The following is a 144,179-nucleotide window of genomic DNA, read 5'->3' on the forward strand; positions in this document are numbered from 1 at the left end:
TGGCTTGATTCACTCACCTTCCTTGTATGAAGGAAGCTTGATGTGTGGGGTCGCCATAATATGTGCAGGGAGAGTGCTCGTGGAGCTTGGGCCAGCTGCACCAGATATGTTTGAAGCCAAGGACTCTCGCTTGAGCCTCAGCATTTCAAGTTCGTATTTTTCACATGCCTCACGCTCGGCACGTTCATGTTCTCGTTCTCTCTCTCGTTGTTCTCGCTCTTGTTCTAACGAGTTCGCGTTGTTTTTCCTCGTATTCGCGTTGTTGTCGCTCTTGTTCTAACTCGAGTTCGCATTGTTTCTGCTCGTATTCACGTTGTTTTTGCTCGTGTTGACGTTCTCTCGCATTCCTCGCGCTGTTCTCGCTCATATTCACGTTCTCTTTCGCTTTCCTCGCATTGTTTTCGTTCGTGTTCACGTTCTCTCTCACGTTCTTCACGAGCATCTTTCTCACGTTGTTGCTCGTAACTAAACTGTGAGAGGACATAGTTTTGGATTTTCTCGGGGTCGCTAAGCCCCATATCTCTAGCTTCCTGTACATAGACGTTGGCAGCCATGATGCTAACTCAGTCTGAGTGAACTAAGGACTAAGTACTGACTGCTATTTTGCAAAGAAATGCCAATAATCAAGAGTAAAGAATATAGGCACAGGTAGTGACGACCAGTTTTATCTAATTAATCTGTAAAGAAAGAAAATAAAAAAAAACAACTGACTGTAGAAACTATCTATCTATCTATTGCCAGACGCCTCAATCCCATTCGGGTAGGCCACAGACAAATCGCCTTCACATCGCCCTGTCCCCCGCCATTTCACTGCCCTGCTCCCAACTCACCCCCCCCCTTTCTCATATACCTCTCCACCCCATCCCTCCATCTCATCCTCGGCCTCCCCCTCCCTCTTCCCCCCTCCACCTCACTCACATACACTCTCTTCGACAGTCTTTCACCCTCCATCCTCTCCACATGGCCAAACCACCTCAGTGTATTCCTCCTAACGCTTCCTATCACATCCACACCCACACCACAACGCTCCTTTATATCCTCATTTGTCAGACTGTCTCTCCATGTGACTCCACAGGCTCCTCTTAAATAACTCATTTCCACTGCTCTCACTCTTAACTTGTGTCCTTCCAGCAACGTCCAAGCTTCACTTCCAAACGTTAGAGTTGGTATCACAATACTGTCATGTAGTAACTTTTTCACTTCCATGCTCACTTCCCTGCTTCTTATCACTGCTTTCAAGGAACCAGCAACCTTTCTTCCCTACTGTACCCTTTCAAGCACTTCACCCTCCAAACCTCCATCCTTACTCATCACACTACCCAACTACTTAAACGTACTCACATTTTCCAATTCCTCACCATCCAACCTCGCTGTACATTCACTGACTTCACCACTTTCAAAGCCCATTACTTTATTCTTCCCTGCATTCACCTTTAGATTCCGTTTCTTACACACTCTCCCAAATTCATCCACCAAGCCTTGCAGCTCTCCTTCGTCTTCACTCAACAACACAGTATCATCTGCAAACAACAGTACAGGGAGTTTCCAAATACTACCCTCTCTCACCAGGGCCACTCCAATATCCACTACCCTACCTTGTACCTCATTTATTACCCCATCCATGTACAGATTGAACAACCATGGAGACACGACACATCCCTGTTTCAACCCAACCTTCAAAGAGAAAAATTCACTCAGTTCACCATCCACACGCACTGCAGCCTTAGCACCATCATACATACTCCTCACAGCATTGAGCAACTTCCCATCGACTCCATATATTCTTAATACTTTCCACAATCCTTGTCTATCCACCCTGTCAAACTATGACATAAAATTAATAGAAATGAATCAATAATCACCAGTAAAATAGTCCCAATAGACTTTAATGATAAATACCTAAGTATGAGTGAGTGAGGATTATCTCGTGAATAACTTTAGAGCTAGGAGTTAATAGCCTGGAATGAGGTCGCCAGATGTTATGGGGTTTTATGACTTTTATATTAAATAATACTTTAAAATGTTGCTTGTAAATATGGACAATGAATTGACTTGTGAAATCAAGCAGTAAGTGATACTTTATGCCGGCTTACTTCGCCAATTCTCTAAGGACGAGAATTTATAAACTTTCTCAAAAGCACACAGCAGTGACTAATTACTCACACGCGCTGTTCGTTAGTACTGTTAGCCTCAGGAGAAAGTGACTCCACCCCTGACAATCAATAACTAATGCTATTAATGATAAACAGGTTCTTGCCGGTGCATTAACTCCAGGCTGGGACAACGGATTTAAACTTAGTACAAGAGGACTGACCTAAGTACCAGTTATGAATAATACAAAGCGTTTATGCAAACTAGGAGCGGCAAGTAAAATAAGCTTAATGTGGAGAAATAAAACACGAGTTCACATTACATTAAGCTCAAGAAAAAGAACTATAAATTTATTAATTACAATGAAATAAATTTACATTACATGAATCTCAAATGAATTCAAAATAAGGAGAACACACTCATTTGCTCATTCAAAAGCTACACTCTTAACCCTAGGAAAAACGAAAAGAAATACTGGTCAGAAAAGGGGGGCTAGGAGGGATGAGCTGGGCGTTGTTAAGTAAGAAGGGCGCTGCCACCACGCTGAACCTCTATGCCGAATCACACTGAGTGGAGATTTCAGGAACTTGCTGAAGAACGACCTGTTCTCACGGCGCACAAAGTCTGACTGACTTCAAATTATGAAGAGGGGCGAGTGCCAGCAGCGCTTGCTAATGGCCAACGGAATTAGTGTGAGCGATCCACACCCACAATAAATCACTCAGCGGAGGTGCTAATGTCGCGCACAAGGACGATCACTTATGAAACAGTGAAAAATGTTCTGAAAACACTCCCAATCGGGTGAATACAGGGACGGTTAAACTGAGTGATAAACAGTGGAAATTTCACTAGAATTAGTGGTTTTCTGCCAAAGTTCAATGTCACGAGTTTGTTTAGATACAGAATCGCGCCAATTCGTGACAAAGGCCACAAGTCAAACTAAACTGAAACTGCTCTATTCTCTCCCCCATCCTTTTATAACCTTGCTTGACACTCGAATGTTCAACTGTACTCTAGCAACAACAGTTCTCCATCCCAGAGCATTCCTATATCACTCAGATCTTTAGATGCTTTATCACAGAAAGTGCAGTCAAATTACAAAATTTAACAAATACATAAATTAGACTGTAGGGAAAAAGAGAATGAAAATTTTTGCATAACTTTACAAAGTACCTCCACCCAAAACAGCAGGCTATCTGGCAACTCTGACTAGCAACTGAAGAGGCACGAAACATCAGGAGTTTTTCCACTAGCATTCCCGCTCTTAAGTATATATATATATATATATACATTATACTAGGAGGGGTACCCAGCATTGCCGGGCCAAAATGGTGAACACCCTTGTCCTATTTGTTCTAGTTCAGTCTTTCTGTCTGCTCCAAAAAGACCATGTACCTCTTATGCTTTTGAAGAGGGATTATCAGAGGTCAAGGAACTTTCTATTTCAGCGTTTGCAGACTGATGCACGGTATTTGTGTGCACCTTTTTATTATTACTGGTGAACTCAAATGGCCTCCAACTGGTGATCTTAACCTGCCGCGTCCCGTTGACAAATGATTCTGAACGTTTTGTCACTGTGAGTCCCGTTGACGTACATAAATGCGGCGCAGATGCAAGGTCTGTCATTTGCACATTTTTCAAACTTCGCGCATGATTTTTGGTATGTATACACGGGACACCTTCCTCTACAAGAAGCCAGGCAGGGACAATGCCTTACTCCGCATAACCTCCCCCCCCACATGCCATTGTCTCGGCAATTCACCTGTTACCAGTGACCTGGCCAGTAAAGTCATGTCGTGCCAGAGTACGAAATTCAAGGCCAGAGTGATTCCCCAATCGATGACAATGTGGAGGACAAAGTTTATGTAGCATTGGAGGAAGAAACAGTCAGAAATGATGATCAGGTAATGTCGACAGAAAATGTCAGGTATGTTGATGTGTTTGGTGAGTGAAACAATGCTTATATTGCCTATATTACTGTGTGAAAACCAATATACTCTCATACTACAAATAAATTCGTACCAAATAAATAAATACTGTTTATGAGTGGTGTGGAATAGTTACCCTTCCATAGAACTCATTTTTTTTGGAGCCAGCCTGATAGAAAACCCAGGAAGGTAAGGGGTACCGCTACCTGTATTCAGTATTTTAAACCTCAGGTGAGCAATTTCTCTATGAATTTTCGATGTTTCTCACCAAAAGCGGAGGTTTGAGCCAAATATTTTTATTTTTCCAAAATTGGTCGGGAGTGGGGGGAGTCAATGGTGGAAAATCGGTCAGGACAGGGGGATTAAATGACACTGAAGGTTACCTTCACATATACTATGTGTAAACTGGAGGTCACGTGAGTCTCGATGCCCAAAACTGGACATCTGGGTCCAGTTGTTCAAGCATGTATTACTGGTGACCTCAAATGATCTTCAATCATTCACCTCAGATAAGCTCGGAGGTCAACCTCACACAGCCTATGTCCGAACTTGAGTTCATATGATTCTTCATTCCAAAAATTGGGCTGCAGGGGTACCTGGCATTGCCCAGGCCAAGGTGAACACTCAACTGGTGACCTCAAATGACCCAGATCTGTATTTTGACCCTCCTAGAATCATTTTGGTCTGGGGGTCTCTGGTACTTGGTTTGGGCATGACTGGAGGACAAACAACTTGACTCATATATATATATATATATATATATATATAGATATATAGATAATATATATATATATATATATATATATATATATATAGATATATATATGGGTCTGGGGTCTCTGGCACTTGGGTTGGGCATGACTGAAGGACAAACAAACAAGCAACTTGACATATATATATATATATATATATATATATATATATATATATATATATAGAGATAGATACATAAATAGATATAGATAGATATAGAGTATATATATGTATAGATAGATAGATAGATAGATATATAGATATATATATGGGTCTGGGGTCTCTGGCACTTGGGTTGGGCATGACTGAAGGACAAACAAACAAGCAACTTGACATATATATATATATATATATATATATATATATATATATATATATATATATATATATATAGATAGATAGATATAGATAGAATATATATATATATATATATATATATATATATATATAGATAGATAGATAGATAGTATATATATATATATATATATATATATATATATATATATATATATATATATAGATAGATATATAGATATATATATATGGGTCTGGGGTCTCTGGCACTTGGGTTGGGCATGACTGAAGGACAAACAAACAAGCAACTTGACTCATATATATATATATATATATATATATATATATATATATATATATATATATATGTATATATGAGTCAAGTTGCTTGTTTGTTTGTCCTTCAGTCATGCCCAACCCAAGTGCCAGAGACCCCAGACCCATATATCTATCTATCTATCTATCTGTCTATATACTATCTCTCTCTCTCTCTCTCTCTCTCTATATATATATATATATATATATATATATATATATATATATATATATATATATATATATATATATATAAATGTAAATATATATATATATATATATATATATATATATATAAATATATATATATATATATATATATATATATATATATATATATATATATATAAATGTAAATATATATATATATATAAATGTAAATATATATATATATATATATATATATATATATAAATGTAAATATATACATATATATATATATATATATATATATATATATATATATATATATATATATATATATATACAGGGTGTAATGTGATGTATGAATAAAACTTACACCAATGATCTATCATGTGATGTATGAATAAAACTTACACCAATGATCTATCATGCAATTCTGAGTATATTTTGTTCTATAACATACACTCTCTGCGACCCCAGTTCAGGACCCAGCATTCTGCTGTTTAAGTGTAAAAGTTTCGTAGCTGGCATGTGCCACTGGGTGAGAGCTTTGCAGGTGACGGGAGATGAGTATTATTAGCTTATACTGTACTGTGCATAAAAATCCCATATCTTATCAGTACAAACGAGTTTTAAGAAGAAACTTTACGTAATCTATTGATTCTTTAACATCGACATGCAGTCCTACAATTCTTTTGCACAAATCGACTGTAAATTGAGGATTAAATTCAAATTTTATGACGCGAGAGAGGAGGGAGGGAGGAGAGGGGCCGGTTTGTTGCCAGTCATGTATAGTTTGTAGAATATTGCTGCCAGCATTATCATAATACCCACAGCTCATTCAGTGGAAAAACGTTATTTTAAAGGGAGATTGGCCTCACTTTAAGTCAGGAAGAATTAATAACAATTTTTCCGCTGCAAGTAAACGTTGCGTGATTGGGTATCTCCACCTGTATTCCTCTCTGCACAATGGCATTACCATCGCAGAATCCGTAAAAGTAGACAATATCTGCATATTCTTCATTGCTGTACGTATGTGGCATGCTGTTTCATGAACAAGCAAAGCTGAACCCATGACAGCTGAACGCGGAGAACAGTATTTGAAGTGTGTGCCTCGCCTGCAAATTTTCCCATTCAAATGACAGTGGACGCAGGGTTGCCAAGTCCTTATGATCAGTCTCACTAGTTTAGTCCTGAAAACTTGCTAGCATATCGCAAGATGCTAGCATGTCTGCAAAACATCGCTAGAAAATATGATTAAATCTCTAGAATACCACCTAAAAATCGCAAAAATATCCAGAATGTTGCTAGATATCATGTTGCCAGATGTTAAATAGTGCCACTAGGTAGAAGCAAAAAACAGCTCTAGCTGCATAGTCATAACATTGGCAATCCTGTGTCACTGTTCTCACGTCAACATATGAAAGAAATGGTGCCATGTTTACTTGCAGCAGAAAAATTGTAATGAATAAAGATATTAATCCTGACTTAACCTGCGGCGTCCCGTTGACGTGAATTAACGTCCACACGTTTTGTCACTGCCAATCTCGTTGACGTACATAAACGCGAATCAATTGCAAGGTCCCTAATTTGCACAATTTTCAATTTTCACGAGTGATTTTTGGTACGTATACACGGGACACCTTCCTCTACAAGATGCCAGGCAGGGACAAAGCCTTACCCAGCATGACCTCCCACCAACCCCCTGCATGCAATTGTCTCAGCAATTCACCTGTTACCAGTGACCTGGCCAGTAAAGCCATGTCATGCCACGGTATGAAATTCAGGGCCAGAGTTATTCCCCAATCGATGACAATGTGGAGGACAAACTTTACATAGCATTAGAGGAAGAAACAGTCAGAAATAATGATCAGGTAATGTCGCCAAAAAAGGTCAGGTATGTTGATGTGTTTCATGAGTGAAACAATGCTTATATTGCCTATATTACTGTGTGAAAACCAATATTCACTCGTACTGCATATAAATTCGTACCAAATAAATAAATAAATACCGTTTATGAGTGGTGGGGAATGGTTACATTTCCATAGAACTCGTTTTCTTTGGAGCCAGTAAGGCGAGGAGGTACTGCTACCTCTTTCAAGTATTTTAAACCTCAGGTGAGCGATTTCTTTATGATTTTTCGATGGTTCGCACCAAAAGCGGAGGTTTGAGCCAAAAAAAAATTTTTCCCCAAAATGGTCGGGATTGGGGGGAGTCAGTGGTGGAAAAGTGGTCGGGATGGGGTGGGTTAAAGGGATGCTAGTCACTCATTACAGTAATGTTTTTCCATTGAATGAGCTGTGGGTGTTATAATAACGCTGGTAGCAATATCCTACAAACTAATCATTACATAACTGGCAACAACACACCAGCCCCTCTCCTCCCTCCCTACTCTCTCGCAAGCCATAAAATTTGAATTTAATCCTTAATTTTCAGTCGAAATGTGCAAAAGAATTGCAGGAATGCATGACAATGTTAAAGAATCAATAGACTATATAAAGTTTCTTCTTAAAACTCGTTTGTACTGATAGGATATGGGATTTTTAAGTACAGTGCAGTATAAGCTATTTTTGTTTCCCGTCACCTTGCGAAGCTCTCACCCCATGGCACATGCCAGCCACGAAAATTTTACACTTAAACAGCCGAATGCTGGGTATTTAACTGGGGTTGCAGAGAGTATATGTTATAGAACAAAATATACTCAAAATTGCATGATGGATCATTGGTGTAAATTTTTGTCATACGTCGCATTATACCCTGTATATATATATATATATATATATATATATATATATGTATGTATGGATCTGGGGATCTCTAGCACTTGGTTTGGGCGTGATTGAAGGACAAACAAACAAACAAACAACTTGAATCTTTTATATATATATATGTATATTAGAGAGAGAGAGAGAGAGAGAGAGAGAGAGAGGGAGAGAGAGAGACTGCTGACCACAGGATTAAAAAGTTACTGATGACAGTACAAGTAGTGACAATTATATAATGTAATGTAACACAGCTTTGCGTGAAGGCAAAATGGAATCGTAGCAACATAAATATATGGAAATGAGCCACAACAGGATGGCTGATGGCAATGTAATTATGTGAGTTTGCAAGAAAAAAAAAAAAAGATTAAAGAATTGTAGCTTGAGGGTCGAGACTGTCATAGTACCCTTAGCAGTAACTTTCATCTATCATATTGTTTTCTTAGTGTTACCATGATTTTAATTAATCTTAGCATAAGTAAAGGTGATAACAGAACTCGGCTACCACATTTGGAAAATTTAACTGTTACTATGATGCCTGTGGGAAATGTTTTCCCCCAGAACGGTATTTGCACGCTTTCCTTTTTAAAATAGTTGTGCCTGTTGAAAGCAGAGGAATATCCAGAGAGCGTGTATTACTAATTCGAGCGTTTTTTAACCCAGAGATCTCATTCTAGTTCTGGTTAATGATTCTTTTACTGATAAATTAAATGCTACCGCGTTTAACCTTTGCGGACAACAATATTGTAAATACATGTAAATACTCAGGAAGTTCCCTTGTCATGATTGCGCCTGTGTGTTAGGATGACGTGGTATCCTGACCGGAAAATGGAGGAAAGTTTAACATATCTTGACATAGATAAAGTAAATATTTGGGTTTAGTTTTACTTAAAACTAAGATTAGCTTGTTAAGCTGGATTTTCCTTGTAAATTTCATAAAGTAATTCACTGTATTTAGGTAACTTATTAAACACTAACTGGTATCTCTGAATCCTATGAAGGGAGAGAGACTCGCTAGAGTAACACACGTCAGAAAAGACAGTGCAAAAATTTCTGATAATGTCAGACGAATTTTACTTCAGTTGCACTAGTAGGAACATCTACATCATTAACACGAAAGTTTCTTTAATGAAACTTATTCTAAATTATTAGAAACAAAAAATAACAAACAAATGAATACACTATTATTTGCAACAAATCAAATACTGAAAATACTGCATAAATATGAATTCACTTGGGTGTAGTTAAAAATGAATCATTCTAATTTGGTGAAGGTCGTTTGAGGCTGGCAATTTTTTTCGACATTGATTTTAAATCAGTGTGGTGCATTAAATCACTTTCGTGCAGGTGACCACATAATTTTAAACTTTATCATTCGACTGTTTCTATTTGTCTGGCTTTATATATATATATATATATATATATATATATATATATATATATATATATATATTTTGCAAAGATTGCCAGTGTTGCTAAGAAGTGGAAGTACTATGATGAATATATTACCTACTGATTTACATAAATCCTCGCTGATGGCATCGAGAAACCTCAGTGTGTGCTGCGTTTCAAAGTGCCAGGGAGTGATTCTACAAGGCCTAGTAGGCTGAAGCATCATCTGACAACAATCCACCTTTGCCATGCACATGGTGTAAAGACCCCAGTTTCTTCAAGTGCCATGAACAGAGTTTGGGGAAACAGAGAATGGATAGGAGTGGTGGTTCCCAGGAACAGAACTTAACTCGAGGCATCCCGTCAACATGAATACACATTGCAATGTTTTGTCATGGTGATTCCCGACGATGTGTTTAAATGTTTTGTCATTGCGAGGTCCGTCATTTGCACACTTCAAGTTTCGCGGGTGATTTTTGGTAGGCTTATGTGGGAGACCTTTCTCTATCCACCGCCAGGTGGCGACACTGCCTGGACCCGCGTTACTCCCCCCCCCCCCGCACGCCATTTTCTCGGCAACTCACCTGTTAGTAGTGACCTGGCCAGTAAAAACATGTCACGCTATGGTCTCTCTGACGACGAAATTCGAGGCAAAAGTGATTCCCGATGTGGAGGACAAATATGTGGCGTTAGAGGAAGGAACGTGCAAAAGTGATGAGGAAGTAACGTCACTAAGGAAGGTGCGGTATGTTGATGTGTTTGGTGAGTGAGACAACACTTATATAGCCTATGTTATTGTGTGAAAACCAGTATACTCTTGTAGTACATATAAATTCGTACCAAATAAATATCTACCTATTCTGAGTGGTTTGGAATAGTTACCCCTCCCGTAGAAAACGTCTTCTCTGGAGCACGGTTCCAGAGAACACGATACCAAGTGAGGGGTCACCTGTGCAGGGCATTTCAAAGCTCAGGTGAGCACTTTCTCTCTGAATTTTCGATATTTCTCATAAAACGCGGAGGTTTTAGCCAAAAAAATAAATAAATAAAAAATCTGCCGGGATTGGCGGGGGTCATTGGTGAAAAATTTGCTGGGACGTGGCAGGTTAAGTGCAGTAGAGACATCATATAAGGTTTCCCTTGAAACAGTAAGGAAGAAAAAGGCACACACGATTGGTGAAACTTTAAGTCGTGTGCTGAAAAGATGGTCAAGCAGGTTTTTGGAGAGTCAAGTGCACATAAGATTCAGCAGATTTCTTTGTCGAATGACACAGTGAAACGAATTAGTGAAATGTCAGCTGATATCATGGAACAAGTGTTACAGGAGATTAAATTGTCGTCGTCTGGTATGTTCGCAGTACAGTTGGATGAGTCAACGGATGTGAGTTCTTGTGCACCGCTACTCTTGATTGTTAGGTATGTATTCATGCATGATGTCAAAGGTGAATATGTTCTGTGCATTGCTTGAAACTACCACGAAAGCTTTACATGTGTTGGAAAAGTTGACTTCTTTCTTCACAGTGAATGGAATAGCCTTGGAAAATTGTTGTGTAGTCTGTACTGATGGAGCTCCAGCAATGCTGGAATCCAAATTGGGACTACAGAAGCATGTCAAGGAAGTACCTCCTAATGCGAAAGTGTATGATTCATCGTTTTGCACTGGTGTCAAAAACCCTCCCTGATGCCCTTTGCAAGGTCCTTGTAACGTCCAAAGATGTTATCCATACAGGCAGGGACTGTAAAACGCCTGGTCTTGTACTCGGGGTCGCTTTATTGGATGTTCATCACAAATAATGTTGCCTACGCCGACGCTCCCCTCGGAGGCCTCTCACGTAGCAACCCTGGTCATAAATCTTGTCCACCTCCCCTCACCTTAAGAGACGGCCCATACACAGACCCCTATCCTGAACAGTACGACTGAAAGGAATTTCGTCTACTTTAACCTTACTTTTACACCAATGCAAAGTATATAACACTGTTTTCTCACTATCAGCTGTTACGCAGATGCTTCACGGACTAACATGAGGTACTTACAGATTGTGGCACCTCTCAATCCCTGGTTAATCCCCAGAAAATTACGGAGCCCTTTACACACTTCTTTCCAATTAGGTGGGTGATCTGCCTCTAGCGGCCTAGACAGCATAAAACAACAAAGTCTATCCATACAAAAGAGATCGTACATATAAACTGAATACATGCAAAGTTTTCCTATGTTACTTTAGGTGAAGCACAAATTTTCTACTTAATAAAAGGCAAACTGAAGCAAGCACTACAAACTAAATATCAGGTCACAAAAAATAAGAGAGACTTTATATTCATGTGATGTGCCGTAACATTCCGGCCCCTTAATATTACTCATTGTCTAACCAAAATTTGGCTTTACTTTGGATAATAAGGAACATACATTGAGTATTCTTATCTTACTCCTTAGTTTGGCTACGTATTTCAGAGTTAAGGACATTTCTATGGCATGATACATTCGCTGATATTGGTATAAGTACTGTAACTTACATAAACGGGTTCCTTTCTTTGTTCTCTTATAAAACTGGGGCCTTCATCTGCCTCACCCTGAGTGATAATAACAAAGCTTGGTCTAGTTTTGGGATACTGGCATGATATTTTGACAGTATATACCATAGACCACTGTATCATTAGTTCATTTTAATTTAATTTTGGCCATTGACAATTAAGGCCCCGCATACAAGAGTATACCCATGCGCCACCTTGTCGAAAATTGCGATAATGCTATCCGACAGTCCCTCAGAGTATGTACTTTCATGTGGACTTGGTGGATGTGATGTATGACCCAAGACATAAGGGCGAAAACCCATAAAAATAACATTGGGTTTACATCGCCAACCTTTATCAAATGCTTTTCGCCCCTATGATTGAGCAAGAGTATACCCATACGCCATCCTCACGGAGAATGGCTTCTCAGCGCGCCATTTTATGCGTGCAGTAGTGTTAACAATCACCAAAGCGATGAGGATAGTCTCATCCCAAGCCTTTTTGCTGTGCTGTAGTAATACTAATGCTCTCGTCCCAAACTTTATCTGGCTGACCAAGCGGTGTGCACTCTGTTGTGTGTGTCGTAACCTACGTAATTTCGGTGGTTATAACACCACAACAGGACACAGTGTGAGTTTTGACTTTGTTTTTTCAGTAAAAAGAAATAATAAACCTTTCATAACTTCCCATGGCTTTGTGTTCACTAACTCTTTCAGCGAGGTTAGTTTTTTTATTGAACCATTGTAATTTTTATTGCAGCATCCACTGTATTCATTTATAAGATTATTCATGTAAAACATCATTATTCCTAGTATAATTGGTGTTATTTTGTTTGTTATTGCATTTAATGAATGTAAAGTGTCTATTGTTCACATAAAAACACAGAACAACAAGGACCAGGTGAAAAAGAAAATGCTACGTATTGATAATTTTTTTTATTTTTTATTTATAAAACTTACTTTTTATGACAATAACCAGGCAAATTCATAACCAACCACTCTACAGACATTCAACTTCATCTTACAACATAAAGGAACTCACTAGCTATTGTCCTGCGGCACTGGTATAGTCAGCCCAAGATCAATCCAGACAGGTCTGCCAGCGAGCACCTGAGGGGTGGGGTCAAGGAGTGAGGTGACGTGTAGTGCGCCCCTCTTGACTTGACCTCATCCAGGATTTTCACCTCGCCTCACCCAAGCTCAGCTGAGAAGGTATTTCACATTGCCAGTTTTAGTTTACCAGTCATACTGGTGAGAACAGGATCACTATGCCGAACAGCTGCTCAGTGTATGGGTGATTCAACAACAGCAAAAAAGCAAAAACATCAGAAAACATTAAATTCTTCCGCTTTCCTAAAACTGAAGAACAACAAAAGCTGTGGATAAATGCCTGTCGACGAACAGACAAAATTAATCCAAAACATGCAGTGATTTGCTCCATTCATTTTAGTGACACTGATATGAAGGATGATGTGGAATCACGTCTTCTCGGAATTAACAATAACAAAGGAAAGAATTACAGACCACTGAAAGACGATGCAGTACCTTCACTTTTCCTACCACACGGTAAGTTTGTGTATAAGACCAGCAGTTGTAGTGTACTTACACCTGTGTGTGTGTGTGTGTGTGTGTGTGTGTGTGTGTGTGTTTAGTAAATAAATGTTGTCTATTACTGAAAAATGGAGTAGGTTGTCTTATACTAGCTTTGAATATATTGCAGTTTCGAATAAACATGAAAAATCCAGCAAGAGATGCGAGATGTATGAGAGGCGAGGGAAGAAGAGAGCTCTCCAGGAAATGTTGCTTGATAGTGATCACGTGGTGCAGAGTTGTGATGTCAGCCAGGAAAACATGTGTGACAAAACTACTGGGAACACAATGCAAAGCACAAAGCACCGTGATAATGGAAGTGATGAAAAAATATTTGAGGATAAGGAGACTACTGTTTCTACATATCCTGACATCCTCGACCTGCAGCGAAAAATAAAGAACCTGGAGGATGAAAATGAACTGCTGTGTAAGGAGAAAAAAATAACTGAAATTGCTTCAAAGACAGATATGACAGATGATGAGTTTCAAACGAAAGTTGAAGGAATTTTTAAGTCAATTTTCAGCAAAACACAAATTAGGGCTATTATCACAAATAAAAAAGTAACTCAATGGACTGATGATGATATAGCCTCTGGGTTGACCCTTCGAAGTTTGAGCCCAAAATGTTATAAGTACCTCAGAAATGTGAAGGGAATTCCTTTACCAGTTGTATCTACCCTAAATGAAAGGGCAAAAAATTTCGATTGTGAACCTGGCTTATTATCATCAGTTTTAGCTTTAATGAAAGCAAAAGCAGAAACTCTTAGCACTATTGAAAGGTTAGCTGTTATGTCATTGGATGAGATCACCATAAAAAAGGAGTGGTGTTACGATAAAAGTACAGACACATTCTACAAACCTCATGACAAAGTACAGGTTGTAATGTTAAGAGGAGTAATAGGTAAATGGAAACAACCTGTTTATTACCAGTTCCATGAAACAAACATGCAGAAAATATTATTAACTGTGATTGAGGAGATTGAAAATGCTGGTTATCCAGTTGTAGCATTGGTGCATGACTTGGGATCAACTAACCTCCGAATATGGAAGGAGTTTGGAATTGATCCTCTTGATGATAAAATTTATTTAAAAAATCCGTGTGCAGACAGGGATAACTTTGTGTTTGCCGACGCTTCTCACGTGATCAAACTGATTAGAAATAACTTTCTTGATAAAAGCTTCTCAATGAAGGACAAGAAGAAAGTTTCCGATTCTGCTATTCGTGAAATGTTAAGTAAGACTAACACAGAATATGGTTTAGCATATAAACTAACAGAGTCTCATCTTAATGTTAGTGGACAACAGAGGCAACGTGTTCAGTATGCTGTGCAGTTGCTCTCTAAGTCATGTGCAAGTGCCATTGAATATTTAGGAGAAAGAGGGCTTTTAGACAGCAATAATTGGAAAGAGACTGCAAGCTTCATACATCTAGTAGATGAATGGTATGATATTATGAATTCCTCTAACATGTATGGTGACCGAGAGTCACGCCATGGATTTGGCATTAACTTAGATCATCAGATAAGTATATTGCATAAGATGACCGACATGATGATGAACATGAGAGTAGGGAATTCTAAACATTTGTATAAATTCCAGAAAGGAGTCATATTATCATGACATTCACTTATAGGACTGTATAAGATGCTACATGATGTGCATGATGCCAAATATATATTGACAAGACGGCTGAATCAGGACTGTATAGAACATTTCTTTGGCTGCATCAGGCAAATGAGTGGACCTTTTGATCATCCAAATGCTGTGAACTTAAAATTTAGGCTTAAAAAAATCTTGTTGGTAAAGATGTTTCACTTCTCAGTGATAAGGTTCCCTCAGAGAGTCAAGATGGTAGTCATGATTGTATGTCAAGTCATGAGTCTCAAGCAGCACAGTCAGGTAAAAGTAAGTGTTATGATGAATGTAATCTGGCAGTGGAGATGTGTCTTACGAGTCTTATGCTCAAGGACTTGGAATTTGATTTACAAAACGAACAAAAATGTATGCCTTATGGAGTGGATGAAAATCAAGAAATGCAGCCAACTAGAAGTGATACCGTTATAGAGGAAGAATCACTTCGCTATATAGGCGGCTACATAGTAAAAAAGTTTGCTTTGAAATACCCACATTTAGGACAAAAGGCTAGCAAATGCAACACGCTTACAAAAACATGGACAGAAGCAATTGATAGAGGGGAACTGCATCTCCCTTCAGATGCTTTCTTTTCCCAGCTACAAATTATGAGGGAGGTATTCAAGGCAGTGCATGGTGACACCCTTTGTGAAGGGAAACACTGCTTGAAATAATTTGTTTCAGCAATTAAAAGCGCTGAACTGGATGTACCTAATGATGTGGTGGTGTTTTTCTCCAAAATTTCTGTGTTTTTCAGAATGTGGTATCTCAGCAAACTGATAGACTTTGAAAAGAAGAAAGAAAAATCATGCAGGAAAATGGCTAGAAAAATGACGAAGCTAACACACTAACATGCAGCAAATTAGAAATTAGAAAAGTAAGTTCTGTGAAGAATCTATTATCTTCTTATGTGGTTCTTTATTAAAATATAAGACAAAATTGTGTATTATAATCCTGTTTAGACAAGTCTCTATTCATGCACAAGGAACTTAATTTCAGTAATAATAATAATAATTATAATAATAATAATAATAAGGGAGAAAATAAAGGATAAAGGAGTGAGCTTAGGGGTATAAGGGGCGCAGATGACAGGTGCGCGGTAGAGAACGAAAACGGGAGCCCCGTCTGGCAGACCTGTCTGGATTGATCTTGAGTCAGGCAAAAAAGTCGTGTCTTCGTTCCGAACCCCGTAAATATTCGAACAGATAAGTGGAAGCAGCAGGGATAGCTTCACAAGTCTGGCAACGGAGTCAGACCAGACGGTGGTGGTGAGTGGATTGGAGGTGGAGGTGGGGTAGTGGAGGGTGTGTGTGCTGTCATGTTTTATATACCATGCATTACCGAAGGGTGGAAGCTGTTGGGAATAACATACTGGATGATAGGGTTATAGTCAATTTTTATCAATAATATGTCGCTAAATGTCTACATATGCATCATCATGAGTTTATATGTAATCAAAATATACTTCAGTTTCATATACATGGGCTGTCATGTCTAATTCATCTTTGATATTTGGAATACTTCAGAGGACGGAATGACTGTGGAATACGTTTCATAACGAGTGTTTGGAATTTAATGGAATGTCATGGTTGTGATAATATAAAACAACATTTATTAGTGACAACATGAATCTCCCCTCTAATTTTTCTGTCGCCCAATATAGATAACTGAATGACTGTGAAGCTATGACTTTTCTACTCTGATGGCTCTGTAGCTATTTCTTCTATAGATAAAGCAGATCTCTTCGTTCAGACTTTCTCCTCCAATTCCACCTTAGACGATTCCGGTGCTGTTCCTCCATCACTTCCCCTCTGACTTCCTCATGGCTAACATTAAAATTTCTTCAGCTGATGTATTTTCTGCCATCACAGGCCTCAATACTAATAAGGCATATGGGCCTGATGGAGTCCCTCCTGTTGTTCTCAAGAACTGTGCTTCTGTGCTTACACCCTGCCTAGGCAAACTCTTTCGCCTTTGTCTGCCAACTTGTGCCTTTCCTTCTTGCAGGAAGTTTCCTCTCATTCAACCAGTCCCAAAGAAGGGTGACCATTCCCAACCCTCTAACTATCGTCCAGTTGCTTTAACATCCTGTATCTCAAAAGTTTTCGAGTATAAATTTTAAAGCATCTTTCCTATCACAACCTTCTTTCTGATCGTCAGTATGGGTTCCGTCAGGGACGCTCCATAGGCGATCTTCTCACCTACCTTTCAGACTCCTGGTCATCCTCCTTTCGGGACTTTGGCGAAAGCATTGCCATTGCACTTGACATCTCAAAGGCTTTCGATCGAGTCTGGCATAAATCTTTATTTTCCAAACTGCCCTCTTACGGTTTCTATCCTTCTATCTGTGCCTTCATCTCTAGCTTCCTTTCTGGTCGTTCTATAGCCGCTGTTGTAGAGGGCTATCGTTCTTCTCCTAGATCTATTAACAGTGGTGTTCCTCAGGGCTCTGTCCTATCACCAACTCTCTTCCTTTTATTCATCAATGACCTTCTGAACTGTACATCTAACCCTATCCACTCATACGCTGATGACTCCACCCTTCACCTCTCCATTCGATTCCCACAACGTCCATCTCAGCAGTTACTTCAAAAGGCAAGGGATGAGGCTATGGCGCACCTAATGTCTGACTTGGTTCGTATCTCTGACTGGGGTAAAAATAATCTGGTTGTTTTTAATGCATCATAGACTCAGTTTTTGGACCTATCAACCCGACAAAATCTTCAACAGGTATACCCACTATTGTTTAATAATATTCAGCTTAATCCTGCATCATCTTTGAACATGCATGGGGTTTCATTTACTCGGTACTTATCATGGAACGATCATATTACATCTCTTGTAAAATCTGCTTCCAAGCAAATGGGTGTGCTAAATGACTCCGTTCCTTCTTTACCTCTGCACAATTGTTGACTCTATACAGGGGTTTTATCCGCCCCTGCGTGGAGTACAACTCTCATGTGTGGGGAGGCTCCCCTCATACAGCTCTTCTCAATAGGGTGGAGTCAAAGGCTTTTCGTCTCATTAACTCTCCCCCTCTTGCTGACTCCCTTCAACCTCTGTCTCTTCGCCGCACTGTTGCATCTTTATCTCTTTTCTATCGCTACTTCAATGGTCACTGCTCCTCTGAACTGTCTGCATGCATCTCTCCACCTCTACGACTGGCGCGTAGCACCCGTCTAGCAGCAAACTCTCACCCCTTTTCTGTCCAACTCTCTAATGCAAGAGTTAACCGTTACTCCCAGTCCTTCATTTATGCAACAGGTCAACTCTGGAACTGTCTCCCTCTGTCTGTATTTCCTGCTTCCTATGATCTCCATTCTTTCAAATGCAGTGTGTCCAGGCATCTCGAAATGAATGGATCTTGAATTTGGCTCTCTCTTGTATTTTGTTTTTTTCTTGGAAGGGACAGTTTTGTGGGCTCCTTGCCTTTGGTACCTTCTTCCTCACATTAAAAAAAATATATATATATGCTGGTGGGTGTATATCTGGGTGTAATCACCGTGCGTAACACCTCTGGCCAGGTTTCCCAATACCCCTTTACCAAAACACTAACCACTTGTGGAAACAAATGCTTTTCTCGTTATTACTGTGAAGGCACCGCATACCTCTGTGCCACACCACACATGGTAATGGCATGTAATATATCCTGTCATGTTCAGAAGGTAAACATACAGTAAAAACACAGCTGTCTGTCTTTTATTCCCATGTTATGTGGCTAGTTGATGCCCGGCGGAGAGGCTGTGGCAGGAAGGTGGGGAGGGGGGGGAGGAACCTCGTCATTTCTGCTAACGCTTGTTTGGCTACATGTTATAGGCATTATTTCAGGTTAACGATACATTTCACTATTTGCAGGTGTTAAATCAGATGTAATATCACGTTTAGCGCCATTACTGTGCTGTGTATTGCTAGACTACACTGCCAACAGTAATTACAGCACACACACACACACACACACACACACATACACTCCTCCACCCCAAATTCACTCACCCCAACCACCGTCTGGTCTGACACAGTTGCCCGACTTGTGAAGCTACCCCTGCTTCTTCCACTTATCTGTTCGAATATTTATAGGGTTCGGAAGGAAGACACGACTTTGTTGGCTGACTATACTAGTTTATGCATAAAAGTAGCAGCATTGTATGCTATGTCGATTTTTTTTTTTTCGGGTAAAAACAATAGTACCTTTACTAAAAAGTTTTTGGAGAAAGTAGAGACAATCAGCTTTAAGGTGATGTAAATGCCATTATCCTAGGTATTATAGTTTTTGCGGTATCGTTCTTCAAAGTTGTAAAAACTTTAAATGCGATTTCCGCCACTTTTAAAAAATGACGCATGGGTATATACTCTTGCACGCGGGGCCTCAATTAATCATACCTTTAATATTCCAAGAAACAGACGCGGCCCACACAGCCTTCTTCTTCTTCTTCTTCTTAGGTTGAAGGGTAGAGAGGCCCACACAGCCAGTTTCTAAGATAAAAAAGGTAAACAAACCCGTTCTCCTTCTTGTTACGTGGGGCAACTAAAATATTCTCTCCTCTCCCATACAGTAGTAGATTACTTGGAGTACTTTGGACTTATTTCCTAATGACATCAATTTGGGACCAGCAATTAGGGAAAACAATTACACTGTCTTCTCAGAGAGATTTCGGTCATAATATCAATGAAAAAAACCCCTGCGTCACTACATATCTACCTAATATATCTCTCGATATCTACAGTATGTGTCTGTTTCACACTATCTGTTTATTCCTTCATCTATATATGTCAGTGAATCAGTCTGTTTATATAAATCTATCTGTCTGTCTATCTATTCCCAGACGCCTTAATCCCATGCAGAGTGGCCACAAACTAATCGCCTCCACGTCGCCCTGTCCCCCGCCATTTCACTGCCCTGCTCCCAGTTCACACCTCCTTCTCTTATATACCTCTCCACTCCATCCCTCCATTTCATCCTTGGCCTCCCCCTCTCTCTCTCCCCCTCCACCTCACTCACATACACTCTCCTTGTCAGTCTCTCACTCTCCATCCTCCCCACATGCCCCAACAACCTCAATGTGTTTCTCTTAACGCTTCCTAACACATGCACATCCACACAACAACGCGCCTTCATATCCTTATTTGTCAGTCTGTCTCTCCATGTGACTCCACAGGCTTCTCTCAAATAACTCATTTCCACTGCTCTCACTCTTGACTTGTGTCCCTCCAACAACGTTCAAGCTTCACTTCCATACGTTAGACTTGGTATCACAATAATGTCATGCAGTAACTTTTTCACTTCCATCCTCACTTTCCCGTTTCTTATCACTGCTTTCAAGGAACCAGCAACCTTTCTTCTTTGTTGCATCCTTTCAAGCACTTCACCCTCCGAACTTCCATTCTTACTCATCACACTACCCAAATACTTAAATGTACTCACATTTTCCATTTCCTCATCATCCAGCCTCACTGTACATTCATTGGCCTCAATTCTCTCGAAGACCATAACTTTACTCTTCCCTACATTCATCTTTAGATTCCGTTTCTTACACACTCTCCCAAACTCATCCACCAAACCTTGCAGTTCCCCTTCGTCTTTACGTAACACAGTATCATCTGGAAACAACAGTACACGTAGTTTCCAAACACTGCCTTCTCTCATTAGGGCCACTCCAACATCCACTGCCCTACCTTGTATCTCCTTATAACCCCATCCATGTACAGATTGAACAACCATGGAGACATGACACATCCCTGTTTCAACCCAACCTTCAAATAGAAAAATTCACTCAGTTCACCATCCACATGCACTGCAGCCTTAGCATCCTCATACATATTCTTCACAGCATTCAACAACTTCCCATCTACTTCATATATTCTTAATACTTTCCACAATCCTTGTCTATCAACTCTGTCATGTGCTTTCTTCAAATCCATGAAGGCCACATACAACTTCCCTCCCTTCTCTAGAAACTTTCCCACTAAAGATCTATGAATGAAATTCTGCTCTGCACAACCTCTTCCCTTCCTAAAGCCTCTCTGTTCTTTTTCGACTAATTCCTCTGTTGTTTCCCTAACTCTGTCAACTCGAACTCTTCCCGCTCCTTCTGGCACCTTGCCAAAAACCTTTCTAACAACTTTACCTCATCATCCTTCCCTCCTCTTTTCTACTCTGATGGCTCTGTAGCTATTTCTTCTACTGATAAAGCAGATCTCTTCGTTCAGACTTTCTCCTCCAATTCCACCTTAGACGATTCCGGTGCTGTTCCTCCATCACTTCCCCCCTCTGACTTCCTCATGGCTAACATTAAAATTTCTTCAGCTGATGTATTTTCTGCCATTGCTGGCCTCAGTACTAAAAAGGCATATGGGCCTGATGGAGTCCCTCCTGTTGTTCTCAAGAACTGTGCTTCTGTGCTTACACCCTGCCTAGGCAAACTCTTTCACCTTTGTCTGTCAACTTGTACCTTTCCTTCTTGCTGGAAGTTTCCTCTCATTCAACCAGTCCCAAAGAAGGGTGACCATTCCCAACCCTCTAACTATCGCCCAATTGCTTTAACATCCTGTATCTCAAAAGTTTTTGAGTCTATTCTTAACAGAGAAATTTTAAAGCATCTTTCCTATCACAACCTTCTTTCTGATCGTCAGTATGGGTTCCGTCAGGGACGTTCCGCAGGCGATCTTCTCACCTACCTTTCAGACTCCTGTTCATCCTCCTTTCGGGACTTTGGCTAAAGCATTGCCATTGCACTTGACATCTCAAAGGCTTTCGATCGAGTCTGGCATAAATCTTTAATTTCCAAACTGCCCTCTTACTGTTTCTATCCTTCTTTCTGTGCCTTCATCTCTAGCTTCCTTTCTGGTCGTACTATAGCCGCTGTTGAAGACGGCTATCGTTCTTCTCCTAGATCTATTAACAGTGGTGTTCCTCAGGGCTCTGTCCTATCACCAACTCTCTTCCTTTTATTCATCTATGACCTTCTAAGCTGTACATCTAACCCTATCCACTCATACGCTGATGACTCCACCCTTCACCTTTCCATTCAATTCCCACAACGTCCATCTCAGCAGTTACTTCAACAGGCAAGGGATGAGGCTATGGCGCACCTAATGTCTGACTTGGTTCGTATCTCTGACTGGGGTAAAAATAATCTGGTTGTTTTTAATGCATCAAAGACTCAGTTTTTGCACTTATCAACCCGACAAAATCTTCCACAGGTATACCCACTTATTTTTAATAATACTCAACTTAATCCTGCATCATCCTTGAACATGCTTGGGGTTTCATTTGCTCGGGACTTGTCTTGGAAAGATCATATTACATCTCTTGTAAAATCTGCTTCTAAGCAATTGGGTGTGCTAAGCCAACTCCGTTCCTTCTTTGCCCCTGCACAATTGTTGACTCTATACAGGAGTTTTATCCGCCCCTGCGTGGAGTACAACTCTCATGTGTGGGGAGGCTCCCCGCATACAGCTCTTCTCAATAGGGTGGAGTCAAAGGCTTTTCGTCTCATTAACTCTCCCCCTCATACTGACTCCCTTCAACCTCTGTCTCTTCACCACAATGTTGCATCTTTATGTCTTTTCTGTCGCTACTTCAATGATCACTGTTCCTCTGAACTGTCTGCATGCATTCCTCCACTTCTACGACGGGCGCATAGCACCCGTCTAGCAGAAAACTCTCACTCCTTTTCTATCCAACTCTCTAATGCAAGAGTTAACCGTTACTCCCAGTCCTTCATTTATGCAACAGGTCAGCTCTGGAACTGTCTCCCTCTGTCTGTATTTCCTTCTTCCTATGATCTCCATTCTTTCAAATGCAGTGTGTCCAGGCATCTCGAAATGAATGGATCTTGAATTTGGCTCTTTCTTGTATTTTGTGTTTTTTTGGAAGGAACAGTTTTGCGGGCTCCTGGCCTTTGGTTCCTTCTTCCTCACATAAAAAAAAAAGTACCCAAACTTATACTTTTCCCATTACACTAAGAAGACAAATGCCCCTATGATTACCACACACTTCTTTTTCCCCTTTTCCTTTGTACAATGGAATAATTATACCTGACTTCCTATCCTCCGGGACTCTACCTTCCTCTCAGGCCAATCTGCACATCTTCTACATCCATTCTATTGCTATCTCTCTCCCATGCTTCAGCATTTCACCACACACTCCATCAATTCCTGGGGCTTACCCCATTTTGACTTTCTTCATTGCTTCCACAATTTCCATCCTACTGATTTCTTCCTCTCTTATCACCTCCCTCCTTCTCCCAGCCATTCCCCAGCCACTTATACTCACATTACTTTCATTCCCTATGTTCAACACTTCCTTAAAGTGTTCTCTCCATCTGCTCACCTTTTCTCCCTCCTCCACTAGTAGCCTAATCTACCATTTTTATCTTTCACTCCCCTACTAACTTCATGGCCACCCTGTCTAACTCTCTTTACCTCATTCCGGAACATTTTCTTACATTCCCTCCACTTTGCACTCAAATCTTTCCAAATTCCTCATCCACTCTCTTCTTACTCTCTCTTACTAATCATTTCACCTTTCTCTTCCTCTCTACATGTAACTTTCTTCCGTTTCTCAACTTCTTCCACGCCGTTTTTTCTCATCCATTCATTATATCCTTTATTCTTTTGTGCCACAGCCTGTCTCACCTCTTCATTCCACCATGCTGTTCCTTGCATCCCCTTTCGTCTTCTCTTCACCCCACTCACCACCTCACATGCTGCACATATTTCTTCTGTGAATATCTTGCACACACATTCCACATCCCCCATCTGCTCCATTTCATATTACCCAATCTTTTCTCCACTTCTTTCTTATATTCTGCCTTTTTCTCATCCACTTGTAACCTTTCCACTCTCCTTGCATCTACTCCTTCCTCCCGTCCTTCCCTTCTTCTTTTCTCCATTTTACTTGGACCTTGATTCTGACCACCACTATGTGGTGGTCAGAAAGTCCATTCCTCCAACCTCTATATGCTCTTGCATCCATACACATCTTTGCATCCTTCCATCCACACAGACATAATCAATCATTGCCTTCCTTTCATTCAGTTCACCACCCACCCTTTTCATCACTCGCCATTTATACCTGTGGATCACTTTGTGCCTGAAGAGGGTATTGGCTATCACCACCCCCCTCCCGGCACAAATGTCCACTAAACTACTGCCATTCTCATCTATCTCAGCAGGCACACCCCACTTACCAACTACTCCATCCTCCTTCACATTCCCTACTTTACCATTCATATCACCAGTCAAAAACACTCTCTCATTCCTTTCAAACTTTTCCATGCACACTTCCACATTTGTCCAGAACTATTCTCTTACTCTGCTTGCACGATCTTGCCTTGGTGCATACACGCACACAATTACTCATGTTTGTACAGTAGTTCAACTTTCAGTCTTACCCACACAATCCTTGAGCCAATTGATCCATACTCTCTTATATTCTTCTTCCATCTGTTACAACAATACATACTCCTTCTTTTGACCTCTCATTCTCACCTATTAATCGTCATCTTTTGTCAGTCCTGGTCCGAGGCTTCTTGTTAGTATTTTTAGTTAGTTGTTTTCCAGGGAGGGGCACTAACCCTCCGCCAAACCACTTGCTGTCACGCAAGGAACACGTGTCGGTTGGTTATAAGGTTACCACCCAGCATTGTAAATGCTTTCCTGGTTTACGGGAAATCATTTGGCTTGCCACTCAATGTAGAGCTACCCTAAAAGCAGAGTACCACTACACTAAGTGGGTGGATGATGGGCACCCCCACCTATATCAAGTTATTTATATCTGTCTAACTATCACTCTGTCCATAAATAGTGAAAATGAAGCAAGTGAGTGATTCTGTGAATGCTGGTGACAGTGATGAAGTAACTGAATGATAGGAGTTGCACAACTGAATGATTCAGTTTCTGACAGAAGTAGTGATGAGCGACTGAATGCATGATAATGATATAATTTAATTTTACTTACACTAAATTCAGTATGCCACTACACCTGTATTCACATGTTAATAAGTATATAAAAATTATGGACATATTTGGGTTCTTTAACATGCATGTCAATTTATCCCGGGGTGAGTAACGATTGCCCCATATTTGGGTAAATTGTGATGAATGACATGCCATCATAAACCTTTAAATTACCACATGGTAAAAATGTGTTCGTTAATTTTGTCTATATTTATGATAAAAGAACATATTTTCCTGCTTCCAGACAAAATATCATTAAATTATACCATTAACCTATGATGCAATAAGGAAATATAAGAAAAAATGTCACAACAAGACCAGGGCCCCTATTCAAAAACGTTCCTAGGAAAGTCCTAAGAACTGCTCTCAGCTGGGACCGTGTCTTGGGAATCGATTCATAAACACTACCTAGGACGTACATGGCAATTCCTACCCAGGAATTTTCCCAAGTCCCAGACTTAGGAAAAATGCTAACCGTAGCAATATTTTTTTTCGAAAATGCAGTTTTTGGTCAAGATAGAGAGATATATTATTTAGTAAAATACTCTAAGTCACAAAATGATTATAGAAATAATGTAGGTGGATTTCTTGATGAATGTAAGTATCTATTTTCCAGTTACATTTTCTTTTTTCTGTGGACGCTAGGCTATCGTGTATTGTAAACATACAGACGGCGCGGGAGCATTCAACCTCCTAGAAGAATGCGCCCCGGTGGAACCTCTCGGTTTTCAAACATTCTTTTAAGTCCACATTCATTGAGTATCCTAGCATCATGCACTGACCCTGGCCACTTGGCCAAACAGTTAATAATTCTGTACTTGGCATCAAAAACAACTTGTACATTAATGCTATGATACCGCTTTCTGTTCACATATTCTTCTTCAAACTCTTTTGGGGCTATTATTCTCACATGTGTCCCATCAATTGCTCCACCCACCCCGGGGAAGCCAGCAATCTCCATAAATTCGATTTATTTCCTTTGTAGTTCTTGGGGGTCTGTGGGGAACTTCAAGAATCTACACATTATTTCACGTCCGTAGAACGCATTTAATGTCTGTGAGATAAATCTGCTGACTGTAGGCTGTGAGGGTCCCAAATCATCACTGCAGCATAGTTGCATTTTACCTGTGGCCAAATATCTCAACAAAATTATCACTTTCATCTCCGGGGTAAGTGCCTGGTTCCTCTCAGATGGACTTTGCAGGACATCTCTTACCAAGTCAGTAACAAAAATAATTCCTGCACGATCCAAACGGTATCTGCTTATCAGTTCTGAATCACTTAATTCATTCAACACGTCCCTACGTGGGCGAAAAGTTCTCTGCTGACGCCTCGGAGCTTGTTGTTGTTCGGCCATTTTCAGGTCCTAGGAATATTCCTAAGTCGTAAGTCACCTCCCTGGCTACACCTAAAATCTCCGTGTCTTAGGACCAGTCCTAGGACGTGGGAGCGTTTATAAACAAGTCCTGCGACTTGGGATCAGTTCCTACGACTTGCGACTAGTTCCTAGGTCCCAGGACCTTTTATGCATACGGGCCCAGGTCTCCCCTACTGTTTACCTACCCTCTAATTCTACTGTGAAAAATTCTTCAACTCTCTTGCATCTAAGATGGAACACATCCTATCAATTTTTCCTTTTACTTAAATCTCCATTTTAGGTGATATTAATGTTCACCACCATCTTTGGCTTTCCTTTCTAGTCATTGATCCACCTGGCAAATAAGTCTACATCTTTTCTATCCTTAACGACCTGCAGCAGCTTGTACACCACTCTGCCTGTAACCCTGACCGCCTTGGTGAGTTCCAACATACTTGACCTCTTCCTTACAACTTTTCCTTCGGCATATTCTGTTATTTTTTTCTCTCCATTAAGCTCCTCTGATCACATCCTTATCACCTTAACCTGTCCTATCACTCCAGTAAGGCGTGTGGATCCTCCCAAGACGCAGTGACTATGGCACTTTGGAGCTGCTGATTGGGTGGCCCTCAGGCAGTACTTCTTTGATTTTCCCTAGAATGATTATTGCTTCCATGACCAAGAGCTATCTGAGTGTGCTTTGTGCATTACGGAGGTTATTCTCTCGAATATGGAAGGATACATTCCTTTCCTATATCCTTTAATTATTAAAAAAAAAAAAAAAAGAGAGGAAAAACTTGATTTATTCAAACACATTCTAATGCTGTCCACGAAAAAGAGGTCTACAAAAGGTACCAGAGCCAACCCACCCCTGAATCTCATCTCTTCTATGTCTCTGCTCAGAATTGTGTTAAGTCTGTCCTTCACTCTTCTAAAAATAATACCATTCATACAAAATGCTCCAAACTCTCCAACTCAAATTCATCCCTTTCCTCATGGCACCTTGCCACCCCATCATCCTTCCCTCCTCTTTTCCACTCTGATATCACTGTAGCCCCTCTCCTGGTGACGACTGTACGAGGTGCCTGGAACCACTGTCTGACACACCATTTCTGCAACATTCGCGGCCTTTCCTCTTTCTTGCTGTCGAACACCACCTCTCCTCTAAACCTCACCTTCTCTTTTTAACCGAGACTCAGCTGTCTGAGGCAACTGACAGCAAACCCTTTTCTGTATCCTCCTGCTTTCTCTATACTCATTTCAAAGCCAAAGGTGGCTGTTGTGTATATGTATGCAACGACTTATTTGCTCTCGTGTTCCTGAACTTGATTCTTCCGAATTCTCTACACCCTGGCTTTGGCTTTCCTGTTATTCTTTGACTAAATATATCTACACTGTTTACTTATCCTCTGATTCTACTGACTATCAAAAATTCTTTGACTCTCTTACTTCTACGATGGAACACATTGTAACCATTTCTCCTTTCTCTGAAATCTCCATTCTAGGAGATTTCAATGTTCACCACCACATTTGGCTCTCCTCTCCTTTCACTAATCCACTTGGTGAACAAGCCTACATCTTTTCTATCCTAAATGACCTAGAACAGCTTGTACAGCACCCTACCTGTATCCCTGACCGCCTTGGAGAGAGCTCCAACATAACTGACATCTTCCTGACAACTAATCCTTCTGCTTACACTGTTAATCTTTTCTCTCCGTTGGACTCCTTCGATAACAACCTTATTACCTTAACCTGTCCTATCGCTCCGGTGTGGCCTGTGGACCCTCCAAAGAAACGTCGTCTGTGGTACTTTGGAGTTATGGATTGGGAGGCCCTCAGGCAGTACTTCTTTGATTTTCCCTGGAATGAGTATTGCTTCCATGGCCGGGAGCCATCTGAGTGTGCCTTGCGCATTATGGAGGTTATCTTTTGGGCATGGAAGCATACATTCCTTTCTCATATCCTCTGACTCTTGCAAGAAAGCCTTGGTTTAATTGCTCTTGTTCTAATGCTGTCTGCAAGAAGGAGAAAGCCTTTAAAAGGTACCAGAGCCAACCCACCCCTGAATCACATCTTGTTTATGTTTCTGCCCAGAATTGTGCAAAGTCTGTTCTTCGCTCTGCTAAAAATAATTTCATCCGTACTAAATGCTTTCAACTCTCCAACAGAATTCTTCCTGTTCCTTCTGGCACCTTGCCAAAAACTTTTCTAACAACTTTACTTCATCGTCCTTCCCTCCCCTTTTCTACTCTGATGGCTCTAGCTATTTCTTCTACTGATAAAGCAGATCTCTTCGTTCAGACTTTCTCCTCCAATTCCACCTTAGACGATTCCGGCGCTGTTCCTTCATCATTTCCCCCCTCTGACTTCCTCATGGTTGACATTTAAATTTCTTCAGCTGATGTATTTTCTGCCATCACTGACCTCAATACCAACAAGGCATATGGGCCTGATGGAGTCCCTCCTGTTGTCCTCATGAACTGTGCTTCTGTACTTACACCCTGCCTAGGTAAACTCTTTCGCCTTTGTCTTTCATCTTGTACCTTAACTTCTTGCTGGAAGTTTGCTCTCATTCAGCCTGTCCCAAAGAAGGGTGACCATTCCCAACCCTCTAACTATCGTCCATTTGCTTTAACATCCTGTGTCTCAAAAGTTTTCGAGTCTGTTCTTAACAGAAAAATTTTAAAGCATCTTTCCTATCACAACCTTCTTTCTGATCGTTAGTATAGGTTCCGTGAGGGACACCTCACTGGTGATCTTCTCACCTACCTTTCAGACTTCAGACTCCTGGTCATCCTCCTTTCGGGACATTGGTGAAAGCTTTCCCATTGCACTTGACATCTCAAAGGCTTTCGATCGAGTCTGCCATAAATCTTTAATTTCCAAACTGCCCCCTTACGGTTTCTATCCTTCTATCCGTGCCTTCATCAAAAGCTTCCTTTCTGGTCGTTCTATAGCCGCTGTTGTAGACGGCCATCGTTCTTCTCCTAGATCTATTAACAGTGGTGTTCCTCAGGGCTCTGTCCTATCACCAACTCTCTTCCTTTTATTTATTAATGACCTTCTAAGCTGTACATCTAACCCTATCCACTCGTACGCTGATGATTCCAACCTTCACCTTTCCATTTGGTTCTCGCAACTTCCATCTCAGCAGTTACTTCAACAAACAAGGGATGAGGCTATGGCGCACCTAATGTCTGACTTGGATCGTATCTCTGACTGGGGTAAAAATGATCTTGTTGTTTTTAATGCATCCAAAACTCAGTTGTGCGTGGATGTAGTACGACTGAGGCTAAATGGGAGGAGATTGGGTGAATGTTTGTGAGAAGAAAGTTGGATGTGTTAGCTTTGAGTGAAACGAAGATGAAAGGGAAGGGTGAGTCTATGTTTGGAAGTGTGAAAGGAAGATTGTCAGGTTTTGATAGAGGAAGGGTAAGAGAGGGTGTGGCCTTGTTAGTGAGTCCTGAAGTACAGCTGTGTGTGATTGAATGGGAGGAGGTGTCATCAACACTGATGTGGGTGAATGCAAAATTTGAACGTGAGTTGTGTGTGTTTGTGAGTGCATATGGGCCTGGTAGTGAAAGGGATGAGGAAGAGAGTGAGCCTTTCTGGAATGATGTTGATGAGTGTCTGCAGAGTTTTGGAGCGAATGTGAATGTGGTAATGATGGGAGATCTGAATGCTAGAGTGGTGAATGTAGCATTTGAAGGTGTAGTTGGTATGCATGGTGTGCCTGGAAGAAATGAAAATGGGGAACGAATGATAGGGATGTGCGTTGAGCGAGAGATGGTGATTGGAAATACGCTGTTTGAGAAGAAAGATATTTATAAATATACATGGGTGAGACAGGAGGGTGGAAGGGTTGTTGATAGAGCTTTGATGGACTATGTGGTTGTGTCCAGGAATGTAATAGGAAGATTGTTGGATGTGAGAGTTCTGAGAGGGGAGGGTGGAGGTATGTCTGACCACTACCTGGTGGAGGGAAAGTTAAGAGTAGATAAGAGATGGGTGAGAGCTAGGAGGGTTAGGTGTGGCAGGGAGGTTTTGAAAATGAGTGAGTTGGATAAAAGAGAGAAAATTATAGAGTATCAGGAGAAATTGAAAGATGAGTGGAACGCAGTGAAAGATCAGGAAAATGACAGTGTGAAGGAGGAATGGCAGTTGTTTAAGAGTGCTGTGGTGGGGCATGCAGAAGAGGTGTGTAGTGTGTGAGGTGTGGGTGGTGGTGTAAGAAAAGGAAGTGAATGGTGGTGCGAGGAAGTAAGTACTCGTATGGCTGTGGCTGAGAAGAGACATGCCTATGAAGTGTGGCTGCAGAGGAAGGATGAGGTGTCATATGAGAGGTATAAGGAAAAGAGGAATAGGGCGAGAAGGGCTGTGCGTGATGTTAAAGTAGCAGCAGATGAGAGGTGGGGCATGCGGCTGACTGAGAATTTTCAACAGGATAAGAAAATGTTCTGGAAGGAGGTGAAAAGGGTGCGAAAGGGAGAGTCTGGGAAGGAAGAGCGAGTAAAAGCAGAGGATGGAAGGATGTTAATTGAGTTGGATGCAGTAAGGAAGAGATGGGCGGAGTATTTTGAAAGATTGTTAAATGTAGAGGAGGAAAGGGTGGCTGAGATTGTGGTGGATGGAAGGGTGCAAGGAATAAATGTGTTGGGAGAGTTGAATGATTCTTTGATCACGAAGGAGGAAGTGGAGAAGGCAGTAAAGGAGATGAAACAGGAAAAGCTGCAGGTATGGATGAGTGTGCTGTGGATTGCCTGAAAGTGACTATTGTTGACTAGTTAGTAAGAGTGTTGAATGTGTGCTTTGTGAAAGGTATGGTGTCAGTTGACTGGGCAAGTGCTTGTGTGGTCCTCTTGTATAAAGGCAAGGGTGATAAGTATGAATGTACTAGCTTTAGGGGTAGAAGTCTGTTGAGTGTTGAAGGTAAGGTGTATGGTAGAATGTTAATTATGAGAATGTTAATTATGAGCAGTGTGGCTTTAGGAGAGGGAGAGGATGTGTGGATCAGGTGTTTGCTGTGAGACAAGTGTGTGAAAAGTATTTAGCAAAAGGCAAGGATGTGTTTTGGGCATTCATGGATTTAGAGAAAGCATATGATAGAACTGATAAGGAGGCTTTATGGACTGTTTTAAGATTGTATGGACTTGATGGTAGGTTACTTAAAGGGGTGAAGAGTTTTTATGTAAATAGTAGAGCGTGTGTAAGAGTGGGAAATGCTGTGAGTGATTGGTTTCCTGTGAGAGTAGGGTTGCGACGGGGATGTGTGATGTCGCCTTGGTTGTTTAATATTTATATGGATGGTGTTGTAAGGGAGGTTAATGCAAGAGTTTTAGGTGGAGGTCTGAGTTTGGTGAATGTTGATGGTGGAGAGTGGAATCTGAAGCAGCTGCTGTTTGCAGATGATACTGCACTGGTGGCTGATTCAGAGAGATTGAGACAGTTGGTAGAGGAGTTTGGAAGGGTGTGTGAAAGGAGGAAATTGAAAGTAAATGAGAATAAGAGTAAAGTGATGAAGTGTACGAGGTTGGTAGATGGTAGGGGGATGAATATAGTTGTGAATGGTGAGTTGCTGGAGGAGGTAGAGTGTTTTAAATATTTAGGGTCACATGTTGCTGTGGATGGAAGAATAGATGCAGAATTGAAGTTTAGAATGAATGAAGTAAGAAAGGTGCTGGGAGGAATGAAAAAGGTGTTTAGATGTCGTTCGCTTAGAATGGATGTAAAAAAAAGGCTGTATGAGGGTGTTGTGGTACCGACTGCGTTATATGGGGCTGAAACATGGAATATGGGTGTAGCAGAGAGGAAAAGTTTGAATGTAATGGAGATGAGGTGTCTAAGGAGTATGTGTGGAGTGACGCGTGTGGATCAAGTGCAAAATGATGAAGCGAAGGTGAACTGGATTGTTCGGGAGATGGCTTATAGAGTTGAGCAGAGGGTGTTGCGATGGTTTGGGCATAAGGAGAGAATGGATAATGAGCGATTGGTGAAAAAGATAACTAGATCTGATGTGAGAGGTGTAAGGCTGAGAGAGAGACCACGAATAGGATGGATGGACAGTGTGAAGAGAGCGCTGGATGTGAGAGGGATGTCTGTTGAGCAAGGAAGAATGGCTGTGCGTGACAGAAATAAATGGAGAGAAATTGTGAATGAATAAATGATGACACAGCCCTGAGGGGTTATTCTCCCGCATTTGGTCCAATCAGTTAGTCAGGTCAGGTGCGGGTAAGGGGATGGGTCTATTGTGATGTGGCAGGGGTAAACCAGCTCTGCTGTCGGGCCCTGCTGCAGATGTCACTGATTGCACTGCGCAGTTGACCCTTGTGCGGTGTGGTGCGGTGAGGATCTGTCCCTTCTCCCTTTTGGGGCTAAGATGCGAATGAATGTGTTTGAATGGATGAGTAAATGGGAAGTGTGTCGTCCTGACTCGGCTACCTCCCTTTCCTTGGGGGAAGTAGCCTAGGTATATAGATAGATAGATAGAAAACTCAGTTTTTACACATGTCAACCCGACAAAATCTTTCACAGGAATACCCACTAATGTTTAATAATATCCAGCTCAATCCTGCATCATCCTTGAACATGCTTGGGGTTTCATTCACTCGGGATTTATCTTGGAAAGTCATATTACATCTCTTGTAAAATCTGCTTCCAAGAGATTTGGTGTGCTAAACCATCTCTGAACCTTCTTTACCCCTGCACAGTTGTTGACTTTATACATTGGTTATATTCGCCCCTGTGTAGAGTGCAACTCTCATGTGTAGGGAGGCTCCCCACATACAGCTCTCCTCAGTAATGTGGAATCAAAGGCTTTTCGTCTCATTAACTCTCCTCTTACTGGCTTCCTTCAACCTCTGTATCTTCTCCGCACTGTTGCCTCTTTATCTCTTTTCTATCGCTACTTCCACGGTTACTACTCCTCTGGACTGTCTGCTTGCATCCCTCCACCTCTATGACGGGTGCGTACCACCTGTCTAGCAACAAACTCTCATCCCTTTTCTGTCCAACTCTCTAATGCAAGAGTCAACAGCTACTCCCAGTCCTTCATTTATGTAACAGGTCAACTCTGTAACTGTCTCCCTCTGTCTGTATTTCCTACATCCTATAATCTCCAGTCTTTCAAACGCAGTGTGTCCAGGCATCTCAAAATTAACGGATCTTGAATATGGCTGTTTTTTTGTATTGTTTTTGTTTTTTCTTGGAAGGAACTGTTTTGCGGGCTCCTGGCCTTCTTCCTTGCAAAAAAAATATATATATATATTTCTTCTATTGATAAAGCAGAACTCCCACCTCTTCTCCTCTATGTTGACTCTGTAGCCATTTCTTCTACTGTAAAGCTGAACTTTTCACTCAGACTTTCTCCTCCAATTCCACCTTCAGATGATTCCGGTGCTTTTCCTCCACCACTTCCCTTCTCCGACTTTCTTATGGCTGACTTTAACTTTTTCAATTGTATTTCCTATCATCACTTGCCTGAATACTAACAAGACATATGGGCTTGATGGGGTTGCTCCTATTGTCCACAAGAACTGTGCTTCTGTGCTTATAACCTGCCTAAGTAGACTCTCACCTTTTTCTGTCACCTTGTACCATTCCTTCTTGCTGGAAGTTTGCTTTCATTCAGCCAGTCCCAAAGAAGGGTGACCATTCCCATCCCTCTAAATATCGCCCAAGAGCTTTGACATCCTGTATTTCAAAGTTTTTACATCCATTCTTAACAAAAAAGTTTTAAAGCACCTTTCCTATCACAACCTTCATTCTGATTGTCAGTACAGATTCAGGACGCTCCATTGGCGATCTTCTCACCTGCCTGTCAGACTCCTGGTCATCATCCTTTCGGAACTTTGGCGAAGGCTTTGGCATTGCACTTGACATCTCAAGTGCTCCATTGGCGATCTTCTCACCTACCTCACCGACTCCTGATCATCATCCGTTCGGAACTTTGGCGAAGGCCTAAGGCATAAATCCTTAATTTCCAAAATGCCCTGTTATGGTTTCTATCCTTCTATCTGTGGTTCATCTCTAGTTACTTTTTTTGTCGTTCTATTGCTGCTGTTGTAGACGGCCACCATTCTTCTAGAGCTCTCAATAGTGGTGTTCCTCAGGGCTCTGTCCTATCACTAGCTCTCTTCCTTCTATTCATCAGTATCTTTCTAAGCTCTACAACGAACTCTGTCCATTTATACGTTGATGATTCCACCCTTCACCTTTCCATTTGCTTCCCACAGCGTGCAACACAGCAGGTACTTCAGTAAACAAAGGATGAAGCTATAGGCCACCTAATGTCTGACTTGGCTTATATCTCTGATTGGCGTAAAAGTAATCTTGTTGTTCCCTCCGACAAGGAGAGTATTGTTTTCACCCCTGTTAGTTTGTTCGTCGGTTAGCAGGATTACTAAAAATGTAAGAGAGATTTTAACCACATTTGGCGGGTAGATAGCCCATCTCCCTCGGAACAATCGAATAACTTTTGGGACCGATCTGGATCGTGTTACAGTTTATGGATCTGGAAAATACTTTTTGTAAAACCCTAATAAATGATCAGCAACCCTAACCCATCATGAAGAATGGTTTAGAAACTGCGCTTCCTTTGTTTAAAAACTGTGACATGTTTGTTATTATTAATTCACAAAATTAATTTAAATAAAATGTTGGAAATGATCCAGATGTTGCCCTTGTCGGAGAGATGCTCCCCACTGAGTGCCCCTCTACTTTTTAATGCATCAAAAACTCATTTCTTAGATCTTTCAACCCGACAAAATCCCCGGCAGAGTATTCTCTAATTTTCAACAATATTCAACCCAATCCTGCATCATCTTTAAACATACTTGGGTTTAATTCTTTCGGGATTTGTCTTGAAAAGACTATATTCCCTCTCTTGCAAACTCCGTTTCCAATAGATTAGGTGTGCTAAGCTGGCTCAGTGCCTTCTTTACCCCCGCACAATTGTTCACTTTATACATGGGATTTATTTGCCCCTATGTAGAGTACAACTCTCTTGTGTGGGGTGGCTCCTTACATACAGCTCTTCTCAGCAAGGTGGAGTCAAAGGCTTTCCGTTTCATTAACTCGTCTCCTCTTACTGGCTTCCTTCAGCCTCTGTCTCTTTGCTGCACTGTTGCATCTAAATCTCTTTTCTATCTCTACTTCAATGGTCATTGCTCTTCCTCACTATCTGCTTGCATCCCTCCACCACTACAACGGGGGTGTATCACCGGTCTAGCAACAAACTCTCATACCTTTTCTTTCCATCCTTCTAATGTATGAGTTAACCGTTACTCCCAGTCCTTCAAATATACAACAGGTCAACTCTTGAACTGTCTCCCACTGTCTGCATTTCCTCTGATCTGAAGTCTTCAAACGCATTGTGTCCAGGCATCTCGAAATTAACAGATCTTGAATTTGGCTCTCTGTTATCTTGCTTTTTTTTTTTTTTTTTTTTTTTTTTTCCCTGGAGGGAACAATTTTGTGAGCTCCTGGCCTTTGGTTCCGTCTTTCTTGCATAAAAAATATGACAGTGAGCTGCATGAGGTAAATGCGTTGTGGTGCTGAAGGCTACATTGCAGTGTGAGGATAATGGATTGCTTGTGAGCTGTATCTGGCATTGCTACTGAAGCAGGGAAGGGTGATGCTGTTTGACTGGAGGTTGTCGATGGCTGTGGTAGTTATATGTTTAAGTTTGTCAGATGTAGTGATGGGTAGAGAAAGAGAGATTTTTATGATGTGTTCAGTGCATTATTGGAAGAATGTTTGGGTTTTATTTCTTTTTGTTGGTGAGTGATGTAACATAAAGTTACTTAGGATGGATGGATCTTAGCCGAATTAATGAACTTCTTCCTCTAATATTCATGTGGTCCTTGCGTAGGAGTATTTTCGTACCTTAATGGAAATGCGCTGCGTTTGTGGTCTTTATTCATACTGATGTTAATCTCGTTATTTATTTTATTTTATTTATTTATTTTTTCTTTTAGCCCTTCCGTGTTTGAGGCAGGTAAAGTGGGGCCCAGATTGTGCTCGCGTAATTCACAACCGTTCTAAAGAACTGTTTACCGGCTGCTCACAGAGATTCCATTGTTGTCGAAGGTAGTGATTGTGAGTGTTTTCAAGACATCAAATTTGCGAGATGGCATTGCATTAATGTTCCTTGTATGTTGCGAAAAGTTAATGTGTGTATATCAGTTCTGAAGTGGGTAATAGATTATGGGGTGACTCTCCAGCGGATTTTTTTTTTTTTTTTTTTTTTGTAAAATACTGAGACTTAATGACGTGCTTGAAATTTGTGTCTGTCTGGAGTGAGGAGGTGACGACTGATTTGGTGGATGAAGCTAGTCATTGCGTTTTGTCTAAGCCAGTGTTCTTCTACTGAATATACGTGCTGCTGAGGCTGGCCTGCTGCTTGTTGAATTTTGTAGTGCTGTGAACCCGTTGCTAGGTCATCAGCAATGTGCAACGCGGTTACTGAAGGACTTAGTAGGTAGTGGAGGAAAAAGGTAAAAAGTGACGATGAAAGGATTAAGCCCTGTGGGACACCACTGGATACGATTATAACTTATAACTTTGGTTTCGATGAAGCACTTAGGTTCATCTGCCTGACAGGAAGTTGTCTTCTTTGTTTACGATTTACTCCTTCTCGTTAGAAAATATCTTCGTACTACACTGAAAGCTTTGTTTACGCGCATTGCCGCTGATGTGTTTCTTAATGGAAAATATTAAACCATCTAACATGAACTAAATAAACTTGAAAAAGGTGTGTGGTGGCTGAGCACTTGGTTCGGAATCAACTTTGGGAGTCAGACAGAGGGATATAGGCAACGATGTTCCATAGGATTAGTATTTCCATAATTTGGGATGGTTTACAAAACAGGAAAACGATGAAGGGCTACTGGGTGTTAAGCTGGTTTAAGTTTAGAAATGAAGATACTTTGTTCCAGATACTGCATCAGGGATTTGGCTGCGAGACCAAGAAGGATTACACAATTCAGAGAGGATGTTTAAGGTAATGGGCCCAGAGATTTTTAAGTGGATTCTTGAGGTCTGGTCTAGTCCAGTTGCTTTGGAATTTTATGTGGATTTGATCATTTTGCTCGTGCTCGTGTGTTCTTACCTAATTGTTCTTACCTAATTGTATCTTTACAGGAATGAGTCAAGCTCGTACTGTCCCGTGTATTAAATCATTTTTTTCATACATATCTTTAAATTTAAGAATAGTTTTGGACCACACTATTTCATTCGGTGGTGCATTCCACTGATCAGTTGCCCACTTTGGGAAGCTGAATTTCCTTACGTCTCTATCACCTCTCTTTTTATGTAGTTTTTTTTGCAGTGTCCTCATACCGATGCTTCCCCATAAGTTATATATTCAATTATGTCTATTTTCTCTTTCCCTGAGATGCATTTATATAGCCTAATTATGTCTCCTCTTTTCCTTCTCTCCTGTAGTGTTGGTAGATTCAGTTTTTCTAGTCTTTCTTCGTAGCTTAGATCCCTTAAACTTGGTACCCAACTTGCAGCTGTCCTTTGTACGGATGTGTTTTTTGAGATAAGGATTCCAGACTACCGATGCATACTCCAGAGTTGATCTGATGAATGATGTTATTATCTTTCTCAGCATGTCTTCATTTATATATGTGAATGCTCTCTCATATTTTAAGCATTGTATACATGTTACGTACCTTCTTACTGATGTGGTCAGCCAGAGATAGTCTGTTACTGATAATCACTCCTAGGTCCTTCTCTCTTTCTGATATGAGTAGGGTTGAACTACCTAATCTATAATTCCAATCTGGTCTTTTTTCACTTTTACCAAACTTAATTCCATGACATTTGTTCTCATTAAATTCCATTTGCCATTTATTGCTCCATTGAAGCGTATTTAATTCTTTTAGCTCTCTGCAAGAATCTGTTAGTAATTTTACTTTGTATTTTTGCATCATCAGCAAACATATTCATTTAGATAGCTTCCATTTCCTGTGTTACTGTCTGTCATTTATATATACTAAATATATAGCTGGTGCCAGCACTGAGCCCTGTGGTGAGAATTTAGAAATGAAGACTTTTATGTTGCTACGAGGAATATGAGGACTCTATTGAAGGTGGTAACCGCTTTCTCGGTGTTGAAGAAGGATATCATTTGAAAGTTTCAAGTTCTTGTTTCCTTGTGTGAATCATGTTCTGCTGGTGTGGTTGCGGTCTGTGAAGGTATTCCCGTCTTTTACATATACCTGTCCATCTATCTATCTATCTATCCATCTATCTATCTGTCTATCTATCTATCTATCTGTCTGTCTGTCTGTCTGTCTATCTATCTATCTATATCCATCCATCTATCTGTCTATACCAGTATATATATATATATATATATATATATATATATATATATATATACTCTTACATATATCTGTCTATCTACCTAGCTATCAGTCCATCTATCTATCTGTCTATCTATCTATCCATCTATCTATCTATCTATCTATCTATCTATCTATCTATCTATCTATCTATCTATCTATCTATCTATATATATATATATATATATATATATATATATATATATAAATTTGCTTCATCTTGTGTGATACGACAATGGGGAGGTGGTTGGATGAGAAGCTATGCACTACTTTCCAGGTGGTGTGAATGGCTGGTGTAGGGGTACATAAAATGAGGTCGTTTAGGTGACTACCTCATTAGGTTTGAGGGGAGGTCGTGATGGGGTGTGGTATGGTTCAGGATGTTTGGGTGATGTTCTTGAATGAGGGCTCCTCGGTGTTCCATGTCCGTGTGTTTATCCAATGGGGACCTTTTGCAATAAAACCAACGAGTATTATTTTGGCAGAGATGTTCATACAGGGTAGGGGACAAGGAATACCTTATGGTGCAAAAATTTTAGCGATGGTGTGTTATACTGTATTATGTTGCATATCACGAGTACACCGCGTGTTTGCCTTGTAAGAGCGATATTTCTGTTGTGTTGTCATTGGATACATGCTGTTTTGTTTGTTGTGTGATGTTAGTGAAAGTAATATTGTTTTTCATGAGTTTTGATCATGCCACCCCGTTTCCAGTCATTTGTTTGTCCAGCTATTGTGTAGCCGATGAAATGTGGAGTGCGTGATCTGTTTTTGAGCTTAGTGTTCTGTATCTTCTGTATTAGTGCTGTGTCGATCCTGTGTATGGAGGAAAATGTATAGTTATGTAGTCTCTGTTTTCATTTTCGTTTATGTTTAGTTGTAAAATCATTAGTGTCGGGTTGTTTTGTTTGTGCTAGTGTAGTCTTTTGTGATGCTGCAGTCATATGTCCACACATCACGTGAGGTGTGTTGTTTATGGGCAGATTCGTACTGCGGTTGCATCTGACTGAACAGTCACCGTGTGTAATGTTTGTGTTGCATGTACGACATGTGTAGCTTATTTGTGGGGGCCATTGTTGTATTTGGTGTTTCCGATTAGGAGTGGTAAAAAAGGAATGTCAGGCCGGAGTTTAGGTCCTCTAGAAGGAAAGACGAAAATATGCAGATCTGCGCCAACGCCAAAGCCCACCGTCCTTCTTTTGGGGAATGGTGTGAGGCTGAGGGACGTTTGTGCAATCAGGCACGCCCTCCATCCGGGTACACCGCCGCCAAAACGGAAAGTTGTTCCTTTCCAGCACCACAGTAATCGGTGAGAAAGCGATCTTAGAGGGAAATATATGCATTAATGCATTCATGAGAGAAAGAGGTCGAAGGAAGTCAGTAAGAGGAGGGGAGTTGTTGTTGAGAAAGGCCCCATAAACACTGTCTGTCTTCTCAGTACTGAGGTCAGTATGGACAGATGGTATTACTGGAGCTAGAAAAAACATTATCTTACCATTTGGTCCCTGGTTAATATGTATCTGGCAACACTGTCGACAATTGTCAGGGGTATAATGATCATAATTTTCTTCTATCTATCTATCTATATACCTAGGCTGCTTCCCCCAAGGAGAGGGAGGTAGCCGAGACAGGACGACACACTCCCCATTTACTCATCCATTCAAACACATTCATTCGCATCTTAGTCCCAAAGGGGAGAACGGACAGATCCTCACCGCACCACACCGCACAAGGGTCAACTGCGCAATGCAATCAGTGACATCCGCAGCAGGGCCCGACAGCAGAGCTGGTTTACCCCTGCCACATCATAACAGACTCATCCCCTTACCCGCACGTGACCTGAAATAGCTGATCTTACCTGTCTTAATTAAGTTTTGACTCACCACGGAACTCCATAGTCTTTTCGTCCTTACCATCAGACTGCTTGATAATCACACTTCATTCACACACTGTTATTAATATTATTATTACTAAGAAATTGTTTTCTCTGCCGTTCACCTCACACCTGCACAACCTTCCTCCCCCCTCCCTCTATCACCTCCTTCTCCCTCTCCCCCTTCTTCTCTCCTAACAAATAACCCCCTTCCTTCCCTCTTCCACCTTACTGAATACTCGTAAACTTATATATATATATATATATATATATATATATATATATATATATATATATATATATATATATATATATATATATATATATGTAGTTATATGGCTAGTCAAAGCAGTAGGTAGTTTAATTAAGACGAAATACGGAAATGGTGGCCATCAAACCTCTGACAATAGCCGATAGTGTTATCAGGTAAATGTTAGCCTAGGACCAAATGCTAGGGCAACGTTTTACTAGAGCCAATGGTACACCTTCTTCAGTAATTTTTTCTACAGGCATGAAGAAGAGGGAGGGAGAGATGGAGAAACAGCACCAGAATCATTCAGAGTAGAGTGAGAAACAAAGGCCTGGGCGAAAAGTCCAGCTTTGTCAGAGGAAGAAACACCAGCAAAGAAAAGACATAAGAAAAGAGGAGGGAAAGAGGAAGAAGTAATGTTATAGAAGAGGTTTTAACAAGGTGTAAGGAGCGAGAGGAGTTAGAGTGGCAGAATTCATTGCATTTGGAATGAATGAAGCTTTTAGCAAGTTGAAGAACAAAGCACAATTCCAAGTCGAAATGTACTGAACACGGCATGTTATTCAGGTTTGGAGAGCCACCCTTGATGTGGGCATCGTTAGCACATGTGTGATAATTGTTATTTATGTTCTTTTTGTAATTTTTTCTTTTTTCTTTCTTTTTCTTCTTTATTTTTTTGCATTAAGAAGCCTTCCGTGCCCGAGAGAATAACGACCGTAATGTGCAGAGCACACTAAGATCACCTTCGGCCACGGAACCAAAAATCATTCCAAGAAAAATCAAAGAAGCACTGCCTTAGGGTCTCCCGGTCATCAGCGCCGTAATGCCAAAGATGCTGCTACTTGGGAGGGTCCACAGGCCTTATTGGAGCAACAGAGTAGGTTACAGAAATGTAACTGGGATCGGAGGAGCCTCAAAGCCAAAAAAATGTTTTACAGAGTAAGCCGAAAGATAAGAAAGATAATACTAAGTAGGTTAAGACGGTCAGAGATATTGGTAGGATGCTACAGACGTTGCTCGGAGTAATTTCGAACAGAAAAGATGTAGGTTTATGTATCTGTGAAAAGAGAAAAGAACCAAAGGTGATGGTGAATATAAGAAAAATACATAGAATAGAGATTTCTAAGATGGGAGAGATGGAGAGAATTTGTTACCCTGTAGAAGATATATAGTCAAATAATATGAATAGAGTTAGAGGATGAGTAACTCTCACATATATATATCTAACTAGAAGTTAACTGTACAGCCATTGCCCAAAGCGTGGAGAGTTTGGGAGATTTAAGGTCTGGAACACGAGAGCAAGTGAAGTTTTAATTTATATACTGTACACGCAACAATTAACTTTGGCTTGCAAGAGCCTATAGAAAAAGTAGGCTGATACAGACAACAAGTTGCTATCACTGGTCTCAGACAGTTGAGTCTTAGTAAGAAATGGAAAGGGGGAGGGGAGGCTTAGCGAAAGAAACGTGGTGTTCAGCAGAATGAAATTTGGAGGAAAGACCGCGAATGATACAGAAATTTTTGTGATAAAGGTCCTTACCGGGAGAGGTGCTAAAGGTAGGAAGTGGGTGACATGTGATAGAAACTGTGCATGCTAGCATGATTAATGGTCTGAAAACGATAATGAATGTAGCATATGAAATCGTAGAGGCAGAAGTAAATGGCAGTAATATTATAGTGCACTTGGATGACTGATGGCAACATGTGCTAATGAATGATGGTAAGATATACAGGTTACTAGGCAAAAATTATGTAGGGTGATATCTTCATACTTGTACAAGTAAATTAACAGTGATGAAAAAATCCTGCGCAAGTTACGGAGAAAGTGTATTAAATTTAAGTTTCCGAGCAAAACTGAGCCACAGAGAATATTTGTGACCAAATCTTATTTTTTGCTTAGCCTCACGCAACTCGGGAAGTGACAGCAGATTTAATCTATCCCATCCCATCCCTTAAAGGATTTACCTGGTTCTTCATAGACATCAGGTGGCATAGCTTTTATCACGCCGTGTACCTGACTTCTGTCTAGAGGTCTCAGTTTCGATTCCCGGCTGGAGAGTTAAAAACTTTCCACATAGGTACGCACGTGTAATGTGTGTTTCTCCAACATATATATGGGAAGACGCTTGTGTACTGGCTGGGATAGATAAAAACTGCTTTATCACTTGCCAAGTTGCATGGGGCTAAGCAAATATCCGGATGTGTCTGAAATATGTATCATCACAAGGACTGGGATTGAAAATATCCGTCCACAACGGATTTACCTGCTTCTTCATAGAATACAGGTGGCCTGGCTTTTATCACGCCGTGGCTTATTGGTAACAGTGCTTGACTTCCGTCTCGATGTCTCTGGTTCGATTCCCGGCTAGAGCGTCAAAATATTTACATATACTGTATATATATATATATATATATATATATATATATATATATATATAAAGAGATAGGTCATAATCAGCCCGTAACATTCCACTGCATGACATAAACCTCCCCCCAAAGTTCCCAGTCTTGTACTATTTCATTCCATTCCAAAACCCTAAGATCTCTGACGAATTTTCTGTCTTCATCTCTTGCTCTTTGTTTTTTGTGTGAGACTTTGTATCTTCTGATGCATTGTTTCAATTTGTCACACCACCTAGGTGCTGGTCTTGCTCTTGGTATTTTTTAATCAGTTACTACCAAGTCTGTTGTTATCCTTGTCCGTCCGTTGCCGTGTCTTCTACATCATATGATCTACCAGAAGACCCGCCGACATGTCGTAAAAATACCCCCGCTAATACCAATACACCAGTCCTGTATGAGACAGCCCTAGCGTGTATTCAATATGGACGGTGGGTGTTAGCGCCGAAGTGGTGACATGTAGAGGTGTATGGTATGTAGGAGGACTGCTGGTCCTTGATAGCAGGCTGTGAAGCCTATGCCCAGAGTCGGACACATAAAAAAAAAAAAAAAAAAAAAAATGGCCCTCCCACTGCCATTTCTTCTTTTTTATTTATTTTATTATGTCCTATCTGTTGAAGTGATTCTAAGCATCGATCTTTCACAACATTGGTCGGTGGGGCCACTCACCATCCACTCACTCAATGTAGTGCTGCTTCGGGTGTCTGCCCCTTCCTCTCTTCCTTCCTTCTTTCTTTCCTTCATCGTTTCCTCTTCCTTCTGCCAACGGGTGACTTTACACTCCCTCTTGTGTCTCTCTTTCCTTCATTCTTTCCTCTTCCTTTTGTCTATGGGTGACTCTACACTGAGTGACAAGCCAAATGGTTTTTCCTGTATACCAGGAAACCATTTACTACGCTGGGTGGTAACCATATAACGAAATTATGGCGCCTGGTGGTTTAGCGCTCCAATCGGATTGAGCAGGTGTGAGTTTATATCCAAGGGATGGTTGAGGTTAATTGCTCACGTAATGCCATTCAGGGATGAGTGAGGCCGGTCGCTCTTATCTTAAATGTCAGGACCAACTTGCCTAACCTCAGGATCCTACTCTCCTCATGGGGCGACATAGGATTGGATGATGGATATATATATATATATATATATATATATATATATATATATATATATATATATGTGTGTGTGTGTGTGTGTGTATGCAAGAAAGAAGGAACCAAAGGCCAGGGGGCCTGCAAATTGTTTCTTTCAAGAAAAAAACAAAAACATGATAACAGAGAGCCAAATTCAAGATCCATTCGTTTCGAGATGCGTGGACACACTGCGTTTGAAAGACTACAGATCGTAAGCAGTAGAAAAACAGAGAGAGGGAGACAGCTCCAGAGATGACCTGTTGCATTCATGACGGACTGGGAGTAGCTGTTAACTCTTACATTAGGCAGTTGGACAGAAAAGGGATGAGAGTTTGTTGCTAGACGGGTGCTATGTGTCAGTCATAGTGATAGAGGGAAGCAAGCAGACAATTCAGAGAAGCAGTGATCACTGAAGTAGCGACAGTAAAGTGATAAAGAAGCAACAGTATGGCGAAGAGACAGATGTTGAAGGGAGCCAGTAAGCGGAGGAGAGTTAATGAGACGAAAAGCCTTTGACTCCACCCTATTGAGAAAGCTGAGTGTGGGGAGCCTCCCTAAACCCACACCCACACACCCACACCCACACCCACACCCACACCCACACACACACATATATATTTATCTATCTATCTATCTATCTATCTATATATATATACCTGTGGGTGACTCTATACTGAGTGACAAGCCAAATGGTTTCCTGTACACCAGGAAACCATTTACTACGCTGGGTGGTAACCATATAATCAAATTTTTGGCTCCTGGTGGTTTAGTGGGTAATAAAGGTGCTCCAGTCGGATTGAGCCGGTGAAGGTTTATATCCAAGGGGTGGTTGGGGTTTATTGCTCCCGTAATGCCACTCAGGGATGAGTGAGGCTGGTCACTCTCATCTTAAATGGCAGGACCAATATTTCCTTGCCCCGGGCTCCTACGCTCCTCATGGGGCAACGTAGGATTAGATGATGGATGGATGGATGGAATATATATATATATATATATATATATATATATATATATATATATATATATATATATATATATATATATATATATATATATATATATACACACACACACACACACACACACACACACACACACACAGACTGTAGCACCAGGCGAACAGGGCAGTACCAGTCGAACCGGGCAGTACTCCCGAGGTGGATGACAAGCTGGTGACAAGAAGAGTTGGAGCTCCCGTTTCACCAGCCCTCAGGACTTGATCCTGACTATCCACCTTTGCTGAACATTTTCAGTGCTTTCATTTACACAGAGAGTAGGCCAGCATACTCTCTTAATACCTCTACCTTCAACTGTCTACACTACACTACATGCACATAAGACATCACACCTCTATTCCACTCTCTTAGCAATGGCCGCTTCAATTTTACTTTCAAAAGAGGTGGTACCTTGGATTGCCACCACCGGCAGGGTAGGGCTGGCGGCACAGGGTCCTCCCGGTCGCCATCAAGCGACTGTGCCGGCAGCGACTAGTGCGATTTTAGGCCATGCTCGTCAGTGGAGAAGTGAAAATGCCGCCTTATTCTTCACCAACATCCGTGGGCTTAATACCAACTTAAATTCAGTCCATTTTTTCCTACAGTCCATATCCCCTCTGGCCTTATTCCTCACAGAACCACAAATCTCACCGTCTACTGAAATATCCCCATATTGTTTTCCTGGTTACAATCTCCTCACAAACTTCCGTAATAAGGGTGGCACCTGTTGTTATATCAAATCCCAATATGCAGTTGACACCATTTTAAACTTCACTTCACGCAGTTTTGATTACTCACTGTATAAACTAAACTATCAAAATATCACCCAAGTATATCTGTGTAGTTTATCACTCCCCTAATGCTTCTTCTGAACCCAGTGTATTTGATTCCACTTCCACACAGTTGAGTAACCTTAATTTTGTCCTTAACACCGAAATTACCATCTTGGGCGATTTTAACATACATAATGTTGAATGGTTATTACATTCTGCCAGGACTGATGAAGCTGGTCTAGAGTGCGAGCTGTTTGCAGAATCGTTTAATCTCACGCAACTGGTAAAGCAACCAACCAGAATACCAGATAATCCTGACCATAATGCCCATCTTTTGGATCTGTTCCTGACAAATAATCCAGATCAGTACAGGAGAGAGGTATTGTCTCCACTTGGATCCTCTGACCAGAATCTCATCAAAGCCTCATTACTTAGCCCCCCCAAACCTCCCCATTCTGAACCTGACAGGGTGACCCGATGGCACTTTGATAGGGCAAACTGGGACGAAATTAGAAATTATCTTGCTGACATTCCATGGCAGTCTTTCTTCTCTAGCGATGTCAATTCTACCTAGTCCCACATTTGCGATTTAATACTAGCTGGTATGGATTTATTCATACCAAGTCAACAATTCACTAAAAGATCGAACTCTCCAAAATGGTTTGATAGCAACTGTGCTAGAGCAACAGCCCAGAAGTCTTCAACATATAACTATTACTTGAAATAAAAAACATCTGAATCACTCTATCAATTTAAAATTGCTAGAAACCATGCAAAAGCTGTAATAAATCTTTCTAAATCAAACTTCCTTCAAAACCAAGCATCAAAACTACTTAACAACCCTAATGACAATAGAATATTCTGGTCAACTCTCAATTCTTTCAATAATAACTTTAACAAGTCATCATCCATTCCCCCACTAAAATCTCCAGATGGCAGCATTACTAATGACCCACGTGGGAAAGCAGATATCTTTGCCAGTACATTTGCCAGAAATTCTACCTTAGAGGAAGCCAGCCAGAATGTTCCAGCACTAGAACTTGCCTCTCCCGACATTGTTCCACTTAAGATACAGACAAGTTATGTGAAATCCATCCTAGACAATTTACCTACCAACAAAGCTCCAGGCCCAGATGGAATTCCACCAATTGTTTTGAAAAAGTGTTCCCCAGAACTTGCCTCTGTTCTTGCAAAATTATTCAGACTATGCATACGTACTTCTTCATTCCCTACTTCGTGGAAAGAAGCCAATATCCACGCAATTCCAAAGAAAGGAAGTTCCTCTGATCCCTCTGATTACAGACCAATAGCTGTCACATCTTCTCTTGGTAAGGTTTTTGAAACTGTAATTAAGAAGCACATAGTTTAACATCTTGAATCCAACAACTTAATTAGTGATAGACAATATGGTTTTCGCCAAGAAAGATCCACCATTGACATACTCAATCTCCTAACTCATACCATCCATCAATCAGTTGATCTACATGGTGAAACTCATGCAGTAGCCCTGGATATTTCTAAAGCTTTCGACAGAGTGTGGCACCGTTCCCTGTTGTCCAAACTCCCTTGCTATGGACTAAACTCTTTTGTTCCTTTGATTTCCTCATATTTCAGCAATAGAAAAATAGGAGTAAAAGTAGATGATATATATTCCACTTTCCATTCAGTTAACGCCGGCGTGCCGCAGGGATCGGTTCTGGCACCAACCCTGTTCCTCGTTCATATTAATGATCTCTTATCTGTCACCCACAATCCCATCCATTCATATGCAGATGACTCAACACTTCATAGTTCATTCACACTCAGACATTCATTTGCAAAGTCCGATATCTATAACTCACCTCAGTATAGCCATCTCTTTAAATCAAGACTTATCCACGATCAGTGAATGGGGACAAAACAACCTTGTTTCATAGAATGCTAGTAAACCTAAATACAGTGTATACAATTTACTAACAGGCAGGTATTACCAGAATCGTATGTTACCTTCAATGCTACAAATATTCCCATTTCCAAAAGTATTGAAATTCTCGGCGTCTCGCTTAACAATGCCCTCAGCTGGACCTCTCATGTCAGATCACTTGCTAAAATCGCCTCAAAGAAACTTGGATTATTGTACAGAGTCCGTAACTTCTTCACTGACGAGTAGTTAGTTATCATTTATAAGAGTCATGTGCACTCTCAGCTTGAATACTGCTCACCTTTGTGGAGCAGATGTGGAGAGGTTGCATTAAAACAAGTAGACAAAATTCAGAACAAGGGTGTTAGAATTATTAATAACCCTGCTATTACTAATAAACTAACCCCCTACAAGTAAGAAGGAATGTTGCCTCCCTTGCGTTATTTTACAGATATTTTTATGGCAAATGCTCAGTCGAAGTTGCGTCCATGGTGCCACCTCTCCATGCCTTCCCTCGTGCTACACGGGCAGCTGGCAGCGCTCATGACTGGAATGTCACTCAGCCATACCGCAGAACTTCTGCCTATCAGAATTCTTTCATTCCCCGAACTGCATCTCTCTGGAACTCGCTTCCCCAGAGTTGTTTCTCTCCAGACTTCAACCTACTGCTGTTCAAGTCTAACTGTTACAGATGTTTTATGAACAGTGGACACGAGTAATCTGGTGCATGGATTTGTTTTTTTTTTATTCATTTGTTTTTCCTTCCTCTGTTCTGTTATTAAATATATATATATATATATATATATATATATATATATATATATATATATATATATATATATATATATATATATATATAAGATTGTTTTGATCATAGAGCATATTGATTATCATTCAGTGAGGATGAAGGCTGTGGCTTTTCCCATGTCCATTCATGAGCCAATTGGGCCTATTTTCAGTAAGAAGGAGCACCCTGAGAGTGCACACCCATGCTGTACAGTTGGTCCGATGGCCGAGCATTTGACTTAGCTCTGTGGCTTCGATTTCGGGCTGATTGTTCTCAAAGTCGAGTTACTTGATTCTTGTCTGACCCTTAAAACGTCCACCAAGTTTCATTTTTAAAAAGTGAGATTAGAGTCGAGCATTACCACGTGACCTTTAGCTGACTGCTTTTAGAAATGAACTCTTTCCTTGCCTTACCCCATACACTTCCATCAAGTTTGGTCTAAAAATTGTTTAAATGGGCCTGACCTCTGATTTATTGTTCTGAAAAACAATGGATCAGCTCCTTGGCTGACCCACAGCCATTCCATTAAGTCCAGTTAAAACCAGATCATAACTGATTTAGATATTTTGTTCACACATAGATGCACTCTTGTCAACCTTTGACCTTGCTCTGTGACCTTGATCTTTGATAGATTGTTCCAAAAACTGAATCTTTTTTCCTGCCTTACTCTCAACCATTTCACCAAGTTTAGTCTAAATCGAATAAAAACTGTTAAAGTTGACTATGCCAGGTGGCCTTGACCTTTGGAGGGTGTTATCAAATTCAGAATTCGTTATCCTTGCTTTACCCTGAGCCATTCCCCCAAGTTTGGGTCTAAATCGGTTAAAAACTGTTTTAAGCTGACCTTGTGACCCTTGATATTATAACTATTAATTTTAAATCAATAGGTTAAACCCTTGGCTGACTCACACCCCTTCCAGCAAGTTTGGTTGTAAAATTAGACTAGAATTGCTTAGTTATTTTGTTCGCACATGGACACTCACAGGTCAAGCTTTGACCTTACTCTGTGACCTTGATCTTTGTTAGTTCTCAAAGTCGACTCTTATTGTTCTTGCCTAACCTTCTTTCCTTCTACCCAATTTGGTCAATATCCGTTCATAACCATTCAAGTTGATCTTGCCATCCGACCTTGACCTTTGACCTGTTGTTTTTAAAAAGGTGTCAAAATTGGATCAAAGCTGTTTGAGTAATATCGTTAACACAAAGATTTGCACACTCTGAGTAAAATATTGCATCTTCCTTGTTTTCAGCAAGTGAGCGTCTAAATAATAAGATTACAAAGCGACAGGCATCCAATAAGAAAGACCCTGACGCACATATGAGACAGGTGTATAGCCTGGCAAACACGTGGGGAGACAGACAAGATCTCGAACAGTCGGTGGGGATGACAGGAATGGCCAAGTGACAGACAGGTAAGACAGAACGACAAACAGGGACAGAAATAGACAGTGCAGAGACATTAAGGAAGAGGGAAAAAATGAGTATAGATATGTCAGTCAACCATGATCATGTCCATATCCATCACCAAACACCTACTCAGTCACTCAACCAGCCCGTGAACCACCAAGCAATTGACTCGCCAACCAACCAACCAACCTACAAGCCACATCACTAAACAAACAACCGAGCTGCCAGCCAGGTAGTCGGGAAGGATGAGGAGGAGCGGGGGGATGGGGTGGCGGGGCTGCAGGAGGGACCGGGAGGGGGAGTAAGGTAAGACCAGAGCTCTGGGTAAGACAAGCAGCCACCCCCACACACACATGCCAGGGGTGGAAAGCGACTGTAAAGGAGCGAACGAGCTAGCGAGAGAGAGAGAGAGAGAGAGAGAGAGAGAGAGAGAGAGAGAGAGAGAGAGAGAGAGAGAGAGAGAGAGAGAGAGAGAGAGAGGAGGAAGAAGGGAATAGAGGGAATAGGAGGGCATGGGGATATCTGAGACAGAAAGGGAAAAAGAGGGGTAGATTGGTGAGAATGGAAGAAAGGAAGGGGAGGGAAGAACGGGGAGGGGAGGAGGGGCGAGAGGACGAAAGAGGAGGGAGAAGGGAAGGGAGGAAATAATGAAGAGAAAGAGGGAAGAAGAGAGTGTGTGTGAAGCTGCCGCTGCCAGAAGGGGAGAAAAACGTGGAGCAAGATACGAGAAGGGGAGGGAGGAGAGGCGAGGGAGGAGTGGAAGAACGACAAGGGAAGGGGAGAAAAGACGGGAAGAAGGAAAGACAGGAGAGAAAAATGAAGGATGAGAGTATGTGTGTGAGGAGGAAGGTGGAGAAGAGGGGGATAATAAAGTAAGGAAAGAAGGAACGTGAAGGGTGGAATGATGCAAAGGATGTATCAGAAAAAGATGTAGAGGAAAAAAACACTGTGGAAATGGAAGAATGAATGAAGGGAAAGCCAGAAAGAAGGAAGGAAAGGCTAGAAGCAAAATAAGAGGAAAAAGAAATAAACGAGTGAATAAAGAGGCATATTAACGATGGTATCAACGGTAATAATGAGTTTCAAATTAACCCTTTCAAGGTATGGGAGCCCCAGGGCAAGGCTCCTGCAGTCCAGAACACTTGAGGTGATCAGTTTCCGTCACTGGTGACACGGGATGATCACAAAACCCCATTCCCTTCTAAGGATTCGAACTGATGCGCTGAGGACATGATAATAACCAGAACAGTTGCTATGGATCACTAGACCACCAGGCACCTAAACTAATTTGAAGGAGACATATAGATATTTAGAAATATAGAAAGACTGCTAGTTGGAGAAACAAATAAGTATACAGATTATATATATATAAATAAATAAATAAATATATATATATATACATATATATATATATATATATATATATATATATATATATATATATATATATATATATATATATATATATATATATATATATATTATCCAATCCTACGTTGTCCCATGAGGAGCGTAGGTCACCGGGGCTAGGCTAGTTGGTCCTGACATTTGAATGAGTAGCATTACGTGAGCAATAAACCCTAGCCACACCCCATGGATATAAATCTTCACCGGCTCAATCCGACTGGAGCGCCGCAATTACCCACAAAACCACCAGGCGCCATAATTTGGTTATATGGTTACCACCCAGGGTAGGAAATGGTTTTTGGTATACAGGAAACCATTCGGCTTGTCACTCAGTGCAGAGTCACCCATAGCCAGAAAGAACGGGAAAGAATGAAGGAAAGAAGGACAAAAGAGGGAATGTAAAGTCACTTGTGGGCAGAAGGACGAGGAAAGAATGTAGTAAAGAAAGACGGAAGAGGAAGGAAGGAGAGGAGGGAGGAGAGGAAAGAGCAGACACTTGAGAGTAGCACTACATTGAGTGAGTGGATGGTGAGCGCCTCCACCCACCACAATATATATATATATATATATATATATATATATATATATATATATATATATATATTGCCAGACTCCTCAATCCCGTTTGGGGTGGCCACAAACAAATCGCCTCCAAGTCGCTCTGTCCCCCGCCATTTCACTCCCCTGCTCCCAACTCACACCCCCCTCTCTCATATACTTCTCCACCCCATCTCTCCATCTCATCCTCGGCCTCCGCCGCCCTCTTTCCCCCTCCACCTCACTCACATACACTCTCTTCGTCAGTCTTTGACCCTCCATCCTCTCCACATGGCCAAACCACCTCAGTGTGTTCCTCATAACGCTTCCTATCACATCCACATCAACACCACAACGCTCCTTTACTTCCTCATTCGTTAGCCTGTCTCTCCATGTGACTCCACAGGCTCCTCTTAAATAACTCATTTCCACGGCTCTCACTCTTGACTTGTGTCCTTCCAACAACGTCCAAGCTTCACTTCCGTACGTTAGAGTTGGTATCACAATACTGTCATGTAGTAACTTTTTCACTTCCATGCTCACTTCCCTGTTTCTTATCACTGCTTTCAAAGAACCAGCAACCTTTCTTCCCTGCTGTACCCTTTCAAGCACTTCACCCTCCAAACCTCCATCCTTACTCATCACACTACCCAAGTACTTAAACGTACTCACATTTTCCAGTTCCTCACCATCCAACCTCGCTGTACATTCACTGACTTCACCTCTCTCAAAGACCATCACTTTACTCTTCCCTACATTCACCTTTAGATTCCGTTTCTTACACATTCTCTCAAACTCATCCACCAAGCCTTGCAGCTCCCCTTCGTCTTCACTCAACAACACGGTATCATCTGCAAACAACAGTACAGGGAGTTTCCAAACCCTATCCTCTCTCACCAGGGCCACTCCAACATCCACTACCCTACCTTGTACCTCTTTTATTACCTCATCCATGTACAGATTGAACAACCATGGAGACATGACACATCCCTGTTTCAACCCAACTTTCAAAGAGAAAAATTCACTTAGTTCACCATCCACACGCACTGCAGCCTTCGCACCATCGTACATACTCTTCACAGCATTCAACAACTTCCCATCTATTCCATATATTCTTAACACTTTCCACAATCGTAGTCTATCCACCCTGTCATATGCTTTCTCCAAATCCATGAAAGCCGCATACAACTTCTTTCCCTTCTCTAGAAACTTTTCCACTAAAGATCTGAGAATGAATATCTGATCTACACAACCTCTTCCCTTCCTAAAGCCTCCCTGTTCTTCTCCAACTAATTTCTCTGTTCTTTCTCTAACTCTGTCAATAAGTATCCTACCATATACTTTTCCTATTATACTAAGAAGACAAATGCCCCTATGATATATATATATATATATATATATATATATATATATATATATATATGATGCCTCCGTGCTACAGTGGTAAAGTGTGCGTTTTCGTACACTGAAGAACGAGGGTTCGCGCTCCGCCAGGGTAATAAACTTTGGGAACGTTCTTCTGGCCACTTACTGCTTAGCGGACATCAGGGGTGCTGTGGTTGAACCAGTGTCGCATACTATAAAGTATGCTTGCACCCAGTCGGCTTGCGCGGGCCGATTACACTTGGTTCACAGACTACACACACATCCAAAGCTACTACAACAGTACAATTACTTACAAGCACTTCTCACCCTACATACAATCTGTACCAGACAGCCTAAGCCACTTGGTAGAGATACATTGGCTGTATCGTCCCCACTTCGGTCGGGATAGGCCGGTCCTGCAGTGGACACTCAAACGGCTGATGAGATGAGATGATATATATATATATATATATATATATATATATAATGAGAGAGAGAGAGAGAGAGAGAGAGAGAGAGAGAGAGAGAGAGAGAGAGAGAGAGAGAGAGAGAGAGAGTAGATAGATATAGTACAGTACAACTATATAATTATATAAGTCTATCCGTCTATCTATGTACACACATACATATATAATTATAGTAAACAGATAAAAACAGACACAGTATAACTGTATATAGCCCTATCCATCTATCTATCTGTCTATCTATCTGTATAACTATCTTTCTGTTTATGTATGTATGTATTTGTCTGTCTATGTACGTACAGTATATCTATCTATTATTCAGTCTGTCTATCTATCCATATACTATATATGGATGGATAGATAGATAGATAGACAGATAGATAGATAGATAGATAAGTTGGGGGGGAGAGAGCGAGAGAGAGAGAGAGAGAGAGAGAGAGAGAGAGAGAGAGAGAGAGAGAGAGAGGAGTGGGGGAAGGGAAGCTGTAGCACTGATGGCTGGAGGACTGACAGGCGGGGGACAATAACCCTTGCAGCATCAGAGGTTCTTCTAAGCTAAGTGAAATTGTCAGGGTGTGACATCAGTAAAATATAAAGGATATCGCAGTACTAAAAGGGATATTGTTTTAACCCCTTCATTTTCAGGGGTTCATGTGTTGTTGAGTGAGTCCACTGGCAGGAGTAAGAATTAATTACGTCGTTGTCCTGAGGGAATTAAAAAAAGAAAAGAAGAAAAAAAGCCAGAAAATTGAAAGGAGGGGAGAAGAGAGGGATGGAAAGCCGGAATAATGAAGGAAGGAAGACATGAGGTGAGGGAAGATTGAAGGGAGGGAGGGAGAGGGGAACAGAGAGGGTGAGGGAAAGAGGGAGAGTGCAGGGGAAAGATAGAATACGGAAGACATAAAAAAGAAGATAGAAAGAGTGAAAATCAGCAGATGAAAATGTGCGGAAAGGAGAGAGAGAAGAACAAAACAGAACAAAAGCCAGGAGAAAGATGTACAGGAAAACATGCAAGGAGAGATGACTGAAGAAAAGGCGAGGAAAATTCGTTACAAAAAGAGGAGAGAGGAAACAGAAACTGAGAGATGCAAAGGGGGAAGACAGACGAGAAAGAGGGGAGGAGAGGAAGGGAAAGAGAGGAGAGGAAGAGAAGAGAGAAGAGGTAGATGACAAGAGAGAAAGATGAGAGAAAATAGAAGACAGAAGAGGAAAGAATAGAGAGGAGAGAAAGGAAAAGAGAGAAGAGAAAAGAGAAGAGGAGAGAATAGAGAGAAGAGGGGAGAGAGGGGAAATAAAGAAGGAATAGAGGAGAGAGAACAGAGGGTAAAGAGAAAAGAGAAAGAAGACAGGAGAGGAAATTGATACAACAGTAAAGAGAATAGCCAACAGAAAAGGGAAGAGAGGAGTGAATGTAACAAAAAAAGAGAAGAGAAAGAAAAAAAAGAGAACTGAGAAAAGAAGGCAATGAAAGATGAGAAAAGTGAAAGGAAAGGAGAAGGGAGAAGAGAGGAGAGAAGGTAAAGAGAGAAAGATAAGTAGAAACGAGGAACAGAGAAAAATGGACCAGAAAGACGAAAGAGACAAGTAGGGGAAGCAAGAGAAGAGAAAACAGAAGAGAGAATAACTGGAAGGAGAGAATGGAAAGGAAAGAAACAAACCGAAGATAAGTAAGTAACTAAGAATAATACAAAATGAAGAGAGAAATGTTGGGTAATGAAAGAGAGGGGGTGATGGAAGGAGGGGCTGGGAGGGAAGGAAGGGAAGGTAAGGATGGATGGGAGATGAAACATAGGGAGGAAGAATGTGATGTGAGGGGAAAGAAGGTAGAGAATGAGGGGAATGGGGGAGAGGGAATGGGTTTACTGGGAGGTGGAAAGAGAGGGATGGGGAGTGATAGATAGGGGAGAGAAGCTAGGAAGTTACAGTGATAAAGAGGAGGAGGTGGGGGGAAAGGGCAAGGAAAGAGAGAATAGGGGAGGAGGAGGGTAGTGAGGCGAGCGGTAGGGGTAGAGGAGAGGGGTAGGGAGTAAAGAAGATGGGTGGAAAGGGAAAGGATAGGGTGAATAGGAGAGGGGTAGAGTGGAAAGGAGTGGGGTTGGGTGGAAAGGGGTTGGGTGGAAAGGGGTGGGGTTGGGTGGAAATGGGTGGGGCTGGGTGGAAAGGGGTAGAGGTGGGTGGAAAGAGGATGGGTTGGGTGGAAAGGAATGGTTTTGGGTGGAAAGGGGTGTGATTTGGTGGAAAGGGGTGGGGCTGAGTGGACAGGAGAGAGCTAGGGTGGAAATGGGTGGGGTTGGGTGGAAAGGGGTATTGTTGGGTGGAAAGGGGTGGGGTTCGGTGGAAATAGGTGGGGTTGGGTGGATAGGAGGGGGGTAGGGTGAAAAGGTGTGGAGTTGGGTGAAAAGGAGTGGAGATGGGTGGAAAGAAGTATTGTTGCGTGGAAAGGAGTGGAGATGGGTGGAAGGGGGTATTCTTCGGTGCAAAAGGGTGAGGTTGGGTGGAAAGGGGTAGAGGTGGGTGGAAAGATGATAGGTTGGGTGGAAAGAGGTATTGTTGGGTGGAAAGGGGTGGAGATGGGTGGAAGGGGGCATTCTTGGGTGGAAAAGGGTGGGGTTGGGTGGAAAGGAGTAGGGTTGGGTGGAGAGGGGTGGGGTTGGGTGGAAAAGGGCATTGTTGGGTGGAAAGAGAAATGGTGAGGTGAAGAAGGGAGGGTGGGGTGGAGATGGGAAAGGAGAGGAAGGGTGGATATAGGAGGGGTGAAGTAAGGTGGAGAGGGGATGGGAGGGGTAAGGTGGAGAGGGGATGGGAGGGGTAAGGTGGAGAGGGGATGGGAGGGATAAGGTGGAGAGGGAATGGGAGGTGTAAGGTGGAGAGGGGATGGGAGGGGTAAGGTGGAGAGGGAATTGGAGGTCTAAGGTGGAGAGGGGATGGGAGGGGTAAGGTGGAGAGGGGATGGGTTGGGTAAGTTGGAGATGGGAAGGGTAGGGTAGACAGAGGAGGGGAGGGCTAAGCTGAAAAGGGGAAGGGGAAGGTGCGAGGAAGGGAAGAGGTTGGGTGGAGAGGGGAGGGGACGGGTGGAAAGAGGAGGGAGATGGTGTGAGAGGAGAAGTAGAGTGGAGATAGAAGGAGTAGGAGCTGAATCGAAATGAGAATCAGACTCACATGTGCTTGTTCCATCACAAAACATTTTTTTTTTTTATTTACCCCCAAGTTGGCGGCTCAACACAAATGCATCACACCGTGCCTAATTCTGCTCGATTTTACTCGTTATGGGGAAACCCGCTCTGAGATAAATAAAGAAATAAGCAAAAATAGGCGAGGGGGAATTGGAGGGTGGAGAAGGGGAGGGAGAGCGGTGGGGGTAAGCAGCGGTGGTGAGTGGGAGACAGGTGTAGGAAGGAGTGGTGGTGGGGGTAGGTGGTGGGGGAAAGGGTAGTGGAGAGGAGAGGGAGAGAGGGTTGAGGAAGGAGGGGTAGTCGAGAGATGAAAGGAAGTGGGTGTGATCCATGAGGATACTGAGTGATGAAGATGAAGGTGATGACGAAGAGGAAAGGAGATGGATGATGGTTGAGAGAGATGTTGGGAGAGGATGTCAGAAGAGCAGAGTGTGCTGGAGCGAGGGAGGGAAAGAAGGAGAGTTTGTAGAGGGCTTGGAGGGTGTGTGAGAACCGGGAAGGTGATAAGAAAGGGAGAAACCAAAGGAAGAGAGAGAGTAAAGAAGAGTACGGGAGTGGGAGGGAATGGACGCAGATGAGAGTTTTCACCCTTTCAGTAGTTCAAGAACGCCAGGAATCTTACACTGAATGACGCCAGACGATTTTCTTCAGCTTACAATGGTTTTGCAGTTATGTATGTGCTACGCTGAGTAAAAGAAGGTGACAAGGGAAGAATCAGTGAAAAATGGAAGAGCAAAATGTCGAAACTGGAAAGTAACTGTCTATCTATCTATCTATAGCGGGACGCCATAATCCCGTAGGGGGTGGATGTGTGTCTTTGAGTTAGTTGTTTTACGGGGAAAGGTACTTACCCTACATCAACCGACTTGTTGACACGTAGGGAACAAGTATGGGTTGGTAGTATGGTTACCAACCAGCGTTGTATATGATTTCCTGGCTTACAGGAAACTATTTGGCTTATTACTCATTGTAAAGGCACCAGAAAAAGAATGAAGAGTAATATAAAGTGAAGGAAAGACGGTAGAAATAGGAAGAGAGAAGGCAGACACAGAAAAGTGATAAAGGTGCAGGAATAAGTAGGTAGCACTACATCAAGTGAGTGGATGATAGTCGCCACCACCTACCACGAAATGGAAGAGCAAAATGTCGATAATGGAAACTGAGTAACTAAAAAAAGAAATTAGTGAAATGACAAGAGGAGGTGAGAGCAGGCAGCGGGAGAGGGTGAGTGGGGGAGGGAGAGAAGAAAGGGATATGTCAGTAACCTATAGAAAGGAAGGAGAGAGAAGATGTACCGGGGAGGGAGGGGGAGGCGCGAGGAGGCACGGTGAAAGAAGAGAGAAGAATGTAGGGAGACAGAGACCGGAGCCTGTGAGATGACAATATGATATGTAAAAGCAGAGGGCGTGAAAGGAAGGTGGGTAAGGAGCGAGAAACGGAAGGGGATGAGGGAGGGAATGAGAGTATGGCAAGGGGGGAGAGGGATGGAGGCAAAAGGTGAAAAGAGATTGAGAGGGAGGGGGCAAGGAGGGGGAAGGGGGACGTTGAATAGGAGGGACGGAGGGAGATACGAAGAGAGAGAGAGAGAGAGAGAGAGAGAGAGAGAGAGAGAGAGAGAGAGAGAGAGAGGAAAGAAGGAAGGGTGGCAAGGATGGAGGGAGGGAGAGAAGCTAAGAAATGGTGGATGGATGGAATGAGGGAAGAAGGAAGCCAGGTAAGAAGAGGGAGAGGAGAAGGTGCGAGGAAAGGAACGGAGAGACGCAGGCAAGGAGGGTGAGAGAGGGTGGGAGATAAGAAGGGAAGGAGCAAGGAGTAGGAGGGAGAGAGGTGGCATTCAAGACTACATGATGTAAAAATAGTGAGGAATATAAAAAGGTGTGCGTGGCGAGTGCTGGGTTCACTGGCAGGGAGGCGCTCATACCCACCACACGCCCGTCACCACACGCTTGCTCTCACCCACACCACCGACACAACAAATAGAGATGGTGAGTATACACGTACATTACACAGGCTCACTGGTTATTATGTAATATGAAGTACGATGTCCTCAGTCAGGTCTGACACCTACACCCACACTTGTCCCTCACGATCCCACACTAGGATCTCTTACACAAAAATCTGTATCATTCCCTCACATATCTTATATATACACCTCTCATGCCCACCTGTCCTACATTTATACCTGTCGCATGCCCACATCTGTCCCACAGCTACATCTGTCTGACGCCCACATTTTTCCCACATCTACACATGTCTCACGCCCAAATCTGTCCCACATCTACACCTGTCTCATGTCCATACTTGTCTCACATCTGCATCTATCTCACGTCCACACCTGTCCCACATCTACACTTGTCACACGCCCACACCTGTCCCACATCAACACGTCTCACGCCCACTTCTGTCCCACATCCACACCTGTCTCGCGCCCAAATCTGTCCCACATCTACAGCTGTTTCGCACATGAATCTGTCCCACATCTACACCTGTCTCATGCCCACACCTGTTCCGCATCTACACCTGCCTCACGCTCAAATTTGTCCCACTTCTACACATCTCACGCCCACATCTGTCCCACATCTACACCTGTCTAGCACCCACGTCTGTCCCAAATTTACACCTGTCACATGGCCACGCCTGTCGAACATCTACATTTGTCTCACGCCCACACCTGTCCCACATCTCCACATGTCCCACACCCACCTGTCTCACATCTGCACATGTCTCACATCTGCAACTCGCCCACATCCATACCTGCCTCATACGTCTTTCATACCTCCTCCCTCTCTCTCCCTCTGTCTCACACACACACACACACACACACACACACACACACACACACACACACACACACACACACACACACACACACACACACACACACACACACACACACACACACACACGCACGCACGCACGCACGCACGCGCGCAGTTTCCTCACATCTGTCATCCCATTTTCACCCGGAAGTCTCTCACTAGCGTTTATGAAAGCTTGTCTCAACATGGAGCATGTACCGTACATTAAAGAATTTCTAGGGAGGTTGACACTATGGTGAGGTGAGCATGGATGAAGTGTGGTGGATATGGTGTGGTAATGGAAGCAGCCACACCACACCACACCACACCACACAACCATCACAAGCATGAGTGAAGTGTGGTGGACGTGGTGTGGTGAGAAATGCAGCCACACCACACCACACCGTACCAGACCTCCACCATCACTAGCATGGGTGAAGTGTGGAGGACGTGATGCGGTGAGAGAACCAGCCACACCACACCACACCACACTACCACCATCACAAGCATGAGTGAAGTGTGGTGGACGCGGTGTGGTTAGGGAAGCAGCCATACCACACCACTCCACACCGTGCCAAACCACAACCATCACAAGAACGGGTGCAGTGTGGTAGATGTGGTGTGGCATGAGAAGCTACTACACAACACCACCACCATCACCACCACCACAAGCACCTAAACAACTTCATGTCAGTGCCTCCATCAATGTCAGTGTAGTCACTCCCACGCTGTAGCCTAATTCTTGTGGACAGGAAAAACTCTTTTTCTCCATAAATTTACTATAATTCTCCGTGTCCAGTATCAGTATTCTCTCGTGTAACATTTATGCAACGATATCCTGATTATAAACATTTCAATAAAATCTGGTTGGTAACCCTCGCCTTAAATATCTGGGGTAACTAGTTTAATCGTGAATCTCTCCGCTTCTGATGGGAGAAGAAATGATGATGCAATAGAATATAACGTCTCCTCAGCCCTGGGGAGTTTATCTGGGGTAACTAGTTTAATCGTGAATCTCTCCGCTTCTGATGGGAGAAGAAATGATGATGCAATAGAATATAACGTCTCCTCGCCCTGGGGAGTTACGGCCCATAGCAGCAGCATTCTCAATATTTCGCACAGGATAAACTGAAGCCTAGATATCTTATCCAGGACTTCCTGAGTATTCCTCTTGCCCACTGTACACTTCCCACCCCTTTACTTGGCATTTACCTTCGTAGATTTATCCATCCAATACGGTGACTTTTTTTTCTTTAGTTTAGTCTGGCCACCTCTTGATTCACTTTAAGGGGAGATTGTGTGTGTGTGTGTGTGTGTGTGTGTGTGTGTGTGTGTGTGTGTGTGTGTGTGTGTGTGTGTGTGTGCATAGGTTAATCAAGGCAATGACGAACTCATCTAACTGAAAAGTCCCCTAACTGAATGAAATTTTTTGAAGGTAGCATGAATAAAATGAAATCAAGCAGGAGCAGAGAATCCATCACCCGCGCCCACCAGCTTATCTTTAACTGTAAAGTTCTATTATGCCGGTGGCCTTGATCTTTGGTTGATTGCTCTCAACTTCGAATCCCTTTATGTTTGCCAGATGCTTAACCTTTTCACCAAGTTTGGTCCATATCAGATCAAAACTGTTTGGACTGGTAGTATCCTGTGTCTGTGACATTTGACCTTTCTCTGCGACTTTGACCTTTGGCTAATTGTTTTTGAAATCAAATTCTCGTGATTTTGTCTTACTCCTAAACACTCCCACAAAGTTTGGTGCATATTGGATAAAAAATAATATAGTTGACATAGTCATGTGCCTTTGACGTTTAACCATTCCACCAACTTTAGTTTAAAGCAGATCAAACCTGTCTGAGGTGATCATGACTTGTAAATTTAGCCATTGACCTTTCCGTGTGATGTTGACTTTTGACTGTTCTTAAAATCCACTTACTGGTATCTTCACCCACTCCACAAAGTTTGGTCTGAATTGGATAAAAATCTCATAAGTCGACCTTGACGTGTGTCCTTGACAAGTGACCTATTGTTATAAGAAACAAAGGGTTTTCTCCTTGCCTATGACCTTGACCTTTGACTGTTTTCAAAATTGATTAACTTCATTCCTGACCAATTCTCAACCGTCCCCGCACATCTGGTCCAGTGTGGATAAAAACTTTTTACGTTGATTTTGTTCGGCCAACATTTGACCTAGTCTTGTGACTTTGATCTTTGACTTACTGTAGTAAAAAAAAAAAAAAAAAAAAACTGCAGGTTTCCTTAGAGTTTGATTAAAGTAGAGTAAAAGCTGTTTGAATAATTTCTTTAACACACACACACACACACACACACACACACACACACACACACACACACACACACACACACACACACACACACACACACACACACACACCACTCAGAATATATCACCTGCTCTTGCTCTGCGAATGCGAGTATAATGAATCGTTCTTGTTGGGATGTGGTATCCATCTCAGTGAAGTCCCCACATATAACTTGTTTTGCACACAGGTATCTTGTGAGTGTCTGAGGTGTCAGTATGGTGTTCTAAGAGTAAATCTTTCTTGAAGGAGCAAGACGGGCGGTAGACTACTGTATATTAGGGCTGCAGCTGAGTATGGTGACAGGTGTGGTGTGACTCCCCTCAGATACTTGATCAGTTTGCTGCATTGGACTTAACTTCATGTGGTATATCTTCCATATCTTGCTCTCCTTCAGTGGTGTGAAGAGGAGGTAGACATTCATCGGGTAGTGCTCAGGAACGCCTTGCCAGGCCTTTGACATTACTTACCTGACGGTAAACGTTAGCTACGCCAATTAATGGGTTAATGACGTGACATAGAATAGTAGCAGTGTTGGCAAGTCTTACCACAGACTACAGACGTTCAAAGTGTTTGTAGCGTTTGTATACCTACAGTAATTAATTTCGATTTCTTTTCGTCATCACTGTTCTTTTGAAGATTTGGCGGGTGGCAGTCCATGAAAATAGTTAAAGATTTTAGTTGTGTGTGTGTGTGTGTGTGTGTGTGTGTGTGTGTGTGTGTGTGTGTGTGTGTGTGTGTGTGTGTGTGTGTGTGTGTGTGTGTGGTAAGAGAATGTAGACAGGAAGACGCAAATCCGTATCCTGACGAACATTTACACAGAAAATGATTCATAAAAAGTCATTTTATTATAATCTTATCAATCACTTAACACTCTTAGGGTCTTATGGTTCACCTTAGTTTATTATAATCAAGCAGAGGTAGTAGAATAGAGCATTTCATACTTCGGTGAGATAACATACGGATAACTATAGCAATAAAATGGGGACCCGCAGTGATGGTGCGAGGGTAGGAGGTTGGCAGAAAACAAGCAAGATGTAGCAATGAAATCCGCCATAATGCTGGCTTGGGATGCAATAGGCTAACAACAATCGGCTTGGAGAAAATATGAAATACCACTTTCCTGCCGTGAACTACCACAGGAGGGTAATGATGATGATGCGCAGTCAGCAAAAGAAGCACTATATGGAGTTCGATTAGCTTTGACTTCAGAGGTGTATACGTATCTCCATATGTTTTCTTGAGCCTAGTAGCATCAAAAATCAAAGTCGATGTCATGTTAGCCTGTAACAGAAAACTTTGCTCTGTTATTGAAATGGGACATATAGTATAGTTTCTCAGTATCCTGCATGTAGTTATTAGATGAAAGACAGCGAGAGTGTCAGTGTTTGAGTAGTTCAGTCATTGTTGACTTTTCTGTCAAGTGAGTGAATGGTGGGTCCCCCACATACCACTACAAATATTTAGTCTTAACATAACATAAAGCAGTAGTTACACCAGCATATTATCGATCGTCTTAAGAAATTATGATCTGTTGGACAGCAGTTAGAAAAAGGATGCAACAACTCAAATGGCAGGACCAGCAGTACTTTATATAACAATGTGACCTTGATCTGGTTGCTCTCATAATCAAGTTACTTGATCTTTTCCTGACCCTTAACCCTGGTCCAGATCAGATCAGATCTGTGGATGTTGCCCTGTTACCGTGACTTTTGACCTTTCATCGTGACATCCCGTTGGACTGATTATTCTCAGAACTAAATCGCTTTAGCTTTGCCTTACCATGAAGTCTTCCCAAAGTTTGGTTTAAATCGGATAAAAACTGTTGAAGTTGACCCGTCCATGTGACTTTGACCTTTGACGTGATGTTCTCAGTAAATAAGTAAATAGATAAGTCAGCCCCCACAGGTGATCTTTAAACCTTCCACCAAGCTTGATTCAAATAAAATAAAAAACTGGTCTAGTTATTTTGCTCACACACAGACACACGGGTTGAACAATGACCCTGTACTGTCACCTTCACCTGTAACCAAATGTTCTCATTAACTGCAATCTTTTGTTCTTGCCTTACTCTCAGTCTTTCTCCATGTTTGGTCTAAACTGCATAAAAATTGCCTAAATTGACTCTTCGTTCGCCAGCGCAGGAGTAAAAATGCACACACACACACACACACACACACACACATATATATATATATATATATATATATATATATATATATATATATATATATATATATATATATATCCATCCATCATCCAATCCTACGTTGCTCCATGAGGAGCGTAGGAGCCCGGGGCTAGACAAGTTGATCCTGACATTCAAGACGAGAGTAACCAATCTCACTCATCCCTGAGTGGCATTACGTGAGCAATAAAGCCCAACCATCCCTTGGATATAAACCTGCACAGGCTCAATCCGATTGGAACGCCGTAATTACCCACTAAACCACCAGGCGCCATAATTTGGTTATACGATTACCACCCGGTGTAGTAAATGGATCCTGGTGTACAGGAAACCATTTGGCTTGTCACTCAGTGTAGAATCACCCACAGGCAGAAGGAAGAATAAAGAATGAAGGAAAAAAGACAGAAGAGGAAGTGTAAAGTCACCCGTCGGCAGAAGGAAGAGGAAAGAACGAAGGAAGGAGGAGAGGAAAGGGCAGACACCCAAGAGCAGCACTATATCGAGTGAGTGGATGGTGAGCGTCCCCACCCACCATAAAGTGCCCTCACCTGCCACAAAAGGAGGTCCGGATGATGATGATGATTATATGTATATAAATATATATATATATATATATATATATATATATATATATATATATATATATATATATATATATATATATATACAGTATATATATATATATATATATATATATATATATATATATATATATATATATATATATATATATATATATATATGTGTGTGTGTGTGTGTGTGTGTGTGTGTGTGTATCATCATCGTCATCATCACCATCATCCGGACCTCCTTTCCCACCCTAGGGCAGGGTGAGGAGTAGCAATGTCCAGACAGCCCAAAGTTGCCCAATCCAATGGGCCACGCTTCCATTCACTCATCATTCAAGCCCCCGGAATCCTGGCTGTATTGGATACGCCAAAGACATCGACCACGTTCTGTTGTTATGAGTCCATATTATAATTACAAATCATAGTAGATAGATAGATAAATAGATAGATAGACAGCTCTATGCCAGCCTGGGAATGGGAAATGATCTTGCAAGTTACACTGAGGAAAAGCTGACGACAGATTACGAAGTAGCCAGTAAGGAGGTGATGCAGTTAGTTGTCAGCAATTCACCAGGTGACAAAGCCTTGTTGACCATACACACACATACACACATACTCACACACAGGCTTCTAGAACTTTCCAATCACAGGGAACACACGTGATACGACTCCTGTTTCACCAGAATTTAGGAAAGAGAGCTCAGAAGGAAGCTAGCCATAGAACAGACAGGTCGCAGGGAGAAGGGCTTAGCAACTTGAGAGAGAGAGAGAGAGAGAGAGAGAGAGAGAGAGAGAGAGAGAGAGAGAGAGAGAGAGAGAGAGAGAGAGAGAGACAGGGAGACAGGGACTCTGCTCATACTCACTCGTGAGAGAGACTTGTTAATATTTCCAAGACAAATAAAAATAGTCCCATACTATTCTTTACCTCTCCTGTCACTACATGACAAATGGGAAAGAAGATTATCTACTTACAAAGCTACTCAAGTATGACAACCGCTCGTCCACAAGTCTAATATATAAAACTTCTCTACAAGCACGATGGAGCTTGTCTGAGCGAAGCAAATTGCTCGCTGGATATCTTTCCTGGCTTATGCAAGATGAAAAAATAGCAATTTTCTCTTGTTCATCTAGTATGTGGCGCTTGATGAACATTTGTTCGCACTGACTGACTAATGAAATGACATCAATGCGATCTTTATCTGTGCCAGAAAATTTTGGGGCAGTTTTATCCTCGTGATACACAAACACGTGAGGTGTGGTTGTTAGATCAGCGGTATTTGTTTCTTGATCCATTTTTACTGTTTGCCCTGTTAATTCAACTTGGACGTGTTTATCGTTGTGTGAGGGAATGGTGGAATATGTATGACCGGACTGGTGAACCCTGTTAAGTATATTGGCATACGTGTGCAAGGCAGCGGCAAAGTCCACACTCTCTATGTCAGAGGGGGTTTCCCACTCATCATCTGAAACTCCCGTATTTGTTTCTTTATCTTTAGTGTGTGGTGAGGTTTGTACAAGGGGTGGGCTGCCTTGAGGCTCTCTTAATTGTGAGTCTGATGTTGTGGCAATTTGTGTGTTATCTGGTGTGTTGCCTTGGGGCTCTCTTAATTGTGAGTCTGTTGTTGTGGCAAATTGTGTGTCATCTGGTATTAACGTGGGTGGTGGCGAAAATATTCCTGTCATTAAGATATGGTGTTATGAAATACGCCTCTTGTTTATTTATGTCCTAACAAAATAGATGAGTAAATAAGTTGAAATAAATGATAGATAGTGAGTGTATAAGTGTATATATGGAAATAAGTAAAAAAAGTTGAATATAGCTAATTTTAGCACTGAGAAGAAATGAGTAAGTATAATTTTACCCACTTGATACAGATCGTAGAGGTGTGTCGATACAAAAGTCGATCTCGGAAGAAAAATACAGGTTTGATTGAAGATCTCTTGATAATTCTAGTGGTGTGTTGATGGACGATATTACTCAGGAAATTCCATGGCCTGGTGCTTGTGGTTACAGCTGTCCCAGGCAAACCTCAGCATAGAATTTCCAACTCAACTGTGAAAATAAATGAGTATGAGTAGGAGCTATGTGAATAATGAGTAATGGGTAGTGGGTGAGAGGTGCCTGGTGTCAGTCACACGTTGCTTGGCATGGCAGACTCACGTTGTGATGTCACCTCAGCACATGGTGACGTCGGCTTCCCACACTGGTAGCTGTGGTGAGTAAATGAGTAGCGATGAGTAACTTGAGTGAAGATGAGTGAGTAAGATGAGTTGTGAATATGGACTTGGTATTTGCTTCGTCGTCTTGACCACTTGACTCCTGCGTCAGCGTCGGGGGTTGGGTGGATGTAGCAGAGAGAGGAGGGTGAGGTCTGGTGGTTATGAGGTATGAGTCGTGTCTCACTCTTCGTTTGTTTGTTTTGTTTTTCTTTGTCGATGTTTTCTCGGTCCTTTTCTCTTGTGATTTACTCGTTGTAGGATGAAGACTGCCGCTACTTGTAGGTGCGTGTAGAAGATTATACAGACGACTCGTAGAGTTGTTACTTGTAGTTAATTGTAGATGGTTGTGGTTCGCTGGTTCGTCGTAGAAGTCGCAAGATTGTTTGTATCAATATATTGTTAAACTACTTGCAAGGCATCCTGTGACCTCTTCACCTCTACATCAGCGTGATGATCGAGGAGACGGAGGGGGCTGGTTGGAGAGAATACTATCAGGAGCTATTTGTGAGTTGTTGGTTGTGAAAGGTATTCTTGTTTTCAATCTTGATATTTTGTAGGAATTCACTGTTGATTCGTAGACGAGGTTCGTATACGTTCGCTGCTACCAAATGTCATAAAAGACTTTGTATGTTACTTGTAGAGAAGTTTTATGTATTAGACTTGTGGACGAGCGGTTGTTATACTTGAGTAGCTTTGTAAGTAGATAATCTTCTTTCCCATTTGTCATGTAGTGACAGGAGAGGTAAAGAATAGTATGGGACTATTTTTATTTGTCTTGGAAATATTAACAAGTCTCTCACTCACGAGTGAGTATGAGCAGAGTCCCTGTCTCCCTGTCTCGCTCTCTCTCTCAAGTTGCTAAGCCCTTCTCCCTGCGACCTGTCTGTTCTATGGCTAGCTTCCTTCTGAGCTCTCTTTCCTAAATTCTGGTGAAACAGGAGTCGTATCACGTGTGTTCCCTGTGATTGGAAAGTTCTAGAAGCCTGTGTGTGAGTATGTGTGTATGTGTGTGCATGGTCAACAAGGCTTTGTCACCTGGTGAATTGCTGACAACTAACTGCATCATCTCCTTACTGGCTACTTCGTAATCTGTCGTCAGCTTTTCCTCAGTGTAACTTGCAAGATCATTTCCCATTCCCAGGCTCGCATAGAGCTGTCTATCTATCTATTTATCTATCTATCTATTATGATTTGTAATTATAATATGGACTCATAACACTGTAGCTTCACATAAACTTGTTCGATTGAGTCAATCCGGACGCTTCCACGTTAAAAAGCGGTGCCAAATCCCTGATCATGCACTTCTCCTCACAACATTCATCCAGCCAGCTCGATCTCTTGTCAGTTCCCTAGCCTCATCGACTTCCAAACCTCTCTTCCTCACACACTCATCCACCATATCTCTCCACCTTCTCCTTGGCCTACCTCGCCTCCTCCCTCCTTCAAATTCGCTCAGATATACCTTTTTCACCACTCTATTGTTATCCTTTCTCTCCACATGACCACAGCATCTCAGTACACTCTCTTCGATTCTGGTGTCCACAGACTTCCTCACTCCACATCTTTCATGAATCACATTATTTCGTATCCTATCCACCCTCTGTACTCCACATACATTCCTCAGCAGTCCCATCTCCACTGCTCTTACTCTTGACTTTTCATTATCATGCCACACCATTGTCTCACATCCATATGTTAAAGTTGGCACTAACACTCCTTCATGTAAGCCTTGCCCAACTGAAGACTCAAGCCTCTGTTTCATTGCACCAGCTACTTTTCTTCCTTGTGTCACTGTACTTTCAACTTTTTTTGCGCTTTTTCCCCTCTTTTCTATCACTGTACCCAGGTATTTGAACTCTCTCACCAATTCCAGTCTCTCTCCATTCACTTTAACATCGCACTGGGAGTCATTCTCTCAATAACCATCACTTTACTTTTTTCTACATTTACTCTCAAGGCACGACGCTCACAGACCTCAGCAAAACTCTGCACTAGCCTACCAACTTCTTGTCCGGTACTTGCAAGCAGTACTGCATCATCAGCATACAACAAATTTGAGATATTCTGTGCATCACCATTCATTACCAACGCCATCTCTCTCTCCATTACTCGTGTTTTTACTTCTCTCATCGCCCCATCCATAAATATATTGAACAACAATGGGGACATCGCACAACCTTGTCGCAAGCCCACACAGATCGTGAACCATTCACTTAGATGCCCATTAACCCTTACACATGCTTCACTACCATCATAAAAACTCTTGACGGCACCTAGCAGCTTACCATCTACACCGTACATGCGCAAAACTTTCCATAATCCTTCCCTGTCCACTTTGTCGTATGCATTTGCCAGCTCCATGAATGCCATAAACACCTTATGGTCCTTCTCAAAAGCCTTCTCTGCTGTCTGTCTCACTGCAAATATTTAATCCACACATCTTCTGCCGCTCCTAAAGCCACCCTGTTCATTACTCACCAGGGCTTCTGATATCTCTCTTACTTTCTCTATAATAATTCTTCCAAATACTTTCCCTACCACACTTAATAAACTTATGCCATGATAATTCTTGCTCTCACTTTGCTCACCTTTATATTTGTACAGGGGTACAATTACAGCCTTTTTCCCCTCTGCAGGCACAGTTTCACTCATCCATGCCTTCTTACATATCTCCAAAAAGCACTTCATTCCACTGTCTCCACTACACTTAAGCATCTCTGCATACACCTCATCAACCCCAGTTGCTTTCCCATTTTTCAGCCGTTTCACAGCATTCTTCACCTGTACGAGTATCACGTCTCCCTGTGCTGCATTCCTCTTCACACCCCCAAAACCAACCTTGTTTACAGTCTCTCTGCTCTATCTATTCCCATTCTTCAGGCTCTCAAAACAGTGTGTCCATCTGGTCCTTACTACATCCCCAAGGGTTAATAATCTACCACCTACATCCTTCACACTGTCACATTTCTTTCCACTTTCACTTCTACATTTCCGCACCTCTTTCCAGAATAACTTACTATTTTCAGAGTAGTTCGCATTCATTTTTCTTCCTAGATCATCATTTACCTCCTTCTTTTTCCTCTTCGCTAGTTTCTTTACGTGCTTCTTGCTCTCAGTATACTCAGTTCTTATTTCAACTGAACCCCTGTCCTGCAACCACTTTAGCCACTTTTTCCTCTTTTCCTCCAACTCTCTCTTAAGCTCCTCATCTCACCATGTCATACCTTTCTTCGTTGTCGTTACTCTTGCCACACCACACACCGCTTTAGCATTCCTAACTAAGCAATCCCTATATGCATTCCACAGGGTGTCTAGATTCATTTCATTCCAATTCATTGATTCTAACTCCTCCTCTACTTTGGTCCTGTAATCATCTGCCATTTCTTTGATCCTCAGCTTCTCAACTTTCAGTCTTTCTCCCTGACTGCTCCTCTTTCTCCTGGTCCACCTCACTCCTCTCAACTTGATCTTGCATACCACAATCATATGATCTGACAGACCTCCACATCGTCCTCTCACGGCCCTCGTATCCGCAACCATTCCCATCATCAACCTCTCTATGAGCACGTAATCAATCAGGCTTCTTTCAACACGATCCCCATTCCCTCTATATCATGAACATTTATGTGTATCTTTGTGTTTTAAATACGAGTTACAAATGCACAACCTTCTCTCCTGACACATATCCTTTAGTCACTTCCCATGATCATTTTCTCTTGGTACTCCATAACAACCTACTATGTTATCCTCAGGACTAGCGCCTACTCTTCCATTCATATCCCCCATTATGATCACTTTATAGCTCCTGGGCATTTCTCCCATTACTTCATCCAGCTCATCCCAACACCTGTCTTTCTCTCTCTCATTCCTGTCCTCATACGGTGCATATGCTACAGTCACTGCAATTTTTGCCTTCTCAGACTTGAACTTGACCTTCGTACATACACCTCAAGCTGACACATTTGTAGTCTCTCATGTTTCTGCCACACCTCATTCATCAACAATGCAACTCCTTCCTTGCATCTTCCTCGCTTATTCGTGCCTGATCTTACACATTTCACACCCTCCCACTCCTCCACTTCACACCCTTTCATCTTCGTGTCATACAATGTCATCACGGCATATCTAGCACTCATGAACACATTCACCACTTCCATCCACTTGCTCTCCTCATTCACACCTCTCACATTCCACATGGCCATGCGAATCTGCCCATTTGGTTTGGGCCCTGGAAAGGTATTGGGCTCTCCAAGGCTCAATGAAACGACTGCCATGATTAAGTGATTTTAGATAGGGGAATCTGGGGGACCCATAACCCTGCCAGAAACTCCGGTTATATGGTTACCACCCAGCGTAGCAAATGTTTTCCTGGGTACAGGAAACCATTTGGCTTGTCACTCAGAGTGGAGATCATATGGCATCTCTACATTGAGTGAGTGGATGATGAGTGCCCCCATCCATCATGTACACACACACACACACACACACACACACACACACACACACACATATATATATATATATATATATATATATATGGCCAAGGTTCAGCACATTAATCATAAAGAACTAATCTGTTTGCGTCCAATGATTTTTTTTTCTTTTCAGACACCTCAATCTCGTAAGGGGTGGCCACAAACTAAATCGCCTCCATGTCTCCCTGCCCCCCGCCATTTCACTGCCCTGCCCCAACTCACATCCCCTCTCTCTTATACCTCTCCACTCCATCTCTCCATCTCATCCTTGGCCTCCCCTTCCCTCTACCCCTCCTCCACCTCACTCACATACACTCTCCTCGTCAGTCTCTCACTCTCCATCCTCTCCACATGGCCAAACCACCTCAGTGTGTTTCTCCTAATGCTTCCTGTCACATCCATATCCACACCACAACGCTCCTTCACTTCCTCATTTGTCAGTCTGTCTCTCCATGTGACTGAATCCTTTCTGTTGGAAAAGTCTATTCTGAGGTCGAATAAAATCGTCTGGAAATAGCAAGAATGAAAAAAAAAAGTCATAGAACTGCGGGGAGGTTACGTTGGAGGGAGTTAGGCATGGCGAGAGGCAGAGTGGGAGGGGAGAAAGTAAAGCACTGACAGAAAGGTGTGAGATAGCATGGGGCGTGGTGGTAAAAGCGGCAGGGAGGAGCAGGGGGAAAGGGTGGAAGGGGACCAGGAGAAGGGAGAAAGGAGAGGAGAGGGAGAATGGGGAACAGAGGGAGGGAGGGAGAGGACGTGAGGAAGGAGGGGGAGGGCAGCAGAAGGAGGGATGGAAGAAAAGCAGGAGCAAGTAGAGGACGGGGAGCAGAAAGAGGGAGGAAGGGGAGGAGAGGAAAAATGGGGGGAGCAGGAGGGCGAGGAGAGGAAACAGGAAGAAGAACGGGTGGGGGAGCAGGAGGAATGAGTGGAGGGGAAGGAGAGATAGGATGATGGAGCAGTATAAGCGAGGGAAGGGAGAGCAGGAGGGAGGAAGAAGTATTTCTGCCTGCTGGTAGTGGCTGGGGTGATATTTTGGCTTGCCAGGTGAGACATAACACCACACCCGCCATCCCTCCCGCCTCCCTAGCCTTTGCTCCTCCCTCCCCTCCTCTCTCTCTCTGTACATGTTGGCTTCATAATCTTTTTAACTCCTTCACGTGCTGGAGGAGGATGCCTTCACACGATGGCATCGATATGACTGGTGGACCTGCCTGGTTATGCAATTGTCCCTCAGTCCCCTCCCTATCTCCGGAAGGGAGGATGGTGAACTTGAGGAAAAAGGCAACTTCAGCTTTCTGTCCATAGAGTTCACGTCCAGATGAGTCTGGGGTTGTATCTACTACTGCTACTACTACCCCTACTGCTACTGCTATTGTTAGTGTGTGTGTGTGTGTGTGTGTGTGTGTGTGTGTGTGTGTGTGTCTAAAACACACACACACACACACACACACACACACACACACACACACACACACACACATGTTTCTCTGCTTACCCTCATCAGTCTTATGGCTCCAAATACCCAGAGGTTTATCGTATACCACCTGGCCTTCATTTCCCCAGGTTATGCGTCGTATTTTCATTGGATCAGTTGGCTGTCTCTAAAATCTGTCTGGCGCCTCTTCCTTATTATACTACTTTTACCTTAACTTGGCCAAGAGTTTAGCTTTTAACCATCTTTTTTCACGTAGCTCAGCGTCAGAGAAACACAATACTACGGCTCTCAATCCTTTCCACAGCACTTTTTCCTGACTAGCATGACAGGGTAGTGTTAATCTATTGACAGAACTCGGAACTGAGGATTAACAGATGACATTTTTAGGGCAAGTTAGAGTAAAAAGGGTATAGTTTATTTATGTATATGACTCTATTATTTTTCAGCTTGTTACATAGATGAAAACACTGTCGATATGTTGAAAATAGAGAACAACGACAGGTCCTTCCTTCATTGAATGGTCTGAAAATTAATAATAAAGTAGGAAAGTTGTTATCACACTGGAGTTAAATGGGACATGATTCCCACTCCTTTCACGCGAAGGTTTTCTTTTAAGCTGAGTCAAATCGCCAGGGGGTAGGACGGATAAAACAAGGGAGGCGTCATTATGGTGAAGGGATAAAGGAATAAAGTGAACCATACAAAGGAAGGTGCGTCACTGCGCCTCCTAAGTCCAAGGGTATGCAACTCCTTGGCTACACTGTTTTTACTTTTACTTGGCCCAGATTTTCGTCCTTTTGCAGCTTACTTCATGTAGTTCAGTGATAGAAAATAGCAGTACTAAGGCTCTACATCCTTTCCATAATACTCTTTCGTGACTAGCATCATATTCATAATTGATTGCTACAGCTCAGCGTTCAAGATGGAGTGATGGCAATTTTAGGTCAGGTTAGTGTAAAAGCAGTATAATATTCTTATCTACGGAGACTCCACAACACTCTTCCTTTCTTGTTTATTTCAGCACATGACACCATAACCCATTCAATCCGGTGACGACTTTTTAAAGTGTATTATTACTACCTCATGACTTTATCCAGTTAGATAGGAAATACCTCTGATACTGAAGAGGTAAATGAAGGCTTCATAATCCTCAGCAACTCCAGAAGTCTCTTCCAAGCTGAACAAAGACGTCTGGTGGCAGCAAAAAGTCGTCACCTGATTCATGGAGTTCATAGTCACGCTTATATTTATGTCATATACGTCGACAGTTGAGTGACAGAAATATGATAAAATAGAATACTGATGTGAACTATTAGGAATGAATTGCCAAGGAAGAAATGCAAGAAAAAATTTAAAGCCCACAAGGTTACGGCTCCTTGGCCAGTATTCCTGTCTTGCACCTCTTCCCTACCACTTCCTCCCTACACATGACTCGGTATTAATCTCTTCTGTTTTATTTATCTACTCTCTGTCGATATGAGAAACACACAGACAACATAGAAGAATATATAAATCTGCGAAGCAGCATATAAAAGCCACTAGAGTATTGTCACCTCTTCCGTGGAGAAAAATTTCGTATGCGACACCTCATTATTCCTTTGCATGTTGTATATATATCTTCTAAATGCCAAATCAGATTGAATGAGGAACAATAAAGAGAATATTAACATTACAAATGCAGATACAAACTGGTAGGGAGGTGCTATAAAATTCACCAATTAAAAAAGAAAAAAAGGCTGCCGGTGTGCTCCCGCTTTGGCTCGGTTCACTTTTACTACCTCTTGCGGTTCTTTGGCCACACCTCCTCGCATTGTAGTCACCCTCTTTTCTTTTCCCGCACTTGCTGTCTTTCACCACAAAAATACATCTCGGTTTCAGTTTATCAGCTCAGGGTTTCTTTAGCGACTGAATGACCTAGCGCCGTCTATCTGACTACTTGAAATAAATGACAGGCTTATTCCTGCTATCGTTGTAGGACTGTATTCAGATTAGGATAGATTTTCCGAATCTTCATTAACTCCTTCCAAACCAGAGGGTCATCCTAAGGTAGCTGCAGCAAGAAAAAGCTGGAAAAAAACGTCATCTGATAGAAGTGGTTAAAACTTATACAATGAAAGTGAAGACAAGCCTCAGATTTACTGACGAAAAATTGTGAAGCCTCTTTGTGTCGTAGCGGCTTCGTAACGTGGGAGGCAAGTGGATAATTTTTAATAATTGTAAATGTTCCATATTGGAGGCTTGCGAAATAAGTTTAACCCCTTACTTGCGAAATCTATACATTCATTATCTTTGGTTAACGTTAAACGAGTTTACTATGCAGCAGAGAAACCCAGGGAACAAGAGAATGTTGAAAACTTTCGTGACTAACGCGCTGGCAAAGAACAGAATTTCGTATTATATTTTAAATTACTGTAGAATGGACGCTTTTATTTAGCTCACTGAAACAAACACCGCAGACCCAAGGGTTAAAGAGTATGATCCCTTCACCGAAATAGTAGGAAATTATGTTCGGATGATGATGATGATGATGATGATGATGATGATGATGATGATGATGAAGACTGTATTCATAATGCAAGAAAGGGGAGATGTATGCAGCCATCACTCATTTTTAGGGAACGACTATGAACATTATAGGTATGATTTTTTTTTTTTTAATGCAGGGAAGAAGGAACCAAAGGCCAGGAGCCAGCAAATTTTTTCCAAGAAAAAACAAAACAAGATAACAGAGAGCCAAATTCAAGATCCGTACATTTCGAGATGCCTGGACACACTGCGTTTGAAAGACTGGAGATCATAGGCAGTAGGAAACACAGTCAGAGTCAGACAGTTCCAGAGTTGACCTGTTGCATATTTGAAGGACTGGAAGTAATAGTTAACTATTGCATTAGAGAGTTGGACAGAAAAAAGATAAGAGTTTGTTGCTAGATGAGTGTTAAGCGCCCGTCGTAGTGGTGGGGGGATGCAAGCAGACAGTTCAGAGGAGCAGTGATCATTGAAGTAGCGACAGAAAAGAGATAAAGATCCAAAAGAGCAGCGAAGAGACAGAGGTTGAAGGGAGCCAGTAAGAGGAGGAGAGTTGATGAGACGAAAAGCCTTTGACTCTACCTTGTTGAGAAGAGCTGTATGTGGGGAGCCTCCCCACACATGAGAGTTGTACTCTAGACAGGAGAGAATAAAACTCTTATATAAAGCCAACAATTGTGCAGGGGTAAAGATGGCACGGAGTCGGCTTAGCACACCTAATCTCTTGAAAGCAAATTTTACAAGAGATGTAATATGTTCTTTCCTAGATAAATCCCGAGTTAATGAAACCCCAAGAATATTTAAAGATGATGCAGGATTAAGCTGGATATTATGAAAAGTTAGAGGGTACTCCTGCGGAAGATGTTGTCGGGTTGATAGACGTAAGAACTGAGTTTTAGATGCATTAAAAACAACAAGATTACTTTTACTCCAATCAGAGATATGAGCCAAGTCAGATATTAGGTGAGCCATAGCTTCATCCCTTTTTTTGTTGAAGTAACTGATGAGATGGACGCTTCGGGAGACGCACCACGTAACAGAGCGCATTCAGCAGAGGTATAGGAAAGACACACTGGTTTCACTTTCATTATGGGATCCACAGATGACTGGTTAAATTTAAGAATTCGCCGACACATTCATCATCTCTGGTCTAACTCATTAAATGCGAGGATCTCTCCTAAGCTGCTTTAAATTGTCTGAAGGATATAGTAAGATTGGAATAAAGATGGCATGGTAGTAATTGGGTTAATAGATTGGTTTTAACCTCTTCACCACCAGATGCCTCTCCTAATCAGAAAAAATCGTTTGGCAGTAGTAAATGTATAATGAGCAATATTATCGCTGAACTGGATGTACTAAAAAATACAGACGGCACTGACACCCACTTTTGCCTCTGCCTCCTACCTTACCTTCAGGCTGGAGCTGAAGGCTGAAGGTGCGATATACCTTGCTGAAACACACGCAGTAATCTAGGAATGATTTAGCCACATACTTCGTAGTCTGGAAACATACGGTACTGTTTTTGCCTTAACATGGCCCAGATTTTTTGTTTTCGTTCTACAGGTTATTTCATATGGGTGAGTGGCAGAAAAAAAAAAAAATGCTACGGCTCTACATCCTTTCCGCGGCATTGCTTCGCGACTAGCATCATATTATAGTGTTAATCTATTGTTACAGCAGCATTCAAAATGGAGAGGTGGCAATTTTAGGAAAAGTTAGAGAAGAGAGTATAGTGTATTGTATTTTATGCACTAAGCTATGATTATAGTGCGGCTATATGGACAACGTAGAGAGAGAGAGAGAGAGAGAGAGAGAGAGAGAGAGAGGTGGGGAGGGTAAGGGTAGTAGTGTACTTAGCATTACAGCTGCTTCCCAGTACTGTACATGGCAGCTGGTTGTGATGCGCTGCGGTACTCTCGGGGCGGCCAGGTGAGGGCTGGGATGGGAGAAGGGGAATGGCAGGGGAGAGGAAAGTTGTGGGAGGGGAGGAGGAGAGGCTGGGGCCTGGGTGCATGGTGAGGTGCAAAGGAGGGGGAGGGGTAAGGAGAAGCACAAACGGAAGAGGATGGGGAGTTAAGGCGCAAGAGGAGGGGCAAGCGAAGAGAGATAAGGGAAGGTGCAGGGGAGAGGGGAGGAGAAACGTGAGGGAAGGGGCTGAAGAGGGGGAGGTATAAGTGAGAGGCAGTAAGGAAGACAGAGGGAAGAGTCTAATGATACTTGTTTATTGGTGCTCACATGAAATCCGAGCCAAGAACGTGAGAGGAAAGGGCTAAACCCCCACATCTGACTGGTGTCGCTTTTCAGGCTGTTAGCAGTGAAGGTGGGCCAACTCAAGAGGGAGCATGTATGTCTATTGGTGGGGTCACACCAGGACTAAAGATAATTATATGGTCATTTGTTGAGATGTGGGTGTAACCTCACTCAGTGAAAAAATAAAACAAGGCCCATGTGACTCTTCTTGTTAACAATGTCGCACTTTTAGGACTCACACTCACCTGAATAAAATCGCCTGGCGTTAACTGGAATAAAACACTAGAGGTGGTTCAACCATATGACGATAAATGAGGATATTATTAGCTCTCAGGTTTTCGTGACTCACTGCCAGGTCACTGCTGTCGTCTGGCGTTGCTGCAAAAGAGTTGTCCGGAAAATATGAGTTAATGGCAGAACAAGACGGATCTCACTGAGTACATTCCCTAGAGTTGTTTCTGTGAAGTTTGTGGAACTGAAGCTGGAGCGGTAAGAGGCCCCGTGCTCACAGATCTCCGGTATGTCTGTTTATCTTGCTCTTGCCATATCCCGACGATTTAATTCAGCATACACTTAACGAAAAGGAGGGGTTAATATAGCCTTAATAAACCTCTTCAGTATGAGAGACCTTTTCTGAAATGAACAAAGTCGTATTTTAGCAATCTGAAGAAATTTCAATGAGTCACTTGATTCAAGGGATATAGGGTTAGTTTAGGCGAAGAACAATAGTACTTTTTCACCAGCGAAATGTTTCTTGTGTTTAGTTTGAGTTTCTTATTTTCAGCTTATCATTTATTGTTTACTTATTTATATGTTTATCTTTTTATTATTTTTATTTTTGTATTTTCTACAGGTTCTGTTGATATTTTCATTGCTAGACATCTTTTCACATAATTCCTCTCTGACCTTATAATTTAATGAGCTGCGGTAACTGATTATAAATGCTGTATTCTCTAATATCTCTGGAACAGGTTTGGTTAGATTTATTTGCTGCTTACAGTTTTATAATTTGCAGTTCTTACCTTCATTATGTTTATTTGCGCATTAACCAATTTGCAAGCGTAAGCCGCCGCCATGAGCGCCACTAACACAACCAATGTTATTTCAGGACTCACTTGAGGCTGACCAGATAGAAGGTATGTATGAAGAAAGGAAGACGTGTTATGAGATGTGACTCTGCCTCCACCCTCATACACCCTCTCACAAACCAACAGGAACAACATCAGCAACAACTACTACTTCCCCTTGCATCCCAGGAGTAGAAAAAAATGAATTGCAAATAACTCTTGTTGATCCTTAGGTTAATCCAACCTTTAGTCTGAGCAGCGATAGCCAGTAGTTTACAAGATGCAGTACAACTCTGTGTGATGCCCTGTGTATATATTCCCTTCCGTACAATAGTTCCCGTTTTCATAACTCACGCAAGATTTGCGCTATTTCACAAGTAGAACAGTTTTAGTCATCTCCATTCATGAAAATTATAACATTCATCATGACCGCTACAACTAGATTTTTATAAAACATTCATTCCCACTTAGACTTATGACATTCCTTCCGTCACCCCTCCTCGAGCCTTTCCAGGGGTTTGGTGCTAATATAGAGCAGAGAAAGTTCTTGGAATCAATTAAATCCCTCACTAATCAGAGTCAATCATAACGTTCAGCTGTACACATTGAACACACATGTACATATGTGTCGGCTCCAGCACCTGTTGAGTATGTAGTAATACACGTAATGACTCAGCCTCTTGTCGGTTCCTTGACTCCCAGGCGACGTCCTAACACAGGCCTGATGCACCGTCCTCTCACACTACTTTGCTTGTCATTATCAAATACCTCATGTGACTGTGTAATTTATCATACCAGCTGTCTGGTTTTGGAAAATAATGCATGTCTCCTCTACTTTGTGTAAAATAAAGGCCGGCAACTGCGAATCAACTTGCAACAAAGTTATAAAAAATGTGTTTTAAATTCGTGTCAACTCCATCCATGAAAGGCTACACTCTTTAAAATTACAAAACTAGTTCTCTTGGCAATATAAACTCTGTTGGCAAGTCAGCCAGATGTTGTGTACAATTCTGTTGCTAATCTTAGCGTTCTTTCTCAGCCCTCAAAAAGGCTTTTGACTCATTCGACACCGACAAGAAGGGCTCAATCAACACCGAGACAGTCGGCACCATCCTGAGGATGATGGGCGTTAAGATCTCGGAAAAAAATCTTCAGGAGGTCATTGCCGAGACTGACGAGGACGGTAGGTGAAGGACACGGTTTTTAAGAGGATGCAAACTGTATCACTGAACTCTTATTGCATCAATTTAAACCAAACCAATAATTTCTCCAAGTAATTAGTGGGTGTGGCGTCCGACATTATCTTCTTCTCCCTGCAGGTTCCGGTGAGCTGGAGTTTGAGGAATTTGTTGAGCTGGCTGCCAAGTTCTTGATTGAAGAGGATGAGGAAGCACTGAAGGCAGAATTAAAAGAAGCATTCAGAATTTACGACAAGGGAGGTGAGTTGTGAACAGAGAGCACGACCAAAGCATCTAAATATGAAGAACTGGTAGTCCTTACACGGTGACTTTCCATTGCCACTGAATTCTTGTGCTTAAGCCTGGCCCTCTCATGTGTTTATGCGTTTATGGTTGTCAGAACTGCTTGTAGGGAAAGCAGCTGCACTTTGAAGGTTTCTGAAACACTGGTGTCGATCAACAAAAATTTAACTAGTTGAGTTATAGGCGTGCACACTTGAATTTGTGGAACGAGTTCGAGCGAGCAGGCATGATAATGATATTATTTTAGTTAAAAGAAGAGGTGTACCATCCCTCTTGCCGAATACTAATGCACATTTTGAAATTATCCGTCTTATTTCAGAATGTGAATACTACCAATTTAAGGATTTTGAACCCACATGCCAAAGCATGTTGGGTTACATACTTGAATCAATCTTTGTGACCAGTTTAGGGATAGCAGATTGTTACGAGATTCGAGAGAGGCTACCGAAATAACTTCTTATATTATTTCATAGCTTTTCCAACGATGAGCGTGGGTGCATTGTAGCTCTAATAATATCTGATAGAACACAGTTTTGGTGCTCAGTTTGGCTCGTTTGCCTTTTTTCAGCAAAATGGTGAAGTTGAAGAAAAAAAAAAACTATTGCTTTTCCACAAACTTTCCAACGATGTGCATTGATCTGATGTAACTCTAGTAGCTTCCGAGATAATCTAGTGTTGTTACTCAGTTTGGAACTCTTTTCAGCAGTATAGTGGCGAATTTAGACAGAAGTTACCTAAGTAACACCTATTATTTTTTAATAAAATTTCGAACCGTTATGCTAGGTGTTTAAGCGTCAGCTTCCCGTCCCTTGAACGCCTAGTGTGCAGCTGGGTTCTCTTTCTAGACCGGAACTTGGACAAATAAGAGAGAGGCAGGACACAAAAACTCAAGACAACAACCTTACACGTGTATTGACTAATTCTATTTGTGGATCGGGTAGATGTCACAACAACAGGAATCTGGGTAATTATGAATCATATACTAGTATCGTAGTATCGCGCAGGATACTGTTTAGTCAATAATTCAGAATAGCAGGTGAATGGCACAATAAATAGTGTTCGTAGTATTTCGGGCAGGGGAATAGTTCACTATCACTTGGCAGGGAATAGAAACTGTACTTAGGTTGGGCAAGTATTACACTGGTCTTGTAGTGCGGAGGAATTACACTATAAAGACAGAGTCTGATATTTACTGAAATTAGTGCACTCTTATTAGATCTCTCTTCCTACCCTCACTGTGTCACTGTTTGCCCGGATCTTAATTATCACACATTACTAGGCCTTCGACTTATGTTCTCTTGGATATCACCTGCCCGATATTCTAATTGCCATCACACTGTCACTGCACTATTCACTGTCACTCACTGTCGGTGGGGCGGCGGGGAGGACTCACAGCTCAACTCCCAATGGGGGCTGAGTTCCGCCTGTGGCCTCTGTATCCAGTGGCCATAGGATCACTTGTAGGGGCGTCCTCTCTCGTCCTGGGCTGGGGCCGGCGAAGGGACCTGCACTGTCAGAGCTGGGAGTTGGAGTGTGGCCCTGAGGGCTGGGGCTGAACAGCTCCCTGAAACATGCACTCAGGCACCTGATGGAGGACGAGGGTCGTTGGCGTCGGGGTGGGGAGAGGCCTCACCCGGGGGTCCTGGGGGCGGCTGTGGGAACTCGGTGACTGCGGCCTCCTTCCGTCAGGGACGCCGATAGGGGAGAGCTGCGGCATTGGTCGTTGTCGGAGTCCATCAGGTAGGGTCCCTCTGGAGCCGGATGGGTGGAGTACAACCCTGGAGATAGCACAGGGCCTCTCCACAGGTCCTCGGGACTGGGACCTTCATCCTCGAGGATATCACGTCATGGGGGTATGGCAGCACCTGTCTGAGGAGTGGCTGCTGGCCGCCTCCTGCCATAGGGCCCAGCTACTGGCTGTGGCCTGTGTGGGGGAGTGGCTACCGGCCGTCTCCTGAAGGAGGGGTGAGCGGCTACTGGCCATCTCAAGGGCACCTTCGGAGCGGCTACCGTCCGTCTCAATACGAAGGCGGGAGCGGCTACCGGCCGTCTCCTGAAGGAGGGGTGAGCGGCTGCACGCCATCTCAAGAAGGGCGCAGCTACCAGCCATCGCTGGGGTGCTGCCTGGAACTAGAGTAATAGCTCCACCCCGATCCTGTCAAGGGTCAGCTCACCCGCAAGGTAGTCTCCTTTTCCTGGTATGGCGGCGACAGGCGAGTTCCGGGTCATAGGGGCACGCGGCCTGGGCGGACTTATGTCCCTGTCGCCCTGGGTCGGATCGCACTCTGTTCATCCTTCTGTAAGCTTCTCCTGGCGGTGTCGTGTTGCCCTCAGTCACTATTATTCCCGGCATTTTACAAATGATGTGTGTAGATCCGCTATACAGCAGCTTTCATGCTCTGTTAAATAACAGTGTGGGTGCTGTGCGTGGTATGGGCGTCCTCACCACTGATTCCACACCCAACTACTTGTCTAAAGAAGCCCTTGCTCGCTTCGCTCGCTTGAACAATAATTTAAGTATTTTTTGTTATCTTGAACGTGTTCTAAACTGAACAAAAGTGAAAGCAGTTGGATGATGAAATTCTGATAAGGAATATATATAAATAAATAAATATATATATATATATATATATATATATATATATATATATATATATATATATATATATATATATATATATATATATATATATATATATATATATATATATATATATATATATATATATATATATATATATATATATATATATATATATATATATATATATATATATATATATATATATATATATATATATATACACGCAGGGGTACCCGGTGTTGCTTGGGCCAAAAAGGCAAACACACTGATCCTATTTGTTCTAGTTCAGTCTTTCTTTCTAACCCAGAAAGACCATGTCCAGCCTCGTATGCTTTTGAAGTGGGATTTAAGAGGTCCAGGACTTTCTATTTCAGGTTTCGCACACTAAGACACAGTATTTGTGCGCACTTGTTTACTATTACCAGTGACCTCAAATGACCTCGGAGGTCAACCTCACACAACCTATGTCTGAACTGGGGGTCATTTGAGTCTCCATGCCAAAAATTGGGCTGCTGGGGTATCCAGCGTTGCCTGGGCTAAAATGGCGAACACTCCATCAGTGACCTCAAAAACAAATACAATACAAAAGAGAGCCAAATTCAAGATCCATTCATTTCGAGATACCTGGACACACTGCGTTTGAAAGACTGGAGATCATAGGAAGCAGGAAATACAGACAGAGGAAGGCAGTTCCAGAGCTGACCAGTTGCATAAATGAAGGACTGGGAGTAACAATTAACTCTTGCATTAGAGAGTTGAACAGAAAAGGGAAGAGAGTTTGTTGCTAGATGAGTGTTATGCACCCATCGTAGAGGTGGAGGGATGCAAGCAGACAGTTCAGAGGAGCAGTGACCATGGAAGTAGCGATGGAACAGAGACAAAGAGGCAACAGTGTGGCGAAGAGACAGAGGTTGAAGGGAGCCAGTAAGAGGAGGAGAGTTAATGAGATGAAAAGTCTTTGACTCCATCCTATTGAGAAGAGTTGTATGTGGTGAGCCTCCCCACACATGAGAGTTGTACTCCACATACGAGAGAAAAAATCCCGTGAATAAAGTCAACAACTGTGCAGGGGTGACGAAAGTATGGAGGGGGCATAGCACACCTAATCACTTGGAAGCAGATTTTACCAGAAATATAATATGATCTTTCCAATATAAATCCCGAGTGAATGAAACCCCAAGCATGTTCTACAACAAAAATAGCCCTAGGATTATATATATATATATATATATATATATATATATATATATATATATATATATATATATATATATATATATATATATATATATATATATATATTCGTATATGGGGGAATGAGGGGTCGTGCCCCTCCCGGGTAACAATTTGGGAGTGTTCACCAGGCCACATACTGCTTTGGCGGACATAAGGGGTGCTGTGGTTGAACCAGTGCCACATTCTTTACAGTATGCTAGCACGCAGTCGGCTTGTGCGGGCCAATTACAGTTGGGTCACTGACTACACACGCCAACATAAAATCTTACTTACAAGCACTTCTCACCCAACATACAATCTCTACCAGACAGCCTAAGCCACTTGGTAGGCTGTATTGTCCCCACTTCGGTCAGGATAGGCCGGACCTGCAGCGGACATTCAACAGTTGATTGTATATATATATATATATATATATATATATATACAGTATATATACTATAACTGCACCCTGATGATTTAACTGTGAATGTTCACAATATACCGTACTTCATTTGTTGGAAAAGCAGCCTGTCTCCTTTTTTTGACCAACTGTGTGAACGTTTGACCAACTCTGGGCCAAGTGCTGGGGGATGCTTCCCTTCTTCCCAGTCGGGCCATCCATGCTTGTACTTGTATTTAAAGCCACCTGAACTTGGACCCAAGCCTGAATTATTGTTGACAACAAAATAGATATCACGTATATTATTTAGCAGTCTGATTAAAGTAATTCAGCCAGTTATGACATTTAGAGTTATCTATGGCCAGACCAGTAGCAGAAGTGCATACAAATTTGCCCCGATTCCCCTCTTTCCCACCCTTGCCGCTGTCCCATGGGTGAAGGGGGTCTAGATCAATGCACCTAAATTAATATGGTGCTTGATTTTGACTTAGACTATTCTCCTGACGGGAGGGAAACTAGGGTATTTTGTATTTTGTCCTCTGAATACATATATAAAAGGAAAAACGTATATAAAAAATATTTTGCCCTCTCGGAGACCTTTCCTTTTATGTAAAATAAAAGTCTCTACTCTCCATTTTTGACCAACTCAGTAATTTTTTGACCAACTCAGAAACAAACATTGGGGGATGATTCCCCATCCCCTCCAGTCGGGCCATCCCTGATTAACAGCATCTTGGTCACATGAGGACATACTGTCTCCTTAAGCTCGATGTCTCATAACGTATTGTGACACAGATCTGAATTGTTATTGTCGCCAGGTGACGGGTACATCACGACGGACACCCTGAAGGAGATCCTGCGAGAGCTGGACAACAGACTGACTGAAGAGGATCTGGATGGCATCATCGAGGAGGTGGACGAGGACGGATCAGGCACCCTCGACTTTGACGGTTAGTGGTGGCCGGGATGATGCTGGAATGAGAGAAACTATATGATAAAAATGAGTGTGGTGCCTGTGCAAGCCGCCTGTGTCCATGATAATATATCCATGATGACGTAGGATATTCTAATATCTGATTTTAAAAGACATCACGAAGAAGTCAAGAACAGCAGCAGTGACAACAAGGGGTTGGGGGAAAGGGGAGAGGATAAACCCAACAGACGGAAAGGAAGCGGGCAGGAAGGGGTAATAAGGGAAGAGGCTAGCACAGAGGTTGAGATGCATCAGGTGAAGGACGGGGAGTGGTAGGAGCCACAAAAACAAAAGTATCTTGATAAATAAGAGACTGGCCAGGCGAAACACTGAATAAAATCGTTACCGCTCAAATTATTTTCTTTTGTAGAGAATCACCAATCAAATTTTCATTGACCACAAGTATCATTGTTCGAAAAGGATTATTATGTCAAGTACATATATTAACAATGGACAGAATTACTTTCTTAAAGAGGGGAATATTCATTGTAAAGAGGTCTCAAAAGCTTGTAGAGTAGGCTACATGGACAGCCTAGTGGCACTCTGGTGAATTAGTTAGGCTCCAGTGCGGACTTCCCACACAGATGGGAGGGAATTATTTGGTGAATAATTTTCCTTAATGACATCATATTTCTTATCCTTATACCCATCGACACTTCGATAATAATATCTGCTGTTTGTCTGTACATAAATGTAAGCTGAGAAAAAAAAGAAGCGCGATGATTTTCGCATAGCCTGCAACTTTTGAATGACCGGTATATAGAAATGTCAAAAATTTCCTGTAAGGCCTGTGGCATAGGTAGCCATCTGGCCATGGTGTGTGTGTGTGTGTGTGTGTGTAGTGTGTGGGCATTATGGTGCGTGAGCATATATACTGTATATATATATATATATATATATATATATATATATATATATATATATATATATATATATATATTATAATCCAGTGTGTGTGTGTGTGTGTGTGTGTGTGTGTTTTGTAGTAAAGCCAAATCTGGAAACAGGATTATGATGAATGATTAACCCCTTGACGTCAGTCGTAGGTGATTTCAAAATCCTGGAGTGGTTTTCTGATAATGTATTAAGCACAGCCTTATGATCTCCACACAGCCGTATAATCACCACCCATACTCGTCCCCAGGCTGTTGCTAACTGTTAGACAGAGAGCCGGCGAGGGCTGGCACGCCCTTAAACTCAGAGTTCAGCAGAATTTGAATCAGACCAGACCTTAGTAAGCTATCAAAGGCGCCCTACTTAGATCACACTTACAATACATTTACATGCTATACTTACTACATAATATTACAAATGGTTACAAACAATTTTCCCCCGCGTTAAAGAAGCGTATCTCCTGACACAGCGGTGGAGGCATTAAATCATAATGTGGCAAGAATGTAACTGGATAGATTATACAGTCAACTGGGGACTACATGGGAGTATAATAATAAAAGGGGAACCATATTATAATGTAAGAAGTTGGGTGCAATAAAGAAGAAATATATTTACAGTACATGGCCATGTTGGAAAGGTAAGGAAGGTGATAAGTATTAATAAATGAAAAAGTAGAATGTAAACAGTGCACTATCAGAGTACACTATAGGCTACGATTTAACTAGGCATGTAGCATATGAGAAGCATGGTGATTTTTTTATATTTTTTTTTATATACCTGGGCTGCTTCCCCCAAGGAAAGGGAGGTAGCCGAGACAGGACGACTCACTCTCCATTTACTCATCCATTCAAACACATTCATTCGCATCTTAGCCCCAAAGGGGAGAACGGACAGATCCTCACCGCACCACACCGCACAAGGGTCAACTGCACAATGCAATCAGTGACATCCGCAGCAGGGCCCAACAGCAGAACTGGTTTACCCCTGCCACATCATAATAGACCCATCCCCTTACCCGCACCTGACCTGACTAGCTGATCAGACCAAATGCGGGAGAATATCCCCTCAGGGCTGCGTCATCACTTATTCATTCACAATTTCTCTCCATTTATTTCTGTCACGCACAGCCACTCTTCCTTGCTCAACAGACATCCCTCTCGCATCCAGTGCTCTCTTCACACTGTCCATCCATCCTATTCGTGGTCTTCCTCTCAGCCTTACACCTCTCACATCAGATCTAGTTATCTTTTTCACCAATCGCTCATTATCTATTCTCTCCATATGCCCAAACCATTGCAACACCCTCTGCTCAACTCTACCAGCCATCTCCCGTACAACTCCAGTTCTCGTTCGCACTTCATCATTTCGCACTCGATCCATACGCGTCACTCCACACATACTCCTCAGACATCTCATCTTCATTACATTCAAACTTTTCCTCTCTGCTACACCCATATTCCATGTTTCAGCCCCATATAATGCAGTCGGTACCACAACACCCTCATACGGCCTTCTCTTTACATCCATTCTAAGCGAACGACATTTAAAAACTTTTTTCATTCCTCCCAGCACCTTTCCTACTTCATTTATTCTAAACTTCATTTCTGCATCTATTCTTCCATCCACAGCAACATGTGACCCTAGATATTTAAAACAATCTACCTCCTCAAGCAACTCACCATTTAAAACTATATTCATCCCTCTACCATCTATCAACCTCGTACACTTCATCACTTTACTCTTATTCTCATTTACTTTCAATTTCCTCCTTTCACACACCCTTCCACACTCCTCTACCAACTGTCTCAATCGCTCCTCTGAATCAGTCACCAGTGCAGTATCATCTGCAAACAGCAGCTGCATCAGATTCCACTCTCTCCATCAACATTTACCAGACTCAGACCACCTGAAACTCTTGCATTCACCTCCCTTACAACACCATCCATGTAAATATTAAACAACCAAGGCGACATCACACATCCCTGTCGCAGCCCCACTCTCACGGGAAACCAATCACTCACAGCATTTCCCACTCTTACACACGCTCTACTATTTACATAAAAACTTTTCACCCCTTTTAGTAACCTACCATCAAGTCCATACAATCTTAAAACAGTCCACAAAGCCTCCCTATCAATTCAATCATACGCTTTCTCTAAATCCATAAATGCCCAAAACACATCCTTGCCTTTCGCTAAATACTTTTCACACACTTGTCTCACAGCAAACACGCATCCCCTCCCTCTCCTAAAGCCACACTGCTCATCACTAATCACTCCCTCTGTACCCTCTCTAACTCTCATAATTAACACTCTACCATACACCTTACCTACAACACTCAACAGACTTATACCCCTAAAGCTAGTACATTCATACTTATCACCCTTGCCTTTATACAACGGGACCACATAAGCACTTGCCCAGTCAATTGGCACCATACCTTTCTCAAAGCACACATCCAACAATCTTACTAACCAGTCAACAATAGTCACTCCACCACCCTTCAGGCATTCCACAGCACACCCATCCATACCTGCAGCTTTCCCTGTTTTCATCTCCTTTACTGCCTTCTCCACTTCCTCCTTCGTGATCAAAGAATCATTCAACTCTCCCAACACATTTATTCCCTGCACCCTTCCATCCGCCACAATCTCAGCCACCCTTTCCTCCTCTACATTTAACAATCTTTCAAAATACTCTGCCCATCTCTTCCTTACTGCATCCATCTCAATTAACATCCTTCCATCCTCTGCTTTTACTCGTTCTTCCTTCCCAGACTCTCTCTTTCGCACCCTTTTCACCTCCTTCCAAAACATTTTCTTATTCTGTTGAAAATTCTCTGTCAGCCGCCTACCCCACCTCTCATCTGCTGCCACTTTAGCATCATGCACAGCCCTTCTCGCTCTATTCCTCTTTTCCTTATACCTTTCATATGACATCTCATCCTTCCTCTGCAGCCACACTTCATATGCACGTCTCTTCTCAGCCACAGCCATACTTACTTCCTCGCACCACCATTCACTTCCTTTTCTTACACCACCACCCACACGTCTCACACCACACACCTCTTCTGCATGCCCCACCACAGCACTCTTAAACAACTGCCATTCCTCCTCGACGCTGCCATTTTCCCGCTCTTTTACTGCGTTCCACTCATCTTTCAATTTCTCCTGATACTCTATCTTTTTCTCTCTTTTATCCAACTCACTCACTTTCAAAACCTCCCTGCCACACCTAACCCTCCTAGCTCTCACCCATCTCTTACCTACTCTTAACTTTCCCTCCACCAGGTAGTGGTCAGACATACCTCCACCCTCCCCTCTCAGAACTCTCACATCCAACAATCTTCCTATTACATTCCTAGACACAACCACATAGTCCATCAAGGCTCTATCAACTACCCTTCCACCCTCCTGTCTCACCCATGTATACTTATAAATATCTTTCTTCTCAAACAGCGTATTCCCAGTCACCATCTCTCGCTCAACACACATCGCTGTCATTCGTTCCCCATTTTCATTTCTTCCAGGCACACCATGCATACCAATTACGCCTTCAACTGCTACATTTCCCACTCTAGCATTCAGATCTCCCATCATTACCACATTCACATTCGCTCCAAAACTCTGCAGGCACTCATCAACATCATTCCAGAAAGACTCCCTCTCTTGTTCATCCCTTTCACTACCAGGCCCATATGCACTCACAAACACCCACAACTCACGTTCAAATTTCGCTTTCACCCACATCAGTCTTGATGACACCTCCTTCCATTCAATCACACATTGCTGTACTTCCGGACTCACTAACAAGGCCACACCTTCTCTTGCCCTTCCTCTATCAACACCTGACAATCTTCCATTCACACTTCCAAACATAGATTCCCCCTTCCCTTTCATCTTCGTTTCACTCAAAGCTAACACACCCAACTTTCTTCTCACAAACATTCTCCCAATCTCCTCCCTTTTAGCCTCAATCGTACTACATCCACGCACATTCATAGACCCAATCTTCAGGGTACGGGGATAACTCCATCCCCCAACCCTTTCTCTGGCCTGTCTCTTTTTAGGAACTAAAAAACAGAGGAGGGGGTCCCTAGTCCCCTCACCCCGCCCCTTTTAGTCGCCTTTTACGACACGCAGGGAATACGGTGGCAGTATTCTTCCTAACACAACCTGGCCGCAGAGTAGTAGTACCACCCCATGGTGATAGTATACATATATAAGTTTGATAAAATTTATATATATATATATATATATATATATATATATATATATATATATATATATATATATATATATATATAAGCATTGGTAACTACAATGATATTTCTATGAGGAACATATAGCAACTGAATACACTATAGTTTATCTTACATGGAAGGCACTGTTTGAGAGTGATCATACATTCATTTCCCTTATCATATTTATATTTTACTAGTTTTCATGTCCTTGACTCACTGTGTAATAATTATATTGATATTATTAATTTTTGTAGTAATTAGCTCAACTTTCAATTTTCCACAGGGATTTTTTTTTCTCTTCAGTATGATCTTCGCAACTTCACCAATCATTAAGAGTGTCACTTAGAACTACCAGTTTCCAGGTCCCTTGGTTGCCGCACTAACCTAGTTGCAACACGGATCTCGTGCAGTCTTATTGTCCATTCGCTTGACACAACAGCATAGGATACATACAGTAACAAAATTTTCCAAGTAGACAAAGTACCACTGGAGGAAATACAAAGACTTGATGTACCAGGAGCGGTTAAATGCTAAAGAAAACTGGTTCATAAGGAAGTCAGACTGATTTAGAAAGTTAAACAGACGTAGGTTGTCTGATGTGATGGAAAGATTGTCTTTTGGTAGATGAAAGGTGGTATTAATGGGTCAGAAGATGTCATACTTGTGGGAGCGAAATGATAATGCATAGCATGGGCTACTACAGATTCAGACTTTACTGTACAATAATCAGGAGCCTTATACAAACCAGTTGCGGATACTGAGCGGACAGGAGTTCCAGGGCAAATAAGACTGACAGGAGTTGAGACACTAAAGATGAAATAGCGGATGTGATTCATATAAGCATGGTGCACTTGGAGCTTAGGGGCCGGAACAAAGGTACAGACAGGTTGTACTGAGAAGTTACGAACTAAAGCAGATTCACAAGGAGCAACGCTGCCAGGAAAGATTGTTAGGAGGTGCGCAGCACAAACTCGAGAGTTTGGTGTAAAAAAAGCACATCTGTCGAGGTCACTGGAGTAAGTCAAGGCAATATAGAGATGATCATGGGAAAGAAGGAAGTACTCTGAAGAGACAGAGGCTTGTACCAAGGAATTATTGTACCAGAAGGGAGAGGGAATGATGTGAATGAGGTCGAGTGTCATTGAAGAATGGGAGGGATATGAACAATTATTTCTTTAGTAAGGAATGTGGCTTCTAGTATTGGGTAGTAGTGTTCTAAAGAAGAAAATGAAATCACAGGAGACAAGTCGAAAGTTGAGTGAGCCCATTCCAATGTAGAGCGAAGGTCAGAGATACGTACTAACTCTAGGGTGACACGACCATCGACAGCAGTGACTAGAATAAATTGAGCTAGAAACTTGGGAGACAAGAGAGTTCAGAGAAACTTGTAAGTTATCTACATGTAGTTTCACATATAGCAATTCTGATACAATATTTACCTTCGACACTTCATGCTTAAGAATTTCGGTAAAATTATTTAATATGTTTGTAACATCATTTAAATGGTGTCTGATCTTTTGTAGCATAGAATGCTGAACACTTATTACTTTGTCCTCAGACTCTAGGCATTTGTTAATTGAACTAAGTCTTCCTTAAATCCAGAAAGGTCACGGGTAGTGGCTACACCAAATAATCCGCTCAGAATTTTTCCTCCAAGATCAAAGAGTCCAAGTTTCACTCGAGAACGGCCCACAAGTGTTTGGTTAGGGAAGGAATCTTGGAGATGGTTGAACTGATAATGAATATAGTCCAACTTCCAGCAGATGGGTAGGCAGAGTGGATACCAAAATGTATATGTAGGATGTTGGTCCTTAATACCTGACAGGAGTCCCTGTAGGTCCTCTAGCTGGCGAGCAAAGTCGGGCAGGGTGATGGCCACGGCGGCCAGCGGTTCTAGGTCGTAGCGCAAGGAGACTACATCCTTCACCATCATTACCTCGCGTCCTGCGCCAACCAAGGCCCCCGGGCCGTACAACACCATCGTCCTCACCCGATCCAAATCCAACCAAAGTCAGCACTGCCAGCATGTAGACCCACAGCATGTTTCCTATAAAATGAGTTGATGTTAGAGGTGATGTTAATACAGAGGATGACGAGAATGTGAGATGATAATGTTATACAAGAGACTTAATGGCAGAACGCAATTTAGCACGATAGCAATCAATAGTAGGGGAGGGTGGAGTAGGAGTTCAGAAGAAAGACTTGAAGAAGAAGCATCTTGTTGAGGAGATGTGGTCTCTCCCAGTGGCTCCTCCAAGACTATGCATTTTGATGTATGTTTGAGATCTTCTGCATGCACCCATGTTGTCTGCTTTGTATGGACCTTTTATATTGAATTTATTCCCCTTATGAGACATGACACGGAAGGGACCCAAGAGTTTACTATCTAGTTTTGAATCTCGGTCATGATCTAGGGCAAAAACTAAGTCACCTACTTGGATGGTAACATCTGTGGCAGTGATATGTTGGTTACGTACCATCTCCTCATTTGTAAGGACCAGATTATCCTGAAAGTATTTATGAATTTTCTGGAAGTTGGACAAGTGGACTTGCACATAGTCATCGTAGTTGTAGATCGGATCAGGTTTGGACTGCAACAATGAATAAGGTAGTCTTTTGTCAAAGCAATAGATGACAAAGAATGGTGTTTCACCAACTGACTTATTGATGGATGAATTAATGAAGCAGCTACCTGCGGGATCCACTCATCCCAAGTGCAAGTCTGATCTCCCACTATGTGATGCAGATTCTCCAATATCTTCCTATTCTGGCGCTCTACTAGGCCATTCGAGGCTGGATGATGGGCCACTATGTTGCATTTCCTAATTCTGTATCGAAGACAAATTTCTTCCAGCACTGAATTATTGAACTCTGACCTGTTATCAGTTAAAATTACTTCTGGTGTTGTGAAAGGGCAAATTACTGAATTAATAAAGGCATGTGCCACTGCGTTAGCAGATTTGTCACGCATTAGGGCTAAGATAACGAATCTAGAGAAATGATCGACAACCACTAATAGATAGACGAAGCCAGATTCTGTACGAGGAAACTTCAGAAGAACAGGAGAGACAGTTTGCCAAGGCCTTGACGGTACTGTGTACTGCAATATAGGAGCAGGTTGACAGGTTGTTCCCTTATGACAGGCACGCGATAAACATGCATCGCAGTGTGCTTCTATATCCTTTCGCATAGTGGGCCAATAATATGACAGACGTGCTTGCCGTAAGCTTCTGTCTTTGCCTGGGTGTGATGCATGAGGGGTGTCGTGGATTAAATGAAGAGCAGCAGGAATCAAGTCTCTTGGAATGACTAGTTGCTTAACTTCGTGATGAGGTACATTGTTACCTTTCAGCACTGAGTGTTTATAGAGCAATTCATTGTTGAGGAAGAAATCAGATACAGGAACTGGTAACTTGGGCAAGGAAGAATCATCGCCTGACTCTAGAAAATATATGACTTGTGACCATACAAGGTCCACACGCTGGAACCCATGGAGTGTGTCATAACTGAACGCTAAGTTTACATTGCAACCAGTTGAGACCATAGCTACATGCCGAGAAAGGGCATCGGCTACGACACTGGACTTCCCCAAAACATATTAAAATGTTGGATTATAGTCATTTACAGTGACTGCCCAACGTGCAAGTCGACTGGTAAGGTTACGTCCCCGAAACAGGTCACATAAGGGAAGATGGTATGTTTGGATGTGAACAGGATATCCGTAGATGATGTCGGGGAAATGTTTTAGAGACCAGGCCACGGCTAGAGCTTCCCAATGAGTTACACTACAATTCTTTTCTGCGGAGCTTAACACACGGCTGACATAACCAATGACACGTTTCTTTCCTTCGGAGTCATTTTGCATGAGAACGGCACCTAGGCCTACTTCGGAAGCATCAGTACAGAGAAGAAACGGTTTTGAGTAATCAGAGAATGCAAAAACCGGGTCTTGTGCCAGGGCATTTTTCAGGGTTGTAAATGCGGTTGCTTGTTCATCACCCCACACAAAAGACGCATCCTTCTTTAGCAGTTTTGTTAACGGAGCAGCTATCTGGGTGTACCCTTTAATAAAACGACGATAACAGCCACTAAAACTGAGGAAACCGCGTACTGCATCGGTGTTGGTTGGAGTAGGAAAGTTTGTTACGGCTCTGACCTTGTCATCTGATGTATGATGTCCGTGAGCGTCAACGACCTGTCCTAGGAATTATAGTTTCTTAAGTAAGAAGTGGCACTTGACAGTTTGATTTTAAGTCCAGCTTGATTGAATTTAGTGAACACTTTGGCCAATTTTTCTAAGTGTTCCTCTACTGAGTGACTGTGACATCGTCTAGATAAGCAAAGACTGAGTGACCTATCATGCCAGCGAAAACTGTATGAATTAGCTGCTTGAACGCGGATGATACATTTCTCAAGCCGAATGGAAGTCTACAGAATTGGTAATGCCCGTATGGGGTGCTGAAGGCAGTGATTGGACGAGATGATTCCTCCATTTCTACTTGCCAGTAGCCACTCAAAAAATCTAGGGAGGAGAAAACACAATTGTTTACGCCTAAGGATTCCAACAAATTAGTGAGTACAGGAATTGGAAATCTGTCCGGGACAGTCAGCGCATTCACGTGTCTGTAACTCACCATCTTTCTTTGGAACGAGATATAGTGGGCTGTTCCATGGACTGTCAGAGTGCTCAATGACCTCATTGTCCAATATGTCCTGAATAAGACGATCGGCCTGTTGACATTGGCTGTATGGTAAACGGTAGGCAAGTATGTATACTGGCAGAGCTCCAGGCTGTAATGTAATTTGGTACTGTACTAAGCTTGTTTTGCCCATGTTTTCACCAGGTAGAGCTACGACTTCACGATAGTCTTGCAAGAGATTAAGCAACTGACTTCCGTATCTGGGTAATCACTCTGCTTCACATGAGATTCAAGATTAGATGGAATGTTGGTGGACTGAGTAATGAGCACACATCTGTACCAGAGAGTCGGAAATCTTGGCACATACATACAGCCGCTGGGTATACCAGGAAATCACCAATCTGTGTCCCCGTACGGAGCTTAAGTGGGGCATTAGGTTAGTAGTGTTGAATAAGCACAAGTAACATAAGCTATCCTCCAGCACCGTACAATATGGCGACTCATAAGCTAAGCTATTCACACAACACATCTCAGGTAGGGTTAGTACATCAACTCCTGCTTTCGCACCCACAACACGAACAGAGACTTTGGTAAATTTATGCAGCAACAAAATTGTGCACTGATTTGTTACTGCACGCCTTGTCTCTGCGTGTTGTAAAACATCATTCACACTATGTGAGGTAGTTAAATGAGACGTGTCTGAGTAGGCAAATGTGCCACTGTTAGAGGGGTTGACATGATCCACAGTTGAATGCTCAGAGGGTATATCCACCGGTAAATGCTCAGAGGGTGTAGTACTAGCTGTTAGTGAACTCGGCTGTATAGGTAGCGGTGTGTTTACCTCTTTACTCTCGGGTAATGGTGGAATCACGTGAGAGTGAATAACTGAGTTTATTTGAGAAAGTACCGGATGTGGATATTCCATGCTAGATATCGGGAACCCATTGATATCTATACTATGACAAGCCAGCAAGAGGACAACTGCTTGTTGAGCCATTGTTGGAAAGCCAGTGAGAGTATCCGTGGGATATTTAAGGTTATTTATGACGTGAAATACCCCGTCAAAAGGTTTCAAGGCCTTATCAAGTTGCACTTCTAGAGTGATCTTTCCTTTGACCTGAAATTCTGAGCCATTCACACTGCAAAGGCGAATGTCAGGTGGTTCGAGGAGCCCGACTTTTTTAGTTGTTTCCCGAATGTGTTTAGAGAGGTATCTGAGATCAAGTTTACCATAGATCCGGTGTCCATGAAGAAAGAGCTTTGTACCCTTTTGCTCCCTCCTAGATTGACTAGCCCTAAAGAAGTTATGGGTCCCACCTGGCAAATGGGGAACTGATCTTTTGTTACCTTACTTTCAGGCACCGGCGGATCTTTTGCTATTAGGTTACATTTTTCCGATCCGAGCGCTTCTCTTCCCCCGACTGATGGCTCTTACATTAATGACACTCGTCAGTGGAGTGTGTTGTACTATTCTTGTGGTAGTTGCATGTAAGACGACGGGATCGCGAAGGTGTGCGCTGTCGTTCACGTGAGCGAAATCGTCCTTGTTTGCGTGCACAACTAGACTCTCGATGATCCACATTACCGAAGTGCCAGCGCACAATCGAGGATTGTTTGGTACGTTGCACAATCGATTTGTCACGGCCGCTAGATGGTGATCGATACTGTGAGTGAGACTGATTACTAGGTTTGTTTTTGGTAGTTGGCTGCGAACGTGCGAAATCTGATGAAGTAGTGGTGGTGTGCAGTACTCTTGCAGTACTGCCCGCAGAGTGAGAGGCTGAGGTATGAGTACTGATCTGGCATGTGAAGTTTGATCCCGCTCTTTCTACTATGGCCTTTGAGATGGTAACTGTTTTGTCATCGGGGTTAAAGCCAATCTGTAGTGCTATTTCCCTCTGGTGGTCTGTAAGCCAATTGATAAATCTTAGGTAACCCCACAAATCTCCAAAATTGTTTAGTGAAACCATAAGCTCGCCATTAACTTCGGTTACCCATTGCATACCATGGAACAATTGGCGCATCTCAGAGCTCGTCGCCTTCATTGTAGGGGCTTCTTCAATTACCTTTGCATGTTGGGGAGATATTTTCATATCCTTCTCCATTTGCTTAAGAAGGTTTGTCAAACCAATGAGAGATGCGGCATTGGAATGTTGACAACAAAGCTGAATTAACTGTTGGCGACACGCATCAAATGTCTGACAATCTTGGAAATGCTCTGTACGAATAGCGGCTCCTATTAGTGATCTGCCGTGACGTAGTTGACCCATTAGAGGAGAAACTATTAAGGGTTCAGTTGTGATTTGCCGATTACGAATGTCTGTCTCGAACCCTCTGACGAAGTCATAGATGGAAACTGCACTGTCATCTCCTGTAAATTTGGGTCGGTTAGCATCGTCCAATTATATGAACTGGGAAGGTGGGGGGGTCCTGATTCGGCATCGTGGGAAGAAGGTGAGGCTGCGAAGGTGAGGCTGCGAAGGTGAGGAAGTAGGCACGGTAGTAAGCTGAGACGGTGCATGAGAAGGAACTGTGGTAGCGGTAGTGGTGTGTATCGTGGTGAGTGGTGGTGTATGTGTAGTAGAAGGTAAGGATAGAGGCTGTGGAGAAGGCTGTGTGACTTCAAGAGAATCAGTTGGGGAAGATGATAGAGTATCTGGTGTCGATATATCTGGATTAAGGGTAGCAATAGTAGGGTCAATATAGGTGGTAGTGGGTGTGGTAGAAGTAGTAGGAGTAGTCGTAGTAGTAGTAGTAGTTAGGGAACTTACGGTATGCTTACTATAAGATCTGCTACTACAAAGATACGTTACACTATCATCACACAGGATCATCCGTTTCACAATCAGATTCAATAGGGGATAGATCTACCTTTTTAAAAAAGGACATCAATAGAATAGGAAGCAAGTAAATGAATAAATGAATGAATAAATGGATGAATAAACAAAGGAAGGAAGGAATAAATGATAATATTTCTAGTATATGAAGAAATGATTTATATACAATGAATATGAGTGGAAATGAATGCGTTATTTACAGCTGAGTATATATATACTCGTAATTGGGAGAAAATGGGATGAAGTAGAAGTGAGTGAACGAGAAATTCTGAGTGAAAGAAAAATGAGGGAAGAAAAATGCAATGAATGAACAAGAGTAAATGAATAAATTATCACAATCTGTAGAGACAGCTTGCCATCCCTGTAGAAAGGAATTGATTAATGTGATGAGATAAGAAAATGCATGACAAAATACTTGTGGTAAGATGTGTTTGTTGCGGTAAGTTAACGTCGAGTAAGCCTCTCTCTCTCCAGCATTGTCTCCTCCCCCCGATAGCGTTGATTGGCCGGAGATGCTCGTGACGTAACTGGATGGCAGTCAAGCAATGGGCGATGCGGGAAGTTGATAGGAGCGTGAGGGTGTGACGTAGCTGGTTGTGAGGGGTCACACTGCGTGACGTCAGGGCTGTGTGGTAGAGGGAACGATGACGTAATGACGTTGGGGGGCTACTTCCTGGAGTGGGGGTTTGGTTGGGGTTTGTTGGGGCTAAAACTAACCCCGTACAGAGCGGATATATAACAGGTCACACAGGACTGGCAGTTGAGGCAGGTAGCGAGAGTAGTGGTGGAGGCTTACGTGGCTGTGGTGGTGTGGTGGTAGGTGGGGTGTTGGTGTTGAGGAGAGTCCCAGAACCACACCAAAGCTGCAAGGATGATCCCGTAACCATGGAAGAACCACACCAAGACTGCAAAAGGGCTGGAGACTGGAGTGGAAATAGGCTGTGTTATCGTGGAGAAACAGCAGCGTGGGAAGGTGGGCAATAAAACTGAGACTGTCCGCCGACGACACATCCCACTCGATAGCACCACTTGATTAACCCCTTGACGTCAGTCGTAGGTGAATTCAAAATCCTGGAGTGGTTTTCTGATAATGTATTAAGCACAGCCTTATGATCTCCACACAGCCGTATAATCACCACCCATACTCGTCCCCAGGCTGTTGCTAACTGTTAGACAGAGAGCCGGCGAGGGCTGGCACGCCCTTAAACTCAGAGTTCAGCAGAATTTGAATCAGCCCAGACGTTAGTAAGCTATCAAAGGCGCCCTACTTAGATCACACTTACAATACACTTACATGCAATATTTACATACTACATATTATTACAAATGGTTACAAACATGAAACTTGGCAGGATGGTTGGAACTGGGTCCCAAATAGGCAAGTTTCTATGTCATGTCGGATGACGTATTCTGAAAGATACTTTAGCCCCTAATTTTACCACTGGTTGCAGGAGCAAGTGCTATAAAGCTATAATAAAAGAATAAATAAATATCTATCTATCTATCTATCTATTGCCAGACGCCTCAACCCCGTTAGGGGTGGCCACAAACAAAACGCCTCCAAGTCACCCTGTCCCCCGCCATTTCACTGCCCTGCTCCCAACTCACACCCCCCTCTCTCATATACCTCTCCACCCCATCCCTCCATCTCATCCTCGGCCTCCCCCTCCCTCTTCCCCCCTCCACCTCACTCACATACACTCTCTCCGTCATTCTTTCACCCTCCATCCTCTCCACATGGCCAAACCACCTCAGTGTGTTCCTCATAACGCTTCCTATCACATCCACATCCACACACACACACACATATATATATATATATATATATATATATATATATATATATATCCAGCCTCACTCATCCCTGAGTGGCATTACGTGAGCAATAAACTCCAACCACCCCTTGGATATAAACATTCACTGGCTCAATCCGACTGGAGCGCTGTATTCACCCTCTAAACCACCAGGCGCCAAAATTTGGTTATATGGTTACCACTGAGCGTAATAAATGGTATCCTGGTGTACAGGAAACCATTTGGCTTGTCACTTAATGTAAAGTCGTCCACGGGCAGAAGGAAGAGGAAAGAATGAAGGAAAGAAAGACAGAAGAGGGAGTGTAAAGGCACCCGTAGGCAAAAGGGCGAGGTAAGAATGAAGGAAAGACATAAGAGGATGGAAGGAAAGAAGGATGGAGGAGAGGCAAGGGCAGACACCTGAGAGCAGCCCTATATTGAGTGAGTGGATGGTAAGCGTCTCCACGTACCACAAAATATATATACATAGAGAGAGAGAGAGAGAGAGAGAGAGAGAGAGAGTATCAGGAGAAATTGAAAGATGAGTGGAACGCAGTGAAAGATCGGGAAAATGGCAGCGTGGAGAAGGAATGGCAGTTGTTTAAGAGTGTTGTGGTGGGGCATGCAGAAGAGGTGTGTGGTGTGAGACGTGTGGGTGGTGGTGTAAGAAAAGGAAGTGAATGGTGGTGCGAGGAAGTAAGTATGGCTGTGGCTGAGAAGAGACGTGCATATGAAGTGTGGCTGCAGAGGAAGGATGAGATGTCATATGAAAGGCATAAGGAGAAGAGGAATAGAGCGAGAAGGGCTGTGCGTGATGCTAAAGTGGCAGCAGATGAGAGGTGTGTTAGGCGGCTGACAGAGAATTTTCAACAGAATAAGAAAATGTTTTGGAAGGAGGTGAAATGGGTGCGAAAGGGAGAGTCTGGGAAGGAAGAACGAGTAAAAGCAGAGGATGGAAGGATGTTAATTGAGATGGATGCAGTAAGGAAGAGATGGGCAGAGTATTTTGAAAGATTGTTAAATGTAGAGGAGGAAAGGGTGGCTGAGATTGTGGCGGATGGAAGGGTGCAGGGAATAAATGTGTTGGGAGAGTTGAATGATTCTTTGATCACGAAGGAGGAAGTGGAGAAGGCAGTAAAGGAGATGAAAACAGGGAAAGCTGCAGGTATGGATGGGTGTGCTGTGGAATGCCTGAAGGGTGGTGGACTGACTATTGTTGACTGGTTAGTAAGATTGTTGAATGTGTGCTTTGAGAAAGGTATGGTGCCAATTGACTGGGCAAGTGCTTGTGTGGTCCCGTTGTATAAAGGCAAGGGTGATAAGTATGAATGTACTAGCTTTAGGGGTATAAGTCTGTTGAGTGTTGTAGGTAAGGTGTTTGGTAGAGTGTTAATTATGAGACTTAGAGAGGGTACAGAGGGAGTGATTGGTGATGAGCAGTGTGGTTTTAGGAGAGGGAGGGGATGCGTTGATCAGGTGTTTGCTGTGAGACAAGTGTGTGAAAAGTATTTAGCGAAAGGCAAGGATGTGTTTTGGGCATTTATGGATTTAGAGAAAGAGTATGATAGAATTGATAGGGAGGCTCTGTGGACTGTTTTAAGATTGTATGGACTTGATGGTAGGTTACTAAAAGGGGTGAAAAGTTTTTATGTAAATAGTGGAGCGTGTGTAAGAGTGGGAAATGCTGTGAGTGATTGGTTTCCCGTGAGAGTGGGGCTGCGACAGGGATGTGTGACGTCGCCTTGGTTGTTTAATATTTACATGGATGGTGTTGTAAGAGAGGTGAATGCAAGAGTTTTAGGTGGAGGTCTGAGTCTGGTGAATGTTGATGGTGGAGAGTGGAATCTGAAGCAGCTGCTGTTTGCAGATGATACTGCACTGGTGACTGATTCAGAGGAGAGATTGAGACAGTTGGTAGAGGAGTTTGGAAGGGTGTGTGAAAGGAGGAATTGAAAGTAAATGAGAATAAGAGTAAAGTGATGAAGTGTACAAGGTAGATAGATGGTAGGGGGATGAATATAGTTTTGAATGGTGAGTTGCTTGGGGAGGTAGATTGTTTTAAATATCTAGGGTCACATGTTGCTGTGGAAGGAAGAATAGATGCAGAAGTGAAGTATAGAATAAATGAAGTAGGAAAGGTGCTGGGAGGAATGAAAAAAGTGTTTAAATGTCGTTCGCTTAGAATGGATGTAAAGAGAAGGCTGTATGAGGGTGTTGTGGTACCGACTGCGTTATATGGGGCTGAAACATGGAATATGGGTGTAGCAGAGAGGAAAAGTTTGAATGTAATGGAGATGAGGTGTCTGAGGAGTATGTGCGGAGTGACGCGTGTGGATCGGGTGCGAAATGATGAAGTGCAAAGGAGAACTGGAGTTGTTTGGGAGATGGCTGGTAGAGTTGAGCAGAGGGTGCTGCGATGGTTTGGGCATATGGAGAGAATGGATAATGAGCGATTGGTGAAAAAGATAACTAGATCTGATGTGAGAGGTGTAAGGCTGAGAGGAAGACCACGAATAGGATGGATGGACAGTGTGAAGAGAGCGCTGGATGCGAGAGGGATGTCTGTTGAGCAAGGAAGAGTGGCTGTGTGTGACAGAAATAAATGGAGAGAAATTGTGAATGAATAAGTGATGACGCAGCCCTGAGGGGATGTTCTCCCGCATTTGGTCTGATTAGCTAGTCAGGTCAGGTGCGGGTAAGGGGATGGGTCTGTTATGATGTGGCAGGGGTAAACCAGTTCTGCTGTCGGGCCCTGCCGCGGATGTCACTGATTGCATTGTGCAGTTGACCCTTGTGCGATGTGGTGCGGTGAGGATCTGTCCATTCTCCCCTTTGGGGCTAAGATGCGAATGAATGTGTTTGAATGGATGAGTAAATGGGGAGTGTGTCGTCCTGTCTCGGTTACCTCCCTTTCCTTGGGGGAAGCAGCCTAGGTATATATATATATATATATATATATATATATATATATATATATATATATATATATATGTATTCATCATCTAATCGTGTGTTACCCCATGAGGAGCCTAGAGCCCGGGGCTAGGCAAGTTGGTCCTGACATTTAAGATGAGTGACCAGCCTCTATCATTCATGAGTGGCATTATATGAGCAATAAACCCCAACCAGCCCTTGGATATAAACCTGTACAGGCTCAATCCGATTGGAGCGCCTTAATTACCCACAAAACCACCAGGTGGCATAATTTGCTCATATGGTTACCACCCAGCACAGTAAATGGTTTCCTGGTGTACAGGAAACCATTTGGCTTGTCACTGAGTGTAGAGTCACCCGTAGACAGAAGGAAGAGGATAGAATGAAGGAAAGAAAGACAAAAGAGGAAGGAAGGAAGAGAGGAAAAGGCAGTCACCCGAGAGCAGCACTATATCGAGTGAGTGGATGGTAAGCGCCTCCACCTATCACCATGGTGGTGGACTTTTTTGAAGCACTGTTTAATCTTGATTGTTTGACTGATGTCACTGACCTTTCCCCGTCTGACGTGATCTACAGTTTGGATGCTCGGTCTGTTGTTGGAGTACAAGGGTATGACCAGAAGACTGATGGACAACACACCACTTAGTACCGCCACTGCTGCAGAAACAGTGACACGCCTAGCATCTGTGGATAATAAGGATAATGTTAAAGTCGCTTTAAGAATGGTGAAGAGGTGCTCGAGGATGAGGAAGTCAACAGTAGTTCGTCAAAATCAAGGAATGATGAATATAGTAACCAAAGTTCGCAAGTTGCTAACAAATGATCGATGACACATTACAATGACTTGAAATCTGATCTGCAGCAAATAGATAAGATGTTCCTGTATGTCCAATACCTTGCAGATAAAAGAAATATCGGTTATGGCAGTAAATAAGAATTTTGAGAACTCTGTGACACTACCTTTTATGTGACTGCAAAAGAGAATGGGGTAATGAGAGAAAATTAGGACTCAGGAGTGAGTGAGTTAGATCCCAACACCATGGATGGTCAGATGGCCTCAGTCGTTTCTGTAGCTCTTGAATCTAAATTATATTATACCTCTGCACTAAGCAAAGACTCGATTCGTTTTTATTCAGCCCTGAACAACGGTTGTTTTCTGGTGGTGTACACAGACTTGATTTCCTTCAGGAGGCAAAGTTTGCCACAAGTCGTCTTTTGAAGTGTTCTGTTACACCAGAGTGGTTTTCTAAGCTGTAATCCCAGTTACGTCAATCGGTTTCTTGAGCAGGGACTTTTTCAGCTAACCTATTGTCTTTGTTGACCTTGAGTTCAGGCCTCCTAGGGGATTGCATCCCTTCTCCACATCAACTCCGTGCTTTTCCAGGGTCTGTTTGACTGTCGGATGTACTTCTTTCGCACGTGCCGTCAAGTACGGCTGTTCATCTCTTTTTAACTGTAGAACAATATGAACAGGTCTCAGCTCAGGATGCGAGATACCATGAAAGATATCAGTCATAGGTCATTACAGCAGGTATTCAAGGATGTCTTTACAGTGACCAGGCGTTGCGAGGTATTGGCTAAACTAAACCCTCCCACTAAATCACTATGACAAGCCCAACCTATCGCACGTTGTAAGGGCTGTACAGTAGAACAAAGATAAAAGAGGAACGGCCGTAACTGAATAAAAGAATAAGAGATAAAGATGAAGATACTCCAAGTATATGATCCAGCATAATATGCAGACATTCATGGCTGGAGACTTGTGGAAAATATGTATCAAGACAAAGGACACCTTTAATGACCGTACGCACCTCTGCAGTACTCTATGGAGAAAAGAAGTAATGAATTACAGTTTATGCATTTAAATGATACTCTTCTGGCTCGCAGTGTTGTAATACAGCTAACTGTCCAGTGCTCTGCCGTGCTCCTTTGTGCCATATAACGGCTATTATGGCACGAAGCAGGCACTCGATCTCATATTCTCTCTCTCTCTCTCTGGCCTCGACCTTGGCTTCGAGACAATGTTAAAAGTGTAAAGTCATCATTCATTCATTCATTGCCAGACGCCATGTATCCCAAATGGGGTGGCCAAGGGCTTAGAGTTAATTGTTTTACAGGGAGGGGCACTAATCCTCCACCAACCCCACTTGACACGTAGGGATGCCAACAGCATCTGGTGTTCCCAGGCGGTCACCCATCCAAAGACTTTGTGATATTTCTGAGGCCTGATCTAGGGGATGAATCTAGAGTTATATCCAAAACACACACACACACACACACACACACACACACACACACACACACACACATATGTATATAAATGATACAGACAGTAACACTGGAAAGGAAAGCTATCTAAATACTGTATGTTTGCAGAATATGCAAAAATACAAAGGAGAATTACTAACACAGACTTCTGTAAAGAGCTACAAGAAGAATTAAACTTCATGAATGGAGTAATACATGGCAATTGGAATTCAATGTGGACAAGTGTCATGTAATCAAGTTTGGTAAAAGTGGAAGAAGACCTGATTGGGATTTTACATTAGGAAATAAAACCCTACACACATCAGAAAGAGAGAAGGACCTAAGTGTGACTGGCAATAACAGACTATCTCCGGCTGACCACATCAGTGAGAAGGTACGGAACATGTATACACTGCTTGCCAATATGAGAATAGCATTCACATACATAAATGAAGACATGTTAAGAAAGATAATAACATCATTCATCAGACCAACCCTGGAGTATGCATCAGTAGTCTGGAGTCCTCATCTCAAAAAACACATAGACAAGATTGAAAAAGTTCAAAGGGCCGCTACAAGATGGGTACCAAGCTTAAGGGATCTAAGCTACGAAGAAAGACTGAATAAACTGAATCTACCAACACTAGAGGAGAGAAGGAAAAGAGGTGACATGATTATGCTATATAAATGCATATCAGGGAAGGAGAAAATAGACATAAATGATTACTTAACGTATGGGGGAAGCATCAGCAAGACGACACTGCAAAAAACTGCATAAAAAGAGAGGTGATATAGACGTAAGGAAATTTAGTTTCCCAAATAGAGCAACTGATCAGTGGAATGCACTACCGAATGAAATAGTGTGTGCCAAAACAATTCACAAATTTAAGGATATGTACGATAAATATGGTTTAATACATGGGACAGTACGAGCTTGACTCGTTCCTATAAAGATACAATTAGGTAAGAACACACACACACACACACACACACAGTGTAAACACTGTGGAAGAGATACTAAAAAATGCAAAGAATCTTATGGAAAAAGAGGAGTTCAAAAATGTATGGATAAAAAGATGCCTAACACAAGAGGAACTGGAATTACTGAAAGAGAAAAGGGAGGAAGCAAAAACAAAAAATGAGGGAAGATCAGAAGAGGAGAAGAAGAAATTTTTTTTTACAAAGTAATAGGATTGCAGGTACGAAAGTGGTACACAAACAGGATGGAAGAAAAAGGAGGAAGGTAGTAGAACCATGTCATGACAAGTATATAAACAAGATGATAAAGTTGATGTACTCAAATGTGGATGGAATGGTATCTAAATTACTAGAGATGAATGATTATGTCAGAGAAAATGAACCACAAATAATATGCCTAACTGAAACAAAATTAACACCAAGGATATCCAATGACATACTAAACTTAGAGGAATACAATATATGGAGAAGAGACAGAAATTTTAAAAAAGGAGGAGGAATTTTAATATAAACTAAGAAAAATCTAAAAGTCAAGGAAATAAAACTAGATATACCATCACAAGTAGAACTGATTGCGGTAGAGATCGACACATCTGAAGGTAAAGTAATTGTAGCCAATTTGTACATGCCACCCGGATCAAACACATGGGAAAGAGACGAATATGAGGACCTGGCAGAGAGTACTATTCAGAGTATAAGATCATTGCTACAAAAAATGGAAGAGAAATCGGAAAGAATTATACTAACTGAGGACTTTAATACAAATATAAATTGGAATACTCTAGATATAAATAGGCAAGAAAGCTGTTGGGACCAAAAGCTCCTGGATCTCGTACAAGAGTTTTTCTTAAAGCAACATGTGAGGGAAACCACCAGAAAAAGAGGACTTGATGTACCTTCAGTGCTAGATCTAATATTTACTAGGCAAGAAAATGATATTGACAGTTTAATATATCACCCTCCACTCGGCAAAAGCGATCATGCAGTACTAAATTATAACTTCAGGATAGCATATGACATAGTAAACAGCAATGACAGTTACAAAAAGAGCCTAAACTATAAAAAGGGAAATTATCAAGACCTAAAGAAGTATTTCTTAGCAGTTGATTGGGAAAATGAGCTTAGAGGACAAGATTTAAATGCTGTATATAAAAATTTTTGTGAATTTTGTGAAATAGGAGTCCAGAAGTACATCCCACAGCACAAAGAAGCAGATAAGAAAATACAGAAATGGTTCAATACAGAATGTAAAAAATCAAAAGAAAGAAGAGATTTGTTGTGGAATAGATACAGAAGACACAATAGTGAAAGGGCGTATAATAATTACAAACAGGCATGAAACGACAATACAAGAATAAGGAGGGAAGCCCAAAAACAGTTTGAGGAGGATATAATAAATAAAAGTAGTGATCAACCAAAGCTGTTTTACAGCTATATCAGAAGCAAAACCAAAGTAAAAGATATAATACAATCCATTACGGACGAGGGAATCACTTATACACAAGAGAAAGATATTTGTGAAGCACTAAATAAGAATTTCCAATTAGTTTTTACAGAAGAAAAAAATTTTGAGAGGGACTATGTGGAACACGCATGTCCACACATACTACCAGATATACAAATAGCAGAAAAAGTAATACAGGAGGAGTTAAGTACATTAGACAGAGGAAAGCAAGTGGTCCTGATGAAATTTCATGTTGGGTATTACGAGAATGTGCAAAGGAGTTAAGTAAACCATTATTTATAATTTTCAAGAAATCCTTGAGTCAAGGTAAACTACCTGATATTTGGAAAAAAGCAAATATTGTCCCCTTATTCAAGAAAGGAAATAGACAAAATCCACTCAACTACCGACCAGTATCACTGACCAGTGTTGTAAGCAAGGTATTAGAAAAACTTATAAGAAAAGCTTGGGTAAATCATCTAGAAGAACACAGTATGATAACAGAAAGACAGTTTGGTTTCAGAAAAGGAAAATCATGTGTTACTAATCTGTTGAGCTACTATGACAGAGTAACAAACACAATACAGGAAAGGGAAGGATGGGTGGACAGTATCTATTTAGATTTCAAGAAAGCTTTTGACACAGTACCACACCAAAGACTTTTATGGAAACTGTACCATCAAGGAGGAATTCGAGGCAAACTGTTTTGTTGGATGCAAGACTTTCTCATAAAAAGAGAAATGAAGACAGTACTAAGAGGAAACTACTCATCATGGAAAGAAGTGACTAGTGGAGTACCACAGGGTTCAGTGCTGGCACCAATCATGTTTTTAGTGTATATAAATGATATAAACAGTAACACTGGAAATGAGAGCTATCTGAATATGTTTGCAGATGATGCAAAAATACAAAGGAGAATTACTAACACAGACTCTTGCAAAGGGCTACAAGAAGAATTAAATAAACTTCATGAATGGAGTAGTACATGGCAAATGGAATTCAATGTGGACAAGTGTCATGTAATCAAGTTTGGTAAAAGTGGAAAAAGACCTGATTGGGATTATAAGTTAGGAAATAAAACCCTATCCACATCAGAAAGAGAGAAAGACCTAGGTTTGATTATCATTAACAGACTATCTCCGGCTGACCACATCAGCGAGAAGGTACGGAACATGTCTACACTGCCTGCAAATATGAGAATAGCATTCACATACATAAATGAAGACATGCTAAGAAGGATAATAACATCATTCATTAGACCAACCCTGGAATATGCATCAGTAGTCTGGAGTCCTCATCTCAAAAAGCATATAGACAAGATTGAAAAAGTTCAAAGGGCCGCCACAAGATGGATACCAAGCTTAAGGGACCTAAGCTACGAAGAAAGACTAAATAAACTGAATCTACCAACTTTACAGGAGAGAAGGAAAAGAGGTGACATGATAATGGTATATAAGTGCATATCAGGAAAGGAGAAAATAGACATAAATGATTACTTAACATATGGAGAAGCATCAGCAAGAGGACACTGCAAAAAACTGCATAAGAAGAGAGGTGATAAAGACGTAAGGAAATTCAGTTTCCCAAACAGAGCAATTGATCAATGGAATGCACTACCGAATGAAATAGTGTGTGCCAAAACAATTCACAAATTTAAGGATATGTACGATAAATAGCCTATGGTTTAAGACACGGGACAGTACGAGCTTGACTCATTCCTGTAAAGATACAATTAGGTAAGAACAATTAGGTAGGTAAGAACACACACTTTCCAAACTCCCAGCTTACAATTTTCTAGGGCAAGCTTTGTGAGCGCAGAGTAGGTCTAGAAGAGGAGATTTATGACCCACGTAACTGTGGTACCCTCACATACTGTGGTCGCACTTGGCTTCTGTGAATGTCTTCGATAGCAGTTTTATCACTTTTCTTTTATTGCTGCAAACTTATTGCTTTTTCTTGTTATTAACAAAACTCGAGTTTCTGAGAATGCATCTTTGTTTTTTAACCCATCACGTCTGCCATATATTTCCGCCGACCTTTCTCCTAGCTGGGCATTTCGGAAAAAATCACGTTTCTTTTGTTTAACCTTAATATCTCAGCTAATACTTAACAAAAAAAAAAAATGTCATAATGCTCAACAATCCTTCGACTTCAAGCTGATGGCCTCAGATTGTCCGTGAAGTGCGTGTAGTCAGAGAGAGAGAGAGAGAGAGAGAGAGAGAGAGTGGGGAATTGGGTCAACTTTTGGTGTTTTTGTTCTTACCTTACCTAATTGTTCTTACCTAATTGTATCTTTACAGGAATGAGTCAAGCTCGTACTGTCCCGTGTCTTAAACCATATTTATCGTACATATCCTTAAATTTGTGAATTGTTTTGGCACACACTATTTCATTCGGTAATGCATTCCAATGATCAATTGCTCTGTTTGGGAAACTGAATTTCCTTCCGTCTTTATCACCTCTCCTTATGCAGTTTTTTGCAGTATCCTCTTGCTGATGCTTCCCCATACGTTAAGTAATCTTTATGTCTATTTTCTCCTTCCCTGATATGCATTTATATAGCATAATCATGTCACCTCTTTTCCTTCTCTCCTGTAGTGTTGGTAGATTCGGTTTATTTAGTCTTTCTTCGTAGCTTAGATCCCTTAAGCTTGGTATCCATCTTGTGCCCGTGTCTGTATGCGTGGCAGAGGTGCGGTGGCACAACTAAAGCTTATAACATCCTCCACAATAATAAAACTTCCAGAAGACTGCAATCAACCACAAACACAATTTCCATGTAGGTTTTTCAAAAAGGTGGCATGAGTGCAGTTGTGAGTGCAGTTACTATAGCAATGACCTTGAGGCAGGCTGGCTCAGCTCACCAACACCATCTCGCCTCACCACAGCGCCATCATGCTTCCACCAGTGCCTTACATTACACCACACACACACACACACACATTAGATGCGAGGGTGAGAGGACGTGCCTGGCATTGCTCTGCACCGGGTCAGTCTCGGCCCTCAAATGGCTATGCCTAAAAAGTATCTTTATATGAGTCAAGCTCAGTACTAGGTCCAACTAAATAGTGTTCTAATATAAAAGAGGAAGTTTAAGTAAAAGTGTTGTTCCAATAACACAATACAACGAAGTAGGCAGCAGTCCCGAAACAAGCAAATCTGCTGTTTCAGTGTTGACTGTTTAGTCTGCGATGTAGAGGAATGCAAAACTGTAAGTAGAAGCTTTCTGTTAGTACCAGAAGATGACCACCATCTTTAGCAAATCAACTTTGGAAGGAGGTAGAAATCAGGATGATGATTTCTACCACAAACTGGTGGAAATGGAGACGCATAATAAGCTGGTAGAACAAGTATACAGAATAGAGAAGGCATAATATCCTGGTAGAAAGAGTATACAGAATAGAGAAGGCATTTCAGAGTGAAACAGATGAAATTAAAAAGCAGTTGCACATGCAGAAGGAAGAAAATGAAAATTTAGTAAAGGAGATTAATAAGAAAGACACAACAATAGATGAATTATCAGTTGAGGTGGGTACACTTAGAAGGAAGATTAGTGAAATGGCAAGCACAGTTGTCAACCATGAGAGTATTATGGAAGAGTACAGAAATGATACAGAGACAATAAGGCAGGCAAGCACTCTGATAGATCAAAGCAGTGATACTGAGGAGAAGATAACCCAGGAAAATGAAGCGATGCAAAGCTACAAAAATAATGTGGAAACCACATATGCTGAAATTGTGAAAGTAAAGAAAGACTTAGAAACAAGAGTTGAAGAAACGAGGATTAAAAAGGAAGTGAAGAAAATAATCCAAAACAATCCAAATATTGGTCAAAGATTCAGCAGACATCAACAAATCTATAATAATCACAGATATAGAGAAGGAAGAAATAAAAAACAAGATTTCGAGAGACAAAAAAGAGATGGCAAATGTAATGAATATATTGAAGGAAGTGTCAGAGGAAATCTGTAGTAGAGACATAAAGGAACACAAAAGGCTAGGGAAATATGAGAGGAATCAAGGCCGCTGAAAGTAACCTTCCAGAGTGTAAACACTGTGGAGGAAATACTGAAAAATGCAAACAAACTTATGGAAAAAGAGGATTTAAAAAACGTAATGGATAAAAAGATGCCTAACTCGAGGGGAGCTTGGATTACTAAAAGAGAAGATGGAGGAGGTAAGAACAAAGAATGAGGGAAGATCAGAGGAAGAGAATAATTTTTTTTTTTATAAAGTAATTGGATTGCAAGTTCAAAAGTGGTACATAAACAGGAAGGAATAAAAAGGAGAAGGGTAGTAGACCCAAGTCATGACAAGTATGTAAACAAGATAATTAAGTTGATGTACTCTAATGTAGATGGAATGGTATCTAAATTACTAGAGATGATTATATCAAACAAAAGGAACCACATATTGTGTGCCTAACTGAAGGAAAATTAACACCAAGGATATCAAACGATACACTAAATCTAGAGGAATACAATATATGGAGAAGAGATAGGACCTTAAAAAAAGGAGGAGGTTTTATAATATTAATAAAGAAAAATATGCAAGTCAAGAAAATAGAACTAGATGTACCCTCACAGGTAGAACTGATTGCAGTAGAGATTAGTACGTCTGAAGGGAAAGTAACCGCGGCAAATTTATACATGCCACCCAGATCAAACATTTGGGAAAAAGGCGAATATAAAGACCTGGCAGAGAAAACAATTCAAAGTTTAAGAGCATTACTACATAGAATGGAGGAGAAATCTGAAAGAATTATTCTAACTGGAGATTTCAATACAAGTATAAATTGGAATACTCTAGATATAAAAAGCCAGAAAAGTTGTTGCGACCAAAAGCTCCTGGATTGTGCAGGAGTTTTTCCTAACACAACATGTAAAAGAAAGCACCAGAAAAAGAGGACTTTACATACCATCAGTACTAGATCTTATATTTACTAGGCAAGAAAATGATATTGACAATATAATGTATCACCCTCCATTTGGCGAAAGTGACCATGCAGTATTAAATTACAACTTCAGGATTGCATCTGACATATTTAGTAGAAATGAAAGTTACAAAAAGAGCCTTAACTACAAAAAGGGCAACTATCATGATCTAAAGAAATACTTCTTTGAAACAGATTGGGAAAAAGAGCTTAGAGGACAAGATTTATGTGTTACATATAGAAAATTCTGTGAACTTTATGAAATAGGAGTCCAGAAGTACATCCCACAGCACAAAGAAGCAGAAAAGAAAATAAAGAAATGATTTAACTCGCCACGTCCCACTGACGTATATATACGTCCACACGTTTTGTTACTGTCAGTCCCGTTGACATATATAAATGTGCATCAGTTGCAAGGACCCTAATTTGCACAATTTTCGTGTATGATTTTTGTTACGCATACACGGGACACCTTCCTCTACAAGATGCCCGGCAGGGACAATGCCTTACCCTGCATGACCTCCCCCCCCCCGCACATCATTGTCTTGGCAATTCGCCTGTTACCAGTGACCTGGCCAGTAAAGACATGTGCTATGGTACGAAATTCAGGGCCTGAGTGATACCCCAATCGATGACAATGTACTGTATTTACATAGATTTAGAGGAAGAAACAGTCAGAAATGATGATCAGGTAATGTTGCCAGAAAGGTCAGGTATGTTGATGTGTTTGGTGAGTGAAACAATGCTTATATTGCCCATATTACTGTGTAAAAATGAATATACTTTCGTACTACATATAAATTCATACCAAATAAATAAATAAATACCGTTTATGAGTGGTGTGGAATAGTTACCCTCCCATAGAACTCGTTTTCTTTGGAGCAAGCCTGATAGAAAACCCAGTAAGGTAAGGAGTACTGCTTCCTGTACTGAGTATTTTAAACCTCAGGTGAGCATTTTCTCTATGAATTTTTGATGTTTCTCAACAAAAGCAGAGGTTTGTGCCAATTTTTTTTTTTTTTTCAAAATTGGTCGGGATTGGGGGGAGTCAGTGGTGGAAAATTGGTCAGGACAGGGCGGGTTAATACAGAATGTAAAAAATCAAAAGAAAAGAGATTTGTTGTAGTAGGGCAGTACTCCCAAGGTGGATGGAAAGCTGATGACTGGGAGAGCTGGAGCTTCCATTTCATCAGCCCTCAGGACTAGCTCCTGACCATCCTCCTTTGCTGAACTTTTTCAGTGTCTCATTGATACAGAGAGTGGGCCAGCATGCTCTCCAAAACAAGTTTCTCTAAATGTCAACACCAGACTACATGCACAGTACACACTACACTTCCATTTCAAAATTAAAAGAAAAATGGTAAATGAAAATCAGGCCTCGGACTCTCCAGGGGGGGGACCATAAATTCCCCCATCATCAGCCCCTCTCCCGGTGACGACTCAGAGGGATGCCTGGAACCATTGTCTGACTCACTTCTTCTTCATTTCTGTAACATTTGTGGCTTTTCCTCTAATTTCTCTCCAACAAACACCACCTCTCCTCCACTAAACCTCACCTTCTCTTCTTGGCAGAGACTCAGCTGTGTGAGGCAACTGACAGCAAACCCTTTTCTGTTTCCTCCTACTTTCTCTACACTAGCACCAGTCGAGCAGGGCAGTACTCCCAAGGTGGAGAGAAAGCTGATGACAGAGAGAACTGGAACTCCCGTTTCATCAGCCCTCGGGACTAGGTCCCAACCATCCCCCTTTGCTGAACTTTTTCAGTGTCTCATTAACACAGAGAGTAGGCCAGCATGCTCTCCAATACAAGTTTCTCTAACTATCAACAGCAAACTACATTCACAGTACACACAACACTTCATTAAAAAAAAAAAAAAAAAAAAAATCATGGCAGCACAACACGTGGCCTCAGAGTCCCCAGGGGGGGGACCATAAATGCCCCCACCTTCCGCACCCTTCCTGGTGATGACTCAAGCTGCCTGGAACCACTGTCTGACTCTCTTCTTCTTCATTTCTGCAACATTCGTGGCCTTTCCTCTAACTTTCCCTCTGTTGAGCACCAAATCTCCTTCTTTAAACCTCACCTTCTTTTTCAAACTGAGACTCAGCTGTCTGAGGCAACTGACAGCAGACCCTTTTCTGTATCCTCCTACTTTCTCTATACTCACTTCAAAGCCACAGGTGGCTGTTGTGTATATATACGCAACGACTTATCTTGCTCTCGTGTTCCTGAACTCGATTCTTCTGACTTCTCTACACTCTGGCTTCGGCTTTCCTGTCTTTCTCTAACTAAATATATCTGCGCTGTTTACTTATCTCCTAACTCTACTATCAAAAATTCTTCGACTGTCTTACTTCTATGATGGAATGCATTCTATCCATTTCTCCTTTCTCTGAAATCTCCATTCTAGGAGATTTCAATGTTCACCACCACCTCTGGCTCTTTCACTGATCCATCTGGTGAACAAGCCTACACCTTTTCTATCCTTAATGACCTAGAGCAGCTTGTTCAGCACCCTACCCATATCCATGACTGCCTTGGAGAGAGCTCCAACATACTTGACCTCTTCCTTACAACTAATCCTTCTGCTTACAGTGTTAATCTTTTCCCTCTGTTAGGCTCCTTCGATCACAACCTTATCACCTTAACCTGTCCTATCGCTCAGGTACAGCCTGTGGACCCTCCAAAGAAACGTCATCTGTGGCACTTTGGAGCTGCGGATTGGGAGGCCCTCAGGCAGTACTTCTTTGATTTTCCTGGAATGATTATTGCTTCCATGGCCGGGAACCATCTGAATGTGCCTTGCGCATTACGGAGGTTATTCTCTTGGGCATGAAAGCATACATTCCTTTTTCATATCCTTTGACCAATGCAAGAAAGCCTTGGTTTAATCACGCTTCTTCTGATGTTGTCCACAACAAGGAGAGGGGCCCATAAAAGGTACCGGAGCCAACCCATCCTTGAATCACATCTTTTACACGTTTCTGCCCAAAATCGTGCTAAATCTGTTCTTCGCTCTGCTAAAAACAATTTCATTCATACTTAATGCTCTCAACTCTCCAACTCAAATTCTTCCCGCTCCTTCTGGCACCTTGCCAAAAACCTTTCTAACAACTTTACCTCATCATCCTTCCCTCCTCTTTTCTACTCTGATGGCTCTGTAGCTATTTCTTCTACTGATAAAGCAGATCTCTTCGCTCAGACTTTCTCCTCCAATTCCACCTTACACGATTCCAGTGCTGTTCCTCCATCACTTCCCCCCTCTGACTTCCTCATGGCTGACAATAAAATTTCTTCAGCTGATGTATTTTCTGCCATCACAGGCCTCAGTACTCATAAGGCATATGGGCCTGATGGAGTCCCTCCTGTTGTTCTCAAGAACTGTGCTTCTGTGCTTACACCCTGCCTACGCAAATTTTTTTGCCTTTGTCTATCAACTTGTACCTTTTCTTCTTACTGGAAGTTTGCCCTTATTCAGCCAGTCCCAAAGAAGGGTGACCGTTCTCAACTCTCTAATTAACGTCCAATTGCTTTAACATCCTGTGGCGAAAGCTTTGCTATTGCACTTGACATCTCAAACGCTTTCGACCGAGTCTGGCATAAATCTTTAATTTCCAAACTGCCCTATTACGGTTTCTATCCTTCTATCTCTGCCTCCATCTATAGCTTCCTTTCTGGTCGTTCTATAGCTGCTGTTGTAGATGGCCATCGTTCTTCTCCTAGATCCATCAACAGTGGTGTTCCTCAGGGTTCTGTCTTATCACCAACTCTCTTTCTTTTATTCATCAGTGACCTTCTAAGCTGTACATCTAACCCTATCCACTCATACGCTGATGATTCCACCCTTCACCTTTCCATTCGGTTCGCTCCATCTCAGCAGTTACTTCAGCAAACAAGGGATGAGGCTATGGCATACCTAATGTCTGACTTGGTTCGTATCTCTGACTGGGGTAAATATAATCTTGTTGTTTTTAATCCATCAAAAACTCAGTTTTTACACCTATCAGCCCAACACAATCTTCCACAGGAGTACTCTCTACGGTTTAATAATATCCAGCTCAATCCTGCATCATCCTTGAACATGCTTGGGGTTTCATTCACTCGAGACTTAATAATACCCAGCTCAATCCTGTGTCATCCTTGAACATTCTTAGGGTTCCATTCACTCGGGACTTATCTTGGAAAAATCATATTGCATCTCTTGTAAATTTTGCTTCCAGGAGATTTGGCGTGCTTAGCCAACTCCGTACCTTCTTTACCCCTGCACAATTGTTGACTTTATACACGGATTTTATTCGCCTTTGTATAGAGTATAACTGCCATGCTTGGGAAAGCTCCCCACATACAGCTCTTCTCAACAAGGCGGAGTCAAAGGCTTTTCGTCTCATTAACTCTCCTCTTACTGGCTACCTTCAATTTCTGTCTCTTCGTCGCACTGTTGCATCTTTATCTCTTTTCTGTTGCTTCTTCAATGGTCACTGCTCCTCTATACTGTCTGCTTGCATCCCTCCACCTCTACGACGGTGCGTAGCACCCGTCTAGCAACCTATTCCATCCCTTTTCTGTCCAACTATCTAATGCAAGAGTTAAACGTTACTCCCAGTCCTTCATTTATGCAACAGGTCAACTCTGGAACTATCTCCCTTTGTCTGTATTTCTTATTTCCTATGATCTCCAGTCTTTCAAACGCAGTGTGTCCAGGGATCTCGAAATGAACGGATCTTGAATTTGGCTGTCTTTAGTATTGTTTTTTATTTTTTCTTGGAAGGAACGGTTTGCGGGCTCCTGGCCTTTGGTTCCTTCTTTCTTGCATGCAAGAAAAGATACAGAAGACACAATAGTGAAAGGGCATATAATAACTACAAACAGGCAAGAAACGATTATACAAGAATATGGAGGGAAGCCCAAAAACAGTTTGAGGAGGACATCGTAAATAAAAGTAGTGATCAACCGAAGCTATTTTACAGCTACATCCGAAGCAAAACTAAAGTAAAAGATAAAATACAATCCATTACAGATGAGGGAATCACCTACACAAAAGAGAAGGATATTTGTGAAGCATTAAATAAGAATTTCCAATCAGTTTTTACAGAATAAAATAATTTTGAGAGGGATTATATGGAACATGGATGCCCACATATACTACCAGATATACAAATATCAGAAAAAGAAATACAGGAGGAGTTAAGTAAATTAGACAAAGGAAAAGCAAATGGTCCTGAAGAAATTTCATGTTGGGTGCTACATGAATGTGCAAAGGAGTTAAGTAAACCATTATCTTTAATTTTCAAGGAATCGTTGGGGCAATGTAAATTACCTGATATTTGGAAGAAAGCAAACATTGTTCCCTTATTCAAGAAAGGTAATAGACAAAATCCACTCAACTACCGACCAGTATCACTAACCAGTGTTGTAAGCAAGGTATTAGAAAGGCTGATAAGAAAAGTTTGGATAAATCATCTAGAACACAATATGATAACAGAAAGACAGTTTGGTTTCAGAAAGAGAAAATCATGTGTTATTAATTTGTTGAGCTACTATGACAGAGTAACAGAAACATTACAAAACAAAGAAGGATGGGTGGACAGTATCTATTTAGACTTCAAGAAAGCATTTGACAGATTACGGCACCAAAGACTTTTATGGAAACTGTACCATCAAGGAGGAATCCCGAGGCAAACTGTATTTTGGGATGCAAGATTTTCTCAAAAAAAGAGTAATGAGAACAGTACTAAGGGGAAAATACACATCATGGAGGGAAGTGACTAGCAGAGTTCCACAGGGCTCAGTGCTGGCACCAATTGTTTTTTGTGTATATAAATGATACAGACAGTAACACTGGAAATGAAAGCTATCTAAATATGTTTGTGGATGATGCAAAAATTCAAAGGAGAATTACTAACACAGACTCTTGTAAAGAGCTACAAAAAGAATTAAACAAGCTTCATGAATGGAAATACATGGCAAATGGAATTCAGTGTGGACAAGTGTCATGTAATCAAGTTTGGTAAAAGTGGAAAAAGACCTGATTGGGATTATAAGTTAGGAAGTAAAACCGTACACACATCAGAAAAAGAGAAGGACCTAGGTATGATTATCAATAACAGACTATCTCTGGCTGACCACATCAGTGAGAAGGTACGGAACATGTATACACTGCTTGCAACTATGAGAATAGCATTCACTGACAGAAATGAAGACATGCTAAGAATGATAATATCATTCATCAGACTAACCCTGGAATATGCATCATTAGTCTGAAGTCCTTATCTCAAAAAACACATAGATAAGATTGACAAAGTTCAAAAGGCCGCTACAAGATGGGTACCAAACTTAAGGGATCTAAGCTACGAAGACTAGAAAAACTGAATCTGCCTATACTACTGGAGAGAAGGAAAAGAGGAAAGATGATTATGCTATATAAATGCGTATCAGGGAAGGAGAAAATAGACATAAATGATTACATAACCTATGGGGATGGATCAGCAAGAGGACACTGCAAAAAACTGCATATAAAGAAAGGCGATAAAGACGTAAGGAAATTTAGTTTCCCAGATAGGGCAATTGATCAGTGTAATGCACTACCGAATGAAATAGTGTGTGCCAAAACAATAAATAAATTTGAGGATATGTACGATAAAAATGGTGTAAGATACGGAACAGTACGAGCTTGACTCATTCCCTGTAAAGATACAATTACAGTAGGTAAGAACAATTAGGTAGGTAAGAACACACACACACACACACACACACACACACACACACACACAGATGTATGTTTGGCTTACAGTGTCACCTCATTGTAGCACCGCTGTGCCAGAAGTCTGGGTATTTCTACAACTGCTACTACTGCTCCTACTATCACTACTACTACTGCTACTGTTACTACTACTACAACTACTACTACTACTACCACCACCAATACTACTATTACTACTACTACTGTTACATAAAACCTAAATAATAATTTTGTTAACCAAATACTTATCCACATAGGCCTACTATCCAAAATCCACTATATTTTCCACAATGGCAGAATTTTTTTTCCTGTTATTTGTACTTTTTCATCATAACAAATTCTACACACACGAAAACTTTCAATTAAAAATAAGGAACTGATTTCATCATGAAACAAACTTTCTGCTTCCATTATTTACATAAATATACACAGAGCACTGGTGCGAGGCTTGCCCAACGGTGCTTCCTCCTCCCTCCCTCCTCCACCTCCTCCCTTTCTCCACTCCCTACCTCCTCTTCCATCCCGTCTTCCGTGCCTATATCCCCCTCTCCAGGATCATCAATATCCTCTGAACCATTCCCATCATCAGAAATAGCAGATAAACGTACAGAGGGAAACAATGGGTGCTCAGCGGAGGACTCCTGTGATCCACTCTCCTCATCCAATGGATAAATATTGACACTCATCATGGCGAGGTCGCTTTCCTCAGAGGAAGAGTCACTTTCCTCACTCACAATTGGTGATATCACCTCGAGTTCTCATGCTATTGCACTGTCACTAAGGCCTTTTCTTTTCTGGCCTCTGGACTTCACTGGTGTTGAAGCCGGGTGCTATGGGTGCTCAGCTAAGGATTTGGACATGGGGAAAACTTTTTGCGTAGATCTGTGCATTACAGAGGTATACAGGTAACTGAAACATGACTCGGATGCATGCAGGAGGGTTGCCAGTGGCTGTGTGTGGTGGAAAAAACTGGCGGAATATTTAAACAAGGCCACAAAACACTAGATCAGGTACATATGCCACCCAGACGTCCCTGGGCCATCATGTATACATGACACCCGTACGCCATGGGTTAATGTAATATTCTTGGTCTGGTTAACACCTGTTTTATTTTTCCAGAGTTCATGGAGATGATGGCTGGGTAGTGAGGCGGCCCCACCTGTCCTGCTTTCACCTCAGCTGCGTGTCCATCTTTCACTCCATCTGCTCACTTGTCCTCACTCCACATCCCTGCCGCCCATCTACCAAACCTCACCACACAAGCTCTCACCTCAACAGCCCTCACTATGCCAGTTCTAATTACTCACAGACACACAGACACACACACACACACACACACACACACACACACACACACACACACACACACACACACACAAACACTGTGAATTACATAAGAAATGATCATATAATATCTTTTTTAACTGTAAAATACTGAAAATACACAGTAAACATGTTCTTTTTTTTTTTATTTACACTCCACATTCAGATGTGTATTAGAATCAGTATTTAAGTAGAGAGAATAACCACTTAGCCAACCAGTTCAGTAGCAAAGAGAGAACTGTTGCTTCATCTCTTCTTCCTGTCTCGTCTACACACAGTTACTTTATCTTTAACTTGATTTTATTTAAGTGATTAATTTTTTGCTATGATTTTCTTTGATTCGTTGTGCACCTTGATGCCACTCTTCATTGCAACACTTGCATACTACACGGGCTCAGGCTTTCATCTGTTCTTATGATGTCTTGTGGAATAACGGTCAACATACCTTAGTCAGAGTGACAGTCTTGTTGTGCACATAGGTTTCATTACCAAAGGAAACTGACAGCTCACTGATCATGTAATGCCATCAAGGGTTGACTGACTGACTGATTAATTACATTAAAGATCATGGGAGCATAACAACAGAAGTCACTGCAGCCATACAGCAAGAGTAAAACCATAACAAGGATAAAGTTTATTTATCTTCTTATCTATCTATCTATCTATCTATATATATATATATATATATATATATATATATATATATATATACACCAATACGGGCAAATATAACAAATTAAGGGAGTAGAGTGATCATTTACTTTTAAATGCGATAACCTAACTTAGAGTTCCAACATCTCGAAGAAAACAATATACGTATGGCTGTTACGGTTACCTTAGGCTTCCCAGTTACGAGAAATGACATGAATCACATCCTTGACATGTAATGAGGTCATCTCTCACATCTCCATGATATTATGATTACCACAGATGCCAAAATGTGTATGTAATGTACTGGATATTTTGGTCTACAAAATAGTGAAAGTGAATGGTAATCCGGGTGACCGACATGCATCATCTGTTACTGTCATTAAATAATAAAATATAATCGCAACTGTATTTGATTATCATTCATCATCCCCCCTCCCCCCTTCTGTCTGTCTGTCTGTCTCTGGGTCGGTTCTCTTTCCATGGATATGTCGTTAAAGCCACAACAGTCAAAGTTGGAGCAACAGGTAGAAGGTTTCAGGAATTACTATGAAAAGCTAAATTTTTGTTTGTTAATTAATAAGACACCAAAAGTAACTTAACTTTTCGCCAAGGACATATTTTTGTAAGATAACAGAACGTCTTAAGATCATACTATTCCTCTCCATGCATCTACATCAGCACTCATGAGCCTAACCAACTCCAAAATTTCAAAAACCTGAGTTCTGTCTATCTATCTATTGCCAGACGCCATAATCCCGTAAGGGGTGGCCACTGGACTTTGAGTTACCTGTTTTACGGGAAGGGGCACTAACCCTCCACCAACCCACTTGTTGATTTACAGTCACTAAATCCCCAGTCCAAATATAAGTTTATCTGAGAAACGTTATACGTTTCTTCTCTTTTCTTAAAATTTTTCTCCCTCTCTCTCTTGCTGACGATCAAAAGTGTATATGTGAAGACCTGATTATTTTCATTACTCCTCGATCATGAGAACTCAAGGTCTGTATGGTTAGGATGACAGGATGAAATTTACCTTCTGAATCTGCAATCAATACTGTATCATGTGCATGTAACAACTGGTTTGCTTCCCAGTCTCCCTCTCTCCCTGAATCCTTTAACCTGCCCTTCTGTACCCTTGTATCTACTGCTCTCACAAGCCCAACCATGAGCAGACTGGGCAGCCAAAGAGAAATGAGAGAGAGAGAGAGAGTGAGAGAGAGAAACCCGACACATCCTCACTGCACCTCAAACTATTCACTATTTTTCCATTCCACTTCTATCACAACCTTCTTTCTGATCATCAGTATGAGTTCTGCCAGGGACTCTCCACTCTTCTCACCTACTTTTCAGACTCCTGGTCATCCTTCTCTCGGGACTTTGGAGAAGCTTTGCCATTGCACTTGACATACCGAGCTTTCGATCGAGTCTGGCATAAATCTCTAATTTCCAAACTACCCTATGACGGTTTATATCCTATCTGTGATTTCATCTCTAACTTCCTTTCTGGTCGTTCTATAGCTGCAATTGTAGACAGCCACCTTTCTTCTCCTAGATCTATCAATAGTGGCGTTCCTCAGGGCTCTGTCCTATCACCAACTCTCCACTCATACGCTGATGATCCCACTCTTCACCTTTCCATTCGCTTCCCGCAGCGCCCATCTCAGCAAACACACAAACAAGGGAACAGGGTATGGCACACCTGACGTCTGACTTGGCTCATTTCTCTGACTGGGGTAGAAGTAATCTTGTTCTTTTTATTGTGTCAAAACCTCAGTTCTTACATCTATCAACCCGTCAAACTCTTTAACAGGAGTACCCACTAATGTTTAAAAGTATCTAACTCAATCCTGCATCGTCTTTAAACATATCTGGAGATTCATTCTCTCGGGATTTCTCTTGGAAAGATCATATTAAATGTCTTGTAAAATCTGCTTCCCAGAGATTGGGTGTGCTAAGCCGACTCCATACCTTCTTTACCCTGCACAGTTGTTGACTTTATACACGGGTTTTATTCGCCCTTGTGTAGTACAACTGCCTGGGAAGGCTCCCCACATACAGCTCTTCTCAACAAGGCAGAGTCAAAGGCTATTCATCTCATTAACTCTCCTCTTACTGGCTACCTTTGATCTCTGTCTCTTTGCCGCACTGTTGCATCATTATCTCTTTTCTTTCGCTAGGTCAATGGTCACTGTTCCTCTGAACTATCTGCTTGCATCCCTCCACCATTACAACGGGCACGTAGCACCCGTCTAGCAACAAACTCTAATCCCTTTTTTGTCCAACTCTCTAATGCAAGAGTTAACCGTTACTCTCAGCCCTTCATTTATGCAACAGGTCAACTCTGGAACTGTTTCCTTCTGTCTGTATTCCCTACTTCCTATGTTCTCCAGTCTTTCAAATGCAGTGTGTCCGGGCATCTCGAAATGAATGGATCTTGAATTTTGCTCTCTGTTGTATTGTTATTGTTTTTCTTGGAAAGTACGGCTTGTGGGCTCCTGGCCTTTGGTTCCTTCTTTCTTATATAAAAAAAATGCCCTAATCCACTGATAAAAACTCTTCACCATACTTAAAATCTTCGTTCCCTCCCTATAAATTTATTACGCCACAAGGAGTTTGAGTCAACTCTGCCATATGCCTTCCCTAAGTCTAAACAGCTCAACATACACATCCCTTCTCTTGCTTAATATTTTTCTCACACATCTCTCAAAGCAACCTCTTGATCCACAGACAACCTTCCACATTTGAAACTTCCATGTTCTTCCCTAATGTTGGTGATTTGTATGTTGCACTGTTCTTTCAGTCATCACTCTTCCATACACCTTATAGAGGCATACTTATCTCTGTATAAATTTTAATAATTCCTTTATCGCCCATGCTTTCACCGAATGGTATAGTTACTGGATTTTGATAGTGTTCCAGTACCTCATTCTTATCTAGTTATACATTAAAAGCTCTGAGGAACCACTCCACAACACTATCCTCCACTCCCGTTTTTGAGATATTGCTGTAGTTGTAGCCTACTTATTCTGACAGATTTTCCATATCTCATTAAACCAGCGTTCGCTGAGCCGGACAACTGTTATGTTTTAACTGGTGTGTGTGTGTGTGTGTGTGTGTGTGTGTGTGTGTGTGTGTGTGTGTGTTCTTACCTAATTGTTTTTACCTAATTGTATCTTTACAGGAATGAGTCAAGCTCGTACTGTCCCTTGTCTTAAACCATATTTATCGTACATATCCTTAAATTTGTGAATTGTTTTGGCACACACTATTTCATTCGGTAGTGCATTCCATTGATCAATTGCTCTGTTTGGGAAACTGAATTTCCTTACGTCTTTATCACCTCTCTTCTTATGCAGTTTTTTGCAGTGTCCTCTTGCTGATGCTTCTCCATATGTTAAGTAATCATTTATGTCTATTTTCTCCTTTCCTGATATGCACTTATATAGCATTATCATGTCACCTCTTTTCCTTCTCTCCTGTAGTGTTGGTAGATTCAGTTTATTTAGTCTTTCTTCGTAGCTTAGGTCCCTTAAGCTTGGTATCCATCTTGTGGCGGCCCTTTGAACTTTTTCAATCTTGTCTATATGCTTTTTGAGATGAGGACTCCAGACTACTGATGCATATTCCAGTGTTGGTCTAATGAATGATGTTATTATCCTTCTTAGCATGTCTTCATTTATGTATGTGAATGCTATTCCCATATTTGCAAGCAGTGTATACATGTTCCGTACCTTCTCGCTGATGTGGTCAGCCGGAGATAGTCTGTTATTGATAATCACACCTAAGTCTTTCTCTCTTTCTGATGTGTATAGGGTTTTATTTCCTAACTTATAATCCCAATCAGGTCTTTTTCCACTTTTACCAAACTTGATTACATGACACTTGTCCGCATTGAATTCCATTTGCCATGTACTACTCCATTCATGAAGTTTATTTAATTCTTCTTGTAGCTCTTTACAAGAGTCTGTGTTAGTATTTCTCCTTTGTATTTTTGCATCATCTGCAAACATATTCAGATAGCTCTCATGTCCAGTGATACTGTTTATATCATTTATATATACTAAAAACATGATTGGTGCCAGTGTGGTAGGTCTCCATATTATAATTGCAAATCATACTAGATAGATAGATAAATAGATAGATAGAGAGACAGATAGAAGCAGGAAGTCAAATGATGAGAAGGTGTTGTGTTTGCGAGAAGCGAGCAGCGCTAAACGCTTACACGGGGGAAAGCTGACGACAGCGGCCAGTAAGGAGATGATTCAGTTAGCTGTCAGCAGTCCTCTCGTGAGAAAGTTCTGTTGCCATGAGGAAGATACGTGACACACACACCCTACTACACGAGATTTTAGGAAAGAGAGTTTAGAAGGAGACAAGCGACCCTAGAGAGAGGTCGAGACGGAGATTAGCTTTAGAACAGAGAGAGAGAGAGAGATAGCGAGACAGGGAGGTAGCTACCCAGGACTTATACTATTATACCTGTTTAATATTTCCAAGACAAATAAAAATAGTCCCATACTATTCTTTACCTCTCCCGTCACTACATGACATCTGGTGGGGAAACTACTACAAGATATAAAAGCCGCTCGACCACAAGTCTAAAATATACTTCTCTACAATTAACTACAAAGTCTTATGACATTTGGTGGCAGCGGTGGGATACGAACCTCGTCTACGAATCAACATTAAATTCCTACAAAATATCAAGATTGACAACAACCAACAATATCAGCTCCTGCCCCCTCCGTCTCCCAGATCATTACGCTGATGCAGAGGTCAAGAGATCACTCGACGCCTTGCAAGTAGCTTAACGACAAACCAGCAAATCTGCGGACATCGTCTCCGAATTAAAAGCAAATTTCTACAAAAGCAACCGAGACTACAAGGTTAGCTTCAGTTCTACAAAGTCTACAGCCATCTACAATCAACTACAGCCATCTACAATCAACTACAATTAACAACTCTACGTCGTCTGTATAATCTTCTACACGCACCTACAAGTAGCGGCAGTCTTCATCCCACAACGAATAAATCACTAGAGAAAAGGACAGAGAAAACTTCCACATAGAATAAAGGGAACAAACAAACGAAGAGTGAGACACGATTCACAACTCGTCTTACTCACTCGTCTTCACCTCCAAGTTACTCATCGCTACTCTTTCACTCACCACAGCTACCAGTGTGGGAAGCCGACGTCACCATGTGCTGAGACGACAACACGCCAATCAACCCGCGAAGGACAACGCTATCACCACGTGCAACACCACTCACACCATTTTCCTCCACGGTAAAAATTAATGAGTTACATAGTTACTTCATTTATACAATACACAGTGATAGACAATAAGCTTCTGCACAAACATATAAAACGTGCTGTATAGTTACAGTTTAAATACACATACTTACTTCAGTTATCTCCATAACTCAAACACTAAATAATCACCAACAATAAATATTCTACACTGTATATATTCATTCATTTATTATAACATTTATTTACTACCAACGAGTGTTACCATTTATACCTACATAAAATACGTGTTTCATATATACAACTATACATTAGTACATCTACAAAGTAATAAAGAAAATATACCATCACAGTTACTCAGTGAGCAATTAAAAGAACTGTATTAAACATTTATTAATTAAAGCTACCTAGTGGAAACATACAAATTAAGTTACAAGGTAAACTAGAAAAAAAAAAAAAAAAAAAAATGGCCAACACAAATGCCGTTAGCAAGAGTGAACATCTTCAACACAATCGTGAAGACAATGATTTCCACACAGTGCTGACACACATATTACTCACGAGAGGTACAGGTGAACAAGTCAGTGTGTATAGTTAATACTGTATATATGTATATATATTTTTTTTTATATAAAATAACAAAATATGGGACTATATAATATCATTTTATAGTATCTGTGCAATATAAACTAAACTTTGAAAAAGTATCCCGAGAAAATTAGCCAGTAATTATGCAACCATGAACAAAATGGAAAAAAGTGTACACAAGCAAAGAAAAACAAACTATAGAAAATCAATACATACAAAAAAGAAAGAAAGAAAAGTAAGAAAGAAAAAAAGAGAAATAAAGTAAGATCACATAACAAACAAATGAAAATAAGTGTAAATGTTACTATATATGCCAAAATACCACATAAACTACAAACAAAAAAGCAAATTGTTGTCTCCACATACAAGTGGCACGAAACATCATCACTATCATCGACCGCAGCATATGTTAGGACTGCAGTTATTACAATTATGTTACTCCATATTATAATTATGTACTTACAAACGATATGTAACAATTATGTAACGACAAACGATTGCATTATGTTACACTAACTACAATTATGTAACTACAAACGATATGTAACAATTATGTAACGACAAACGATTGCATTATGTTACACTAACTACAATTATGTAACTACAACCGATATGTAACGACAAACGATTGCATTATGTTACACTTTGCCAATTATGTAACAGTTGCATTAACAAGATGTAACTTTTATGTAACTTTAACTACAATTATGTACCTACAAACGATATGTAACAATTATGTAACGACAAACGATTGCATTATGTTACACTTTGCCAATTATGTAACAGTTGCATTAACAAGATGTAACTTTTATGTAACTTTAACAACAATTATGTACCTACAAACGATATGTAACAATTATGTAACGACAAAACAGTTGCATTAACAAGATGTAACTTTTATGTAACTTTAACTACAATTATAAGGCCAAGACACATATGTAATAGTTGCATTAACAAAATGTAACTACAATTATAAGGCCAACACAATTATGTAGTACCACAATGTTAGTACAATATTATAAGTCATACAATTATAGCACAATTCTATATTACCAGTATCATCATACAAGTTAGATGAAATATTAGACATTACTAAAGTGATAACTCAAATATGTAATGTATAACTTAGCAGTATTACCATTGCACAATTATATTGCATTTATTCCAATATGTATTCAACTTATTTAAAATGTAATATTACTGAATAATCACTATTTACTATGCATAATATATGTATACAATATTCATACAATTATGTTACTTTACAATATTATGTATTTCACTTAATTAGCTTATAAGTTTATTATAATGTGTATGTAGTATGTATTAATATATTATAACTATTAAATGTCGATGGTACGCCATTTTTGCGCGGCAGAGCAATGTGGTAGGTCTCCATATTATAATTGCAAATCATACTAGATAGATAGATAAATAGATAGATAGAGAGACAGATAGAAGCAGGAAGTCAAATGATGAGAAGGTGTTGTGTTTGCGAGAAGCGAGCAGCGCTAAACGCTTACACGGGGGAAAGCTGACGACAGCGGCCAGTAAGGAGATGATTCAGTTAGCTGTCAGCAGTCCTCTCGTGAGAAAGTTCTGTTGCCATGAGGAAGATACGTGACACACACACCCTACTACACGAGATTTTAGGAAAGAGAGTTTAGAAGGAGACAAGCGACCCTAGAGAGAGGTCGAGACGGAGATTAGCTTTAGAACAGAGAGAGAGAGAGAGATAGCGAGACAGGGAGGTAGCTACCCAGGACTTATACTATTATACCTGTTTAATATTTCCAAGACAAATAAAAATAGTCCCATACTATTCTTTACCTCTCCCGTCACTACATGACATCTGGTGGGGAAACTACTACAAGATATAAAAGCCGCTCGACCACAAGTCTAAAATATACTTCTCTACAATTAACTACAAAGTCTTATGACACCAGCACCGAACCCTGTGGTACTCCACTAGTCACTTCTTTCCATGATGAGTAGTTTCCTCTTAGTACTGTCCTCATTTCTCTTTTTATGAGAAAGTCTTCCATCCAACAAAACAGTTTGCCTCGAATTCCTCCTTGATGGTACAGTTTCCATAAAAGTCTTTGGTGTGGTACTGTGTCAAAAGCTTTCTTGAAATCTAAATAGATACTGTCCACCCATCCTTCCCTTTCCTGTATTGTGTTTGTTACTCTGTCATAGTAGCTCAACAGATTAGTAACACATGATTTTCCTTTTCTGAAACCAAACTGTCTTTCTGTTATCATACTGTGTTCTTCTAGATGATTTACCCAAGCTTTTCTTATAAGTTTTTTTAATACCTTGCTTACAACACTGGTCAGTGATACTGGTCGGTAGTTGAGAGGATTTTGTCTATTTCCTTTCTTGAATAAGGGGACTATATTTGCTTTTTTCCAAATATCAGGTAGTTTCCCTTGACTCAAGGATCTCTTGAAAATTAAAAATAATGGTTTACTTAACTCCTTTGCACATTCTCGTAATACCCAACATGAAATTTCATCAGGACCACTTGCTTTTCCTCTGTCTAATCTACTTAACTCCTCCTGTATTACTTTTTCTGCTATTTGTATATCTGGTAGTATGTGTGGACATGCGTGTTCCACATAGTCCCTCTCAACATTTTTTTCTTCTGTAAAAACTAATTGGAAATTCTTATTTAGTGCTTCACAAATATCTTTCTCTTGTGTATAAGTGATTCCCTCGTCCGTAATGGATTGTATTATATCTTTTACTTTGGTTTTGCTTCTGATATAGCTGTAAAACAGCTTTGGTTGATCACTACTTTTATTTATTATATCCTCCTCAAACTGTTTTTGGGCTTCCCTCCTTATTCTTGTATAGTCGTTTCTTGCCTGTTTGTAATTATTATACGCCCTTTCACTATTGTGTCTTCTGTATCTATTCCACAACAAATCTCTTCTTTCTTTTGATTTTTTACATTCTGTATTGAACCATTTCTGTATATTCTAATCTGCTTCTTTGTGCTGTGGGATGTACTTCTGGACTCCTATTTCATAAAATTCACAAAATTTTTTATATACAGCATTTAAATCTTGTCCTCTAAGCTCATTTTCCCAATCAACTTCTAAGAAATACTCCTTTAAGTCTTGATAATTTCCCTTTTTATAGTTTAGGCTCTTTTTGTAACTGTCACTGCTGTTTACTATGTCATATGCTATCCTGAAGTTATAATTTAGTACTGCATGATCGCTTTTGCCGAGTGGAGGGTGATATATTAAACTGTCAATGTCATTTTCTTGCCTAGTAAATATTAGATCTAGCACTGAAGGTACATCAAGTCCTCTTTTTCTGGTGGTTTCCCTCACATGTTGCGTTAAGAAAAACTTATGTACGAGATCCAGGAGCTTTTGGTCCCAACAGCTTTCTTGGCTATTTATATCTAGAGTATTCCAATTTATATTTGTATTGAAGTCCTCAGTTAGTATAATTCTTTCCGATTTCTCTTCCATTTTATGTAGCAATGATCTTATACTCTGAATAGTACTCTCTGCCAGGTCCTCATATTCGTCTCTTTCCCATGTGTTTGATCTGGGTGGCATGTACAAATTGGCTACAATTACTTTACCTTCAGATGTGTCGATCTCTACTGCAATCAGTTCTACTTGTGATGGTATATCTAGTTTTATTTCCTTGACGTTTAGATTTTTCTTAGTTAATATTATAATTCCTCCTCCTTTTTTAAAATTTCTGTCTCTTCTCCATATATTGTATTCCTCTAAGTTTAGTATGTCATTGGATATCCTTGGTGTTAATTTTGTTTCAGTTAGGCATATTATTTGTGGTTCATTTTCTCTGACATAATCATTCATCTCTAGTAATTTAGATACCATTCCATCCACATTTGAGTACATCAACTTTATCATCTTGTTTATATACTTGTCATGACATGGTTCTACTACCTTCCTCCTTTTTCTTCCATCCTGTTTGTGTACCACTTTCGTACCTGCAATCCTATTACTTTGTAAAAAAATTCTTCTTCTCCTCTTCTGATCTTCCCTCATTTTTTGTTTTTGCTTCCTCCCTTTTCTCTTTCAGTAATTCCAGTTCCTCTTGTGTTAGGCATCTTTTTATCCATACATTTTTGAACTCCTCTTTTTCCATAAGATTCTTTGCATTTTTTTGTATCTCTTCCACAGTGTTTACACTCTGGAAAGTCACCTTTGGAGGTCTTGTCTTGCTTTTCTCGTATTTCCCTAACCTTTTGTGTTCCTCTATGTCTTTACTACAGATTTCCTCTGATACTTCTTTCAGTAAGCTCATTACATTTGCCATCTCCTTTTTGTCTCTAGTGATCTTGTTTTTAACTTCTTCCTCTTCTATACCAGTGATCACTATTGATTTATTTATCTCTACTGAATCTCTGACTACCTTTGGATTGTTTTGGATTATTCTTTTCACTTCCTTTTTAATGCTTTTTTCCTCCACCCTTGTTTCTAAGTCTTTCTTTACTTTCACCATTTCAGCATACGTGGTTTCTACATCATTTTTGTAGCTTTGCACGGCTTCATTCACCTGTGTTATCTTCTCCTCAGTATCACTGCTCTGGTCCATAAGACTGCTTGCCTGCCTAATTGTCTCTGTTATTTTTGAACTCTTCCATAACACTCTCGTGATTGACTACTGTACTTGCCATTTCACTCACTTTCTTCCTAAGCGTACTCAATTCCACTGTTAGTTCGCTGATGGTTGTGTCTTTCTTATTGGCCTCCCTTCCTAGTTTTTCTATCTCTTCCTTTTGCAAGTGCATTTGCTTCTTTATTTCATCAATTTCATTTTTGAAAGCCATTTCTAGTTTGTGTACACGTTCAACCAGTCTATTGTGAGTCTCCACTTCAACCAGTTCTTGGTAGAAATCATCATTTTGCTTTTTACTTTTATCCCTTTTCTTTTCCAAATTTGTTTTACTGAAGTATGTATCCATTTTGTAATACTAAATGAACAGAGTATGTACTTACAGAGTATGTACACTTTCCCCGTGTTGCTGTAGTCTAAACAAACCCAGCTGACTCAGCACATCATGGTTCTTTGTTCTGTTTGAACCAGTCTTATTTAAACTTGTTTTTTCTTTTCCTTTTAATAATGAAAAATCATTTAGTCTAACCTGGTACAGAGCTTGACTCATTCAAAGATACTAATTTAGGTAATGCCACTGGCCATGTTGGTCTGGTACGGAGCGCCGATGACGGACGTCTACCTCCAATGACTCCCTGTGTGTGTGTGTGTGTGTGTGTAAACAAAATATAGTTCATCTCTGTAGAACATCCAGTAGTAGTTTGCAAACATTCCTTCATTCCAAAAACCCTGGTATCGATGCCCCATCGAACTAATGTTCTGATAAAAGCGCTCTCCTTGTTCGTCAGACACTGCTTCAAGTTTCTCCACAAAAAAGTTCAGATATGAATTAAGGAAATGCACCTTCAGAGACATCCGACATCCCATAGTCACAAAGGAGCTCAGAAATTATTTCATGTCGTTTTGAAAATCCGGAGATCTCTTGTTTTTCCCGCCATGTGAAAGAGTTCCAGGCCTCCAGCTCAGTCTTACCCAGTTATGTGCAGGAGTTGCAATCTTTTAAGAGCTCCTTTCTTTGTGAACCGACGAAGACCTTCTTTTAACTTTGCATTGGTGATTTTCAGAAACTTTTCCACCACATACTCAAATCCTTTCAAGTTTCTCTAGGCTAGTAATTTCACGAATTGCTTCATGAGACCAAGTTTTATGTGGAGCCGGGGAAGAACATTTTTGGGGTCTACATGAGGGTTATTCTGGACGCTGGAAACTCCTGGTTCACATGATCTTTGTAGAGACCAGTTCGATTCCACATAATGCCTGGCAGTTGCTCGACTATCCCACAGATATAAATAGCAACCGTATTTCGTGAATCCAGACTACATTCTCATCAACATGCCAATCACTTTCAAGTCCCCACATATTTTCCAGCTGTAGTTTTCATATTTTTTGGCTTCTAGGAGCACCATGTTCTCATAACACTCTTTCATGTGTACTGAATGATCTATAGGAACAGACGCTATCGATTCCCATTATGTAGCAGCACCACTTAGAGACTTCTCTTAGATGAGTCTATGAATAATCACCAATGAGGAGCAATCGCTTGGGATAAACAATGGAATACTAATCAGCGTTGTTGCTAAAACATAGCAGCCCGTTCACTGAAAAGTTAGAAGTCAGATTCTATTCCTCTTTCTGAAATGAGTTATGTTAACGTTCTTCATGAGCAGACATTTCTCTTTTAGATGGGATGCTGAAGTTCAGTTATATTTTTCGACAGTGCCAAGTCCTTAACTAAATCATTGAAATCTTGAGAAAGTTTTTGTGGTTTATTTTCATTGCCTTGTACGAAATCTGGGTCCATTCCCGTTTCTTCCACGTCAACAGCAGCTCTCTCACCACACTCTTCATCGTCGGAACTGCTAAGGCCATCCTCTGGTGGTAATGGAATCGGCAGGTCGTCTTCATTGTGCGGTACTGGCCATATTGCTGAGTCCAAATCAGGGTACAAGAGATTGTGCTTGTTCATAGCAGAAAATCAAGTTACATTGGCCATGTAGAAATAACAGTCTGTGAAATGATCCTTCGGCTCCCTCCATATCATAGGTACTAAAAAGGGTATTGCCTTTTTTCTCTTGTTAAGCCAGTCTCGTAGTCCATTTGAAGAAGCTGAACAGATAACATGCGGTGCCCAACTCTTATCTCGATCTCGAAAAGGATGGCCAACATACAGTTGGTAGATCTTCGTGATTTCAGTTGTGATGGCACGTTACTAAGACTTGGTGGTGATTGAACCCCATGCATAACAGAATAGATCAGAACTGCTTTTGCACTGCCTCGACATCCCAACTGGCATCTGATTGGGCCGTACTATAAAAACCCAGAGTTCAGGCGGTCCAATGGTGACGTTGAGCTGTCAGACGTTCCTGAGCATCAATCTTCTTTGCTATAAAAATTCTTGACTGTCAGTCTTGGCGAAACCCTGTTCATGAGATCGAATGCTGCAACAGTCGCTAGACTGGGTGAGAATGCGCTGTGTGAGTGCTAACAGAGCATGAATTTTGAATGCTTCTTCTGTTCAGTAAACTAGACACATTGCTAACCCATTCTGAACTATTATTTTTTTTAGGAAATATTTATATATGCACTAGAATTGGTAAAAATTGCCTGTAGAACGCATAAAAAGCAGACATTTACAAGCAAGATACAGTATATTGTATAGGCGAAGCATGAATTATAATTTATCCTCCTTTTGGTATTATTTGCATGAAAATTTTTTTGAAGATATCTAGATCTGAATCCATACGAGCAAAGTGAATGTATTATTTCATAGGTCAAAGCTTTCCGTGATATGTTTCCTGCCAACTTACCAGTCAGGACCTATACAGCAGCATATGTAGATCATGTGCACTTTACTCATGTAGCAGTACATCCTATGTTCCTAAATTTATATTGCAAGATGTAAATACATAGTTATTTGTTGGAGTTTGTGCTTGCATGGGAACTCTTCCCGCCAAGTGGAGATCCCGTGTACACCACATGGGCTTGGAGGACAGTCTGACTCAGGTCGTACTAGTGATAGGACGTGCCCATGCCCGAACCTCTTAGAATAAATCTCAAGTTAGCCTCGCTGTTTCTATCTCCCTCCTGGTCCTCACCCCAACATGGAGCAGTGGAGTTCTACGTGTGACCCAGGGGAGGCGCAACCAGTGTCCGAGCAGGTGAACCCATAGTCAAAGGATTGATTCTGTCGCTTGACGCCAGAAAACCAAGTGCACAGTAACATGTATAATGTGCCATCACCCCAACTACAACGTCCAGGGATGGAGACAGCCTACCAGCTGTATACCCAGCCCTACACCTGAAAGCAGAGCTCCAGTGGTGAGTGCCAGCATCACCTGCAACTCCCGGTAAGGCTATCCGAGTTCGATCTGTGGGCCCGCGGTGTCAGGTGCTACAGCAGTGGTTGCAGGTGGGCCCCACCATTGTCTGCGGGGTACGAAAGATTGCTGTGTGATCCTGAGGTGCAGGTAATGTGTGGACACATGGGTAGCCAAGCATAGATTCAAGGCCAGGTGTACAAAGGAGGCCATTGACGTGGTGAGGAGCATGGTGGTGGACCCCAGTCGCACTGTGGGAGCATGGATGGACTTCTTCACATAGACGCAGGAGCCCAATGATAACGTGTTCATACGTGGTAAAATGTAGAGCCAAGGCAGCAGAGTGTGATTTTAGGTGCTTCCAGTGTTCTGTGAATCTCAGCAATATCATGCTATCGAAAAAGCTTGTGATGGGGCTGCGCAACCTCAGTATGAAAAAAGAAGTGCTGCAGTGACTTCCAGTGTTGCGATCTGTGGAAGAAATCACAAACGCCTGTGAAGTGTTCGAACTGGCAGAGAAAATGGCAGGAATGCGCGGCCATAGTGGTGTGGCAGGTGCGTCAGTGAGTGATGAGGAGGAAAAGGAAGCAGTCAGTGCCACTTGGTTGCAGCAGGCGGGTGCAGGGCCACCCTGGCCTCATGCCCCTCCCCCACCAGCAAAGGGCTGCTGGAGGTGCGGCACCAGCAAGTGCAGTGGGGAGTGCTGGTTCCCTGCCATCAAGGCCACCTGCCGCAGATGTGGGAGAGTCAGCCATTTCCAGTGAGTGTGTAGGTCAGTGAAGGAGCCCAGCCCCACCAAGACCAACGGCAGTGTCACGATAGCCAGTGCCGAGGCATCAGTGTGCCTCAGGGCGGAAGTGAAGTGTGACGACCCACCTGCAGCATGCAAGGTGATGGCGGTAGCTGATATGGGCGCACAGGTATGAATAGTGAGACGCCACCTCATGCAGGGTCTCGGGCTGACTCTGCATAGTCTACAAAGACCTATCATGAGTATTAATAATCCTCACAGGCGGGAACATATGCATTGTGGGATGCAAGGAATGCTGCTTCAAAATGGGAGGTAGGACTGCTATGTCGAACCTGTACTTCGCTGATGGATGGCAGTGGCTGTATCTGTTGCTGCAGACGTGCAAAACACTGGGCGTGGTGCCACACGACTTCCCCAATGTGCCAGCAACTGTAGGGGCTATTGAACGGGTGGAAGAGCCCCCAATCCCCCCCCAACCCAATACTCCCTCATACCCCCTGAGGAAGAAACTGTGAATCTGCTAAAAAAGTGGTTCCTGGAGCACTTTGGGTGTACGACATTTGCAATGAACCACGCCCCCCTGCCAGAGATGAAAGGGACAGCCTACCACATACACCTGTACCCCTGTTCAAAGCTGTATATGGTGCACATGCCAGCGTCCGTCCACCACCGCTTCTATGATGGAGTTCGCCAGCAGTTGGAAGAGGACATATGGAAGGGTATCATCAAGCCTGTACCAGCTGAAGAACTCATGGAGTGGTGTTCCTGTATGGTGGTGGTCCTGAAGAACGACGGGCTGCCGCACAGAACGATGGACTATCAGTGACTCAACCAGGCAAGACGGCAGGAGACCCACCACACCTGCCCCCCATTTGACGCAATCACCAGCGTGCCGAAGCACAGGTTCAAAACAGTAGCAAATGCTTATTTGGAGTACCACCAGATCCCCCTGGATGAGGAAAGGAAGAAGTTGACCACCTTCATCACCCCATGGGGCTGGTTCTGCTATTGGTGCACATCCATGGGCCACTGTGCAGGGCAGGACACCTTTACTAAGTGCTTCAGTGATGCAACAGCAGATATCCCCAGGAAAATGAAATGTGTCGATGACACACTCCTGCCTGACCATAGCATTGTCGATGCTTTCTGGCACACACACCAGTTCCTGCGAACGTGTGCAAAAATAGGATCACGCTCCGCCCAAACAAAGTTCATTTCTACAGGAGAAGTATGATCTTTGCAGGTTATCTGCTCAGCTGGGAGGAGTATCAGCTTAGTCAGGACTTGCTAAGCAGTATAACCAATTTTCAGATGCCGCCATGCCCCTCCCTCACAGATATCCAGTCGTGGTTCTGGCTAGTGAAGCAGGTGGCGTCATTCCTTGCTATTGCACCATTCATGAAGCCCTTCAGAGAATTATTGAAAAAACCATCAGGGAAAGTGATGGACTGGGAAAGCCATCTCCAACCCATCTTCGAGTTGACAAAGGAGGCTATAGACAGGCTTCCGGCGGAGGGCCTCCAGTGTTATGATGTCACACAGCCCACAGCAGTGTTCACCGACTTCAGCAGGCTTGGCATCGGTTTTGTGGTCATGCAGAAGTACTGTCAGTGAGTGTGTCTCAAGAGGCCCCTGTGTGCTGCAAGGGCAGCTGGAAACTGAAACTGGCCCTGTGCAGCAGATGCCATCTAACATCAGCTGAGAAGAACTACTCAACATTGGAGGGGGATGCCCTTGCAATCGCATGGTGCCTGAAAAAGGCACGCCTTTTCCTGCAGGGATGTTTGGACCTCACCTTCATCACAGACCACTATGCACTCACCGAGATCTTCAAGGACAAAGAGCTGAAAGACATCAGAAACCCTTGCATACTCAACCTCAAGGAGAAGACATTGATGTACTCATTTCACGGACAGTACTTGAAGGGGGAAGTGAACCATGCAGCAGATGCACTCTCAAGATACCCCGTGCTATGGGGCAGACCGGACGAGATGGACCTAGCAGAAGACGAGGCTACGTGTGCTGCAGTCGTGGCAGTGATGGCCTGCGCCCTAGAAGATGAGGAAGGTGCCATTGTGGACCTCCATCAAGTGGAGAAGGAAGCACATCAGGACGAGGACTACAGGCTCCTCCACGAGTGCGTGAGCACCAGGGACTGGGCTGACTGGAAGGACGAGTAGCCGATAGCACTCCACCCATATCATGGGATGAGGAGACACCTGTCATGTATGCCAGCAACGAGGGGCACCTGTGACTCATAATTCCCATAGCCCTTCAACGAGTGGTCCTAGCCAACCTCCACGCAGGTTATCAAGGCAGGGACTCCGTGATTAGGTGCACCAGGCAATGCATATACTGGCCCGGCATAGATGCTGAGGTGAAGCAGAAGAGGAGGCACTGTCAAGTATGCAAAAACAATGCCCCATCACAACCTGCGGAAAGCTTGCTGCCCACACCCCCACCGGAGTACCTCTACCAGGAAGCAGTGGCTGACCTGTTCCAATGGGAGGGGGAGGACTACATCACTTATGCAAACAGGTTAACTGGCTGGCTGGAGGTGGAGCATCTGCCCAGGGGCACCGCCAGCTCACAGCTCATAACAGCCTTTTGTAAGAGTTTCAAAAGGTTTGGTATCCCGGAGGTCCTGTCTTGTGATGGGGGTATGAACCTCATGAGTGAGGAAATGAGGACATTCCTATCTGTGTGGCATGTGCAGCTAAGAGTGTCACTGGTTCATTACTCACAGTCCAATGGCTGAGTGGAGGTCGTAGTCAAGTCTGCCAAGAAGCTGCTAAGGAACAACACTGGCCCAGGAGGCTCTCTGGACTTGGATGCAGCCGCCAAGGCCATATTGCAGTACCTAAACACCCTTCTATACGACACGACACCAATGCGTCCCCAGCCCAGCTGCTGATGGGGCATCAGCTGAGAGACTTCATACCTGCTGCCAAAGAACACTACAGGATCAGCAGGCGGTAGACTGGGATGCTGAGAAGCAGGGAATGGGTCATGGCCCACATTGGAGATGCAGCAGCCATGAGATTCAACCAGATGGAACACAACCTCGCCCCTCTCAACCCAGGCCAGCGGGTGTGCCTACAGACCAGGGGAAGGGGCGGTGGGACTGTGTAGGGGATACTGTTGACACAACAGCCCTAAGGCAATACCTGGTGAGGCTGGACAGCAGTGGGCAAGCCTCCCTCAGAAATCACCGCCACCCATGCCCCTGTGAGGAGACAGGGGAACATACACTCACCACACACATTAAGGATGGTCCCCAGCGGGAGGACGACTGCAGGGGGGAGGCCCTTCAACCTCTTCCTCCCCTGGAGAGGCCATGGAGCACCCCAAGACACCTGGAAAACTATATGCCATGACACTGCAGTGTTTTGTACCCCTAGACATGTTATGGTGTTTTGTAATGAGTATAACCTTGTTGGACTTATACCATGATACTAGAGCAATGGTTGCTGCAGTGCATGTAACTGAATTCCTTGTAGCAATTATGCCATTCTTAAGTCAGCATATATGTAACATGCAAATTTTACCAGCACTGTGTCATGCAATGCCTAATCTTAAGTTGTGATGAGTGTCAGTATCTGCCCATTGTTTTATTATTGCAGTGACCTCCCTCCTCCTTAACCAATGTAGTTTGTATTTACGAGTATACTGCAGAAAGTTGGGAATTCACTGCAATGGAGAGGGGGTGTTGGAGTTTGTGCTTGTGTGGGAACTCTTCCCACCAAGCAGAGCTCCCGTGCGCGCCACCAGCTTGCACTTAGGACTTTGCAGACAGCCTGACTCAGGCCACGCTAGTGATAGGATGCACCCATGCCTGGACCTCTTAGAATAAATCTCAAGCTGGCCTTGCTGTTTCTGTCTCCCTCCTGATCCTCACCCCAACATTATTACAGAATTATTTTTAGAATGGAAACTGCTTTACATCTTCAGGGACCTGGTTGAATGGTGACTTTCACTGCAGCACAAACACATGAAGGATGCAGTAACACTCCACTTTTTTTTTTTTTTTTTTTTTTTTATGCAACTTCTTTCCACACCAGTGATCCAGCCATAACCAGCAGATCACGATGGATTATATTGGTTATTAGATATGTCTCCTGTCACAGTTGTTCATTCAGTTCCTACAGATCAGGCAATAATTTTCCCCCCTATACTACTGCCACCTTCCCTGTCTCAGTTATTACTAGGAAATTTCCAGTTTAGCTCAGTAATTATATTACTCTTGTATTCACATCCTTGATTATTACCTTTTCCTTCAGTGTGCAATGATCTCTTAAGTCACTTGGTACAGTACAGTATTTCTTTTTCTGTTCCAGTTTGCAAGATATGATTTACCTCTTTTCCCAGAAAACATTCCACGTCTACATTACTTTAACCTGCCGAGTGCCAGCAGACTTTGGACCCACATGGAGCTGTAGCCAATTTTCAACCTTTTTTTTTTTTTTTTTAGCTGGATAGGTTAGAAATGATGAGAAAACAAAGAGAACAACCATAAAAGTACTCACAGAAGCCACTTAGGTCAATTTTGAGGTCGAATCTCCTTGACCAGGCAGCTGAAAACTTCGGAGTAACGCCTATAGACTATTGGCCGCCCCCAACACCCATTGAGTTGAGGAAGGAGATCTTCATTTTCTTCATCAGTAGCTATGCTATTCAAGCCAAAAACACTCTTGTTAGGTATATAGATGATATGGGAAGACCTAGAGAGGCCTAGAGAGGCACAGGAATATCCCAGCCAATTTTTTGGTGCCTAATTTGAATGTTCGAAATCTGGCAAATATATCAAATTGCCGACTTACATGTACGTCTATGGCACTGTCTGTGAATATAGGTGCTGACGCATATGTATGTCGTTGGCATGGGGTGGGTTAATTCAATTCTGATTTAAACATTTTCAGTTTGCTTAATGTTCTGTTTTCCTAGCTTTCTCCTAAATAGATGTTGGTCTCCTGCACTAAATATCTATCTCATTATTCCATGTTGGTCAGAGTCAATGCTTAACTGCCCCTGTCATATTTTTGTAGAACCCTTCCACCAAAACCAATATTATCTGCCTGTCCTACACCCATGTACTCTTCCATTACAATAGCTGTCATTTCCATGTAATTAACTATATTTTTTTATTTTATATGGAAGGTACAGGCCACATCCTAAGGCCTGTAGCTAGTTACAAGCAAGAAAAGCTCTTGGAATAGAAAGATGCCTCAGGATTGTGTGTGTGTGTGTGTGTGTGTGTGTGTGAATCTCATCAAATAGTCTGCAATATATTACTAACAAATTTTGTATGAATGCCAACACACCTATGCTCAAATCTGAGTGCTTGACTGAAATAGGTAAATATTTTGCCAGCATCCTAACCAACCAATTCTTTTTTCCCATGGTAATTTTACCTATTTTACTTAAGTCAGCTTGTTGTTTGAGCGAGCGAAGCAAGCAAGAACACCAAATTTAGTCACAGTTTGGACCCCCAACATCATGTACCCAAGCAAACGATTTATTGCATCAGCAAGAAATGAGGGCAGGGGTCAGGATGAAAACTCTGTAGTACGGTAGCAAACTTTTTTTTTGGATAACTCAGCCAATTTTGAAGTTACAAGAAAGATAGACACCAATTTGAAAATTGCATAAAAATCCTCACTTATTTTCATTTCATAGACAACCCATAATTCCAAATAGTTTTTCCATAAATTGAGGAAACAATTCTTTATAAAACAGGATAGTGTAACAGGCGGCTGTGCAAGAAGTAATGGTCCAAAGTTGCACGAGTAGTGCAGCAGTATTTTCCGACGATTGCTGAGAGCAACCAGGTTTTGCCTTTTCAAAACAAATAATATCTTGTGTTTGGCTTTATTTTTTGGAAAATTTTGACTGGATCCGAGTCAAACTAATAGAATACCCTGATCAATGAAAGAGACTCTGAATTTCTGATTTCTGAAGCGAATCAGAGTGCACCGAGAGATTTGAAGAAAGTAATTTTTGTGAGTGAGCAAAAAGGAAAGTCAGCATTTGAATACTTTTACTACAGTGTACAACTTGCAAGTTGCTGTCTTTCTGAAGACAGCTGCGGTAGAATGTCAGGTAAGCAAACTAAGCATTCATTACATTTCGTCAAGGAAGTGTGAGGGTATATTTGTGGTGTAATTAAATAAGTTCTTTTTAGTATTTTCTGGTCAGGAAATCAGATGAAGGTGATGAGCCACATGAGGCAATATTCTGCACAGCCTGAATTGCTCACTCGCTCAAACACATTCCACACTTTCAGTGTGGACGTCTATTACATGTTTTATTTTGGTGCAAAAATGAACTATGTATTTCAATTTAGAACTTAAGTCATTGCACTTACTTCTATCTATTGCCAGATGCCTTAATCCCATATGGGATGGCCACAAACAAATTTCCTCCACGTCACCCTGTCCCCCGCCATTTCACTGCCCTGCTCCCAACTCACACACCCCTCTCTCATATACCTCTCCACTCCATCCCTCCATCTCATCCTCGGCCTCCCCCTCCCTTTCCCCGCCTCCACTTCAAGCACATACACTCTCCTCGTCAGTCTCTCAAACTCCATCCTCTCCATATGGCCAAACCACCTCAGTGTGTTCCTCCTAATGCTTCCTATCACATCCATATCACAATGCTCCTTTATATCCTCATTTGTCAGCCTCTCTCTCCATGTGACTCCGCAGGCTCCTCTTAAATAACTCATTTCCACTGCTCTCACTCTTGACTTGTGTCCTTCCAACAACGTCCAAGCTTCACTTCCATACGTTAGAGTTGGTATCACACTACTGTCATGTAGTAACTTTTTCACTTCCATGCTCACTTGTTGGTACAGGTACTAATAAAAATTTTAGGTACAGTCGCCCAAAGAAGTGATTACTCGCTTTCTTTAAGTTTCAGACAAACTTCCTGGGTCTGGCAACGTTCACTTGATTGGGAGTTAGGAGACAGAAACAGTCTTTGCCTGCCCTGCAAAAATTATTCATGGTGTAAGAAAAAAAAAACAACTAATCTTGCAAAAATATTTAAGTTTAGCCTTTTTTTTATTTTTTATTTTTTTTAGATCAATCAGTAGTTAAACAAAGGGTGACATCTGTCACGTTTTCACCCGTCGTGACGACTCCTGCCAGCAATGTTATCAGTGAAGCGATTTTTCCACTAAATTTAGAGGTTTTAAAAACAATCTAGCTCAGTGGTTCTTAACCTTTTGCTACCACGCTCCCTCTAGTAGTTGGTCCTTCCCTCCACGCCCCCCCCTTGCATCTTTAACCAAATTGATAAAATTCCCTTCCAGGCTTTCAGTAATACTGGAAAAAAAAAAAAAAAAAAAGGGGGCATTTTTAGTCTTGTTATTGAGCATGAATTCTGTGCAAACAATATACGCAGCATATTTAACCCTCTCGCACACGCATAAGTTTTAAAAGTTTTGCCGACACACGATTATACTTCAACTCCTTCCCCGCCAGCCAGCTCGCGCGCTGCTGAAAACACGTATTCTCGCCATATTTTCGACACCCATACCTCTTTATATTGCCATGAAACCTACATATCTTATTCGTCGATGTTTGTTCTAGCCGATAAGCGAAAAAAAAAAAAAAAACGAATAAAGGTACCTTAGGCCACCGTGAATAAACCTTTCCGAAAATCAATTTCACTTCCCAACATCCTAGGTCAAATGTTTTCCATCATACAGAAAAATGTTATTAGAAGTTTTGATAGAGAATTTCCTCAGCTTTCTAATGGGAAAGTCCGGTTATGATATGATTTGTAGTTTTCGAGAAAACAGCCAGAAACTGAAAGCCATTTTCTGAAAAAAAAAAAAAAACTTGTGCTGTGAGCTTTTCTACAAAATTTTCTCGTACACGTTACCTTTTTATTTAATCTTGTTTAGAATTTCATGAGCTTTCTCATAGTCCACACCAATTTTTGATAGGCCTCATAGTTTCTGAGT

At 41.8% G+C, this 144,179-nt stretch overlaps 1 protein-coding gene across 1 annotated transcript; it reads left to right on the forward strand.

The window, feature by feature from the left end:
- The first annotated feature begins 59,447 nt into the window (after positions 1-59,447).
- Positions 59,448-121,049, forward strand: LOC145417789 (troponin C, isotype gamma-like). The gene is made up of 6 exons (XM_080286399.1): positions 59,448-59,518; positions 79,421-79,448; positions 80,419-80,562; positions 80,699-80,818; positions 85,878-86,009; positions 120,835-121,049. Exons 1-6 carry the CDS (start codon positions 59,516-59,518, stop codon positions 120,858-120,860), a joined length of 453 nt encoding a protein of 150 aa, XP_080142525.1. The 5' UTR covers positions 59,448-59,515; the 3' UTR covers positions 120,861-121,049.
- Positions 121,050-144,179: the final 23,130 nt, after the last annotated feature.

Source organism: Coenobita brevimanus, chromosome 111 (assembly GCF_032717465.1).
Source record: "Coenobita brevimanus isolate Jiangsu-jjx chromosome 111, ASM3271746v2, whole genome shotgun sequence".
Taxonomy (NCBI): domain Eukaryota; kingdom Metazoa; phylum Arthropoda; class Malacostraca; order Decapoda; family Coenobitidae; genus Coenobita; species Coenobita brevimanus.

Excerpts from the sequence above, each read along its gene's own strand:
- LOC145417789 (XM_080286399.1), top strand. Across the intron at positions 80,563-80,698 it reads TGCCGAGACTGACGAGGACG|GTTCCGGTGAGCTGGAGTTT; the intron begins GTAGGTGAAGGA and ends TTCTCCCTGCAG. Across the intron at positions 80,819-85,877 it reads CAGAATTTACGACAAGGGAG|GTGACGGGTACATCACGACG; the intron begins GTGAGTTGTGAA and ends TATTGTCGCCAG.